This window comes from Coturnix japonica, chromosome 1, assembly GCF_054131305.1.
Source record: "Coturnix japonica strain WE chromosome 1, WE-NBRP24, whole genome shotgun sequence".
Lineage (NCBI taxonomy): Eukaryota > Metazoa > Chordata > Aves > Galliformes > Phasianidae > Coturnix > Coturnix japonica.
In genome coordinates this window covers 47,710,572-47,854,750 of record NC_140663.1, presented here as the reverse complement: position 1 = coordinate 47,854,750, position 144,179 = coordinate 47,710,572, and positions in this window count along the sequence as shown.

Sequence of the window (144,179 nt, the reverse complement as noted above, 5' to 3'; positions counted from 1 at the left end):
GTTTCTGTTAGTAATGTCCTCAATTGGTAGAAGAGAAAAGGTATTCTGGAAGCAATGTGTCCTATTTTGCTACAAAGCTTCATTTTGTAGAGAAAATGTCTTCTTCTGGGGATGAAAACCAGTATTTCTGGGAAACAGCGCTATTTTAAAGGGATAAAAAGCATAATTTTGGTGAGAAATCCATGTTTTTGCAAGGATAAAGAATGATTCTTAGGAGAGAGCTTTTTATTTCTGGGATAGGTACTGATATTTGTGTGCCATTCTTCTAAAATTTGTCAGAAATCGATATTTCTGTTGGAAATGTCCTTATTTTGAAGAGGGAAAGAGGTATTCCAATAACAGAGATTCATATGTTGCTACAGGGGACCATTTGTAGAGAAAACAATTTCTATTGGGGATGAAAACCAGTAATTTAGGGAGAAATTGCTATTTGTAGGGATGAAAAGCATTAGTTTGGTAAGAAAACCATAGTTTTGCAAGGATGAAGAGTGATACCTAAAGAGTGTACTTTTCATTTCTGGGATAAGTATTGATATTCATGTGACCTACTTCTAAAATCTGTCAGAAATGGATATTTCTGTTGGAAATGTCATTCTTTTTTAGATGAAAAGAGTTATTCTGGAAAGAATGTGTCATATTTGGCTACAAAAGCTAAATTTGAAGAGAAATCGATTTCTTTTGGTGATGAAAACCACCTTTATGTCTAGAAAATGCTGTTTGTAGAGATGAAAAACATTATTTGGGTAAGAAAAGCATATTTTTGCAAGGGTAAAGAGTAATACATAAGAGAGACCTTTTTATTTCTGGTATAAGTATTGATATTCCTGTGAAATTTTTCTAAAATCTGTCAGAAAAGGATATATCTGTTGGAAATGTCCTTATTTTGTAGAGGAGAAAAGGTGTTTCTGTTAGTAATGTCCTCAATTTGTAGAAGAGAAAAGGTATTCTGGAAGCAATGTGTCCTATTTTGCTACAAAGCTTCATTTTGTAGAGAAAATGTCTTCTTCTGGGGATGAAAACCAGTATTTCTGGGAAACAGCGCTATTTTAAAGGGATAAAAAGCATAATTTTGGTGAGAAATCCATGTTTTTGCAAGGATAAAGAATGATTCTTAGGAGAGAACTTTTTATTTCTGGGATAGGTACTGATATTTGTGTGCCATTCTTCTAAAATTTGTCAGAAATCGATATTTCTGTTGGAAATGGCCTTATTTTGAAGAGGGAAAGAGGTATTCCAATAACAGTGTTTCATATGTTGCTACAGGGGACCATTTGTAGAGAAAACGATTCCTATTGGGGATGAAAACCACTTTTTTGGGTAGAAAATGCTACTTGTAATGATGACAAGCTTTGTATTGGTAAGAAAATGAATTTTTTGCAAGATTCAAGAGTGATACCTAAGAGAGAACACATTTTTTTCTGGTGTAAGTCTTGATATTAGTGTGAAATACATCGGAAATTTGTCTGAAATGGATAATTCTTATGTTAATGTCATTATTTTGTAGGGGAAGAGAGATATTCTGGAATCAGTGAGTCGTCATTTGTTACAAAGCATCATTTTAAAGAGAATGTGTCTTCTTTTGGGGATGAAAACCAGTAATTTAGGGAGAAATTGCTATTTGTAGGGATGAAAAGCATTAGTTTGGGAAGAAAACCATAGTTTTGCAAGGATGCAGAGTGATACCTAAGAGTGTACTTTTCATTTCTGGGATAAGTATTGATATTCATGTGACCTACTCCTAAAATCTGTCAGAAATGGATATTTCTGTTGGAAATGTCATTCTTTTTTAGATGAAAAGAGTTATTCTGGAAACAATGTGTCATATTTGGCTACAAACGCTAATTTTGAAGAGAAATCGATTTCTTTTGGTGATGAAAACCACCTTTATGTCTAGAAAATGCTGTTTGTAGAGATGAAATACATTATTTGGGTAAGAAAAGCATATTTTTGCAAGGGTAAAGAGTGATACCTAAGAGAGACCTTTTTATTTCTGGTATAAGTATTGATATTCCTGTGAAATTTTCTAAAATCTGTCAGAAAAGGATATATCTGTTGGAAATGTCCTTATTTTGTAGAGGAGAAAATGTGTTTCTGTTAGTAATGTCCTCAATTTGTAGAAGAGTAAAGGTATTCTGGAAGCAATGTGTCCTATTTTGCTACAAAGCTTCATTTTGTAGAGAAAATGTCTTCTTCTGGGGATGAAAACCAGTATTTCTGGGAAACAGCGCTATTTTAAAGGGATAAAAAGCATAATTTTGGTGAGAAATCCATGTTTTGCAAGGATAAAGAATGATTCTTAGGAGAGAACTTTTTATTTCTGGGATAGGTACTGATATTTGTGTGCCATTCTTCTAAAATTTGTCAGAAATCGATATTTCTGTTGGAAATGTCCTTATTTTGAAGAGGGAAAGAGGTATTCCAATAACAGTGTTTCATATGTTGCTACAGGGGACCATTTGTAGAGAAAACGATTCCTATTAGGGATGAAAACCACTTTTTTGGGTAGAAAATGCTACTTGTAGTGATGACAAGCTTTGTATTGGTAAGAAAATGAATTTTTTGCCAGATTCAAGAGTGATACCTAAGAGAGAACACATTTTTTTCTGGTGTAAGTCTTGATATTAGTGTGAAATACATCGGAAATTTGTCTGAAATGGATAATTCTTATGTTAATGTCATTATTTTGTAGGGGAAGAGAGATATTCTGGAATCAGTGAGTCATCATTTGTTACAAAGCATCATTTTAAAGAGAATGTGTCTTCTTTTGGGGATGAAAACCAGTAATTTAGGGAGAAATTGCTATTTGTAGGGATGAAAAGCATTAGTTTGGGAAGAAAACCATAGTTTTGCAAGGATGCAGAGTGATACCTAAGAGTGTACTTTTCATTTCTGGGATAAGTATTGATATTCATGTGACCTACTTCTAAAATCTGTCAGAAATGGATATTTCTGTTGGAAATGTCATTCTTTTTTAGATGAAAAGAGTTATTCTGGAAACAATGTGTCATATTTGGCTACAAACGCTAATTTTGAAGAGAAATCGATTTCTTTTGGTGATGAAAACCACCTTTATGTCTAGAAAATGCTGTTTGTAGAGATGAAAAATATTATTTGGGTAAGAAAAGCATATTTTTGCAAGGGTAAAGAATGATACCTAAGAGAGACCTTTTTATTTCTGGTGTAAGTATTGATATTCCCTTGAAATTTTTCTAAAATCTGTCAGAAAAGGATATATCTATTAGAAATGTCCTTATTTTGTAGAGGAGAAAAGGTGTTTCTGTTAGTAATGTCCTCAATTTGTAGAAGAGAAAAGGTATTCTGGAAGCAATGTGTCCTATTTTGCTACAAAGCTTCATTTTGTAGAGAAAATGTCTTCTTCTGGGAATGAAAACCAGTATTTCTGGGAAACAACGCTATTTTAAAGGGATAAAAAGCATAATTTTGGTGAGAAAACCATGTTTTTGCATAGATAAAGAATGATTCTTAGGAGAGAACTTTTTATTTCTGGGATAGGTACTGATATTTGTGTGCCATTCTTCTAAAATTTGTCAGAAATCGATATTTCTGTTGGAAATGTCCTTATTTTGAAGAGGGAAAGAGGTATTCCAATAACAGTGTTTCATATGTTGCTACAGGGGACCGTTTGTAGAGAAAACGATTCCTATTGGGGATGAAAACCACTTTTTTGGGTAGAAAATGCTACTTGTAATGATGACAAGCTTTGTATTGGTAAGAAAATGAATTTTTTGCAAGATTCAAGAGTGATACCTAAGAGCGAGCACATTTTTTTCTGGTGTAAGTCTTGATATTAGTGTGAAATACATCGGAAATTTGTCTGAAATGGATAATTCTTATGTTAATGTCATTATTTTGTAGGGGAAGAGAGATATTCTGGAATCAGTGAGTCATCATTTGTTACAAAGCATCATTTTAAAGAGAATGTGTCTTCTTTTGGGGATGAAAACCAGTAATTTAGGGAGAAATTGCTATTTGTAGGGATGAAAAGCATTAGTTTGGGAAGAAAACCATAGTTTTGCAAGGATGAAGAGTGATACCTAAGAGTGTACTTTTCATTTCTGGGATAAGTATTGATATTCATGTGACCTACTTCTAAAATCTGTCAGAAATGGATATTTCTGTTGGAAATGTCATTCTTTTTTAGATGAAAAGAGTTATTCTGGAAACAATGTGTCATATTTGGCTACAAACGCTGATTTTGAAGAGAAATCGATTTCTTTTGGTGATGAAAACCACCTTTATGTCTAGAAAATGCTGTTTGTAGAGATGAAAAACATTATTTGGGTAAGAAAAGCATATTTTTGCAAGGGTAAAGAGTGATACCTAAGAGAGACCTTTTTATTTCTGGTATAAGTATTGATATTCCTGTGAAATTTTCTAAAATCTATCAGAAAAGGATATATCTGTTGGAAATGTCCTTATTTTGTAGAGGAGAAAAGGTGTTTCTGTTAGTAATGTCCTCAATTTGTAGAAGAGTAAAGGTATTCTGGAAGCAATGTGTCCTATTTTGCTACAAAGCTTCATTTTGTAGAGAAAATATCTTCTTCTGGGTTTGAAAACCAGTATTTCTGGGAAACAATGCTATTTTAAAGGGAAAAAAGCATAATTTTGGTGAGAAATCCATGTTTTGCAAGGATAAAGAATGATTCTTAGGAGAGAACTTTTTATTTCTGGGATAGGTACTGATATTTGTGTGCCATTCTTCTAAAATTTGTCAGAAATCGATATTTCTGTTGGAAATGTCCTTATTTTGAAGAGGGAAAGAGGTATTCCAATAACAGTGTTTCATATGTTGCTACAGGGGACCGTTTGTAGAGAAAACGATTCCTATTGGGGATGAAAACCACTTTTTTGGGTAGAAAATGCTACTTGTAATGATGACAAGCTTTGTATTGGTAAGAAAATGAATTTTTTGCAAGATTCAAGAGTGATACCTAAGAGCGAGCACATTTTTTTCTGGTGTAAGTCTTGATATTAGTGTGAAATACATCGGAAATTTGTCTGAAATGGATAATTCTTATGTTAATGTCATTATTTTGTAGGGGAAGACAGATATTCTGGAATCAGTGAGTCGTAATTTGTTACAAAGCATCATTTTAAAGAGAATGTGTCTTCTTTTGGGGATGAAAACCAGTAATTTAGGGAGAAATTGCTATTTGTAGGGATGAAAAGCATTAGTTTGGGAAGAAAACCATAGTTTTGCAAGGATGAAGAGTGATACCTAAGAGTGTACTTTTCATTTCTGGGATAAGTATTGATATTCATGTGACCTACTTCTAAAATCTGTCAGAAATGGATATTTCTGTTGGAAATGTCATTCTTTTTTAGATGAAAAGAGTTATTCTGGAAACAATGTGTCATATTTGGCTACAAACGCTGATTTTGAAGAGAAATCGATTTCTTTTGGTGATGAAAACCACCTTTATGTCTAGAAAATGCTGTTTGTAGAGATGAAAAACATTATTTGGGTAAGAAAAGCATATTTTTGCAAGGGTAAAGAGTGATACCTAAGAGAGACCTTTTTATTTCTGGTATAAGTATTGATATTCTTGTGAAATTTTCTAAAATCTGTCAGAAAAGGATATATCTGTTGGAAATGTCCTTATTTTGTAGAGGAGAAAAGGTGTTTCTGTTAGTAATGTCCTCAATTTGTAGAAGAGTAAAGGTATTCTGGAAGCAATGTGTCCTATTTTGCTACAAAGCTTCATTTTGTAGAGAAAATATCTTCTTCTGGGTTTGAAAACCAGTATTTCTGGGAAACAATGCTATTTTAAAGGGAAAAAAGCATAATTTTGGTGAGAAATCCATGTTTTGCAAGGATAAAGAATGATTCTTAGGAGAGAACTTTTTATTTCTGGGATAGGTACTGATATTTGTGTGCCATTCTTCTAAAATTTGTCAGAAATCGATATTTCTGTTGGAAATGTCCTTATTTTGAAGAGGGAAAGAGGTATTCCAATAACAGTGTTTCATATGTTGCTACAGGGGACCATTTGTAGAGAAAACGATTCCTATTAGGGATGAAAACCACTTTTTTGGGTAGAAAATGCTACTTGTAGTGATGACAAGCTTTGTATTGGTAAGAAAATGAATTTTTTGCAAGATTCAAGAGTGATACCTAAGAGAGAACACATTTTTTTCTGGTGTAAGTCTTGATATTAGTGTGAAATACATCGGAAATTTGTCTGAAATGGATAATTCTTATCTTAATGTCATTATTTTGTAGGGGAAGAGAGATATTCTGGAATCAGTGAGTCATCATTTGTTACAAAGCATCATTTTAAAGAGAATGTGTCTTCTTTTGGGGATGAAAACCAGTAATTTAGGGAGAAATTGCTATTTGTAGGGATGAAAAGCATTAGTTTGGGAAGAAAACCATAGTTTTGCAAGGATGAAGAGTGATACCTAAGAGTGTACTTTTCATTTCTGGGATAAGTATTGATATTCATGTGACCTACTTCTAAAATCTGTCAGAAATGGATATTTCTGTTGGAAATGTCATTCTTTTTTAGATGAAAAGAGTTATTCTGGAAACAATGTGTCATATTTGGCTACAAACGCTAATTTTGAAGAGAAATCGATTTCTTTTGGTGATGAAAACCACCTTTATGTCTAGAAAATGCTGTTTGTAGAGATGAAAAATATTATTTGGGTAAGAAAAGCATATTTTTGCAAGGGTAAAGAATGATACCTAAGAGAGACCTTTTTATTTCTGGTGTAAGTATTGATATTCCCTTGAAATTTTTCTAAAATCTGTCAGAAAAGGATATATCTGTTAGAAATGTCCTTATTTTGTAGAGGAGAAAAGGTGTTTCTGTTAGTAATGTCCTTAATTTGTAGAAGAGAAAAGGTATTCTGGAAGCAATGTGTCCTATTTTGCTACAAAGCTTCATTTTGTAGAGAAAATGTCTTCTTCTGGGAATGAAAACCAGTATTTCTGGGAAACAACGCTATTTTAAAGGGATAAAAAGCATAATTTTGGTGAGAAAACCATGTTTTTGCATAGATAAAGAATGATTCTTAGGAGAGAACTTTTTATTTCTGGGATAGGTACTGATATTTGTGTGCCATTCTTCTAAAATTTGTCAGAAATCGATATTTCTGTTGGAAATGTCCTTATTTTGAAGAGGGAAAGAGGTATTCCAATAACAGTGTTTCATATGTTGCTACAGGGGACCGTTTGTAGAGAAAACGATTCCTATTGGGGATGAAAACCACTTTTTTGGGTAGAAAATGCTACTTGTAATGATGACAAGCTTTGTATTGGTAAGAAAATGAATTTTTTGCAAGATTCAAGAGTGATACCTAAGAGCGAGCACATTTTTTTCTGGTGTAAGTCTTGATATTAGTGTGAAATACATCGGAAATTTGTCTGAAATGGATAATTCTTATGTTAATGTCATTATTTTGTAGGGGAAGACAGATATTCTGGAATCAGTGAGTCGTAATTTGTTACAAAGCATCATTTTAAAGAGAATGTGTCTTCTTTTGGGGATGAAAACCAGTAATTTAGGGAGAAATTGCTATTTGTAGGGATGAAAAGCATTAGTTTGGGAAGAAAACCATAGTTTTGCAAGGATGAAGAGTGATACCTAAGAGTGTACTTTTCATTTCTGGGATAAGTATTGATATTCATGTGACCTACTTCTAAAATCTGTCAGAAATGGATATTTCTGTTGGAAATGTCATTCTTTTTTAGATGAAAAGAGTTATTCTGGAAACAATGTGTCATATTTGGCTACAAACGCTGATTTTGAAGAGAAATCGATTTCTTTTGGTGATGAAAACCACCTTTATGTCTAGAAAATGCTGTTTGTAGAGATGAAAAACATTATTTGGGTAAGAAAAGCATATTTTTGCAAGGGTAAAGAGTGATACCTAAGAGAGACCTTTTTATTTCTGGTATAAGTATTGATATTCCTGTGAAATTTTTCTAAAATCTGTCAGAAAAGGATATATCTGTTGGAAATGTCCTTATTTTGTAGAGGAGAAAAGGTGTTTCTGTTAGTAATGTCCTCAATTTGTAGAAGAGTAAAGGTATTCTGGAAGCAATGTGTCCTATTTTGCTACAAAGCTTCATTTTGTAGAGAAAATATCTTCTTCTGGGTTTGAAAACCAGTATTTCTGGGAAACAATGCTATTTTAAAGGGAAAAAAGCATAATTTTGGTGAGAAATCCATGTTTTGCAAGGATAAAGAATGATTCTTAGGAGAGAACTTTTTATTTCTGGGATAGGTACTGATATTTGTGTGCCATTCTTCTAAAATTTGTCAGAAATCGATATTTCTGTTGGAAATGTCCTTATTTTGAAGAGGGAAAGAGGTATTCCAATAACAGTGTTTCATATGTTGCTACAGGGGACCATTTGTAGAGAAAACGATTCCTATTAGGGATGAAAACCACTTTTTTGGGTAGAAAATGCTACTTGTAGTGATGACAAGCTTTGTATTGGTAAGAAAATGAATTTTTTGCAAGATTCAAGAGTGATACCTAAGAGAGAACACATTTTTTTCTGGTGTAAGTCTTGATATTAGTGTGAAATACATCGGAAATTTGTCTGAAATGGATAATTCTTATGTTAATGTCATTATTTTGTAGGGGAAGAGAGATATTCTGGAATCAGTGAGTCATCATTTGTTACAAAGCATCATTTTAAAGAGAATGTGTCTTCTTTTGGGGATGAAAACCAGTAATTTAGGGAGAAATTGCTATTTGTAGGGATGAAAAGCATTAGTTTGGGAAGAAAACCATAGTTTTGCAAGGATGCAGAGTGATACCTAAGAGTGTACTTTTCATTTCTGGGATAAGTATTGATATTCATGTGACCTACTTCTAAAATCTGTCAGAAATGGATATTTCTGTTGGAAATGTCATTCTTTTTTAGATGAAAAGAGTTATTCTGGAAACAATGTGTCATATTTGGCTACAAACGCTAATTTTGAAGAGAAATCGATTTCTTTTGGTGATGAAAACCACCTTTATGTCTAGAAAATGCTGTTTGTAGAGATGAAAAATATTATTTGGGTAAGAAAAGCATATTTTTGCAAGGGTAAAGAATGATACCTAAGAGAGACCTTTTTATTTCTGGTGTAAGTATTGATATTCCCTTGAAATTTTTCTAAAATCTGTCAGAAAAGGATATATCTGTTAGAAATGTCCTTATTTTGTAGAGGAGAAAAGGTGTTTCTGTTAGTAATGTCCTTAATTTGTAGAAGAGAAAAGGTATTCTGGAAGCAATGTGTCCTATTTTGCTACAAAGCTTCATTTTGTAGAGAAAATGTCTTCTTCTGGGAATGAAAACCAGTATTTCTGGGAAACAACGCTATTTTAAAGGGATAAAAAGCATAATTTTGGTGAGAAAACCATGTTTTTGCATAGATAAAGAATGATTCTTAGGAGAGAACTTTTTATTTCTGGGATAGGTACTGATATTTGTGTGCCATTCTTCTAAAATTTGTCAGAAATCGATATTTCTGTTGGAAATGTCCTTATTTTGAAGAGGGAAAGAGGTATTCCAATAACAGTGTTTCATATGTTGCTACAGGGGACCGTTTGTAGAGAAAACGATTCCTATTGGGGATGAAAACCACTTTTTTGGGTAGAAAATGCTACTTGTAATGATGACAAGCTTTGTATTGGTAAGAAAATGAATTTTTTGCAAGATTCAAGAGTGATACCTAAGAGCGAGCACATTTTTTTCTGGTGTAAGTCTTGATATTAGTGTGAAATACATCGGAAATTTGTCTGAAATGGATAATTCTTATGTTAATGTCATTATTTTGTAGGGGAAGACAGATATTCTGGAATCAGTGAGTCGTAATTTGTTACAAAGCATCATTTTAAAGAGAATGTGTCTTCTTTTGGGGATGAAAACCAGTAATTTAGGGAGAAATTGCTATTTGTAGGGATGAAAAGCATTAGTTTGGGAAGAAAACCATAGTTTTGCAAGGATGAAGAGTGATACCTAAGAGTGTACTTTTCATTTCTGGGATAAGTATTGATATTCATGTGACCTACTTCTAAAATCTGTCAGAAATGGATATTTCTGTTGGAAATGTCATTCTTTTTTAGATGAAAAGAGTTATTCTGGAAACAATGTGTCATATTTGGCTACAAACGCTGATTTTGAAGAGAAATCGATTTCTTTTGGTGATGAAAACCACCTTTATGTCTAGAAAATGCTGTTTGTAGAGATGAAAAACATTATTTGGGTAAGAAAAGCATATTTTTGCAAGGGTAAAGAGTGATACCTAAGAGAGACCTTTTTATTTCTGGTATAAGTATTGATATTCCTGTGAAATTTTCTAAAATCTGTCAGAAAAGGATATATCTGTTGGAAATGTCCTTATTTTGTAGAGGAGAAAAGGTGTTTCTGTTAGTAATGTCCTCAATTTGTAGAAGAGTAAAGGTATTCTGGAAGCAATGTGTCCTATTTTGCTACAAAGCTTCATTTTGTAGAGAAAATATCTTCTTCTGGGTTTGAAAACCAGTATTTCTGGGAAACAATGCTATTTTAAAGGGAAAAAAGCATAATTTTGGTGAGAAATCCATGTTTTGCAAGGATAAAGAATGATTCTTAGGAGAGAACTTTTTATTTCTGGGATAGGTACTGATATTTGTGTGCCATTCTTCTAAAATTTGTCAGAAATCGATATTTCTGTTGGAAATGTCCTTATTTTGAAGAGGGAAAGAGGTATTCCAATAACAGTGTTTCATATGTTGCTACAGGGGACCATTTGTAGAGAAAACGATTCCTATTAGGGATGAAAACCACTTTTTTGGGTAGAAAATGCTACTTGTAGTGATGACAAGCTTTGTATTGGTAAGAAAATGAATTTTTTGCAAGATTCAAGCGTGATACCTAAGAGAGAACACATTTTTTTCTGGTGTAAGTCTTGATATTAGTGTGAAATACATCGGAAATTTGTCTGAAATGGATAATTCTTATGTTAATGTCATTATTTTGTAGGGGAAGAGAGATATTCTGGAATCAGTGAGTCATCATTTGTTACAAAGCATCATTTTAAAGAGAATGTGTCTTCTTTTGGGGATGAAAACCAGTAATTTAGGGAGAAATTGCTATTTGTAGGGATGAAAAGCATTAGTTTGGGAAGAAAACCATAGTTTTGCAAGGATGAAGAGTGATACCTAAGAGTGTACTTTTCATTTCTGGGATAAGTATTGATATTCATGTGACCTACTTCTAAAATCTGTCAGAAATGGATATTTCTGTTGGAAATGTCATTCTTTTTTAGATGAAAAGAGTTATTCTGGAAACAATGTGTCATATTTGGCTACAAACGCTAATTTTGAAGAGAAATCGATTTCTTTTGGTGATGAAAACCACCTTTATGTCTAGAAAATGCTGTTTGTAGAGATGAAAAATATTATTTGGGTAAGAAAAGCATATTTTTGCAAGGGTAAAGAATGATACCTAAGAGAGACCTTTATATTTCTGGTGTAAGTATTGATATTCCCTTGAAATTTTTCTAAAATCTGTCAGAAAAGGATATATCTGTTAGAAATGTCCTTATTTTGTAGAGGAGAAAAGGTGTTTCTGTTAGTAATGTCCTCAATTTGTAGAAGAGTAAAGGTATTCTGGAAGCAATGTGTCCTATTTTGCTACAAAGCTTCATTTTGTAGAGAAAATATCTTCTTCTGGGTTTGAAAAGCAGTATTTCTGGGAAACAATGCTATTTTAAAGGGAAAAAAGCATAATTTTGGTGAGAAATCCATGTTTTGCAAGGATAAAGAATGATTCTTAGGAGAGAACTTTTTATTTCTGGGATAGGTACTGATATTTGTGTGCCATTCTTCTAAAATTTGTCAGAAATCGATATTTCTGTTGGAAATGTCCTTATTTTGAAGAGGGAAAGAGGTATTCCAATAACAGTGTTTCATATGTTGCTACAGGGGACCATTTGTAGAGAAAACGATTCCTATTAGGGATGAAAACCACTTTTTTGGGTAGAAAATGCTACTTGTAGTGATGACAAGCTTTGTATTGGTAAGAAAATGAATTTTTTGCAAGATTCAAGAGTGATACCTAAGAGAGAACACATTTTTTTCTGGTGTAAGTCTTGATATTAGTGTGAAATACATCGGAAATTTGTCTGAAATGGATAATTCTTATGTTAATGTCATTATTTTGTAGGGGAAGAGAGATATTCTGGAATCAGTGAGTCATCATTTGTTACAAAGCATCATTTTAAAGAGAATGTGTCTTCTTTTGGGGATGAAAACCAGTAATTTAGGGAGAAATTGCTATTTGTAGGGATGAAAAGCATTAGTTTGGGAAGAAAACCATAGTTTTGCAAGGATGAAGAGTGATACCTAAGAGTGTACTTTTCATTTCTGGGATAAGTATTGATATTCATGTGACCTACTTCTAAAATCTGTCAGAAATGGATATTTCTGTTGGAAATGTCATTCTTTTTTAGATGAAAAGAGTTATTCTGGAAACAATGTGTCATATTTGGCTACAAACGCTAATTTTGAAGAGAAATCGATTTCTTTTGGTGATGAAAACCACCTTTATGTCTAGAAAATGCTGTTTGTAGAGATGAAAAATATTATTTGGGTAAGAAAAGCATATTTTTGCAAGGGTAAAGAATGATACCTAAGAGAGACCTTTATATTTCTGGTGTAAGTATTGATATTCCCTTGAAATTTTTCTAAAATCTGTCAGAAAAGGATATATCTGTTAGAAATGTCCTTATTTTGTAGAGGAGAAAAGGTGTTTCTGTTAGTAATGTCCTTAATTTGTAGAAGAGAAAAGGTATTCTGGAAGCAATGTGTCCTATTTTGCTACAAAGCTTCATTTTGTAGAGAAAATGTCTTCTTCTGGGAATGAAAACCAGTATTTCTGGGAAACAACGCTATTTTAAAGGGATAAAAAGCATAATTTTGGTGAGAAAACCATGTTTTTGCATAGATAAAGAATGATTCTTAGGAGAGAACTTTTTATTTCTGGGATAGGTACTGATATTTGTGTGCCATTCTTCTAAAATTTGTCAGAAATCGATATTTCTGTTGGAAATGTCCTTATTTTGAAGAGGGAAAGAGGTATTCCAATAACAGTGTTTCATATGTTGCTACAGGGGACCGTTTGTAGAGAAAACGATTCCTATTGGGGATGAAAACCACTTTTTTGGGTAGAAAATGCTACTTGTAATGATGACAAGCTTTGTATTGGTAAGAAAATGAATTTTTTGCAAGATTCAAGAGTGATACCTAAGAGCGAGCACATTTTTTTCTGGTGTAAGTCTTGATATTAGTGTGAAATACATCGGAAATTTGTCTGAAATGGATAATTCTTATGTTAATGTCATTATTTTGTAGGGGAAGACAGATATTCTGGAATCAGTGAGTCGTAATTTGTTACAAAGCATCATTTTAAAGAGAATGTGTCTTCTTTTGGGGATGAAAACCAGTAATTTAGGGAGAAATTGCTATTTGTAGGGATGAAAAGCATTAGTTTGGGAAGAAAACCATAGTTTTGCAAGGATGAAGAGTGATACCTAAGAGTGTACTTTTCATTTCTAAGATAAGTATTGATATTCATGTGACCTACTTCTAAAATCTGTCAGAAATGGATATTTCTGTTGGAAATGTCATTCTTTTTTAGATGAAAAGAGTTATTCTGGAAACAATGTGTCATATTTGGCTACAAACGCTGATTTTGAAGAGAAATCGATTTCTTTTGGTGATGAAAACCACCTTTATGTCTAGAAAATGCTGTTTGTAGAGATGAAAAACATTATTTGGGTAAGAAAAGCATATTTTTGCAAGGGTAAAGAGTGATACCTAAGAGAGACCTTTTTATTTCTGGTATATATATTTCTTGATATTCCTGTGAAATTTTTCTAAAATCTGTCAGAAAAGGATATATCTGTTGGAAATGTCCTTATTTTGTAGAGGAGAAAAGGTGTTTCTGTTAGTAATGTCCTCAATTGGTAGAAGAAGTGTTTCCTTTCACATGGGGAAAGATTTCGGTTCTTTCATTTTTTTCGTTACTACACTTTTAGTTTCTCAGACGACAAAGGAAAGAAACGAATATCTCCTTCTTACATATCTGACTAGCCAGCTGAATAGCTCTGGGATATGCGCTGTCGGAGAGAAATCGACTTGATGTCCCTATCGCTCCTTTCTGAGCTGCAGGCATAAGCCTTTTCCTCTGAAGAAAGAAGCCGGCTAAAGACGCACTCCCCGAGTGCAACGGAGATGTTGGAATCACGGTTCCCTGCGACTGCCGCTTGTGAGAGAAAAGAGCGGTTGCGGTTAAATCGGTAGCCGAAAAAGAGCGACTTTAGCCGGCTGCTTTCTTCCGCTGAGGGGGGTTTCTCTCTGCAGCCCGGAAAGGAGCACTTTTGTCCTTAACATCTTTTTTCACTGAAAGCACAACTCCTAGAACTGTTTCGAAGTGTTTCCTTTCACATGGGGAAAGATTTCGGTTCTTTCATTTTTTTCGTTACTACACTTTTAGTTTCTCAGACGACAAAGGAAAGAAACGAATATCTCCTTCTTACATATCTGACTAGCCAGCTGAATAGCTCTGGGATATGCGCTGTCGGAGAGAAATCGACTTGATGTCCCTATCGCTCCTTTCTGAGCTGCAGGCATAAGCCTTTTCCTCTGAAGAAAGAAGCCGGCTAAAGACGCACTCCCCGAGTGCAACGGAGATGTTGGAATCACGGTTCCCTGCGACTGCCGCTTGTGAGAGAAAAGAGCGGTTGCGGTTAAATCGGTAGCCGAAAAAGAGCGACTTTAGCCGGCTGCTTTCTTCCGCTGAGGGGGGTTTCTCTCTGCAGCCCGGAAAGGAGCACTTTTGTCCTTAACATCTTTTTTCACTGAAAGCACAACTCCTAGAACTGTTTCGAAGTGTTTCCTTTCACATGGGGAAAGATTTCGGTTCTTTCATTTTTTTCGTTACTACACTTTTAGTTTCTCAGACGACAAAGGAAAGAAACGAATATCTCCTTCTTACATATCTGACTAGCCAGCTGAATAGCTCTGGGATATGCGCTGTCGGAGAGAAATCGACTTGATGTCCCTATCGCTCCTTTCTGAGCTGCAGGCATAAGCCTTTTCCTCTGAAGAAAGAAGCCGGCTAAAGACGCACTCCCCGAGTGCAACGGAGATGTTGGAATCACGGTTCCCTGCGACTGCCGCTTGTGAGAGAAAAGAGCGGTTGCGGTTAAATCGGTAGCCGAAAAAGAGCGACTTTAGCCGGCTGCTTTCTTCCGCTGAGGGGGGTTTCTCTCTGCAGCCCGGAAAGGAGCACTTTTGTCCTTAACATCTTTTTTCACTGAAAGCACAACTCCTAGAACTGTTTCGAAGTGTTTCCTTTCACATGGGGAAAGATTTCGGTTCTTTCATTTTTTTCGTTACTACACTTTTAGTTTCTCAGACGACAAAGGAAAGAAACGAATATCTCCTTCTTACATATCTGACTAGCCAGCTGAATAGCTCTGAGATATGCGCTGTCGGAGAGAAATCGACTTGATGTCCCTATCGCTCCTTTCTGAGCTGCAGGCATAAGCCTTTTCCTCTGAAGAAAGAAGCCGGCTAAAGACGCACTCCCCGAGTGCAACGGAGATGTTGGAATCACGGTTCCCTGCGACTGCCGCTTGTGAGAGAAAAGAGCGGTTGCGGTTAAATCGGTAGCCGAAAAAGAGCGACTTTAGCCGGCTGCTTTCTTCCGCTGAGGGGGGTTTCTCTCTGCAGCCCGGAAAGGAGCACTTTTGTCCTTAACATCTTTTTTCACTGAAAGCACAACTCCTAGAACTGTTTCGAAGTGTTTCCTTTCACATGGGGAAAGATTTCGGTTCTTTCATTTTTTTCGTTACTACACTTTTAGTTTCTCAGACGACAAAGGAAAGAAACGAATATCTCCTTCTTACATATCTGACTAGCCAGCTGAATAGCTCTGGGATATGCGCTGTCGGAGAGAAATCGACTTGATGTCCCTATCGCTCCTTTCTGAGCTGCAGGCATAAGCCTTTTCCTCTGAAGAAAGAAGCCGGCTAAAGACGCACTCCCCGAGTGCAACGGAGATGTTGGAATCACGGTTCCCTGCGACTGCCGCTTGTGAGAGAAAAGAGCGGTTGCGGTTAAATCGGTAGCCGAAAAAGAGCGACTTTAGCCGGCTGCTTTCTTCCGCTGAGGGGGGTTTCTCTCTGCAGCCCGGAAAGGAGCACTTTTGTCCTTAACATCTTTTTTCACTGAAAGCACAACTCCTAGAACTGTTTCGAAGTGTTTCCTTTCACATGGGGAAAGATTTCGGTTCTTTCATTTTTTTCGTTACTACACTTTTAGTTTCTCAGACGACAAAGGAAAGAAACGAATATCTCCTTCTTACATATCTGACTAGCCAGCTGAATAGCTCTGAGATATGCGCTGTCGGAGAGAAATCGACTTGATGTCCCTATCGCTCCTTTCTGAGCTGCAGGCATAAGCCTTTTCCTCTGAAGAAAGAAGCCGGCTAAAGACGCACTCCCCGAGTGCAACGGAGATGTTGGAATCACGGTTCCCTGCGACTGCCGCTTGTGAGAGAAAAGAGCGGTTGCGGTTAAATCGGTAGCCGAAAAAGAGCGACTTTAGCCGGCTGCTTTCTTCCGCTGAGGGGGGTTTCTCTCTGCAGCCCGGAAAGGAGCACTTTTGTCCTTAACATCTTTTTTCACTGAAAGCACAACTCCTAGAACTGTTTCGAAGTGTTTCCTTTCACATGGGGAAAGATTTCGGTTCTTTCATTTTTTTCGTTACTACACTTTTAGTTTCTCAGACGACAAAGGAAAGAAACGAATATCTCCTTCTTACATATCTGACTAGCCAGCTGAATAGCTCTGAGATATGCGCTGTCGGAGAGAAATCGACTTGATGTCCCTATCGCTCCTTTCTGAGCTGCAGGCATAAGCCTTTTCCTCTGAAGAAAGAAGCCGGCTAAAGACGCACTCCCCGAGTGCAACGGAGATGTTGGAATCACGGTTCCCTGCGACTGCCGCTTGTGAGAGAAAAGAGCGGTTGCGGTTAAATCGGTAGCCGAAAAAGAGCGACTTTAGCCGGCTGCTTTCTTCCGCTGAGGGGGGTTTCTCTCTGCAGCCCGGAAAGGAGCACTTTTGTCCTTAACATCTTTTTTCACTGAAAGCACAACTCCTAGAACTGTTTCGAAGTGTTTCCTTTCACATGGGGAAAGATTTCGGTTCTTTCATTTTTTTCGTTACTACACTTTTAGTTTCTCAGACGACAAAGGAAAGAAACGAATATCTCCTTCTTACATATCTGACTAGCCAGCTGAATAGCTCTGAGATATGCGCTGTCGGAGAGAAATCGACTTGATGTCCCTATCGCTCCTTTCTGAGCTGCAGGCATAAGCCTTTTCCTCTGAAGAAAGAAGCCGGCTAAAGACGCACTCCCCGAGTGCAACGGAGATGTTGGAATCACGGTTCCCTGCGACTGCCGCTTGTGAGAGAAAAGAGCGGTTGCGGTTAAATCGGTAGCCGAAAAAGAGCGACTTTAGCCGGCTGCTTTCTTCCGCTGAGGGGGGTTTCTCTCTGCAGCCCGGAAAGGAGCACTTTTGTCCTTAACATCTTTTTTCACTGAAAGCACAACTCCTAGAACTGTTTCGAAGTGTTTCCTTTCACATGGGGAAAGATTTCGGTTCTTTCATTTTTTTCGTTACTACACTTTTAGTTTCTCAGACGACAAAGGAAAGAAACGAATATCTCCTTCTTACATATCTGACTAGCCAGCTGAATAGCTCTGAGATATGCGCTGTCGGAGAGAAATCGACTTGATGTCCCTATCGCTCCTTTCTGAGCTGCAGGCATAAGCCTTTTCCTCTGAAGAAAGAAGCCGGCTAAAGACGCACTCCCCGAGTGCAACGGAGATGTTGGAATCACGGTTCCCTGCGACTGCCGCTTGTGAGAGAAAAGAGCGGTTGCGGTTAAATCGGTAGCCGAAAAAGAGCGACTTTAGCCGGCTGCTTTCTTCCGCTGAGGGGGGTTTCTCTCTGCAGCCCGGAAAGGAGCACTTTTGTCCTTAACATCTTTTTTCACTGAAAGCACAACTCCTAGAACTGTTTCGAAGTGTTTCCTTTCACATGGGGAAAGATTTCGGTTCTTTCATTTTTTTCGTTACTACACTTTTAGTTTCTCAGACGACAAAGGAAAGAAACGAATATCTCCTTCTTACATATCTGACTAGCCAGCTGAATAGCTCTGAGATATGCGCTGTCGGAGAGAAATCGACTTGATGTCCCTATCGCTCCTTTCTGAGCTGCAGGCATAAGCCTTTTCCTCTGAAGAAAGAAGCCGGCTAAAGACGCACTCCCCGAGTGCAACGGAGATGTTGGAATCACGGTTCCCTGCGACTGCCGCTTGTGAGAGAAAAGAGCGGTTGCGGTTAAATCGGTAGCCGAAAAAGAGCGACTTTAGCCGGCTGCTTTCTTCCGCTGAGGGGGGTTTCTCTGCAGCCCGGAAAGGAGCACTTTTGTCCTTAACATCTTTTTTCACTGAAAGCACAACTCCTAGAACTGTTTCGAAGTGTTTCCTTTCACATGGGGAAAGATTTCGGTTCTTTCATTTTTTTCGTTACTACACTTTTAGTTTCTCAGACGACAAAGGAAAGAAACGAATATCTCCTTCTTACATATCTGACTAGCCAGCTGAATAGCTCTGGGATATGCGCTGTCGGAGAGAAATCGACTTGATGTCCCTATCGCTCCTTTCTGAGCTGCAGGCATAAGCCTTTTCCTCTGAAGAAAGAAGCCGGCTAAAGACGCACTCCCCGAGTGCAACGGAGATGTTGGAATCACGGTTCCCTGTGACTGCCGCTTTTGAGAGAAAAGAGCGGTTGCGGTTAAATCGGTAGCCGAAAAAGAGCGACTTTAGCCGGCTGCTTTCTTCCGCTGAGGGGGGTTTCTCTCTGCAGCCCGGAGAGGAGCACTTTTGTCCTCAACTTCTTTTCTCGCTGAAAGCACAACTCCTAGCACTGTATCGAGCAGTTATCTTTCCACTGGGGAAAAATAAGTAGGGGTACTTCAAATCAGACACAAAATCGAGACACCCCACATTTTAACACATCCCTCCCATTTAAGGATCAACCTCGCTTTTTAAGTTCCTTCACCATTTTAACCCCTTCACACATTATAGGGCCCCCCCATTTAAAAACACCCACCCCCATTTAAAGAACTCCTCCCATTATAAACCCCCCCCTTTTCAGTCCCCCAAATTTTACTGTCTCACCCACATTAATTAGGCCTTACCCATTTATATGGATCCCTCCCCAATTTAAAGTACTCCTCCCATTTTAAGGACACCCAAAATTTAAATTTCCCCCTCCATTTAAGAACACCCCCATTTAAATGCCTCCCCGTTTTAAAAGACCCCCCCCCAATTTTAAATCCTCCCACCCATTATTGGTTCAAGCTCAATTTAAGGACTCCCCCCCATTTTTTGGACCGCCCCCCATTTAAGCCCCCCCCCCCACCCCTATTTTCAGCGAGAAAAGATGTTAAGGACAAAAGTGCTCCTCTCCGGGCTGCAGAGAGAAACCCCCCTCAGCGGAAGAAAGCAGCCGGCTGAAGTCGCTCTTTTTCGGCTACCGATTTGGTCGCAACCGCTCTTTCTTCGCACAAGCGGCAGTCGCAGGGAACCGTGATTCCAACATCTCCGTTGCACTCGGGGAGTGCGTCTTTAGCCGGCTTCTTTCTTCAGAGGAAAAGGCTTATGCCTGCAGCTCAGAAAGGAGCGATAGGGACATTAAGTCGATTTCTCTCCGACAGCGCATATCCCAGAGCTATTCAGCTGGCTTGTCAGATATGTAAGAAGGAGATATTCGTTTCTTTCCTATGTCGTCTGAGAAACTAAAAGTGTAGTAACGAAAAAATGAAAGAAGCAAAATCTTTCCCCATTTGAATGGTAACACGTCGAAACAGTTCTAGAAGTGGTCCTTTCAGTGAAAAAAGATGTTAAGGACAAAAGTGCTCCTTTCCGGGCTGCAGAGAGAAACCCCCCTCAGCGGAAGAAAGCAGCCGGCTAAAGTCGCTCTTTTTCGGCTACCGATTTAACCGCAACCGCTCTTTCCTCGCCCAAGCGGCAGTCGCAGGGAACCGTGATTCCAACATCTCCGTTGCACTCGGGGAGTGCGTCTTTAGCCGGCTTCTTTCTTCAGAGGAAAAGGCTTATGCCTGCAGCTCAGAAAGGAGCGATAGGGACATCAAGTCGATTTATCTCCGACAGCGCATATCCCAGAGCTATTCAGCAGGCTAGTCAGATATGTAAGAAGGAGATATTCGTTTCTTTCCTTTGTCGTCTGAGAAACTAAAAGTGTAGTAACGAAAAAAATGATAGAAGCAAAATCTTTCCCCATTTGAAAGGTAACACTTCGAAACAGTTCTAGGAGTTGTGCTTTCAGTGAAAAAAGATGTTAAGGACAAAAGTGCTCCTTTCCGGGCTGCAGAGAGAAACCCCCCTCAGCGGAAGAAAGCAGCCGGCTAAAGTCGCTCTTTTTCGTCTACCGATTTGGCCTCAACCGTTCTTTTCTCGCCCAAGCGGCAGTAGCAGGGAACCGTGATTCCAACAACCCCGCTGCACTCGGGGAGTGCCTCTTCAGCCTTCTAAAGGAATTCTCCCATTTTAATGACGGGGGTCGGCTGAAGAGGCTCTTAAAATGAGGGAGGTCTTTAAATGCAGGGGGTCTTTAAATGGGGGGGTCCTTAAACGGGGGGCGGTCCAAAAAATGGGGGGGAGTCCATAAATTGAGCTGGAAACAATAATGGGATGGAATGGTTGAAATGGGGGAGGGTGGTCTTTTAAAAAGGGGAGACATTTCAATGGGGGTGTTCTTAAATGGAGGGGGCATTGAAATGGGGGTGTTATTAAAATGAGGGGGAGTCCTTTAAATTGGGGGGGATCCATATAAATGCGTAATTCTCTTCTCTCATTCTCTTTAAAATGATGCTTTGTAACAAATGATGACTCACTGATTCCAGAATATCTCTCTTCCCGTACAAAATAATGACATCAACATAAGAATTATCCATTTCAGACAAATTTCCGATGTATTTCACACTAATATCAATACTTACACCAGAAAAAAATGTGTTCTCTCCTAGTTATCACTCTTGAATCTTGCAAAAAATTCATTTTCTTACCAATACAAAGCTTGTCATCATTACAAGTAGCATTTTCTACCCAAAAAAAGTGGTTTTCATCCCCAGTAGAAATCGTTTTCTCTACAAATGTTCCCCTGTAGCAACCTATGAAACACTGTTATTGGAATACCTCTTTCCCTCTTCAAAATAAGGCCATTTCCAACAGAAATATCGATTTCTGACAAATTTTAGAAGAATGGCACACAAATATCAGTACCTATCCCAGAAATAAAAAGTTCTCTCCTAAGAATCATTCTTTATCCTTGCAAAAACATGGTTTTCTCACCAAAATTCTGCTTTTTTCCCTTTAAAATAGCATTGTTTCCCAGAAATACTGGTTTTCAAACCCAGAAGAAGATATTTTCTCTACAAAATGAAGCTTTGTAGCAAAATAGGACACATTGCTTCCAGAATACCTTTTCTCTTCTACCAATTGAGGACATTACTAACAGAAACACCTTTTCTCCTCTACAAAATAAGGACATTTCCAACAGATATATCCTTTTCTGACAGATTTTAGAAAAATTTCACAGGAATATCAATACTTATACCAGAAATAAAAAGGTCTCTCTTAGGTATCACTCTTTACCCTTGCAAAAATATGCTTTTCTTACCCAAATAATGTTTTTCATCTCTACAAACAGCATTTTCTAGACATAAAGGTGGTTTTCATCAGCAAAAGAAATCGATTTCTCTTCAAAATCAGCGTTTGTAGCCAAATATGACACATTGTTTCCAGAATAACTCTTTTCATCTAAAAAAGAATGACATTTCCAACAGAAATATCCATTTCTGACAGATTTTAGAAGTAGGTCACATGAATATCAATACTTATCCCAGAAATGAAAAGTACACTCTTAGGTATCACTCTTCATCCTTGCAAAACTATGGTTTTCTTCCCAAACTAATGCTTTTCATCCCTACAAATAGCAATTTCTCCCTAAATTATTGGTTTTCATCCCCAAAAGAAGACACATTCTCTTTAAAATGATGCTTTGTAACAAATGATGACTCACTGATTCCAGAATATCTCTCTTCCCCTACAAAATAGTGACATTAACATAAGAATTATCCATTTCTGGCAAATTTCCGATGTATTTCACACTAATATCAAGACTTACACCAGAAAAAAATGTGCTCGCTCTTAGGTATCACTCTTGAATCTTGCAAAAAATTCATTTTCTTACCAATACAAAGCTTGTCATCATTACAAGTAGCATTTTCTACCCAAAAAAGTGGTTTTCATCCCCAATAGAAATCGTGTTCTCTACAAATGGTCCCCTGTAGCAACATATGAAACACTCTTATTGGAATACCTCTTTCCCTCTTCAAAATAAGGCCATTTCCAACAGAAATATCGATTTCTGACAAATTTTAGAAGAATGGCACACAAATATCAGTACCTATCCCAGAAATAAAAAGTTCTCTCCTAAGAATCATTCTTTATCTATGCAAAAACATGGTTTTCTCACCAAAATTATGCTTTTTATCCCTTTAAAATAGCGTTGTCTCCAAGAAATACTGGTTTTCATCCCCAGAAGAAGACATTTTCTCTACAAAATGAAGCTTTGTAGCAAAATAGGACACATTGCTTCCAGAATACCTTTTCTCTTCTACCAATTGAGGACATTACTAACAGAAACACCTTTTCTCCTCTACAAAATAAGGACATTTCCAACAGATATATCCTTTTCTGACAGATTTTAGAAAAATTTCACAGGAATATCAATACTTATACCAGAAATAAAAAGGTCTCTCTTAGGTATCACTCTTTACCCTTGCAAAAATATGCTTTTCTTACCCAAATAATGTTTTTCATCTCTACAAACAGCATTTTCTAGACATAAAGGTGGTTTTCATCAGCAAAAGAAATCGATTTCTCTTCAAAATTAGCGTTTGTAGCCAAATATGACACATTGTTTCCAGAATAACTCTTTTCATCTAAAAAAGAATGACATTTCCAACAGAAATATCCATTTCTGACAGATTTTAGAAGTAGGTCACATGAATATCAATACTTATCCCAGAAATGAAAAGTACACTCTTAGGTATCACTCTTCATCCTTGCAAAACTATGGTTTTCTTCCCAAACTAATGCTTTTCATCCCTACAAATAGCAATTTCTCCCTAAATTACTGGTTTTCATCCCCAAAAGAAGACACATTCTCTTTAAAATGATGCTTTGTAACAAATGATGACTCACTGATTCCAGAATATCTCTCTTCCCCTACAAAATAATGACATTAACATAAGAATTATCCATTTCTGGCAAATTTCCGATGTATTTCACACTAATATCAAGACTTACACCAGAAAAAAATGTGCTCGCTCTTAGGTATCACTCTTGAATCTTGCAAAAAATTCATTTTCTTACCAATACAAAGCTTGTCATCATTACAAGTAGCATTTTCTACCCAAAAAAGTGGTTTTCATCCCCAATAGAAATCGTTTTCTCTACAAATGGTCCCCTGTAGCAACACATGAAACACTCTTATTGGAATACCTCTTTCCCTCTTCAAAATAAGGACATTTCAACAGAAATATCGATTTCTGACAAATTTTAGAAGAATGGCACACAAATATCAGTACCTATCCCAGAAATAAAAAGTTCTCTCCTAAGAATCATTCTTTATCCTTGCAAAAACATGGTTTTCTCACCAAAATTATGCTTTTTATCTTTTTAAAATAGCGTTGTCTCCAAGAAATACTGGTTTTCATCCCCAGAAGAAGACATTTTCTCTACAAAATGAAGCTTTGTAGCAAAATAGGACACATTGCTTCCAGAATACCTTTTCTCTTCTACCAATTGAGGACATTACTAACAGAAACACCTTTTCTCCTCTACAAAATAAGGACATTTCCAACAGATATATCCTTTTCTGACAGATTTTAGAAAATTTCACAGGAATATCAATACTTATACCAGAAATAAAAAGGTCTCTCTTAGGTATCACTCTTTACCCTTGCAAAAATATGCTTTTCTTACCCAAATAATGTTTTTCATCTCTACAAACAGCATTTTCTAGACATAAAGGTGGTTTTCTTCACCAAAAGAAATCGATTTCTCTTCAAAATCAGCGTTTGTAGCCAAATATGACACATTGTTTCCAGAATAACTCTTTTCATCTAAAAAAGAATGACATTTCCAACAGAAATATCCATTTCTGACAGATTTTAGAAGTAGGTCACATGAATATCAATACTTATCCCAGAAATGAAAAGTACACTCTTAGGTATCACTCTTCATCCTTGCAAAACTATTGTTTTCTTCCCAAACTAATGCTTTTCGTCCCTACAAATAGCAATTTCTCCCTAAATTACTGGTTTTCATCCCCAAAAGAAGACACATTCTCTTTAAAATGATGCTTTGTAACAAATGATGACTCACTGATTCCAGAATATCTCTCTTCCCCTACAAAATAATGACATTAACATAAGAATTATCCATTTCTGGCAAATTTCCGATGTATTTCACACTAATATCAAGACTTACACCAGAAAAAAATGTGCTCGCTCTTAGGTATCACTCTTGAATCTTGCAAAAAATTCATTTTCTTATCAATACAAAGCTTGTCATCATTACAAGTAGCATTTTCTACCCAAAAAAGTGGTTTTCATCCCCAATAGAAATCGTTTTCTCTACAAATGGTCCCCTGTAGCAACATATGAAACACTCTTATTGGAATACCTCTTTCCCTCTTCAAAATAAGGCCATTTCCAACAGAAATATCGATTTCTGTCAAATTTTAGAAGAATGGCACACAAATATCAGTACCTATCCCAGAAATAAAAAGTTCTCTCCTAAGAATCATTCTTTATCCTTGCAAAAACATGGTTTTCTCACCAAAATTATGCTTTTTATCTTTTTAAAATAGCGTTGTCTCCAAGAAATACTGGTTTTCATCCCCAGAAGAAGACATTTTCTCTACAAAATGAAGCTTTGTAGCAAAATAGGACACATTGCTTCCAGAATACCTTTTCTCTTCTACCAATTGAGGACATTACTAACAGAAACACCTTTTCTCCTCTACAAAATAAGGACATTTCCAACAGATATATCCTTTTCTGACAGATTTTAGAAAAATTTCACAGGAATATCAATACTTATACCAGAAATAAAAAGGTCTCTCTTAGGTATCACTCTTTACCCTTGCAAAAATATGCTTTTCTTACCCAAATAATGTTTTTCATCTCTACAAACAGCATTTTCTAGACATAAAGGTGGTTTTCATCAGCAAAAGAAATCGATTTCTCTTCAAAATCAGCGTTTGTAGCCAAATATGACACATTGTTTCCAGAATAACTCTTTTCATCTAAAAAAGAATGACATTTCCAACAGAAATATCCATTTCTGACAGATTTTAGAAGTAGGTCACATGAATATCAATACTTATCCCAGAAATGAAAAGTACACTCTTAGGTATCACTCTTCATCCTTGCAAAACTATGGTTTTCTTCCCAAACTAATGCTTTTCATCCCTACAAATAGCAATTTCTCCCTAAATTATTGGTTTTCATCCCCAAAAGAAGACACATTCTCTTTAAAATGATGCTTTGTAACAAATGATGACTCACTGATTCCAGAATATCTCTCTTCCCCTACAAAATAGTGACATTAACATAAGAATTATCCATTTCTGGCAAATTTCCGATGTATTTCACACTAATATCAAGACTTACACCAGAAAAAAATGTGCTCGCTCTTAGGTATCACTCTTGAATCTTGCAAAAAATTCATTTTCTTACCAATACAAAGCTTGTCATCATTACAAGTAGCATTTTCTACCCAAAAAAGTGGTTTTCATCCCCAATAGAAATCGTTTTCTCTACAAATGGTCCCCTGTAGCAACATATGAAACACTCTTATTGGAATACCTCTTTCCCTCTTCAAAATAAGGCCATTTCCAACAGAAATATCGATTTCTGACAAATTTTAGAAGAATGGCACACAAATATCAGTACCTATCCCAGAAATAAAAAGTTCTCTCCTAAGAATCATTCTTTATCTATGCAAAAACATGGTTTTCTCACCAAAATTATGCTTTTTATCCCTTTAAAATAGCGTTGTCTCCAAGAAATACTGGTTTTCATCCCCAGAAGAAGACATTTTCTCTACAAAATGAAGCTTGGTAGCAAAATAGGACACATTGCTTCCAGAATACCTTTTCTCTTCTACCAATTGAGGACATTACTAACAGAAACACCTTTTCTCCTCTACAAAATAAGGACATTTCCAACAGATATATCCTTTTCTGACAGATTTTAGAAAAATTTCACAGGAATATCAATACTTATACCAGAAATAAAAAGGTCTCTCTTAGGTATCACTCTTTACCCTTGCAAAAATATGCTTTTCTTACCCAAATAATGTTTTTCATCTCTACAAACAGCATTTTCTAGACATAAAGGTGGTTTTCATCACCAAAAGAAATCGATTTCTCTTCAAAATTAGCGTTTGTAGCCAAATATGACACATTGTTTCCAGAATAACTCTTTTCATCTAAAAAAGAATGACATTTCCAACAGAAATATCCATTTCTGACAGATTTTAGAAGTAGGTCACATGAATATCAATACTTATCCCAGAAATGAAAAGTACACTCTTAGGTATCACTCTTCATCCTTGCAAAACTATGGTTTTCTTCCCAAACTAATGCTTTTCATCCCTACAAATAGCAATTTCTCCCTAAATTACTGGTTTTCATCCCCAAAAGAAGACACATTCTCTTTAAAATGATGCTTTGTAACAAATGATGACTCACTGATTCCAGAATATCTCTCTTCCCCTACAAAATAATGACATTAACATAAGAATTATCCATTTCTGGCAAATTTCCGATGTATTTCACACTAATATCAAGACTTACACCAGAAAAAAATGTGCTCGCTCTTAGGTATCACTCTTGAATCTTGCAAAAAATTCATTTTCTTACCAATACAAAGCTTGTCATCATTACAAGTAGCATTTTCTACCCAAAAAAGTGGTTTTCATCCCCAATAGAAATCGTTTTCTCTACAAATGGTCCCCTGTAGCAACACATGAAACACTCTTATTGGAATACCTCTTTCCCTCTTCAAAATAAGGACATTTCAACAGAAATATCGATTTCTGACAAATTTTAGAAGAATGGCACACAAATATCAGTACCTATCCCAGAAATAAAAAGTTCTCTCCTAAGAATCATTCTTTATCCTTGCAAAAACATGGTTTTCTCACCAAAATTATGCTTTTTATCTTTTTAAAATAGCGTTGTCTCCAAGAAATACTGGTTTTCATCCCCAGAAGAAGACATTTTCTCTACAAAATGAAGCTTTGTAGCAAAATAGGACACATTGCTTCCAGAATACCTTTTCTCTTCTACCAATTGAGGACATTACTAACAGAAACACCTTTTCTCCTCTACAAAATAAGGACATTTCCAACAGATATATCCTTTTCTGACAGATTTTAGAAAATTTCACAGGAATATCAATACTTATACCAGAAATAAAAAGGTCTCTCTTAGGTATCACTCTTTACCCTTGCAAAAATATGCTTTTCTTACCCAAATAATGTTTTTCATCTCTACAAACAGCATTTTCTAGACATAAAGGTGGTTTTCTTCACCAAAAGAAATCGATTTCTCTTCAAAATCAGCGTTTGTAGCCAAATATGACACATTGTTTCCAGAATAACTCTTTTCATCTAAAAAAGAATGACATTTCCAACAGAAATATCCATTTCTGACAGATTTTAGAAGTAGGTCACATGAATATCAATACTTATCCCAGAAATGAAAAGTACACTCTTAGGTATCACTCTTCATCCTTGCAAAACTATTGTTTTCTTCCCAAACTAATGCTTTTCATCCCTACAAATAGCAATTTCTCCCTAAATTACTGGTTTTCATCCCCAAAAGAAGACACATTCTCTTTAAAATGATGCTTTGTAACAAATGATGACTCACTGATTCCAGAATATCTCTCTTCCCCTACAAAATAATGACATTAACATAAGAATTATCCATTTCTGGCAAATTTCCGATGTATTTCACACTAATATCAAGACTTACACCAGAAAAAAATGTGCTCGCTCTTAGGTATCACTCTTGAATCTTGCAAAAAATTCATTTTCTTATCAATACAAAGCTTGTCATCATTACAAGTAGCATTTTCTACCCAAAAAAGTGGTTTTCATCCCCAATAGAAATCGTTTTCTCTACAAATGGTCCCCTGTAGCAACATATGAAACACTCTTATTGGAATACCTCTTTCCCTCTTCAAAATAAGGCCATTTCCAACAGAAATATCGATTTATGTCAAATTTTAGAAGAATGGCACACAAATATCAGTACCTATCCCAGAAATAAAAAGTTCTCTCCTAAGAATCATTCTTTATCCTTGCAAAAACATGGTTTTCTCACCAAAATTATGCTTTTTATCTTTTTAAAATAGCGTTGTCTCCAAGAAATACTGGTTTTCATCCCCAGAAGAAGACATTTTCTCTACAAAATGAAGCTTTGTAGCAAAATAGGACACATTGCTTCCAGAATACCTTTTCTCTTCTACCAATTGAGGACATTACTAACAGAAACACCTTTTCTCCTCTACAAAATAAGGACATTTCCAACAGATATATCCTTTTCTGACAGATTTTAGAAAAATTTCACAGGAATATCAATACTTATACCAGAAATAAAAAGGTCTCTCTTAGGTATCACTCTTTACCCTTGCAAAAATATGCTTTTCTTACCCAAATAATGTTTTTCATCTCTACAAACAGCATTTTCTAGACATAAAGGTGGTTTTCATCACCAAAAGAAATCGATTTCTCTTCAAAATCAGCGTTTGTAGCCAAATATGACACATTGTTTCCAGAATAACTCTTTTCATCTAAAAAAGAATGACATTTCCAACAGAAATATCCATTTCTGACAGATTTTAGAAGTAGGTCACATGAATATCAATACTTATCCCAGAAATGAAAAGTACACTCTTAGGTATCACTCTTCATCCTTGCAAAACTATGGTTTTCTTCCCAAACTAATGCTTTTCATCCCTACAAATAGCAATTTCTCCCTAAATTACTGGTTTTCATCCCCAAAAGAAGACACATTCTTTTTAAAATGATGCTTTGTAACAAATGATGACTCACTGATTCCAGAATATCTCTCTTCCCCTACAAAATAATGACATTAACATAAGAATTATCCATTTCTGGCAAATTTCCGATGTATTTCACACTAATATCAAGACTTACACCAGAAAAAAATGTGCTCGCTCTTAGGTATCACTCTTGAATCTTGCAAAAAATTCATTTTCTTACCAATACAAAGCTTGTCATCATTACAAGTAGCATTTTCTACCCAAAAAAGTGGTTTTCATCCCCAATAGAAATCGTTTTCTCTACAAATGGTCCCCTGTAGCAACACATGAAACACTCTTATTGGAATACCTCTTTCCCTCTTCAAAATAAGGACATTTCCAACAGAAATATCGATTTCTGACAAATTTTAGAAGAATGGCACACAAATATCAGTACCTATCCCAGAAATAAAAAGTTCTCTCCTAAGAATCATTCTTTATCCTTGCAAAAACATGGTTTTCTCACCAAAATTATGCTTTTTTCCCTTTAAAATAGCATTGTTTCCCAGAAATACTGGTTTTCATCCCCAGAAGAAGACATTTTCTCTACAAAATGAAGCTTTGTAGCAAAATAGGACACATTGCTTCCAGAATACCTTTTCTCTTCTACCAATTGAGGACATTACTAACAGAAACACCTTTTCTCCTCTACAAAATAAGGACATTTCCAACAGATATATCCTTTTCTGACAGATTTTAGAAAAATTTCACAGGAATATCAATACTTATACCAGAAATAAAAAGGTCTCTCTTAGGTATCACTCTTTACCCTTGCAAAAATATGCTTTTCTTACCCAAATAATGTTTTTCATCTCTACAAACAGCATTTTCTAGACATAAAGGTGGTTTTCATCAGCAAAAGAAATCGATTTCTCTTCAAAATTAGCGTTTGTAGCCAAATATGACACATTGTTTCCAGAATAACTCTTTTCATCTAAAAAAGAATGACATTTCCAACAGAAATATCCATTTCTGACAGATTTTAGAAGTAGGTCACATGAATATCAATACTTATCCCAGAAATGAAAAGTACACTCTTAGGTATCACTCTTCATCCTTGCAAAACTATGGTTTTCTTCCCAAACTAATGCTTTTCATCCCTACAAATAGCAATTTCTCCCTAAATTACTGGTTTTCATCCCCAAAAGAAGACACATTCTCTTTAAAATGATGCTTTGTAACAAATGATGACTCACTGATTCCAGAATATCTCTCTTCCCCTACAAAATAATGCCATTAACATAAGAATTATCCATTTCTGGCAAATTTCCGATGTATTTCACACTAATATCAAGACTTACACCAGAAAAAAATGTGCTCACTCTTAGGTATCACTCTTGAATCTTGCAAAAAATTCATTTTCTTACCAATACAAAGCTTGTCATCATTACAAGTAGCATTTTCTACCCAAAAAAGTGGTTTTCATCCCCAATAGAAATCGTTTTCTCTACAAATGGTCCCCTGTAGCAACATATGAAACACTCTTATTGGAATACCTCTTTCCCTCTTCAAAATAAGGCCATTTCCAACAGAAATATCGATTTCTGACAAATTTTAGAAGAATGGCACACAAATATCAGTACCTATCACAGAAATAAAAAGTTCTCTCCTAAGAATCATTCTTTATCCTTGCAAAAACATGGTTTTCTCACCAAAATTATGCTTTTTATCTTTTTAAAATAGCGTTGTCTCCAAGAAATACTGGTTTTCATCCCCAGAAGAAGACATTTTCTCTACAAAATGAAGCTTTGTAGCAAAATAGGACACATTGCTTCCAGAATACCTTTTCTCTTCTACAAATTGAGGACATTACTAACAGAAACACCTTTTCTCCTCTACAAAATAAGGACATTTCCAACAGATATATCCTTTTCTGACAGATTTTAGAAAAATTTCACAGGAATATCAATACTTATACCAGAAATAAAAAGGTCTCTCTTAGGTATCACTCTTTACCCTTGCAAAAATATGCTTTTCTTACCCAAATAATGTTTTTCATCTCTACAAACAGCATTTTCTAGACATAAAGGTGGTTTTCATCACCAAAAGAAATCGATTTCTCTTCAAAATCAGCGTTTGTAGCCAAATATGACACATTGTTTCCAGAATAACTCTTTTCATCTAAAAAAGAATGACATTTCCGACAGAAATATCCATTTCTGACAGATTTTAGAAGTAGGTCACATGAATATCAATACTTATCCCAGAAATGAAAAGTACACTCTTAGGTATCACTCTTCATCCTTGCAAAACTATGGTTTTCTTCCCAAACTAATGCTTTTCATCCCTACAAATAGCAATTTCTCCCTAAATTACTGGTTTTCATCCCCAAAAGAAGACACATTCTTTTTAAAATGATGCTTTGTAACAAATGATGACTCACTGATTCCAGAATATCTCTCTTCCCCTACAAAATAATGACATTAACATAAGAATTATCCATTTCTGGCAAATTTCCGATGTATTTCACACTAATATCAAGACTTACACCAGAAAAAAATGTGCTCGCTCTTAGGTATCACTCTTGAATCTTGCAAAAAATTCATTTTCTTACCAATACAAAGCTTGTCATCATTACAAGTAGCATTTTCTACCCAAAAAAGTGGTTTTCATCCCCAATAGAAATCGTTTTCTCTACAAATGGTCCCCTGTAGCAACACATGAAACACTCTTATTGGAATACCTCTTTCCCTCTTCAAAATAAGGACATTTCCAACAGAAATATCGATTTCTGACAAATTTTAGAAGAATGGCACACAAATATCAGTACCTATCCCAGAAATAAAAAGTTCTCTCCTAAGAATCATTCTTTATCCTTGCAAAAACATGGTTTTCTCACCAAAATTATGCTTTTTTCCCTTTAAAATAGCATTGTTTCCCAGAAATACTGGTTTTCATCCCCAGAAGAAGACATTTTCTCTACAAAATGAAGCTTTGTAGAAAAATAGGACACATTGCTTCCAGAATACCTTTTCTCTTCTACCAATTGAGGACATTACTAACAGAAACACCTTTTCTCCTCTACAAAATAAGGACATTTCCAACAGATATATCCTTTTCTGACAGATTTTAGAAAAATTTCACAGGAATATCAATACTTATACCAGAAATAAAAAGGTCTCTCTTAGGTATCACTCTTTACCCTTGCAAAAATATGCTTTTCTTACCCAAATAATGTTTTTCATCTCTACAAACAGCATTTTCTAGACATAAAGGTGGTTTTCATCAGCAAAAGAAATCGATTTCTCTTCAAAATTAGCGTTTGTAGCCAAATATGACACATTGTTTCCAGAATAACTCTTTTCATCTAAAAAAGAATGACATTTCCAACAGAAATATCCATTTCTGACAGATTTTAGAAGTAGGTCACATGAATATCAATACTTATCCCAGAAATGAAAAGTACACTCTTAGGTATCACTCTTCATCCTTGCAAAACTATGGTTTTCTTCCCAAACTAATGCTTTTCATCCCTACAAATAGCAATTTCTCCCTAAATTACTGGTTTTCATCCCCAAAAGAAGACACATTCTCTTTAAAATGATGCTTTGTAACAAATGATGACTCACTGATTCCAGAATATCTCTCTTCCCCTACAAAATAATGCCATTAACATAAGAATTATCCATTTCTGGCAAATTTCCGATGTATTTCACACTAATATCAAGACTTACACCAGAAAAAAATGTGCTCGCTCTTAGGTATCACTCTTGAATCTTGCAAAAAATTCATTTTCTTACCAATACAAAGCTTGTCATCATTACAAGTAGCATTTTCTACCCAAAAAAGTGGTTTTCATCCCCAATAGAAATCGTTTTCTCTACAAATGGTCCCCTGTAGCAACATATGAAACACTCTTATTGGAATACCTCTTTCCCTCTTCAAAATAAGGCCATTTCCAACAGAAATATCGATTTCTGACAAATTTTAGAAGAATGGCACACAAATATCAGTACCTATCACAGAAATAAAAAGTTCTCTCCTAAGAATCATTCTTTATCCTTGCAAAAACATGGTTTTCTCACCAAAATTATGCTTTTTATCTTTTTAAAATAGCGTTGTCTCCAAGAAATACTGGTTTTCATCCCCAGAAGAAGACATTTTCTCTACAAAATGAAGCTTTGTAGCAAAATAGGACACATTGCTTCCAGAATACCTTTTCTCTTCTACAAATTGAGGACATTACTAACAGAAACACCTTTTCTCCTCTACAAAATAAGGACATTTCCAACAGATATATCCTTTTCTGACAGATTTTAGAAAAATTTCACAGGAATATCAATACTTATACCAGAAATAAAAAGGTCTCTCTTAGGTATCACTCTTTACCCTTGCAAAAATATGCTTTTCTTACCCAAATAATGTTTTTCATCTCTACAAACAGCATTTTCTAGACATAAAGGTGGTTTTCATCACCAAAAGAAATCGATTTCTCTTCAAAATTAGCGTTTGTAGCCAAATATGACACATTGTTTCCAGAATAACTCTTTTCATCTAAAAAAGAATGACATTTCCAACAGAAATATCCATTTCTGACAGATTTTAGAAGTAGGTCACATGAATATCAATACTTATCCCAGAAATGAAAAGTACACTCTTAGGTATCACTCTTCATCCTTGCAAAACTATGGTTTTCTTCCCAAACTAATGCTTTTCATCCCTACAAATAGCAATTTCTCCCTAAATTACTGGTTTTCATCCCCAAAAGAAGACACATTCTTTTTAAAATGATGCTTTGTAACAAATGATGACTCACTGATTCCAGAATATCTCTCTTCCCCTACAAAATAATGACATTAACATAAGAATTATCCATTTCTGGCAAATTTCCGATGTATTTCACACTAATATCAAGACTTACACCAGAAAAAAATGTGCTCGCTCTTAGGTATCACTCTTGAATCTTGCAAAAAATTCATTTTCTTACCAATACAAAGCTTGTCATCATTACAAGTAGCATTTTCTACCCAAAAAAGTGGTTTTCATCCCCAATAGAAATCGTTTTCTCTACAAATGGTCCCCTGTAGCAACATATGAAACACTCTTATTGGAATACCTCTTTCCCTCTTCAAAATAAGGCCATTTCCAACAGAAATATCGATTTCTGACAAATTTTAGAAGAATGGCACACAAATATCAGTACCTATCCCAGAAATAAAAAGTTCTCTCCTAAGAATCATTCTTTATCCTTGCAAAAACATGGTTTTCTCACCAAAATTATGCTTTTTATCTTTTTAAAATAGCGTTGTCTCCAAGAAATACTGGTTTTCATCCCCAGAAGAAGACATTTTCTCTACAAAATGAAGCTTTGTAGCAAAATAGGACACATTGCTTCCAGAATACCTTTTCTCTTCTACCAATTGAGGACATTACTAACAGAAACACCTTTTCTCCTCTACAAAATAAGGACATTTCCAACAGATATATCCTTTTCTGACAGATTTTAGAAAATTTCACAGGAATATAAATACTTATACCAGAAATAAAAAGGTCTCTCTTAGGTATCACTCTTTACCCTTGCAAAAATATGCTTTTCTTACCCAAATAATGTTTTTCATCTCTACAAACAGCATTTTCTAGACATAAAGGTGGTTTTCATCACCAAAAGAAATCGATTTCTCTTCAAAATCAGCGTTTGTAGCCAAATATGACACATTGTTTCCAGAATAACTCTTTTCATCTAAAAAAGAATGACATTTCCAACAGAAATATCCATTTCTGACAGATTTTAGAAGTAGGTCACATGAATATCAATACTTATCCCAGAAATGAAAAGTACACTCTTAGGTATCACTCTTCATCCTTGCAAAACTATGGTTTTCTTCCCAAACTAATGCTTTTCATCCCTACAAATAGCAATTTCTCCCTAAATTACTGGTTTTCATCCCCAAAAGAAGACACATTCTCTTTAAAATGATGCTTTGTAACAAATGATGACTCACTGATTCCAGAATATCTCTCTTCCCCTACAAAATAATGCCATTAACATAAGAATTATCCATTTCTGGCAAATTTCCGATGTATTTCACACTAATATCAAGACTTACACCAGAAAAAAATGTGCTCGCTCTTAGGTATCACTCTTGAATCTTGCAAAAAATTCATTTTCTTACCAATACAAAGCTTGTCATCATTACAAGTAGCATTTTCTACCCAAAAAAGTGGTTTTCATCCCCAATAGAAATCGTTTTCTCTACAAATGGTCCCCTGTAGCAACATATGAAACACTCTTATTGGAATACCTCTTTCCCTCTTCAAAATAAGGCCATTTCCAACAGAAATATCGATTTCTGACAAATTTTAGAAGAATGGCACACAAATATCAGTACCTATCCCAGAAATAAAAAGTTCTCTCCTAAGAATCATTCTTTATCCTTGCAAAAACATGGTTTTCTCACCAAAATTATGCTTTTTATCTTTTTAAAATAGCGTTGTCTCCAAGAAATACTGGTTTTCATCCCCAGAAGAAGACATTTTCTCTACAAAATGAAGCTTTGTAGCAAAATAGGACACATTGCTTCCAGAATACCTTTTCTCTTCTACAAATTGAGGACATTACTAACAGAAACACCTTTTCTCCTCTACAAAATAAGGACATTTCCAACAGATATATCCTTTTCTGACAGATTTTAGAAAATTTCACAGGAATATCAATACTTATACCAGAAATAAAAAGGTCTCTCTTAGGTATCACTCTTTACCCTTGCAAAAATATGCTTTTCTTACCCAAATAATGTTTTTCATCTCTACAAACAGCATTTTCTAGACATAAAGGTGGTTTTCATCACCAAAAGAAATCGATTTCTCTTCAAAATCAGCGTTTGTAGCCAAATATGACACATTGTTTCCAGAATAACTCTTTTCATCTAAAAAAGAATGACATTTCCAACAGAAATATCCATTTCTGACAGATTTTAGAAGTAGGTCACATGAATATCAATACTTATCCCAGAAATGAAAAGTACACTCTTAGGTATCACTCTTCATCCTTGCAAAACTATGGTTTTCTTCCCAAACTAATGCTTTTCATCCCTACAAATAGCAATTTCTCCCTAAATTACTGGTTTTCATCCCCAAAAGAAGACACATTCTTTTTAAAATGATGCTTTGTAACAAATGATGACTCACTGATTCCAGAATATCTCTCTTCCCCTACAAAATAATGACATTAACATAAGAATTATCCATTTCTGGCAAATTTCCGATGTATTTCACACTAATATCAAGACTTACACCAGAAAAAAATGTGCTCGCTCTTAGGTATCACTCTTGAATCTTGCAAAAAATTCATTTTCTTACCAATACTAAGCTTGTCATCATTACAAGTAGCATTTTCTACCCAAAAAAAGTGGTTTTCATCCCCAATAGAAATCGTTTTCTCTACAAATGGTCCCCTGTAGCAACACATGAAACACTCTTATTGGAATACCTCTTTCCCTCTTCAAAATGAGGACATTTCCAACAGAAATATCGATTTCTGACAAATTTTAGAAGAATGGCACACAAATATCAGTACCTATCCCAGAAATAAAAAGTTCTCTCCTAAGAATCATTCTTTATCCTTGCAAAAACATGGTTTTCTCACCAAAATTATGCTTTTTATCCCTTTAAAATAGCGTTGTCTCCCAGAAATACTGGTTTTCATCCCCAGAAGAAGACATTTTCTCTACAAAATGAAGCTTTGTAGCAAAATAGGACACATTGCTTCCAGAATACCTTTTCTCTTCTACAAATTGAGGACATTACTAACAGAAACACCTTTTCTCCTCTACAAAATAAGGACATTTCCAACAGATATATCCTTTTCTGACAGATTTTAGAAAATTTCACAGGAATATCAATACTTATACCAGAAATAAAAAGGTCTCTCTTAGGTATCACTCTTTACCCTTGCAAAAATATGCTTTTCTTACCCAAATAATGTTTTTCATCTCTACAAACAGCATTTTCTAGACATAAAGGTGGTTTTCATCACCAAAAGAAATCGATTTCTCTTCAAAATTAGCGTTTGTAGCCAAATATGACACATTGTTTCCAGAATAACTCTTTTCATCTAAAAAAGAATGACATTTCCAACAGAAATATCCATTTCTGACAGATTTTAGAAGTAGGTCACATGAATATCAATACTTATCCCAGAAATGAAAAGTACACTCTTAGGTATCACTCTTCATCCTTGCAAAACTATGGTTTTCTTCCCAAACTAATGCTTTTCATGCCTACAAATAGCAATTTCTCCCTAAATAACTGGTTTTCATCCCCAAAAGAAGACACATTCTCTTTAAAATGATGCTTTGTAACAAATGATGACTCACTGATTCCAGAATATCCCTCCTCCCCTACAAAATAATGACATTATCATAAGAATTATCCAATTCTGGCAAATTTCCGATGTATTTCACACTAATATCAAGACTTACACCAGAAAAAAATGTGCTCGCTCTTAGGTATCACTCTTGAATCTTGCAAAAAATTCATTTTCTTACCAATACAAAGCTTGCCATCATTACAAGTAGCATTTTCTACCCAAAAAAGTGGTTTTCATCCCCAATAGAAATCGTTTTCTCTACAAATGGTCCCCTGCAGCAACATATGAAACACTCTTATTGGAATACCTCTTTCCCTCTTCAAAATAAGGACATTTCCAACAGAAATATCGATTTCTGACAAATTTTAGAAGAATGGCACACAAATATCAGTACCTATTCCAGAAATAAAAAGTTCTCTCCTAAGAATCATTCTTTATCCTTGCAAAAACATGGTTTTCTCACCAAAATTATGCTTTTTATCCCTTTAAAATAGCGTTGTCTCCCAGAAATACAGGTTTTCATCCCCAGAAGAAGACATTTTCTCTACAAAATGAAGCTTTGTAGCAAAATAGGACACATTGCTTCCAGAATACCTTTTCTCTTCTACCAATTGAGGACATTACTAACAGAAACACCTTTTCTCCTCTACAAAATAAGGACATTTCCAACAGATATATCCTTTTCTGACAGATTTTAGAAAAATTTCACAGGAATATCAATACTTATACCAGAAATAAAAAGGTCTCTCTTAGGTATCACTCTTTACCCTTGCAAAAATATGCTTTTCTTACCCAAATAATGTTTTTCATCTCTACAAACAGCATTTTCTAGACATAAAGGTGGTTTTCATCACCAAAAGAAATCGATTTCTCTTCAAAATCAGCGTTTGTAGCCAAATATGACACATTGTTTCCAGAATAACTCTTTTCATCTAAAAAAGAATGACATTTCCAACAGAAATATCCATTTCTGACAGATTTTAGAAGTAGGTCACATGAATATCAATACTTATCCCAGAAATGAAAAGTACACTCTTAGGTATCACTCTTCATCCTTGCAAAACTATGGTTTTCTTCCCAAACTAATGCTTTTCATCCCTACAAATAGCAATTTCTCCCTAAATAACTGGTTTTCATCCCCAAAAGAAGACACATTCTCTTTAAAATGATGCTTTGTAACAAATGATGACTCACTGATTCCAGAATATCTCTCCTCCCCTACAAAATAATGACATTAACATAAGAATTATCCATTTCTGGCAAATTTCCGATGTATTTCACACTAATATCAAGACTTACACCAGAAAAAAATGTGCTCGCTCTTAGGTATCACTCTTGAATCTTGCAAAAAATTCATTTTCTTACCAATACAAAGCTTGCCATCATTACAAGTAGCATTTTCTACCCCAAAAAAGTGGTTTTCATCCCCAATAGAAATCGTTTTCTCTACAAATGGTCCCCTGCAGCAACATATGAAACACTCTTATTGGAATACCTCTTTCCCTCTTCAAAATAAGGACATTTCCAACAGAAATATCGATTTCTGACAAATTTTAGAAGAATGGCACACAAATATCAGTACCTATTCCAGAAATAAAAAGTTCTCTCCTAAGAATCATTCTTTATCTTTGCAAAAACATGGTTTTCTCACCAAAATTATGCTTTTTATCTTTTTAAAATAGCGTTGTCTCCCAGAAATACTGGTTTTCATCCCCAGAAGAAGACATTTTCTCTACAAAATGAAGCTTTGTAGCAAAATAGGACACATTGCTTCCAGAATACCTTTTCTCTTCTACCAATTGAGGACATTACTAACAGAAACACCTTTTCTCCTCTACAAAATAAGGACATTTCCAACAGATATATCCTTTTCTGACAGATTTTAGAAAAATTTCACAGGAATATCAATACTTATACCAGAAATAAAAAGGTCTCTCTTAGGTATCACTCTTTACCCTTGCAAAAATATGCTTTTCTTACCCAAATAGTGTTTTTCATCTCTACAAACAGCATTTTCTAGACATAAAGGTGGTTTTCATCAGCAAAAGAAATCGATTTCTCTTCAAAATTAGCGTTTGTAGCCAAATATGACACATTGTTTCCAGAATAACTCTTTTCATCTAAAAAAGAATGACATTTCCAACAGAAATATCCATTTCTGACAGATTTTAGAAGTAGGTCACATGAATATCAATACTTATCCCAGAAATGAAAAGTACACTCTTAGGTATCACTCTTCATCCTTGCAAAACTATGGTTTTCTTCCCAAACTAATGCTTTTCATGCCTACAAATAGCAATTTCTCCCTAAATAACTGGTTTTCATCCCCAAAAGAAGACACATTCTCTTTAAAATGATGCTTTGTAACAAATGATGACTCACTGATTCCAGAATATCTCTCTTCCCCTACAAAATAATGACATTAACATAAGAATTATCCATTTCTGGCAAATTTCCGATGTATTTCACACTAATATCAAGACTTACACCAGAAAAAAATGTGCTCGCTCTTAGGTATCACTCTTGAATCTTGCAAAAAATTCATTTTCTTACCAATACAAAGCTTGCCATCATTACAAGTAGCATTTTCTACCCCAAAAAAGTGGTTTTCATCCCCAATAGAAATCGTTTTCTCTACAAATGGTCCCCTGCAGCAACATATGAAACACTCTTATTGGAATACCTCTTTCCCTCTTCAAAATAAGGACATTTCCAACAGAAATATCGATTTCTGACAAATTTTAGAAGAATGGCACACAAATATCAGTACCTATTCCAGAAATAAAAAGTTCTCTCCTAAGAATCATTCTTTATCCTTGCAAAAACATGGTTTTCTCACCAAAATTATGCTTTTTATCCCTTTAAAATAGCGTTGTCTCCCAGAAATACTGGTTTTCATCCCCAGAAGAAGACATTTTCTCTACAAAATGAAGCTTTGTAGCAAAATAGGACACATTGCTTCCAGAATACCTTTTCTCTTCTACCAATTGAGGACATTACTAACAGAAACACCTTTTCTCCTCTACAAAATAAGGACATTTCCAACAGATATATCCTTTTCTGACAGATTTTAGAAAAATTTCACAGGAATATCAATACTTATACCAGAAATAAAAAGGTCTCTCTTAGGTATCACTCTTTACCCTTGCAAAAATATGCTTTTCTTACCCAAATAATGTTTTTCATCTCTACAAACAGCATTTTCTAGACATAAAGGTGGTTTTCATCACCAAAAGAAATCGATTTCTCTTCAAAATTAGCGTTTGTAGCCAAATATGACACATTGTTTCCAGAATAACTCTTTTCATCTAAAAAAGAATGACATTTCCAACAGAAATATCCATTTCTGACAGATTTTAGAAGTAGGTCACATGAATATCAATACTTATCCCAGAAATGAAAAGTACACTCTTAGGTATCACTCTTCATCCTTGCAAAACTATGGTTTTCTTCCCAAACTAATGCTTTTCATCCCTACAAATAGCAATTTCTCCCTAAATTACTGGTTTTCATCCCCAAAAGAAGACACATTCTCTTTAAAATGATGCTTTGTAACAAATGATGACTCACTGATTCCAGAATATCTCTCTTCCCCTACAAAATAATGACATTAACATAAGAATTATCCATTTCTGGCAAATTTCCGATGTATTTCACACTAATATCAAGACTTACACCAGAAAAAAATGTGCTCGCTCTTAGGTATCACTCTTGAATCTTGCAAAAAATTCATTTTCTTACCAATACAAAGCTTGTCATCATTACAAGTAGCATTTTCTACCCAAAAAAGTGGTTTTCATCCCCAATAGAAATCGTTTTCTCTACAAATGGTCCCCTGTAGCAACATATGAAACACTCTTATTGGAATACCTCTTTCCCTCTTCAAAATAAGGCCATTTCCAACAGAAATATCGATTTCTGTCAAATTTTAGAAGAATGGCACACAAATATCAGTACCTATCCCAGAAATAAAAAGTTCTCTCCTAAGAATCATTCTTTATCCTTGCAAAAACATGGTTTTCTCACCAAAATTATGCTTTTTATCTTTTTAAAATAGCGTTGTCTCCCAGAAATACTGGTTTTCATCCCCAGAAGAAGACATTTTCTCTACAAAATGAAGCTTTGTAGCAAAATAGGACACATTGCTTCCAGAATACCTTTTCTCTTCTACCAATTGAGGACATTACTAACAGAAATACCTTTTCTCCTCTACAAAATAAGGACATTTCCAACAGATATATCCTTTTCTGACAGATTTTAGAAAAATTTCACAGGAATATCAATACTTATACCAGAAATAAAAAGGTCTCTCTTAGGTATCACTCTTTACCCTTGCAAAAATATGCTTTTCTTACCCAAATAATGTTTTTCATCTCTACAAACAGCATTTTCTAGACATAAAGGTGGTTTTCATCACCAAAAGAAATCGATTTCTCTTCAAAATTAGCGTTTGTAGCCAAATATGACACATTGTTTCCAGAATAACTCTTTTCATCTAAAAAAGAATGACATTTCCAACAGAAATATCCATTTCTGACAGATTTTAGAAGTAGGTCACATGAATATCAATACTTATCCCAGAAATGAAAAGTACACTCTTAGGTATCACTCTTCATCCTTGCAAAACTATGGTTTTCTTCCCAAACTAATGCTTTTCATGCCTACAAATAGCAATTTCTCCCTAAATAACTGGTTTTCATCCCCAAAAGAAGACACATTCTCTTTAAAATGATGCTTTGTAACAAATGATGACTCACTGATTCCAGAATATCTCTCTTCCCCTACAAAATAATGACATTAACATAAGAATTATCCATTTCTGGCAAATTTCCGATGTATTTCACACTAATATCAAGACTTACACCAGAAAAAAATGTGCTCGCTCTTAGGTATCACTCTTGAATCTTGCAAAAAATTCATTTTCTTACCAATACAAAGCTTGCCATCATTACAAGTAGCATTTTCTACCCCAAAAAAGTGGTTTTCATCCCCAATAGAAATCGTTTTCTCTACAAATGGTCCCCTGCAGCAACATATGAAACACTCTTATTGGAATACCTCTTTCCCTCTTCAAAATAAGGCCATTTCCAACAGAAATATCGATTTCTGACAAATTTTAGAAGAATGGCACACAAATATCAGTACCTATCCCAGAAATAAAAAGTTCTCTCCTAAGAATTATTCTTTATCCTTGCAAAAACATGGTTTTCTCACCAAAATTATGCTTTTTATCCCTTTAAAATAGCGTTGTCTCCCAGAAATACTGGTTTTCATCCCCAGAAGAAGACATTTTCTCTACAAAATGAAGCTTTGTAGCAAAATAGGACACATTGCTTCCAGAATACCTTTTCTTTTCTACAAATTGTGGACATTACTAACAGAAACACCTTTTCTCCTCTACAAAATAAGGACATTTCCAACAGATATATCCTTTTCTGACAGATTTTAGAAAAATTTCACAGGAATATCAATACTTATACCAGAAATAAAAAGGTCTCTCTTAGGTATCACTCTTTACCCTTGCAAAAATATGCTTTTCTTACCCAAATAATGTTTTTCATCTCTACAAACAGCATTTTCTAGACATAAAGGTGGTTTTCATCACCAAAAGAAATCGATTTCTCTTCAAAATTAGCGTTTGTAGCCAAATATGACACATTGTTTCCAGAATAACTCTTTTCATCTAAAAAAGAATGACATTTCCAACAGAAATATCCATTTCTGGCAGATTTTAGAAGTAGGTCACATGAATATCAATACTTATCCCAGAAATGAAAAGTACACTCTTAGGTATCACTCTTCATCCTTGCAAAACTATGGTTTTCTTCCCAAACTAATGCTTTTCATGCCTACAAATAGCAATTTCTCCCTAAATAACTGGTTTTCATCCCCAAAAGAAGACACATTCTCTTTAAAATGATGCTTTGTAACAAATGATGACTCACTGATTCCAGAATATCTCTCCTCCCCTACAAAATAATGACATTAACATAAGAATTATCCATTTCTGGCAAATTTCCGATGTATTTCACACTAATATCAAGACTTACACCAGAAAAAAATGTGCTCGCTCTTAGGTATCACTCTTGAATCTTGCAAAAAATTCATTTTCTTACCAATACAAAGCTTGCCATCATTACAAGTAGCATTTTCTACCCCAAAAAAGTGGTTTTCATCCCCAATAGAAATCGTTTTCTCTACAAATGGTCCCCTGCAGCAACATATGAAACACTCTTATTGGAATACCTCTTTCCCTCTTCAAAATAAGGACATTTCCAACAGAAATATCGATTTCTGACAAATTTTAGAAGAATGGCACACAAATATCAGTACCTATTCCAGAAATAAAAAGTTCTCTCCTAAGAATCATTCTTTATCCTTGCAAAAACATGGTTTTCTCACCAAAATTATGCTTTTTATCCCTTTAAAATAGCGTTGTCTCCCAGAAATACTGGTTTTCATCCCCAGAAGAAGACATTTTCTCTACAAAATGAAGCTTTGTAGCAAAATAGGACACATTGCTTCCAGAATACCTTTTCTCTTCTACCAATTGAGGACATTACTAACAGAAACACCTTTTCTCCTCTACAAAATAAGGACATTTCCAACAGATATATCCTTTTCTGACAGATTTTAGAAAAATTTCACAGGAATATCAATACTTATACCAGAAATAAAAAGGTCTCTCTTAGGTATCACTCTTTACCCTTGCAAAAATATGCTTTTCTTACCCAAATAATGTTTTTCATCTCTACAAACAGCATTTTCTAGACATAAAGGTGGTTTTCATCACCAAAAGAAATCGATTTCTCTTCAAAATTAGCGTTTGTAGCCAAATATGACACATTGTTTCCAGAATAACTCTTTTCATCTAAAAAAGAATGACATTTCCAACAGAAATATCCATTTCTGACAGATTTTAGAAGTAGGTCACATGAATATCAATACTTATCCCAGAAATGAAAAGTACACTCTTAGGTATCACTCTTCATCCTTGCAAAACTATGGTTTTCTTCCCAAACTAATGCTTTTCATGCCTACAAATAGCAATTTCTCCCTAAATAACTGGTTTTCATCCCCAAAAGAAGACACATTCTCTTTAAAATGATGCTTTGTAACAAATGATGACACACTGATTCCAGAATATCTCTCCTCCCCTACAAAATAATGACATTAACATAAGAATTATCCATTTCTGGCAAATTTCCGATGTATTTCACACTAATATCAAGACTTACACCAGAAAAAAATGTGCTCGCTCTTAGGTATCACTCTTGAATCTTGCAAAAAATTCATTTTCTTACCAATACAAAGCTTGCCATCATTACAAGTAGCATTTTCTACCCCAAAAAAGTGGTTTTCATCCCCAATAGAAATCGTTTTCTCTACAAATGGTCCCCTGCAGCAACATATGAAACACTCTTATTGGAATACCTCTTTCCCTCTTCAAAATAAGGACATTTCCAACAGAAATATCGATTTCTGACAAATTTTAGAAGAATGGCACACAAATATCAGTACCTATTCCAGAAATAAAAAGTTCTCTCCTAAGAATCATTCTTTATCCTTGCAAAAACATGGTTTTCTTACCAAAATTATGCTTTTTATCCCTTTAAAATAGCGTTGTCTCCCAGAAATACTGGTTTTCATCCCCAGAAGAAGACATTTTCTCTACAAAATGAAGCTTTGTAGCAAAATAGGACACATTGCTTCCAGAATACCTTTTCTCTTCTACCAATTGAGGACATTACTAACAGAAACACCTTTTCTCCTCTACAAAATAAGGACATTTCCAACAGATATATCCTTTTCTGACAGATTTTAGAAAAATTTCACAGGAATATCAATACTTATACCAGAAATAAAAAGGTCTCTCTTAGGTATCACTCTTTACCCTTGCAAAAATATGCTTTTCTTACCCAAATAATGTTTTTCATCTCTACAAACAGCATTTTCTAGACATAAAGGTGGTTTTCATCACCAAAAGAAATCGATTTCTCTTCAAAATTAGCGTTTGTAGCCAAATATGACACATTGTTTCCAGAATAACTCTTTTCATCTAAAAAAGAATGACATTTCCAACAGAAATATCCATTTCTGACAGATTTTAGAAGTAGGTCACATGAATATCAATACTTATCCCAGAAATGAAAAGTACACTCTTAGGTATCACTCTTCATCCTTGCAAAACTATGGTTTTCTTCCCAAACTAATGCTTTTCATGCCTACAAATAGCAATTTCTCCCTAAATAACTGGTTTTCATCCCCAAAAGAAGACACATTCTCTTTAAAATGATGCTTTGTAACAAATGATGACACACTGATTCCAGAATATCTCTCCTCCCCTACAAAATAATGACATTAACATAAGAATTATCCATTTCTGGCAAATTTCCGATGTATTTCACACTAATATCAAGACTTACACCAGAAAAAAATGTGCTCGCTCTTAGGTATCACTCTTGAATCTTGCAAAAAATTCATTTTCTTACCAATACAAAGCTTGCCATCATTACAAGTAGCATTTTCTACCCCAAAAAAGTGGTTTTCATCCCCAATAGAAATCGTTTTCTCTACAAATGGTCCCCTTCAGCAACATATGAAACACTCTTATTGGAATACCTCTTTCCCTCTTCAAAATAAGGACATTTCCAACAGAAATATCGATTTCTGACAAATTTTAGAAGAATGGCACACAAATATCAGTACCTATCCCAGAAATAAAAAGTTCTCTCCTAAGAATTATTCTTTATCCTTGCAAAAACATGGTTTTCTCACCAAAATTATGCTTTTTATCCCTTTAAAATAGCGTTGTCTCCCAGAAATACTGGTTTTCATCCCCAGAAGAAGACATTTTCTCTACAAAATGAAGCTTTGTAGCAAAATAGGACACATTGCTTCCAGAATACCTTTTCTCTTCTACCAATTGAGGACATTACTAACAGAAACACCTTTTCTCCTCTACAAAATAAGGACATTTCCAACAGATATATCCTTTTCTGACAGATTTTAGAAAAATTTCACAGGAATATCAATACTTATACCAGAAATAAAAAGGTCTCTCTTAGGTATCACTCTTTACCCTTGCAAAAATATGCTTTTCTTACCCAAATAATGTTTTTCATCTCTACAAACAGCATTTTCTAGACATAAAGGTGGTTTTCATCACCAAAAGAAATCGATTTCTCTTCAAAATTAGCGTTTGTAGCCAAATATGACACATTGTTTCCAGAATAACTCTTTTCATCTAAAAAAGAATGACATTTCCAACAGAAATATCCATTTCTGACAGATTTTAGAAGTAGGTCACATGAATATCAATACTTATCCCAGAAATGAAAAGTACACTCTTAGGTATCACTCTTCATCCTTGCAAAACTATGGTTTTCTTCCCAAACTAATGCTTTTCATCCCTACAAATAGCAATTTCTCCCTAAATAACTGGTTTTCATCCCCAAAAGAAGACACATTCTCTTTAAAATGATGCTTTGTAACAAATGATGACTCACTGATTCCAGAATATCTCTCCTCCCCTACAAAATAATGACATTAACATAAGAATTATCCATTTCTGGCAAATTTCCGATGTATTTCACACTAATATCAAGACTTACACCAGAAAAAAATGTGCTCGCTCTTAGGTATCACTCTTGAATCTTGCAAAAAATTCATTTTCTTACCAATACAAAGCTTGCCATCATTACAAGTAGCATTTTCTACCCCAAATAGTGGTTTTCATCCCCAATAGAAATCGTTTTCTCTACAAATGGTCCCCTGCAGCAACATATGAAACACTCTTATTGGAATACCTCTTTCCCTCTTCAAAATAAGGACATTTCCAACAGAAATATCGATTTCTGACAAATTTTAGAAGAATGGCACACAAATATCAGTACCTATTCCAGAAATAAAAAGTTCTCTCCTAAGAATCATTCTTTATCCTTGCAAAAACATGGTTTTCTCACCAAAATTATGCTTTTTATCCCTTTAAAATAGCGTTGTCTCCCAGAAATACTGGTTTTCATCCCCAGAAGAAGACATTTTCTCTACAAAATGAAGCTTTGTAGCAAAATAGGACACATTGCTTCCAGAATACCTTTTCTCTTCTACCAATTGAGGACATTACTAACAGAAACACCTTTTCTCCTCTACAAAATAAGGACATTTCCAACAGATATATCCTTTTCTGACAGATTTTAGAAAAATTTCACAGGAATATCAATACTTATACCAGAAATAAAAAGGTCTCTCTTAGGTATCACTCTTTACCCTTGCAAAAATATGCTTTTCTTACCCAAATAATGTTTTTCATCTCTACAAACAGCATTTTCTAGACATAAAGGTGGTTTTCATCACCAAAAGAAATCGATTTCTCTTCAAAATTAGCGTTTGTAGCCAAATATGACACATTGTTTCCAGAATAACTCTTTTCATCTAAAAAAGAATGACATTTCCAACAGAAATATCCATTTCTGACAGATTTTAGAAGTAGGTCACATGAATATCAATACTTATCCCAGAAATGAAAAGTACACTCTTAGGTATCACTCTTCATCCTTGCAAAACTATGGTTTTCTTCCCAAACTAATGCTTTTCATGCCTACAAATAGCAATTTCTCCCTAAATTACTGGTTTTCATCCCCAAAAGAAGACACATTCTCTTTAAAATGATGCTTTGTAACAAATGATGACTCACTGATTCCAGAATATCTCTCTTCCCCTACAAAATAATGACATTAACATAAGAATTATCCATTTCTGGCAAATTTCCGATGTATTTCACACTAATATCAAGACTTACACCAGAAAAAAATGTGCTCGCTCTTAGGTATCACTCTTGAATCTTGCAAAAAATTCATTTTCTTACCAATACAAAGCTTGTCATCATTACAAGTAGCATTTTCTACCCAAAAAAGTGGTTTTCATCCCCAATAGAAATCGTTTTCTCTACAAATGGTCCCCTGTAGCAACATATGAAACACTCTTATTGGAATACCTCTTTCCCTCTTCAAAATAAGGCCATTTCCAACAGAAATATCGATTTCTGACAAATTTTAGAAGAATGGCACACAAATATCAGTACCTATCCCAGAAATAAAAAGTTCTCTCCTAAGAATCATTCTTTATCCTTGCAAAAACATGGTTTTCTCACCAAAATTATGCTTTTTATCTTTTTAAAATAGCGTTGTCTCCAAGAAATACTGGTTTTCATCCCCAGAAGAAGACATTTTCTCTACAAAATGAAGCTTTGTAGCAAAATAGGACACATTGCTTCCAGAATACCTTTTCTCTTCTACCAATTGAGGACATTACTAACAGAAATACCTTTTCTCCTCTACAAAATAAGGACATTTCCAACAGATATATCCTTTTCTGACAGATTTTAGAAAAATTTCACAGGAATATCAATACTTATACCAGAAATAAAAAGGTCTCTCTTAGGTATCACTCTTTACCCTTGCAAAAATATGCTTTTCTTACCCAAATAATGTTTTTCATCTCTACAAACAGCATTTTCTAGACATAAAGGTGGTTTTCATCACCAAAAGAAATCGATTTCTCTTCAAAATTAGCGTTTGTAGCCAAATATGACACATTGTTTCCAGAATAACTCTTTTCATCTAAAAAAGAATGACATTTCCAACAGAAATATCCATTTCTGACAGATTTTAGAAGTAGGTCACATGAATATCAATACTTATCCCAGAAATGAAAAGTACACTCTTAGGTATCACTCTTCATCCTTGCAAAACTATGGTTTTCTTCCCAAACTAATGCTTTTCATGCCTACAAATAGCAATTTCTCCCTAAATAACTGGTTTTCATCCCCAAAAGAAGACACATTCTCTTTAAAATGATGCTTTGTAACAAATGATGACTCACTGATTCCAGAATATCTCTCTTCCCCTACAAAATAATGACATTAACATAAGAATTATCCATTTCTGGCAAATTTCCGATGTATTTCACACTAATATCAAGACTTACACCAGAAAAAAATGTGCTCGCTCTTAGGTATCACTCTTGAATCTTGCAAAAAATTCATTTTCTTACCAATACAAAGCTTGCCATCATTACAAGTAGCATTTTCTACCCCAAAAAAGTGGTTTTCATCCCCAATAGAAATCGTTTTCTCTACAAATGGTCCCCTGCAGCAACATATGAAACACTCTTATTGGAATACCTCTTTCCCTCTTCAAAATAAGGACATTTCCAACAGAAATATCGATTTCTGACAAATTTTAGAAGAATGGCACACAAATATCAGTACCTATCCCAGAAATAAAAAGTTCTCTCCTAAGAATTATTCTTTATCCTTGCAAAAACATGGTTTTCTCACCAAAATTATGCTTTTTATCCCTTTAAAATAGCGTTGTCTCCCAGAAATACTGGTTTTCATCCCCAGAAGAAGACATTTTCTCTACAAAATGAAGCTTTGTAGCAAAATAGGACACATTGCTTCCAGAATACCTTTTCTTTTCTACAAATTGTGGACATTACTAACAGAAACACCTTTTCTCCTCTACAAAATAAGGACATTTCCAACAGATATATCCTTTTCTGCCAGATTTTAGAAAAATTTCACAGGAATATCAATACTTATACCAGAAATAAAAAGGTCTCTCTTAGGTATCACTCTTTACCCTTGCAAAAATATGCTTTTCTTACCCAAATAATGTTTTTCATCTCTACAAACAGCATTTTCTAGACATAAAGGTGGTTTTCATCACCAAAAGAAATCGATTTCTCTTCAAAATTAGCGTTTGTAGCCAAATATGACACATTGTTTCCAGAATAACTCTTTTCATCTAAAAAAGAATGACATTTCCAACAGAAATATCCATTTCTGGCAGATTTTAGAAGTAGGTCACATGAATATCAATACTTATCCCAGAAATGAAAAGTACACTCTTAGGTATCACTCTTCATCCTTGCAAAACTATGGTTTTCTTCCCAAACTAATGCTTTTCATGCCTACAAATAGCAATTTCTCCCTAAATAACTGGTTTCCATCCCCAAAAGAAGACACATTCTCTTTAAAATGATGCTTTGTAACAAATGATGACTCACTGATTCCAGAATATCTCTCCTCCCCTACAAAATAATGACATTAACATAAGAATTATCCATTTCTGGCAAATTTCCGATGTATTTCACACTAATATCAAGACTTACACCAGAAAAAAATGTGCTCGCTCTTAGGTATCACTCTTGAATCTTGCAAAAAATTCATTTTCTTACCAATACAAAGCTTGCCATCATTACAAGTAGCATTTTCTACCCCAAAAAAGTGGTTTTCATCCCCAATAGAAATCGTTTTCTCTACAAATGGTCCCCTGCAGCAACATATGAAACACTCTTATTGGAATACCTCTTTCCCTCTTCAAAATAAGGACATTTCCAACAGAAATATCGATTTCTGACAAATTTTAGAAGAATGGCACACAAATATCAGTACCTATTCCAGAAATAAAAAGTTCTCTCCTAAGAATCATTCTTTATCCTTGCAAAAACATGGTTTTCTCACCAAAATTATGCTTTTTATCCCTTTAAAATAGCGTTGTCTCCCAGAAATACTGGTTTTCATCCCCAGAAGAAGACATTTTCTCTACAAAATGAAGCTTTGTAGCAAAATAGGACACATTGCTTCCAGAATACCTTTTCTCTTCTACCAATTGAGGACATTACTAACAGAAACACCTTTTCTCCTCTACAAAATAAGGACATTTCCAACAGATATATCCTTTTCTGACAGATTTTAGAAAAATTTCACAGGAATATCAATACTTATACCAGAAATAAAAAGGTCTCTCTTAGGTATCACTCTTTACCCTTGCAAAAATATGCTTTTCTTACCCAAATAATGTTTTTCATCTCTACAAACAGCATTTTCTAGACATAAAGGTGGTTTTCATCACCAAAAGAAATCGATTTCTCTTCAAAATTAGCGTTTGTAGCCAAATATGACACATTGTTTCCAGAATAACTCTTTTCATCTAAAAAAGAATGACATTTCCAACAGAAATATCCATTTCTGACAGATTTTAGAAGTAGGTCACATGAATATCAATACTTATCCCAGAAATGAAAAGTACACTCTTAGGTATCACTCTTCATCCTTGCAAAACTATGGTTTTCTTCCCAAACTAATGCTTTTCATGCCTACAAATAGCAATTTCTCCCTAAATAACTGGTTTTCATCCCCAAAAGAAGACACATTCTCTTTAAAATGATGCTTTGTAACAAATGATGACACACTGATTCCAGAATATCTCTCCTCCCCTACAAAATAATGACATTAACATAAGAATTATCCATTTCTGGCAAATTTCCGATGTATTTCACACTAATATCAAGACTTACACCAGAAAAAAATGTGCTCGCTCTTAGGTATCACTCTTGAATCTTGCAAAAAATTCATTTTCTTACCAATACAAAGCTTGCCATCATTACAAGTAGCATTTTCTACCCCAAAAAAGTGGTTTTCATCCCCAATAGAAATCGTTTTCTCTACAAATGGTCCCCTGCAGCAACATATGAAACACTCTTATTGGAATACCTCTTTCCCTCTTCAAAATAAGGACATTTCCAACAGAAATATCGATTTCTGACAAATTTTAGAAGAATGGCACACAAATATCAGTACCTATTCCAGAAATAAAAAGTTCTCTCCTAAGAATCATTCTTTATCCTTGCAAAAACATGGTTTTCTTACCAAAATTATGCTTTTTATCCCTTTAAAATAGCGTTGTCTCCCAGAAATACTGGTTTTCATCCCCAGAAGAAGACATTTTCTCTACAAAATGAAGCTTTGTAGCAAAATAGGACACATTGCTTCCAGAATACCTTTTCTCTTCTACCAATTGAGGACATTACTAACAGAAACACCTTTTCTCCTCTACAAAATAAGGACATTTCCAACAGATATATCCTTTTCTGACAGATTTTAGAAAAATTTCACAGGAATATCAATACTTATACCAGAAATAAAAAGGTCTCTCTTAGGTATCACTCTTTACCCTTGCAAAAATATGCTTTTCTTACCCAAATAATGTTTTTCATCTCTACAAACAGCATTTTCTAGACATAAAGGTGGTTTTCATCACCAAAAGAAATCGATTTCTCTTCAAAATTAGCGTTTGTAGCCAAATATGACACATTGTTTCCAGAATAACTCTTTTCATCTAAAAAAGAATGACATTTCCAACAGAAATATCCATTTCTGACAGATTTTAGAAGTAGGTCACATGAATATCAATACTTATCCCAGAAATGAAAAGTACACTCTTAGGTATCACTCTTCATCCTTGCAAAACTATGGTTTTCTTCCCAAACTAATGCTTTTCATCCCTACAAATAGCAATTTCTCCCTAAATAACTGGTTTTCATCCCCAAAAGAAGACACATTCTCTTTAAAATGATGCTTTGTAACAAATGATGACTCACTGATTCCAGAATATCTCTCCTCCCCTACAAAATAATGACATTAACATAAGAATTATCCATTTCTGGCAAATTTCCGATGTATTTCACACTAATATCAAGACTTACACCAGAAAAAAATGTGCTCGCTCTTAGGTATCACTCTTGAATCTTGCAAAAAATTCATTTTCTTACCAATACAAAGCTTGCCATCATTACAAGTAGCATTTTCTACCCCAAATAGTGGTTTTCATCCCCAATAGAAATCGTTTTCTCTACAAATGGTCCCCTGCAGCAACATATGAAACACTCTTATTGGAATACCTCTTTCCCTCTTCAAAATAAGGACATTTCCAACAGAAATATCGATTTCTGACAAATTTTAGAAGAATGGCACAGAAATATCAGTACCTATTCCAGAAATAAAAAGTTCTCTCCTAAGAATCATTCTTTATCCTTGCAAAAACATGGTTTTCTCACCAAAATTATGCTTTTTATCCCTTTAAAATAGCGTTGTCTCCCAGAAATACTGGTTTTCATCCCCAGAAGAAGACATTTTCTCTACAAAATGAAGCTTTGTAGCAAAATAGGACACATTGCTTCCAGAATACCTTTTCTCTTCTACCAATTGAGGACATTACTAACAGAAACACCTTTTCTCCTCTACAAAATAAGGACATTTCCAACAGATATATCCTTTTCTGACAGATTTTAGAAAAATTTCACAGGAATATCAATACTTATACCAGAAATAAAAAGGTCTCTCTTAGGTATCACTCTTTACCCTTGCAAAAATATGCTTTTCTTACCCAAATAATGTTTTTCATCTCTACAAACAGCATTTTCTAGACATAAAGGTGGTTTTCATCAGCAAAAGAAATCGATTTCTCTTCAAAATTAGCGTTTGTAGCCAAATATGACACATTGTTTCCAGAATAACTCTTTTCATCTAAAAAAGAATGACATTTCCAACAGAAATATCCATTTCTGACAGATTTTAGAAGTAGGTCACATGAATATCAATACTTATCCCAGAAATGAAAAGTACACTCTTAGGTATCACTCTTCATCCTTGCAAAACTATGGTTTTCTTCCCAAACTAATGCTTTTCATGCCTACAAATAGCAATTTCTCCCTAAATAACTGGTTTTCATCCCCAAAAGAAGACACATTCTCTTTAAAATGATGCTTTGTAGCAAATGATGACACACTGATTCCAGAATATCTCTCCTCCCCTACAAAATAATGACATTAACATAAGAATTATCCATTTCTGGCAAATTTCCGATGTATTTCACACTAATATCAAGACTTACACCAGAAAAAAATGTGCTCGCTCTTAGGTATCACTCTTGAATCTTGCAAAAAATTCATTTTCTTACCAATACAAAGCTTGCCATCATTACAAGTAGCATTTTCTACCCCAAAAAAGTGGTTTTCATCCCCAATAGAAATCGTTTTCTCTACAAATGGTCCCCTGCAGCAACATATGAAACACTCTTATTGGAATACCTCTTTCCCTCTTCAAAATAAGGACATTTCCAACAGAAATATCGATTTCTGACAAATTTTAGAAGAATGGCACACAAATATCAGTACCTATTCCAGAAATAAAAAGTTCTCTCCTAAGAATCATTCTTTATCCTTGCAAAAACATGGTTTTCTTACCAAAATTATGCTTTTTATCCCTTTAAAATAGCGTTGTCTCCCAGAAATACTGGTTTTCATCCCCAGAAGAAGACATTTTCTCTACAAAATGAAGCTTTGTAGCAAAATAGGACACATTGCTTCCAGAATACCTTTTCTCTTCTACCAATTGAGGACATTACTAACAGAAACACCTTTTCTCCTCTACAAAATAAGGACATTTCCAACAGATATATCCTTTTCTGACAGATTTTAGAAAAATTTCACAGGAATATCAATACTTATACCAGAAATAAAAAGGTCTCTCTTAGGTATCACTCTTTACCCTTGCAAAAATATGCTTTTCTTACCCAAATAATGTTTTTCATCTCTACAAACAGCATTTTCTAGACATAAAGGTGGTTTTCATCACCAAAAGAAATCGATTTCTCTTCAAAATTAGCGTTTGTAGCCAAATATGACACATTGTTTCCAGAATAACTCTTTTCATCTAAAAAAGAATGACATTTCCAACAGAAATATCCATTTCTGACAGATTTTAGAAGTAGGTCACATGAATATCAATACTTATCCCAGAAATGAAAAGTACACTCTTAGGTATCACTCTTCATCCTTGCAAAACTATGGTTTTCTTCCCAAACTAATGCTTTTCATGCCTACAAATAGCAATTTCTCCCTAAATAACTGGTTTTCATCCCCAAAAGAAGACACATTCTCTTTAAAATGATGCTTTGTAACAAATGATGACACACTGATTCCAGAATATCTCTCCTCCCCTACAAAATAATGACATTAACATAAGAATTATCCATTTCTGGCAAATTTCCGATGTATTTCACACTAATATCAAGACTTACACCAGAAAAAAATGTGCTCGCTCTTAGGTATCACTCTTGAATCTTGCAAAAAATTCATTTTCTTACCAATACAAAGCTTGCCATCATTACAAGAAGCATTTTCTACCCCAAAAAAGTGGTTTTCATCCCCAATAGAAATCGTTTTCTCTACAAATGGTCCCCTGCAGCAACATATGAAACACTCTTATTGGAATACCTCTTTCCCTCTTCAAAATAAGGACATTTCCAACAGAAATATTGATTTCTGACAAATTTTAGAAAAATGGCACACAAATATCAGTACCTATTCCAGAAATAAAAAGTTCTCTCCTAAGAATCATTCTTTATCCTTGCAAAAACATGGTTTTCTCACCAAAATAATGCTTTTTATCCCTTTAAAATAGCGTTGTCTCCCAGAAATACTGGTTTTCATCCCCAGAAGAAGACATTTTATCTACAAAATGAAGCTTTGTAGCAAAATAGGACACATTGCTTCCAGAATACCTTTTCTCTTCTACCAATTGAGGACATTACTAACAGAAACACCTTTTCTCCTCTACAAAATAAGGACATTTCCAACAGATATATCCTTTTCTGACAGATTTTAGAAAAATTTCACAGGAATATCAATATTATACCAGAAATAAAAAGGTCTCTCTTAGGTATCACTCTTTACCCTTGCAAAAATATGCTTTTCTTACCCAAATAATGTTTTTCATCTCTACAAACAGCATTTTCTAGACATAAAGGTGGTTTTCATCACCAAAAGAAATCGATTTCTCTTCAAAATTAGCGTTTGTAGCCAAATATGACACATTGTTTCCAGAATAACTCTTTTCATCTAAAAAAGAATGAGATTTCCAACAGAAATATCCATTTCTGACAGATTTTAGAAGTAGGTCACATGAATATCAATACTTATCCCAGAAATGAAAAGTACACTCTTAGGTATCACTCTTCATCCTTGCAAAACTATGGTTTTCTTCCCAAACTAATGCTTTTCATGCCTACACATAGCAATTTCTCCCTAAATTACTGGTTTTCATCCCCAAAAGAAGACACATTCTCTTTAAAATGATGCTTTGTAACAAATGATGACTCACTGATTCCAGAATATCTCTCTTCCCCTACAAAATAATGACATTAACATAAGAATTATCCATTTCAGACAAATTTCCGATGTATTTCACACTAATATCAAGACTTACACCAGAAAAAAATGTGCTCGCTCTTAGGTATCACTCTTGAATCTTGCAAAAAATTCATTTTCTTACCAATACAAAGCTTGCCATCATTACAAGTAGCATTTTCTACCCAAAAAAAGTGGTTTTCATCCCCAATAGAAATCGTTTTCTCTACAAATGGTCCCCTGCAGCAACATATGAAACACTCTTATTGGAATACCTCTTTCCCTCTTCAAAATAAGGACATTTCCAACAGAAATATCGATTTCTGACAAATTTTAGAAGAATGGCACACAAATATCAGTACCTATTCCAGAAATAAAAAGTTCTCTCCTAAGAATTATTCTTTATCCTTGCAAAAACATGGTTTTCTCACCAAAATTATGCTTTTTATCCCTTTAAAATAGCGTTGTCTCCCAGAAATACTGGTTTTCATCCCCAGAAGAAGACATTTTCTCTACAAAATGAAGCTTTGTAGCAAAATAGGACACATTGCTTCCAGAATACCTTTTCTCTTCTACCAATTGAGGACATTACTAACAGAAACACCTTTTCTCCTCTACAAAATAAGGACATTTCCAACAGATATATCCTTTTCTGACAGATTTTAGAAAAATTTCACAGGAATATCAATACTTATACCAGAACTAAAAAGGTCTCTCTTAGGTATCACTCTTTACCCTTGCAAAAATATGCTTTTCTTACCCAAATAATGTTTTTCGTCTCTACAAACAGCATTTTCTAGACATAAAGGTGGTTTTCATCAGCAAAAGAAATCGATTTCTCTTCAAAATTAGCGTTTGTAGCCAAATATGACACATTGTTTCCAGAATAACTCTTTTCATCTAAAAAAGAATGACATTTCCAACAGAAATATCCATTTCTGACAGATTTTAGAAGTAGGTCACATGAATATCAATACTTATCCCAGAAATGAAAAGTACACTCTTAGGTATCACTCTTCATCCTTGCAAAACTATGGTTTTCTTCCCAAACTAATGCTTTTCATGCCTACACATAGCAATTTCTCCCTAAATTACTGGTTTTCATCCCCAAAAGAAGACACATTCTCTTTAAAATGATGCTTTGTAACAAATGATGACTCACTGATTCCAGAATATCTCTCTTCCCCTACAAAATAATGACATTAACATAAGAATTATCCATTTCAGACAAATTTCCGATGTATTTCACACTAATATCAAGACTTACACCAGAAAAAAATGTGCTCGCTCTTAGGTATCACTCTTGAATCTTGCAAAAAATTCATTTTCTTACCAATACAAAGCTTGCCATCATTACAAGTAGCATTTTCTACCCAAAAAAAGTGGTTTTCATCCCCAATAGAAATCGTTTTCTCTACAAATGGTCCCCTGCAGCAACATATGAAACACTCTTATTGGAATACCTCTTTCCCTCTTCAAAATAAGGACATTTCCAACAGAAATATCGATTTCTGACAAATTTTAGAAGAATGGCACACAAATATCAGTACCTATTCCAGAAATAAAAAGTTCTCTCCTAAGAATCATTCTTTATCCTTGCAAAAACATGGTTTTCTCACCAAAATTATGCTTTTTATCCCTTTAAAATAGCGTTGTCTCCCAGAAATACTGGTTTTCATCCCCAGAAGAAGACATTTTCTCTACAAAATGAAGCTTTGTAGCAAAATAGGACACATTGCTTCCAGAATACCTTTTCTCTTCTACCAATTGAGGACATTACTAACAGAAACACCTTTTCTCCTCTACAAAATAAGGACATTTCCAACAGATATATCCTTTTCTGACAGATTTTAGAAAAATTTCACAGGAATATCAATACTTATACCAGAACTAAAAAGGTCTCTCTTAGGTATCACTCTTTACCCTTGCAAAAATATGCTTTTCTTACCCAAATAATGTTTTTCGTCTCTACAAACAGCATTTTCTAGACATAAAGGTGGTTTTCATCAGCAAAAGAAATCGATTTCTCTTCAAAATTAGCGTTTGTAGCCAAATATGACACATTGTTTCCAGAATAACTCTTTTCATCTAAAAAAGAATGACATTTCCAACAGAAATATCCATTTCTGACAGATTTTAGAAGTAGGTCACATGAATATCAATACTTATCCCAGAAATGAAAAGTACACTCTTAGGTATCACTCTTCATCCTTGCAAAACTATGGTTTTCTTCCCAAACTAATGCTTTTCATGCCTACAAATAGCAATTTCTCCCTAAATTACTGGTTTTCATCCCCAAAAGAAGACACATTCTCTTTAAAATGATGCTTTGTAACAAATGATGACTCACTGATTCCAGAATATCTCTCTTCCCCTACAAAATAATGACATTAACATAAGAATTATCCATTTCAGACAAATTTCCGATGTATTTCACACTAATATCAAGACTTACACCAGAAAAAAATCTGCTCGCTCTTAGGTATCACTCTTGAATCTTGCAAAAAATTCATTTTCTTACCAATACAAAGCTTGCCATCATTACAAGTAGCATTTTCTACCCAAAAAAGTGGTTTTCATCCCCAATAGAAATCGTTTTCTCTACAAATGGTCCCCTGCAGCAACATATGAAACACTCTTATTGGAATACCTCTTTCCCTCTTCAAAATAAGGACATTTCCAACAGAAATATCGATTTCTGACAAATTTTAGAAGAATGGCACACAAATATCAGTACCTATTCCAGAAATAAAAAGTTCTCTCCTAAGAATCATTCTTTATCCTTGCAAAAACATGGTTTTCTCACCAAAATTATGCTTTTTATCCCTTTAAAATAGCGTTGTCTCCCAGAAATACTGGTTTTCATCCCCAGAAGAAGACATTTTCTCTACAAAATGAAGCTTTGTAGCAAAATAGGACACATTGCTTCCAGAATACCTTTTCTCTTCTACCAATTGAGGACATTACTAACAGAAACACCTTTTCTCCTCTACAAAATAAGGACATTTCCAACAGATATATCCTTTTCTGACAGATTTTAGAAAAATTTCACAGGAATATCAATACTTATACCAGAAATAAAAAGGTCTCTCTTAGGTATCACTCTTTACCCTTGCAAAAATATGCTTTTCTTACCCAAATAATGTTTTTCGTCTCTACAAACAGCATTTTCTAGACATAAAGGTGGTTTTCATCACCAAAAGAAATCGATTTCTCTTCAAAATTAGCGTTTGTAGCCAAATATGACACATTGTTTCCAGAATAACTCTTTTCATCTAAAAAAGAATGACATTTCCAACAGAAATATCCATTTCTGACAGATTTTAGAAGTAGGTCACATGAATATCAATACTTATCCCAGAAATGAAAAGTACACTCTTAGGTATCACTCTTCATCCTTACAAAACTATGGTTTTCTTCCCAAACTAATGCTTTTCATGCCTACAAATAGCAATTTCTCCCTAAATAACTGGTTTTCATCCCCAAAAGAAGACACATTCTCTTTAAAATGATGCTTTGTAACAAATGATGACTCACTGATTCCAGAATATCTCTCCTCCCCTACAAAATAATGACATTAACATAAGAATTATCCATTTCTGGCAAATTTCCGATGTATTTCACACTAATATCAAGACTTACACCAGAAAAAAATGTGCTCGCTCTTAGGTATCACTCTTGAATCTTGCAAAAAATTCATTTTCTTACCAATACAAAGCTTGCCATCATTACAAGTAGCATTTTCTACCCAAAAAAGTGGTTTTCATCCCCAATAGAAATCGTTTTCTCTACAAATGTTCCCCTGCAGCAACATATGAAACACTCTTATTGGAATACCTCTTTCCCTCTTCAAAATAAGGACATTTCCAACAGAAATATCGATTTCTGACAAATTTTAGAAGAATGGCACACAAATATCAGTACCTATTCCAGAAATAAAAAGTTCTCTCCTAAGAATCATTCTTTATCCTTGCAAAAACATGGTTTTCTCACCAAAATTATGCTTTTTATCCCTTTAAAATAGCGTTGTCTCCCAGAAATACTGGTTTTCATCCCCAGAAGAAGACATTTTCTCTACAAAATGAAGCTTTGTAGCAAAATAGGACACATTGCTTCCAGAATACCTTTTCTCTTCTACCAATTGAGGACATTACTAACAGAAACACCTTTTCTCCTCTACAAAATAAGGACATTTCCAACAGATATATCCTTTTCTGACAGATTTTAGAAAAATTTCACAGGAATATCAATACTTATACCAGAAATAAAAAGGTCTCTCTTAGGTATCACTCTTTACCCTTGCAAAAATATGCTTTTCTTACCCAAATAATGTTTTTCATCTCTACAAACAGCATTTTCTAGACATAAAGATGGTTTTCATCAGCAAAAGAAATCGATTTCTCTTCAAAATTAGCGTTTGTAGCCAAATATGACACATTGTTTCCAGAATAACTCTTTTCATCTAAAAAAGAATGAGATTTCCAACAGAAATATCCATTTCTGACAGATTTTAGAAGTAGGTCACATGAATATCAATACTTACCCCAGAAATGAAAAGTACACTCTTAGGTATCACTCTTCATCCTTGCAAAACTATGGTTTTCTTCCCAAACTAATGCTTTTCATGCCTACAAATAGCAATTTCTCCCTAAATTACTGGTTTTCATCCCCAAAAGAAGACACATTCTCTTTAAAATGATGCTTTGTAACAAATGATGACTCACTGATTCCAGAATATCTCTCTTCCCCTACAAAATAATGACATTAACATAAGAATTATCCATTTCAGACAAATTTCCGATGTATTTCACACTAATATCAAGACTTACACCAGAAAAAAATGTGCTCGCTCTTAGGTATCACTCTTGAATCTTGCAAAAAATTCATTTTCTTACCAATACAAAGCTTGCCATCATTACAAGTAGCATTTTCTACCCCAAAAAAGTGGTTTTCATCCCCAATAGAAATCGTTTTCTCTACAAATGGTCCCCTGCAGCAACATATGAAACACTGCTATTGGAATACCTCTTTCCCTCTTCAAAATAAGGACATTTCCAACAGAAATATCGATTTCTGACAAATTTTAGAAGAATGGCACACAAATATCAGTACCTATTCCAAAAATAAAAAGTTCTCTCCTAAGAATCATTCTTTATCCTTGCAAAAACATGGTTTTCTCACCAAAATTATGCTTTTTATCCCTTTAAAATAGCGTTGTCTCCCAGAAATACTGGTTTTCATCCCCAGAAGAAGACATTTTCTCTACAAAATGAAGCTTTGTAGCAAAATAGGACACATTGCTTCCAGAATACCTTTTCTCTTCTACCAATTGAGGACATTACTAACAGAAACACCTTTTCTCCTCTACAAAATAAGGACATTTCCAACAGATATATCCTTTTCTGACAGATTTTAGAAAAATTTCACAGGAATATCAATACTTATACCAGAAATAAAAAGGTCTCTCTTAGGTATCACTCTTTACCCTTGCAAAAATATGCTTTTCTTACCCAAATAATGTTTTTCATCTCTACAAACAGCATTTTCTAGACATAAAGGTGGTTTTCATCACCAAAAGAAATCGATTTCTCTTCAAAATTAGCGTTTGTAGCCAAATATGACACATTGTTTCCAGAATAACTCTTTTCATCTAAAAAAGAATGACATTTCCAACAGAAATATCCATTTCTGACAGATTTTAGAAGTAGGTCACATGAATATCAATACTTATCCCAGAAATGAAAAGTACACTCTTAGGTATCACTCTTCATCCTTGCAAAACTATGGTTTTCTTCCCAAACTAATGCTTTTCATCCCTACAAATAGCAATTTCTCCCTAAATTACTGGTTTTCATCCCCAAAAGAAGACACATTCTCTTTAAAATGATGCTTTGTAACAAATGATGACTCACTGATTCCAGAATATCTCTCTTCCCCTACAAAATAATGACATTAACATAAGAATTATCCATTTCAGACAAATTTCCGATGTATTTCACACTAATATCAAGACTTACACCAGAAAAAAATGTGCTCGCTCTTAGGTATCACTCTTGAATCTTGCAAAAAATTCATTTTCTTACCAATACAAAGCTTGCCATCATTACAAGTAGCATTTTCTACCCCAAAAAAGTGGTTTTCATCCCCAATAGAAATCGTTTTCTCTACAAATGGTCCCCTGCAGCAACATATGAAACACTGCTATTGGAATACCTCTTTCCCTCTTCAAAATAAGGACATTTCCAACAGAAATATCGATTTCTGACAAATTTTAGAAGAATGGCACACAAATATCAGTACCTATTCCAGAAATAAAAAGTTCTCTCCTAAGAATCATTCTTTATCCTTGCAAAAACATGGTTTTCTCACCAAAATTATGCTTTTTATCCCTTTAAAATAGCGTTGTCTCCCAGAAATACTGGTTTTCATCCCCAGAAGAAGACATTTTCTCTACAAAATGAAGCTTTGTAGCAAAATAGGACACATTGCTTCCAGAATACCTTTTCTCTTCTACCAATTGAGGACATTACTAACAGAAACACCTTTTCTCCTCTACAAAATAAGGACATTTCCAACAGATATATCCTTTTCTGACAGATTTTAGAAAAATTTCACAGGAATATCAATACTTATACCAGAAATAAAAAGGTCTCTCTTAGGTATCACTCTTTACCCTTGCAAAAATATGCTTTTCTTACCCAAATAATGTTTTTCATCTCTACAAACAGCATTTTCTAGACATAAAGGTGGTTTTCATCACCAAAAGAAATCGATTTCTCTTCAAAATTAGCGTTTGTAGCCAAATATGACACATTGTTTCCAGAATAACTGTTTTCATCTAAAAAAGAATGACATTTCCAACAGAAATATCCATTTCTGACAGATTTTAGAAGTAGGTCACATGAATATCAATACTTACCCCAGAAATGAAAAGTACACTCTTAGGTATCACTCTTCATCCTTGCAAAACTATGGTTTTCTTCCCAAACTAATGCTTTTCATCCCTACAAATAGCAATTTCTCCCTAAATTACTGGTTTTCATCCCCAAAAGAAGACACATTCTCTTTAAAATGATGCTTTGTAACAAATGATGACTCACTGATTCCAGAATATCTCTCTTCCCCTACAAAATAATGACATTAACATAAGAATTATCCATTTCAGACAAATTTCCGATGTATTTCACACTAATATCAAGACTTACACCAGAAAAAAATGTGCTCGCTCTTAGGTATCACTCTTGAATCTTGCAAAAAATTCATTTTCTTACCAATACAAAGCTTGCCATCATTACAAGTAGCATTTTCTACCCCAAAAAAGTGGTTTTCATCCCCAATAGAAATCGTTTTCTCTACAAATGGTCCCCTGCAGCAACATATGAAACACTGCTATTGGAATACCTCTTTCCCTCTTCAAAATAAGGACATTTCCAACAGAAATATCGATTTCTGACAAATTTTAGAAGAATGGCACACAAATATCAGTACCTATTCCAGAAATAAAAAGTTCTCTCCTAAGAATCATTCTTTATCCTTGCAAAAACATGGTTTTCTCACCAAAATTATGCTTTTTATCCCTTTAAAATAGCGTTGTCTCCCAGAAATACTGGTTTTCATCCCCAGAAGAAGACATTTTCTCTACAAAATGAAGCTTTGTAGCAAAATAGGACACATTGCTTCCAGAATACCTTTTCTCTTCTACCAATTGAGGACATTACTAACAGAAACACCTTTTCTCCTCTACAAAATAAGGACATTTCCAACAGATATATCCTTTTCTGACAGATTTTAGAAAAATTTCACAGGAATATCAATACTTATACCAGAAATAAAAAGGTCTCTCTTAGGTATCACTCTTTACCCTTGCAAAAATATGCTTTTCTTACCCAAATAATGTTTTTCATCTCTACAAACAGCATTTTCTAGACATAAACGTGGTTTTCATCACCAAAAGAAATCGATTTCTCTTCAAAATTAGCGTTTGTAGCCAAATATGACACATTGTTTCCAGAATAACTCTTTTCATCTAAAAAAGAATGACATTTCCAACAGAAATATCCATTTCTGACAGATTTTAGAAGTAGGTCACATGAATATCAATACTTATCCCAGAAATGAAAAGTACACTCTTAGGTATCACTCTTCATCCTTGCAAAACTATGGTTTTCTTCCCAAACTAATGCTTTTCATCCCTACAAATAGCAATTTCTCCCTAAATAACTGGTTTTCATCCCCAAAAGAAGACACATTCTCTTTAAAATGATGCTTTGTAACAAATGATGACTCACTGATTCCAGAATATCTCTCTTCCCCTACAAAATAATGACATTAACATAAGAATTATCCATTTCTGGCAAATTTCCGTTGTATTTCACACTAATATCAAGACTTACACCAGAAAAAAATGTGCTCGCTCTTATGTATCACTCTAGAATCTTGCAAAAAATTCATTTTCTTACCAATACAAAGCTTGCCATCATTACAAGTAGCATTTTCTACCCAAAAAAAGTGGTTTTCATCCCCAATAGAAATCGTTTTCTCTACAAATGGTCCCCTGCAGCAACATATGAAACACTCTTATTGGAATACCTCTTTCCCTCTTCAAAATAAGGACATTTCCAACAGAAATATCGATTTCTGACAAATTTTAGAAGAATGGCACACAAATATCAGTACCTATTCCAGAAATAAAAAGTTCTCTCCTAAGAATCATTCTTTATCCTTGCAAAAACATGGTTTTCTCACCAAAATTATGCTTTTTATCCCTTTAAAATAGCGTTGATTCCCAGAAATACTGGTTTTCATCCCCAGAAGAAGACATTTTCTCTACAAAATGAAGCTTTGTAGCAAAATAGGACACATTGCTTCCAGAATACCTTTTCTCTTCTACCAATTGAGGACATTACTAACAGAAACACCTTTTCTCCTCTACAAAATAAGGACATTTCCAACAGATATATCCTTTTCTGACAGATTTTAGAAAAATTTCACAGGAATATCAATACTTATACCAGAAATAAAAAGGTCTCTCTTAGGTATCACTCTTTACCCTTGCAAAAATATGCTTTTCTTACCCAAATAATGTTTTTCATCTCTACAAACAGCATTTTCTAGACATAAAGGTGGTTTTCATCACCAAAAGAAATCGATTTCTCTTCAAAATTAGCGTTTGTAGCCAAATATGACACATTGTTTCCAGAATAACTCTTTTCATCTAAAAAAGAATGACATTTCCAACAGAAATATCCATTTCTGACAGATTTTAGAAGTAGGTCACATGAATATCAATACTTATCCCAGAAATGAAAAGTACACTCTTAGGTATCACTCTTCATCCTTGCAAAACTATGGTTTTCTTCCCAAACTAATGCTTTTCATCCCTACAAATAGCAATTTCTCCCTAAATTACTGGTTTTCATCCCCAAAAGAAGACACATTCTCTTTAAAATGATGCTTTGTAACAAATGATGACTCACTGATTCCAGAATATCTCTCTTCCCCTACAAAATAATGACATTAACATAAGAATTATCCATTTCTGGCAAATTTCCGATGTATTTCACACTAATATCAAGACTTACACCAGAAAAAAATGTGCTCGCTCTTAGGTATCACTCTTGAATCTTGCAAAAAATTCATTTTCTTACCAATACAAAGCTTGCCATCATTACAAGTAGCATTTTCTACCCCAAAAAAGTGGTTTTCATCCCCAATAGAAATCGTTTTCTCTACAAATGGTCCCCTGCAGCAACATATGAAACACTGCTATTGGAATACCTCTTTCCCTCTTCAAAATAAGGACATTTCCAACAGAAATATCGATTTCTGACAAATTTTAGAAGAATGGCACACAAATATCAGTACCTATTCCAGAAATAAAAAGTTCTCTCCTAAGAATCATTCTTTATCCTTGCAAAAACATGGTTTTCTCACCAAAATTATGCTTTTTATCCCTTTAAAATAGCGTTGTCTCCCAGAAATACTGGTTTTCATCCCCAGAAGAAGACATTTTCTCTACAAAATGAAGCTTTGTAGCAAAATAGGACACATTGCTTCCAGAATACCTTTTCTCTTCTACCAATTGAGGACATTACTAACAGAAACACCTTTTCTCCTCTACAAAATAAGGACATTTCCAACAGATATATCCTTTTCTGACAGATTTTAGAAAAATTTCACAGGAATATCAATACTTATACCAGAAATAAAAAGGTCTCTCTTAGGTATCACTCTTTACCCTTGCAAAAATATGCTCTTCTTACCCAAATAATGTTTTTCATCTCTACAAACAGCATTTTCTAGACATAAAGGTGGTTTTCATCACCAAAAGAAATCGATTTCTCTTCAAAATTAGCGTTTGTAGCCAAATATGACACATTGTTTCCAGAATAACTCTTTTCATCTAAAAAAGAATGACATTTCCAACAGAAATATCCATTTCTGACAGATTTTAGAAGTAGGTCACATGAATATCAATACTTATCCCAGAAATGAAAAGTACACTCTTAGGTATCACTCTTCATCCTTGCAAAACTATGGTTTTCTTCCCAAACTAATGCTTTTCATCCCTACAAATAGCAATTTCTCCCTAAATAACTGGTTTTCATCCCCAAAAGAAGACACATTCTCTTTAAAATGATGCTTTGTAACAAATGATGACTCACTGATTCCAGAATATCTCTCTTCCCCTACAAAATAATGACATTAACATAAGAATTATCCATTTCTGGCAAATTTCCGTTGTATTTCACACTAATATCAAGACTTACACCAGAAAAAAATGTGCTCGCTCTTATGTATCACTCTAGAATCTTGCAAAAAATTCATTTTCTTACCAATACAAAGCTTGCCATCATTACAAGTAGCATTTTCTACCCAAAAAAAGTGGTTTTCATCCCCAATAGAAATCGTTTTCTCTACAAATGGTCCCCTGCAGCAACATATGAAACACTCTTATTGGAATACCTCTTTCCCTCTTCAAAATAAGGACATTTCCAACAGAAATATCGATTTCTGACAAATTTTAGAAGAATGGCACACAAATATCAGTACCTATTCCAGAAATAAAAAGTTCTCTCCTAAGAATCATTCTTTATCCTTGCAAAAACATGGTTTTCTCACCAAAATTATGCTTTTTATCCCTTTAAAATAGCGTTGATTCCCAGAAATACTGGTTTTCATCCCCAGAAGAAGACATTTTCTCTACAAAATGAAGCTTTGTAGCAAAATAGGACACATTGCTTCCAGAATACCTTTTCTCTTCTACAAATTGAGGACATTACTAACAGAAACACCTTTTCTCCTCTACAAAATAAGGACATTTCCAACAGATATATCCTTTTCTGACAGATTTTAGAAAAATTTCACAGGAATATCAATACTTATACCAGAAATAAAAAGGTCTCTCTTAGGTATCACTCTTTACCCTTGCAAAAATATGCTTTTCTTACCCAAATAATGTTTTTCATCTCTACAAACAGCATTTTCTAGACATAAAGGTGGTTTTCATCAGCAAAAGAAATCGATTTCTCTTCAAAATTAGCGTTTGTAGCCAAATATGACACATTGTTTCCAGAATAACTCTTTTCATCTAAAAAAGAATGACATTTCCAACAGAAATATCCATTTCTGACAGATTTTAGAAGTAGGTCACATGAATATCAATACTTATCCCAGAAATGAAAAGTACACTCTTAGGTATCACTCTTCATCCTTGCAAAACTATGGTTTTCTTCCCAAACTAATGCTTTTCATCCCTACAAATAGCAATTTCTCCCTAAATTACTGGTTTTCATCCCCAAAAGAAGACACATTCTCTTTAAAATGATGCTTTGTAACAAATGATGACTCACTGATTCCAGAATATCTCTCTTCCCCTACAAAATAATGACATTAACATAAGAATTATCCATTTCTGGCAAATTTCCGATGTATTTCACACTAATATCAAGACTTACACCAGAAAAAAATGTGCTCGCTCTTAGGTATCACTCTTGAATCTTGCAAAAAATTCATTTTCTTACCAATACAAAGCTTGCCATCATTACAAGTAGCATTTTCTACCCCAAAAAAGTGGTTTTCATCCCCAATAGAAATCGTTTTCTCTACAAATGGTCCCCTGCAGCAACATATGAAACACTGCTATTGGAATACCTCTTTCCCTCTTCAAAATAAGGACATTTCCAACAGAAATATCGATTTCTGACAAATTTTAGAAGAATGGCACACAAATATCAGTACCTATTCCAGAAATAAAAAGTTCTCTCCTAAGAATCATTCTTTATCCTTGCAAAAACATGGTTTTCTCACCAAAATTATGCTTTTTATCCCTTTAAAATAGCGTTGTCTCCCAGAAATACTGGTTTTCATCCCCAGAAGAAGACATTTTCTCTACAAAATGAAGCTTTGTAGCAAAATAGGACACATTGCTTCCAGAATACCTTTTCTCTTCTACCAATTGAGGACATTACTAACAGAAACACCTTTTCTCCTCTACAAAATAAGGACATTTCCAACAGATATATCCTTTTCTGACAGATTTTAGAAAAATTTCACAGGAATATCAATACTTATACCAGAAATAAAAAGGTCTCTCTTAGGTATCACTCTTTACCCTTGCAAAAATATGCTCTTCTTACCCAAATAATGTTTTTCATCTCTACAAACAGCATTTTCTAGACATAAAGGTGGTTTTCATCACCAAAAGAAATCGATTTCTCTTCAAAATTAGCGTTTGTAGCCAAATATGACACATTGTTTCCAGAATAACTCTTTTCATCTAAAAAAGAATGACATTTCCAACAGAAATATCCATTTCTGACAGATTTTAGAAGTAGGTCACATGAATATCAATACTTATCCCAGAAATGAAAAGTACACTCTTAGGTATCACTCTTCATCCTTGCAAAACTATGGTTTTCTTCCCAAACTAATGCTTTTCATCCCTACAAATAGCAATTTCTCCCTAAATAACTGGTTTTCATCCCCAAAAGAAGACACATTCTCTTTAAAATGATGCTTTGTAACAAATGATGACTCACTGATTCCAGAATATCTCTCTTCCCCTACAAAATAATGACATTAACATAAGAATTATCCATTTCTGGCAAATTTCCGTTGTATTTCACACTAATATCAAGACTTACACCAGAAAAAAATGTGCTCGCTCTTATGTATCACTCTAGAATCTTGCAAAAAATTCATTTTCTTACCAATACAAAGCTTGCCATCATTACAAGTAGCATTTTCTACCCAAAAAAAGTGGTTTTCATCCCCAATAGAAATCGTTTTCTCTACAAATGGTCCCCTGCAGCAACATATGAAACACTCTTATTGGAATACCTCTTTCCCTCTTCAAAATAAGGACATTTCCAACAGAAATATCGATTTCTGACAAATTTTAGAAGAATGGCACACAAATATCAGTACCTATTCCAGAAATAAAAAGTTCTCTCCTAAGAATCATTCTTTATCCTTGCAAAAACATGGTTTTCTCACCAAAATTATGCTTTTTATCCCTTTAAAATAGCGTTGATTCCCAGAAATACTGGTTTTCATCCCCAGAAGAAGACATTTTCTCTACAAAATGAAGCTTTGTAGCAAAATAGGACACATTGCTTCCAGAATACCTTTTCTCTTCTACAAATTGAGGACATTACTAACAGAAACACCTTTTCTCCTCTACAAAATAAGGACATTTCCAACAGATATATCCTTTTCTGACAGATTTTAGAAAAATTTCACAGGAATATCAATACTTATACCAGAAATAAAAAGGTCTCTCTTAGGTATCACTCTTTACCCTTGCAAAAATATGCTTTTCTTACCCAAATAATGTTTTTCATCTCTACAAACAGCATTTTCTAGACATAAAGGTGGTTTTCATCAGCAAAAGAAATCGATTTCTCTTCAAAATTAGCGTTTGTAGCCAAATATGACACATTGTTTCCAGAATAACTCTTTTCATCTAAAAAAGAATGACATTTCCAACAGAAATATCCATTTCTGACAGATTTTAGAAGTAGGTCACATGAATATCAATACTTATCCCAGAAATGAAAAGTACACTCTTAGGTATCACTCTTCATCCTTGCAAAACTATGGTTTTCTTCCCAAACTAATGCTTTTCATCCCTACAAATAGCAATTTCTCCCTAAATTACTGGTTTTCATCCCCAAAAGAAGACACATTCTCTTTAAAATGATGCTTTGTAACAAATGATGACTCACTGATTCCAGAATATCTCTCTTCCCCTACAAAATAATGACATTAACATAAGAATTATCCATTTCTGGCAAATTTCCGATGTATTTCACACTAATATCAAGACTTACACCAGAAAAAAATGTGCTCGCTCTTAGGTATCACTCTTGAATCTTGCAAAAAATTCATTTTCTTACCAATACAAAGCTTGCCATCATTTCAAGTAGCATTTTCTACCCAAAAAAAGTGGTTTTCATCCCCAATAGAAATCGTTTTCTCTACAAATGGTCCCCTGCAGCAACATATGAAACACTCTTATTGGAATACCTCTTTCCCTCTTCAAAATAAGGACATTTCCAACAGAAATATCGATTTCTGACAAATTTTAGAAGAATGGCACACAAATATCAGTACCTATTCCAGAAATAAAAATTTCTCTCCTAAAAATCATTCTTTATCCTTGCAAAAACATGGTTTTCTCACCAAAATTATGCTTTTTATCCCTTTAAAATAGCGTTGTTTCCCAGAAATACTGGTTTTCATCCCCAGAAGAAGACATTTTCTCTACAAAATGAAGCTTTGTAGCAAAATAGGACACATTGCTTCCAGAATACCTTTTCTCTTCTACCAATTGAGGACATTACTAACAGAAACACCTTTTCTCCTCTACAAAATAAGGACATTTCCAACAGATATATCCTTTTCTGACAGATTTTAGAAAAATTTCACAGGAATATCAATACTTATACCAGAAATAAAAAGGTCTCTCTTAGGTATCACTCTTTACCCTTGCAAAAATATGCTTTTCTTACCCAAATAATGTTTTTCATCTCTACAAACAGCATTTTCTAGACATAAAGGCGGTTTTCATCACCAAAAGAAATCGATTTCTCTTCAAAATTAGCGTTTGTAGCCAAATATGACACATTGTTTCCAGAATAACTGTTTTCATCTAAAAAAGAATGACATGTCCAGCAGGAATATCCATTTCTGACAGATTTTAGAAGTAGGTCACATGAATATCAATACTTATCCCAGAAATGAAAAGTACACTCTTAGGTATCACTCTTCATCCTTGCAAAACTATGGTTTTCTTCCCAAACTAATGCTTTTCATCCCTACAAATAGCAATTTCTCCCTAAATTACTGGTTTTCATCCCCAAAAGAAGACACATTCTCTTTAAAATGATGCTTTGTAACAAATGATGACTCACTGATTCCAGAATATCTCTCTTCCCCTACAAAATAATGACATTAACATAAGAATTATCCATTTCTGGCAAATTTCCGATGTATTTCACACTAATATCAAGACTTACACCAGAAAAAAATGTGCTCGCTCTTAGGTATCACTCTTGAATCTTGCAAAAAATTCATTTTCTTACCAATACAAAGCTTGCCATCATTACAAGTAGCATTTTCTACCCCAAAAAAGTGGTTTTCATCCCCAATAGAAATCGTTTTCTCTACAAATGGTCCCCTGCAGCAACATATGAAACACTCTTATTGGAATACCTCTTTCCCTCTTCAAAATAAGGACATTTCCAACAGAAATATCGATTTCTGACAAATTTTAGAAGAATGGCACACAAATATCAGTACCTATTCCAGAAATAAAAAGTTCTCTCCTAAGAATCATTCTTTATCCTTGCAAAAACATGGTTTTCTCACCAAAATTATGCTTTTTATCCCTTTAAAATAGCGTTGTCTCCCAGAAATACTGGTTTTCATCCCCAGAAGAAGACATTTTCTCTACAAAATGAAGCTTTGTAGCAAAATAGGACACATTGCTTCCAGAATACCTTTTCTCTTCTACCAATTGAGGACATTACTAACATAAACACCTTTTCTCCTCTACAAAATAAGGACATTTCCAACAGATATATCCTTTTCTGACAGATTTTAGAAAAATTTCACAGGAATATCAATACTTATACCAGAAATAAAAAGGTCTCTCTTAGGTATCACTCTTTACCCTTGCAAAAATATGCTTTTCTTACCCAAATAATGTTTTTCATCTCTACAAACAGCATTTTCTAGACATAAAGGTGGTTTTCATCACCAAAAGAAATCGATTTCTCTTCAAAATTAGCGTTTGTAGCCAAATATGACATATTGTTTCCAGAATAACTCTTTTCATCTAAAAAAGAATGACATTTCCAACAGAAATATCCATTTCTGACAGATTTTAGAAGTAGGTCACACGAATACCAATACTTATCCCGGAAATGAAAAGTACACTCTTAGGTATCACTCTTCATCCTTGCAAAACTATGGTTTTCTTCCCAAACTAATGCTTTTCATCCCTACAAATAGCAATTTCTCCCTAAATAACTGGTTTTCATCCCCAAAAGAAGACACATTCTCTTTAAAATGATGCTTTGTAACAAATGATGACTCACTGATTCCAGGATATCTCTCTTCCCCTACAAAATAATGACATTAACATAAGAATTATCCATTTCAGACAAATTTCCGATGTATTTCACACTAATATCAAGACTTACACCAGAAAAAAATGTGCTCGCTCTTAGGTATCACTCTTGAATCTTGCAAAAAATTCATTTTCTTACCAATACAAAGCTTGTCATCATTACAAGTAGCATTTTCTACCCCAAAAAAGTGGTTTTCATCCCCAATAGAAATCGTTTTCTCTACAAATGGTCCCCTGCAGCAACATATGAAACACTCTTATTGGAATACCTCTTTCCCTCTTCAAAATAAGGACATTTCCAACAGAAATATCGATTTCTGACAAATTTTAGAAGAATGGCACAGAAATATCAGTACCTATTCCAGAAATAAAAAGTTCTCTCCTAAGAATCATTCTTTATCCTTGCAAAAACATGGTTTTCTCAACAAAATTATGCTTTTTATCCCTTTAAAATAGCGTTGTCTCCCAGAAATACTGGTTTTCATCCCCAGAAGAAGACATTTTCTCTACAAAATGAAGCTTTGTAGCAAAATAGGACACATTGCTTCCAGAATACCTTTTCTCTTCTACCAATTGAGGACATTACTAACAGAAACACCTTTTCTCCTCTACAAAATAAGGACATTTCCAACAGATATATCCTTTTCTGACAGATTTTAGAAAAATTTCACAGGAATATCAGTACTTATACCAGAAATAAAAAGGTCTCTCTTAGGTATCACTCTTTACCCTTGCAAAAATATGCTTTTCTTACCCAAATAATGTTTTTCATCTCTACAAACAGCATTTTCTAGACATAAAGGCGGTTTTCATCACCAAAAGAAATCGATTTCTCTTCAAAATTAGCGTTTGTAGCCAAATATGACACATTGTTTCCAGAATAACTGTTTTCATCTAAAAAAGAATGACATGTCCAGCAGGAATATCCATTTCTGACAGATTTTAGAAGTAGGTCACATGAATATCAATACTTATCCCAGAAATGAAAAGTACACTCTTAGGTATCACTCTTCATCCTTGCAAAACTATGGTTTTCTTCCCAAACTAATGCTTTTCATCCCTACAAATAGCAATTTCTCCCTAAATTACTGGTTTTCATCCCCAAAAGAAGACACATTCTCTTTAAAATGATGCTTTGTAACAAATGATGACTCACTGATTCCAGAATATCTCTCTTCCCCTACAAAATAATGACATTAACATAAGAATTATCCATTTCAGACAAATTTCCGATGTATTTCACACTAATATCAAGACTTACACCAGAAAAAAATGTGCTCGCTCTTAGGTATCACTCTTGAATCTTGCAAAAAATTCATTTTCTTACCAATACAAAACTTGCCATCATTACAAGTAGCATTTTCTACCCCAAAAAAGTGGTTTTCATCCCCAATAGAAATCGTTTTCTCTACAAATGGTCCCCTGCAGCAACATATGAAACACTCTTATTGGAATACCTCTTTCCCTCTTCAAAATAAGGACATTTCCAACAGAAATATCGATTTCTGACAAATTTTAGAAGAATGGCACACAAATATCAGTACCTATTCCAGAAATAAAAAGTTCTCTCCTAAGAATCATTCTTTATCCTTGCAAAAACATGGTTTTCTCACCAAAATTATGCTTTTTATCCCTTTAAAATAGCGTTGTTTCCCAGAAATACTGGTTTTCATCCCCAGAAGAAGACATTTTCTCTACAAAATGAAGCTTTGTAGCAAAATAGGACACATTGCTTCCAGAATACCTTTTCTCTTCTACCAATTGAGGACATTACTAACATAAACACCTTTTCTCCTCTACAAAATAAGGACATTTCCAACAGATATATCCTTTTCTGACAGATTTTAGAAAAATTTCACAGGAATATCAATACTTATACCAGAAATAAAAAGGTCTCTCTTAGGTATCACTCTTTACCCTTGCAAAAATATGCTTTTCTTACCCAAATAATGTTTTTCATCTCTACAAACAGCATTTTCTAGACATAAAGGTGGTTTTCATCAGCAAAAGAAATCGATTTCTCTTCAAAATTAGCGTTTGTAGCCAAATATGACACATTGTTTCCAGAATAACTCTTTTCATCTAAAAAAGAATGACATGTCCAGCAGGAATATCCATTTCTGACAGATTTTAGAAGTAGGTCACATGAATATCAATACTTATCCCAGAAATGAAAAGTACATTCTTAGGTATCACTCTTCATCCTTGCAAAACTATGGTTTTCTTCCCAAACTAATGCTTTTCATCCCTACAAATAGCAATTTCTCCCTAAATTACTGGTTTTCATCCCCAAAAGAAGACACATTCTCTTTAAAATGATGCTTTGTAACAAATGATGACTCACTGATTCCAGAATATCTCTCTTCCCCTACAAAATAATGACATTAACATAAGAATTATCCATTTCAGACAAATTTCCGATGTATTTCACACTAATATCAAGACTTACACCAGAAAAAAATGTGCTCGCTCTTAGGTATCACTCTTGAATCTTGCAAAAAATTCATTTTCTTACCAATACAAAGCTTGCCATCATTACAAGTAGCATTTTCTACCCCAAAAAAGTGGTTTTCATCCCCAATAGAAATCGTTTTCTCTACAAATGGTCCCCTGCAGCAACATATGAAACACTCTTATTGGAATACCTCTTTCCCTCTTCAAAATAAGGACATTTCCAACAGAAATATCGATTTCTGACAAATTTTAGAAGAATGGCACACAAATATCAGTACCTATTCCAGAAATAAAAAGTTCTCTCCTAAGAATCATTCTTTATCCTTGCAAAAACATGGTTTTCTCACCAAAATTATGCTTTTTATCCCTTTAAAATAGCGTTGTCTCCCAGAAATACTGGTTTTCATCCCCAGAAGAAGACATTTTCTCTACAAAATGAAGCTTTGTAGCAAAATAGGACACATTGCTTCCAGAATACCTTTTCTCTTCTACCAATTGAGGACATTACTAACATAAACACCTTTTCTCCTCTACAAAATAAGGACATTTCCAACAGATATATCCTTTTCTGACAGATTTTAGAAAAATTTCACAGGAATATCAATACTTATACCAGAAATAAAAAGGTCTCTCTTAGGTATCACTCTTTACCCTTGCAAAAATATGCTTTTCTTACCCAAATAATGTTTTTCATCTCTACAAACAGCATTTTCTAGACATAAAGGTGGTTTTCATCACCAAAAGAAATCGATTTCTCTTCAAAATTAGCGTTTGTAGCCAAATATGACATATTGTTTCCAGAATAACTCTTTTCATCTAAAAAAGAATGACATTTCCAACAGAAATATCCATTTCTGACAGATTTTAGAAGTAGGTCACACGAATACCAATACTTATCCCGGAAATGAAAAGTACACTCTTAGGTATCACTCTTCATCCTTGCAAAACTATGGTTTTCTTCCCAAACTAATGCTTTTCATCCCTACAAATAGCAATTTCTCCCTAAATAACTGGTTTTCATCCCCAAAAGAAGACACATTCTCTTTAAAATGATGCTTTGTAACAAATGATGACTCACTGATTCCAGGATATCTCTCTTCCCCTACAAAATAATGACATTAACATAAGAATTATCCATTTCAGACAAATTTCCGATGTATTTCACACTAATATCAAGACTTACACCAGAAAAAAATGTGCTCGCTCTTAGGTATCACTCTTGAATCTTGCAAAAAATTCATTTTCTTACCAATACAAAGCTTGTCATCATTACAAGTAGCATTTTCTACCTAAAAAAAGTGGTTTTCATCCCCAATAGAAATCGTTTTCTCTACAAATGGTCCCCTGCAGCAACATATGAAACACTCTTATTGGAATACCTCTTTCCCTCTTCAAAATAAGGACATTTCCAACAGAAATATCGATTTCTGACAAATTTTAGAAGAATGGCACAGAAATATCAGTACCTATTCCAGAAATAAAAAGTTCTCTCCTAAGAATCATTCTTTATCCTTGCAAAAACATGGTTTTCTCAACAAAATTATGCTTTTTATCCCTTTAAAATAGCGTTGTCTCCCAGAAATACTGGTTTTCATCCCCAGAAGAAGACATTTTCTCTACAAAATGAAGCTTTGTAGCAAAATAGGACACATTGCTTCCAGAATACCTTTTCTCTTCTACCAATTGAGGACATTACTAACAGAAACACCTTTTCTCCTCTACAAAATAAGGACATTTCCAACAGATATATCCTTTTCTGACAGATTTTAGAAAAATTTCACAGGAATATCAGTACTTATACCAGAAATAAAAAGGTCTCTCTTAGGTATCACTCTTTACCCTTGCAAAAATATGCTTTTCTTACCCAAATAATGTTTTTCATCTCTACAAACAGCATTTTCTAGACATAAAGGCGGTTTTCATCACCAAAAGAAATCGATTTCTCTTCAAAATTAGCGTTTGTAGCCAAATATGACACATTGTTTCCAGAATAACTCTTTTCATCTAAAAAAGAATGACATTTCCAACAGAAATATCCATTTCTGACAGATTTTAGAAGTAGGTCACATGAATATCAATACTTATCCCGGAAATGAAAAGTACACTCTTAGGTATCACTCTTCATCCTTGCAAAACTATGGTTTTCTTCCCAAACTAATGCTTTTCATGCCTACAAATAGCAATTTCTCCCTAAATTACTGGTTTTCATCCCCAAAAGAAGACACATTCTCTTTAAAATGATGCTTTGTAACAAATGATGACTCACTGATTCCAGAATATCTCTCTTCCCCTACAAAATAATGACATTAACATAAGAATTATCCATTTCAGACAAATTTCCGATGTATTTCACACTAATATCAAGACTTACACCAGAAAAAAATGTGCTCGCTCTTAGGTATCACTCTTGAATCTTGCAAAAAATTCATTTTCTTACCAATACAAAGCTTGCCATCATTACAAGTAGCATTTTCTACCCCAAAAAAGTGGTTTTCATCCCCAATAGAAATCGTTTTCTCTACAAATGGTCCCCTGCAGCAACATATGAAACACTCTTATTGGAATACCTCTTTCCCTCTTCAAAATAAGGACATTTCCAACAGAAATATCGATTTCTGACAAATTTTAGAAGAATGGCACACAAATATCAGTACCTATTCCAGAAATAAAAAGTTCTCTCCTAAGAATCATTCTTTATCCTTGCAAAAACATGGTTTTCTCACCAAAATTATGCTTTTTATCCCTTTAAAATAGCGTTGTCTCCCAGAAATACTGGTTTTCATCCCCAGAAGAAGACATTTTCTCTACAAAATGAAGCTTTGTAGCAAAATAGGATACATTGCTTCCAGAATACCTTTTCTTTTCTACAAGTTGAGGACATTACTAACATAAACACCTTTTCTCCTCTACAAAATAAGGACATTTCCAACAGATATATCCTTTTCTGAAAGATTTTAGAAAAATTTCACAGGAATATCAATACTTATACCAGAAATAAAAAGGTCTCTCTTAGGTATCACTCTTTACCCTTGCAAAAATATGCTTTTCTTACCCAAGTAATGTTTTTCATCTCTACAAACAGCATTTTCTAGACATAAAGGTGGTTTTCATCAGCAAAAGAAATCGATTTCTCTTCAAAATTAGCGTTTGTAGCCAAATATGACACATTGTTTCCAGAATAACTCTTTTCATCTAAAAAAGAATGACATTTCCAACAGAAATATCCATTTCTGACAGATTTTAGAAGTAGGTCACATGAATATCAATACTTATCCCAGAAATGAAAAGTACACTCTTAGGTATCACTCTTCATCCTTGCAAAACTATGGTTTTCTTCCCAAACTAATGCTTTTCATGCCTACAAATAGCAATTTCTCCCTAAATAACTGGTTTTCATCCCCAAAAGAAGACACATTCTCTTTAAAATGATGCTTTGTAACAAATGATGACTCACTGATTCCAGAATATCTCTCTTCCCCTACAAAATAATGACATTAACATAAGAATTATCCATTTCTGGCAAATTTCCGATGTATTTCACACTAATATCAAGACTTACACCAGAAAAAAATGTGCTCGCTCTTAGGTATCACTCTTGAATCTTGCAAAAAATTCATTTTCTTACCAATACAAAGCTTGCCATCATTACAAGTAGCATTTTCTACCCCAAAAAAGTGGTTTTCATCCCCAATAGAAATCGTTTTCTCTACAAATGGTCCCCTGCAGCAACATATGAAACACTCTTATTGGAATACCTCTTTCCCTCTTCAAAATAAGGACATTTCCAACAGAAATATCGATTTCTGACAAATTTTAGAAGAATGGCACACAAATATCAGTACCTATTCCAGAAATAAAAAGTTCTCTCCTAAGAATCATTCTTTATCCTTGCAAAAACATGGTTTTCTCAACAAAATTATGCTTTTTATCCCTTTAAAATAGCGTTGTCTCCCAGAAATACTGGTTTTCATCCCCAGAAGAAGACATTTTCTCTACAAAATGAAGCTTTGTAGCAAAATAGGACACATTGCTTCCAGAATACCTTTTCTTTTCTACAAGTTGAGGACATTACTAACATAAACACCTTTTCTCCTCTACAAAATAAGGACATTTCCAACAGATATATCCTTTTCTGAAAGATTTTAGAAAAATTTCACAGGAATATCAATACTTATACCAGAAATAAAAAGGTCTCTCTTAGGTATCACTCTTTACCCTTGCAAAAATATGCTTTTCTTACCCAAGTAATGTTTTTCATCTGTACAAACAGCATTTTCTAGACATAAAGGTGGTTTTCATCAGCAAAAGAAATCGATTTCTCTTCAAAATTAGCGTTTGTAGCCAAATATGACACATTGTTTCCAGAATAACTCTTTTCATCTAAAAAAGAATGACATTTCCAACAGAAATATCCATTTCTGACAGATTTTAGAAGTAGGTCACATGAATATCAATACTTATCCCAGAAATGAAAAGTACACTCTTAGGTATCACTCTTCATCCTTGCAAAACTATGGTTTTCTTCCCAAACTAATGCTTTTCATGCCTACAAATAGCAATTTCTCCCTAAATAACTGGTTTTCATCCCCAAAAGAAGACACATTCTCTTTAAAATGATGCTTTGTAACAAATGATGACTCACTGATTCCAGAATATCTCTCTTCCCCTACAAAATAATGACATTAACATAAGAATTATCCATTTCTGGCAAATTTCCGATGTATTTCACACTAATATCAAGACTTACACCAGAAAAAAATGTGCTCGCTCTTAGGTATCACTCTTGAATCTTGCAAAAAATTCATTTTCTTACCAATACAAAGCTTGCCATCATTACAAGAAGCATTTTCTACCCCAAAAAAGTGGTTTTCATCCCCAATAGAAATCGTTTTCTCTACAAATGGTCCCCTGCAGCAACATATGAAACACTCTTATTGGAATACCTCTTTCCCTCTTCAAAATAAGGACATTTCCAACAGAAATATCGATTTCTGACAAATTTTAGAAGAATGGCACACAAATATCAGTACCTATCACAGAAATAAAAAGTTCTCTCCTAAGAATCATTCTTTATCCTTGCAAAAACATGGTTTTCTCACCAAAATTATGCTTTTTATCCCTTTAAAATAGCGTTGTCTCCCAGAAATACTGGTTTTCATCCCCAGAAGAAGACATTTTCTCTACAAAATGAAGCTTTGTAGCAAAATAGGACACATTGCTTCCAGAATACCTTTTCTTTTCTACCAATTGAGGACATTACTAACAGAAACACCTTTTCTCCTCTACAAAATAAGGACATTTCCAACAGATATATCCTTTTCTGACAGATTTTAGAAAAATTTCACAGGAATATCAATACTTATACCAGAAATAAAAAGGTCTCTCTTAGGTATCACTCTTTACCCTTGCAAAAATATGCTTTTCTTACCCAAATAATGTTTTTCATCTCTACAAACAGCATTTTCTAGACATAAAGGTGGTTTTCATCACCAAAAGAAATCGATTTCTCTTCAAAATTAGCGTTTGTAGCCAAATATGACACATTGTTTCCAGAATAACTCTTTTCATCTAAAAAAGAATGACATTTCCAACAGAAATATCCATTTCTGACAGATTTTAGAAGTAGGTCACATGAATATCAATACTTATCCCAGAAATGAAAAGTACACTCTTAGGTATTACTCTTCATCCTTGCAAAACTATGGTTTTCTTCCCAAACTAATGCTTTTCATGCCTACAAATAGCAATTTCTCCCTAAATAACTGGTTTTCATCCCCAAAAGAAGACACATTCTCTTTAAAATGATGCTTTGTAACAAATGATGACTCACTGATTCCAGAATATCTCTCTTCCCCTACAAAATAATGACATTAACATAAGAATTATCCATTTCTGGCAAATTTCCGATGTATTTCACACTAATATCAAGACTTACACCAGAAAAAAATGTGCTCGCTCTTAGGTATCACTCTTGAATCTTGCAAAAAATTCATTTTCTTACCAATACAAAGCTTGCCATCATTACAAGAAGCATTTTCTACCCAAAAAAGTGGTTTTCATCCCCAATAGAAATCGTTTTCTCTACAAATGGTCCCCTGCAGCAACATATGAAACACTCTTATTGGAATACCTCTTTCCCTCTTCAAAATAAGGACATTTCCAACAGAAATATCGATTTCTGACAAATTTTAGAAGAATGGCACACAAATATCAGTACCTATTCCAGAAATAAAAAGTTCTCTCCTAAGAATCATTCTTTATCCTTGCAAAAACATGGTTTTCTCACCAAAATTATGCTTTTTATCCCTTTAAAATAGCGTTGTCTCCCAGAAATACTGGTTTTCATCCCCAGAAGAAGACATTTTCTCTACAAAATGAAGCTTTGTAGCAAAATAGGACACATTGCCTCCAGAATACCTTTTCTTTTCTACAAATTGAGGACATTACTAACAGAAACACCTTTTCTCCTCTACAAAATAAGGACATTTCCAACAGATATATCCTTTTCTGACAGATTTTAGAAAAATTTCACAGGAATATCAGTACTTATACCAGAAATAAAAAGGTCTCTCTTAGGTATCACTCTTTACCCTTGCAAAAATATGCTTTTCTTACCCAAATAGTGTTTTTCATCTCTACAAACAGCATTTTCTAGACATAAAGGTGGTTTTCATCACCAAAAGAAATCGATTTCTCTTCAAAATTAGCGTTTGTAGCCAAATATGACACATTGTTTCCAGAATAACTCTTTTCATCTAAAAAAGAATGACATTTCCAACAGAAATATCCATTTCTGACAGATTTTAGAAGTAGATCACATGAATATCAATACTTATCCCAGAAATGAAAAGTACACTCTTAGGTATCACTCTTCATCCTTGCAAAACTATGGTTTTCTTCCCAAACTAATGCTTTTCATGCCTACAAATAGCAATTTCTCCCTAAATAACTGGTTTTCATCCCCAAAAGAAGACACATTCTCTTTAAAATGATGCTTTGTAACAAATGATGACTCACTGATTCCAGAATATCTCTCTTCCCCTACAAAATAATGACATTAACATAAGAATTATCCATTTCTGGCAAATTTCCGATGTATTTCACACTAATATCAAGACTTACACCAGAAAAAAATGTGCTCGCTCTTAGGTATCACTCTTGAATCTTGCAAAAAATTCATTTTCTTACCAATACAAAGCTTGCCATCATTACAAGAAGCATTTTCTACCCCAAAAAAGTGGTTTTCATCCCCAATAGAAATCGTTTTCTCTACAAATGGTCCCCTGCAGCAACATATGAAACACTCTTATTGGAATACCTCTTTCCCTCTTCAAAATAAGGACATTTCCCACAGAAATATCGATTTCTGACAAATTTTAGAAGAATGGCACACAAATATCAGTACCTATTCCAGAAATAAAAAGTTCTCTCCTAAGAATCATTCTTTATCCTTGCAAAAACATGGTTTTCTCACCAAAATTATGCTTTTTATCCCTTTAAAATAGCGTTGTCTCCCAGAAATACTGGTTTTCATCCACAGAAGAAGACATTTTCTCTACAAAATGAAGCTTTGTAGCAGAATAGGACACATTGCTTCCAGAATACCTTTTCTTTTCTACAAATTGAGGACATTACTAACAGAAACACCTTTTCTCCTCTACAAAATAAGTACATTTCCAACAGATATATCCTTTTCTGACAGATTTTAGAAAAATTTCACAGGAATATCAATACTTATACCAGAAATAAAAAGGTCTCTCTTAGGTATCACTCTTTACCCTTGCAAAAATATGCTTTTCTTACCCAAATAGTGTTTTTCATCTCTACAAACAGCATTTTCTAGACATAAAGGTGGTTTTCATCAGCAAAAGAAATCGATTTCTCTTCAAAATTAGCGTTTGTAGCCAAATATGACACATTGTTTCCAGAATAACTCTTTTCATCTAAAAAAGAATGACATTTCCAACAGAAATATCCATTTCTGACAGATTTTAGAAGTAGGTCACATGAATATCAATACTTATCCCAGAAATGAAAAGTACACTCTTAGGTATCACTCTTCATCCTTGCAAAACTATGGTTTTCTTCCCAAACTAATGCTTTTCATGCCTACAAATAGCAATTTCTCCCTAAATAACTGGTTTTCATCCCCAAAAGAAGACACATTCTCTTTAAAATGATGCTTTGTAACAAATGATGACTCACTGATTCCAGAATATCTCTCCTCCCCTACAAAATAATGACATTAACATAAGAATTATCCATTTCTGGCAAATTTCCGATGTATTTCACACTAATATCAAGACTTACACCAGAAAAAAATGTGCTCGCTCTTAGGTATCACTCTTGAATCTTGCAAAAAATTCATTTTCTTACCAATACAAAGCTTGTCATCATTACAAGTAGCATTTTCTACCCCAAAAAAGTGGTTTTCATCCCCAATAGAAATCGTTTTCTCTACAAATGGTCCCCTGCAGCAACATATGAAACACTCTTATTGGAATACCTCTTTCCCTCTTCAAAATAAGGACATTTCCAACAGAAATATCGATTTCTGACAAATTTTAGAAGAATGGCACACAAATATCAGTACCTATTCCAGAAATAAAAAGTTATCTCCTAAGAATCATTCTTTATCCTTGCAAAAACATGGTTTTCTCACCAAAATTATGCTTTTTATCCCTTTAAAATAGCGTTGTCTCCCAGAAATACTGGTTTTCATCCCCAGAAGAAGACATTTTCTCTACAAAATGAAGCTTTGTAGCAAAATAGGACACATTGCTTCCAGAATACCTTTTCTTCTCTACAAATTGAGGACATTACTAACAGAAACACCTTTTCTCCTCTACAAAATAAGGACATTTCCAACACATATATCCTTTTCTGACAGATTTTAGAAAAATTTCACAGGAATATCAATACTTATACCAGAAATAAAAAGGTCTCTCTTAGGTATCACTCTTTACCCTTGCAAAAATATGCTTTTCTTACCCAAATAATGTTTTTCATCTCTACAAACAGCATTTTCTAGACATAAAGGTGGTTTTCATCACCAAAAGAAATCGATTTCTCTTCAAAATTAGCGTTTGTAGGCAAATATGACACATTGTTTCCAGAATAACTCTTTTCATCTAAAAAAGAATGACATTTCCAACAGAAATATCCATTTCTGACAGATTTTAGAAGTAGGTCACATGAATATCAATACTTATCTTAGAAATGAAAAGTACACTCTTAGGTATCACTCTTCATCCTTGCAAAACTATGGTTTTCTTCCCAAACTAATGCTTTTCATCCCTACAAATAGCAATTTCTCCCTAAATAACTGGTTTTCATCCCCAAAAGAAGACACATTCTCTTTAAAATGATGCTTTGTAACAAATGATGACTCACTGATTCCAGAATATCTCTCTTCCCCTACAAAATAATGACATTAACATAAGAATTATCCATTTCTGGCAAATTTCCGATGTATTTCACACTAATATCAAGACTTACACCAGAAAAAAATGTGCTCGCTCTTAGGTATCACTCTTGAATCTTGCAAAAAATTCATTTTCTTACCAATACAAAGCTTGCCATCATTACAAGTAGCATTTTCTACCCCAAAAAAGTGGTTTTCATCCCCAATAGAAATCGTTTTCTCTACAAATGGTCCCCTGCAGCAACATATGAAACACTCTTATTGGAATACCTCTTTCCCTCTTCAAAATAAGGACATTTCCAACAGAAATATCGATTTCTGACAAATTTTAGAAGAATGGCACACAAATATCAGTACCTATTCCAGAAATAAAAAGTTCTCTCCTAAGAATCATTCTTTATCCTTGCAAAAACATGGTTTTCTCACCAAAATTATGCTTTTTATCCCTTTAAAATAGCGTTGTCTCCCAGAAATACTGGTTTTCATCCCCAGAAGAAGACATTTTCTCTACAAAATGAAGCTTTGTAGCAAAATAGGACACATTGCTTCCAGAATACCTTTTCTTCTCTACAAATTGAGGACATTACTAACAGAAACACCTTTTCTCCTCTACAAAATAAGGACATTTCCAACACATATATCCTTTTCTGACAGATTTTAGAAAAATTTCACAGGAATATCAATACTTATACCAGAAATAAAAAGGTCTCTCTTAGGTATCACTCTTTACCCTTGCAAAAATATGCTTTTCTTACCCAAATAATGTTTTTCATCTCTACAAACAGCATTTTCTAGACATAAAGGTGGTTTTCATCAGCAAAAGAAATCGATTTCTCTTCAAAATTAGCGTTTGTAGCCAAATATGACACATTGTTTCCAGAATAACTCTTTTCATCTAAAAAAGAATGACATTTCCAACAGAAATATCCATTTCTGACAGATTTTAGAAGTAGGTCACATGAATATCAATACTTATCCCAGAAATGAAAAGTACACTCTTAGGTATCACTCTTCATCCTTGCAAAACTATGGTTTTCTTCCCAAGCTAATGCTTTTCATCCCTACAAATAGCAATTTCTCCCTAAATAACTGGTTTTCATCCCCAAAAGAAGACACATTCTCTTTAAAATGATGCTTTGTAACAAATGATGACTCACTGATTCCAGAATATCTCTCCTCCCCTACAAAATAATGACATTAACATAAGAATTATCCATTTCTGGCAAATTTCCGATGTATTTCACACTAATATCAAGACTTACACCAGAAAAAAATGTGCTCGCTCTTAGGTATCACTCTTGAATCTTGCAAAAAATTCATTTTCTTACCAATACAAAGCTTGCCATCATTACAAGTAGCATTTTCTACCCCAAAAAAGTGGTTTTCATCCCCAATAGAAATCGTTTTCTCTACAAATGGTCCCCTGCAGCAACATATGAAACACTCTTATTGGAATACCTCTTTCCCTCTTCAAAATAAGGACATTTCCAACAGAAATATCGATTTCTGACAAATTTTAGAAGAATGGCACACAAATATCAGTACCTATTCCAGAAATAAAAAGTTCTCTCCTAAGAATCATTCTTTATCCTTGCAAAAACATGGTTTTCTCACCAAAATTATGCTTTTTATCCCTTTAAAATAGCGTTGTCTCCCAGAAATACTGGTTTTCATTCCCAGAAGAAGACATTTTCTCTACAAAATGAAGCTTTGTAGCAAAATAGGACACATTGCTTCCAGAATACCTTTTCTTCTCTACAAATTGAGGACATTACTAACAGAAACACCTTTTCTCCTCTACAAAATAAGGACATTTCCAACAGATATATCCTTTTCTGACAGATTTTAGAAAAATTTCACAGGAATATCAATACTTATACCAGAAATAAAAAGGTCTCTCTTAGGTATCACTCTTTACCCTTGCAAAAATATGCTTTTCTTACCCAAATAATGTTTTTCATCTCTACAAACAGCATTTTCTAGACATAAAGGTGGTTTTCATCAGCAAAAGAAATCGATTTCTCTTCAAAATTAGCGTTTGTAGCCAAATATGACACATTGTTTACAGAATAACTCTTTTCATCTAAAAAAGAATGACATTTCCAACAGAAATATCCATTTCTGACAGATTTTAGAAGTAGGTCACATGAATATCAATACTTATCCCAGAAATGAAAAGTACACTCTTAGGTATCACTCTTCATCCTTGCAAAACTATGGTTTTCTTCCCAAGCTAATGCTTTTCATCCCTACATATAGCAATTTCTCCCTAAATTACTGGTTTTCATCCCCAAAAGAAGACACATTCTCTTTAAAATGATGCTTTGTAACAAATGATGACTCACTGATTCCAGAATATCTCTCTTCCCCTACAAAATAATGACATTAACATAAGAATTATCCATTTCTGGCAAATTTCCGATGTATTTCACACTAATATCAAGACTTACACCAGAAAAAAATGTGCTCGCTCTTAGGTATCACTCTTGAATCTTGCAAAAAATTCATTTTCTTACCAATACAAAGCTTGCCATCATTACAAGTAGCATTTTCTACCCCAAAAAAGTGGTTTTCATCCCCAATAGAAATCGTTTTCTCTACAAATGGTCCCCTGCAGCAACATATGAAACACTCTTATTGGAATACCTCTTTCCCTCTTCAAAATAAGGACATTTCCAACAGAAATATCGATTTCTGACAAATTTTAGAAGAATGGCACACAAATATCAGTACCTATTCCAGAAATAAAAAGTTCTCTCCTAAGAATCATTCTTTATCCTTGCAAAAACATGGTTTTCTCACCAAAATTATGCTTTTTATCCCTTTAAAATAGCGTTGTCTCCCAGAAATACTGGTTTTCATCCCCAGAAGAAGACATTTTCTCTACAAAATGAAGCTTTGTAGCAAAATAGGACACATTGCTTCCAGAATACCTTTTCTTCTCTACAAATTGAGGACATTACTAACAGAAACACCTTTTCTCCTCTACAAAATAAGGACATTTCCAACAGATATATCCTTTTCTGACAGATTTTAGAAAAATTTCACAGGAATATCAATACTTATACCAGAAATAAAAAGGTCTCTCTTAGGTATCACTCTTTACCCTTGCAAAAATATGCTTTTCTTACCCAAATGATGTTTTTCATCTCTACAAACAGCATTTTCTAGACATAAAGGTGGTTTTCATCAGCAAAAGAAATCGATTTCTCTTCAAAATTAGCGTTTGTAGCCAAATATGACACATTGTTTCCAGAATAACTCTTTTCATCTAAAAAAGAATGACATTTCCAACAGAAATATCCATTTCTGACAGATTTTAGAAGTAGGTCACATGAATATCAATACTTATCCCAGAAATGAAAAGTACACTCTTAGGTATCACTCTTCATCCTTGCAAAACTATGGTTTTCTTCCCAAGCTAATGCTTTTCATCCCTACAAATAGCAATTTCTCCCTAAATAACTGGTTTTCATCCCCAAAAGAAGACACATTCTCTTTAAAATGATGCTTTGTAACAAATGATGACTCACTGATTCCAGAATATCTCTCTTCCCCTACAAAATAATGACATTAACATAAGAATTATCCATTTCTGGCAAATTTCCGATGTATTTCACACTAATATCAAGACTTTCACCAGAAAAAAATGTGCTCGCTCTTAGGTATCACTCTTGAATCTTGCAAAAAATTCATTTTCTTACCAATACAAAGCTTGCCATCATTACAAGTAGCATTTTCTACCCCAAAAAAGTGGTTTTCATCCCCAATAGAAATCGTTTTCTCTACAAATGGTCCCCTGCAGCAACATATGAAACACTCTTATTGGAATACCTCTTTCCCTCTTCAAAATAAGGACATTTCCAACAGAAATATTGATTTCTGACAAATTTTAGAAGAATGGCACACAAATATCAGTACCTATTCCAGAAATAAAAAGTTCTCTCCTAAGAATCATTCTTTATCCTTGCAAAAACATGGTTTTCTCACCAAAATTATGCTTTTTATCCCTTTAAAATAGCGTTGTCTCCCAGAAATACTGGTTTTCATCCCCAGAAGAAGACATTTTCTCTACAAAATGAAGCTTTGTAGCAAAATAGGACACATTGCTTCCAGAATACCTTTTCTTCTCTACAAATTGAGGACATTACTAACAGAAACACCTTTTCTCCTCTACAAAATAAGGACATTTCCAACACATATATCCTTTTCTGACAGATTTTAGAAAAATTTCACAGGAATATCAATACTTATACCAGAAATAAAAAGGTCTCTCTTAGGTATCACTCTTTACCCTTGCAAAAATATGCTTTTCTTACCCAAATAATGTTTTTCATCTCTACAAACAGCATTTTCTAGACATAAAGGTGGTTTTCATCAGCAAAAGAAATCGATTTCTCTTCAAAATTAGCGTTTGTAGCCAAATATGACACATTGTTTCCAGAATAACTCTTTTCATCTAAAAAAGAATGACATTTCCAACAGAAATATCCATTTCTGACAGATTTTAGAAGTAGGTCACATGAATATCAATACTTATCCCAGAAATGAAAAGTACACTCTTAGGTATCACTCTTCATCCTTGCAAAACTATGGTTTTCTTCCCAAACTAATGCTTTTCATGCCTACAAATAGCAATTTCTCCCTAAATAACTGGTTTTCATCCCCAAAAGAAGACACATTCTCTTTAAAATGATGCTTTGTAACAAATGATGACTCACTGATTCCAGAATATCTCTCTTCCCCTACAAAATAATGACATTAACATAAGAATTATCCATTTCTGGCAAATTTCCGATGTATTTCACACTAATATCAAGACTTACACCAGAAAAAAATGTGCTCGCTCTTAGGTATCACTCTTGAATCTTGCAAAAAATTCATTTTCTTACCAATACAAAGCTTGCCATCATTACAAGTAGCATTTTCTACCCAAAAAAGTGGTTTTCATCCCCAATAGAAATCGTTTTCTCTACAAATGGTCCCCTGCAGCAACATATGAAACACTCTTATTGGAATACCTCTTTCCCTCTTCAAAATAAGGACATTTCCAACAGAAATATTGATTTCTGACAAATTTTAGAAGAATGGCACACAAATATCAGTACCTATTCCAGAAATAAAAAGTTCTCTCCTAAGAATCATTCTTTATCCTTGCAAAAACATGGTTTTCTCACCAAAATTATGCTTTTTATCCCTTTAAAATAGCGTTGTCTCCCAGAAATACTGGTTTTCATCCCCAGAAGAAGACATTTTCTCTACAAAATGAAGCTTTGTAGCAAAATAGGACACATTGCTTCCAGAATACCTTTTCTTCTCTACAAATTGAGGACATTACTAACAGAAACACCTTTTCTCCTCTACAAAATAAGGACATTTCCAACACATATATCCTTTTCTGACAGATTTTAGAAAAATTTCACAGGAATATCAATACTTATACCAGAAATAAAAAGGTCTCTCTTAGGTATCACTCTTTACCCTTGCAAAAATATGCTTTTCTTACCCAAATGATGTTTTTCATCTCTACAAACAGCATTTTCTAGACATAAAGGTGGTTTTCATCAGCAAAAGAAATCGATTTCTCTTCAAAATTAGCGTTTGTAGCCAAATATGACACATTGTTTCCAGAATAACTCTTTTCATCTAAAAAAGAATGACATTTCCAACAGAAATATCCATTTCTGACAGATTTTAGAAGTAGGTCACATGAATATCAATACTTATCCCAGAAATGAAAAGTACACTCTTAGGTATCACTCTTCATCCTTGCAAAACTATGGTTTTCTTCCCAAGCTAATGCTTTTCATCCCTACAAATAGCAATTTCTCCCTAAATAACTGGTTTTCATCCCCAAAAGAAGACACATTCTCTTTAAAATGATGCTTTGTAACAAATGATGACTCACTGATTCCAGAATATCTCTCTTCCCCTACAAAATAATGACATTAACATAAGAATTATCCATTTCTGGCAAATTTCCGATGTATTTCACACTAATATCAAGACTTTCACCAGAAAAAAATGTGCTCGCTCTTAGGTATCACTCTTGAATCTTGCAAAAAATTCATTTTCTTACCAATACAAAGCTTGCCATCATTACAAGTAGCATTTTCTACCCCAAAAAAGTGGTTTTCATCCCCAATAGAAATCGTTTTCTCTACAAATGGTCCCCTGCAGCAACATATGAAACACTCTTATTGGAATACCTCTTTCCCTCTTCAAAATAAGGACATTTCCAACAGAAATATTGATTTCTGACAAATTTTAGAAGAATGGCACACAAATATCAGTACCTATTCCAGAAATAAAAAGTTCTCTCCTAAGAATCATTCTTTATCCTTGCAAAAACATGGTTTTCTCACCAAAATTATGCTTTTTATCCCTTTAAAATAGCGTTGTCTCCCAGAAATACTGGTTTTCATCCCCAGAAGAAGACATTTTCTCTACAAAATGAAGCTTTGTAGCAAAATAGGACACATTGCTTCCAGAATACCTTTTCTTCTCTACAAATTGAGGACATTACTAACAGAAACACCTTTTCTCCTCTACAAAATAAGGACATTTCCAACAGATATATCCTTTTCTGACAGATTTTAGAAAAATTTCACAGGAATATCAATACTTATACCAGAAATAAAAAGGTCTCTCTTAGGTATCACTCTTTACCCTTGCAAAAATATGCTTTTCTTACCCAAATAATGTTTTTCATCTCTACAAACAGCATTTTCTAGACATAAAGGTGGTTTTCATCAGCAAAAGAAATCGATTTCTCTTCAAAATTAGCGTTTGTAGCCAAATATGACACATTGTTTCCAGAATAACTCTTTTCATCTAAAAAAGAATGACATTTCCAACAGAAATATCCATTTCTGACAGATTTTAGAAGTAGGTCACATGAATATCAATACTTATCCCAGAAATGAAAAGTACACTCTTAGGTATCACTCTTCATCCTTGCAAAACTATGGTTTTCTTCCCAAACTAATGCTTTTCATGCCTACAAATAGCAATTTCTCCCTAAATAACTGGTTTTCATCCCCAAAAGAAGACACATTCTCTTTAAAATGATGCTTTGTAACAAATGATGACTCACTGATTCCAGAATATCTCTCTTCCCCTACAAAATAATGACATTAACATAAGAATTATCCATTTCTGGCAAATTTCCGATGTATTTCACACTAATATCAAGACTTACACCAGAAAAAAATGTGCTCGCTCTTAGGTATCACTCTTGAATCTTGCAAAAAATTCATTTTCTTACCAATACAAAGCTTGCCATCATTACAAGTAGCATTTTCTACCCAAAAAAGTGGTTTTCATCCCCAATAGAAATCGTTTTCTCTACAAATGGTCCCCTGCAGCAACATATGAAACACTCTTATTGGAATACCTCTTTCCCTCTTCAAAATAAGGACATTTCCAACAGAAATATCGATTTCTGACAAATTTTAGAAGAATGGCACACAAATATCAGTACCTATTCCAGAAATAAAAAGTTCTCTCCTAAGAATCATTCTTTATCCTTGCAAAAACATGGTTTTCTCACCAAAATTATGCTTTTTATCCCTTTAAAATAGCGTTGTCTCCCAGAAATACTGGTTTTCATCCCCAGAAGAAGACATTTTCTCTACAAAATGAAGCTTTGTAGCAAAATAGGACACATTGCTTCCAGAATACCTTTTCTCTTCTACCAATTGAGGACATTACTAACAGAAACACCTTTTCTCCTCTACAAAATAAGGACATTTCCAACAGATATATCCTTTTCTGACAGATTTTAGAAAAATTTCACAGGAATATCAATACTTATACCAGAAATAAAAAGGTATCTCTTAGGTATCACTCTTTACCCTTGCAAAAATATGCTTTTCTTACCCAAATAATGTTTTTCATCTCTACAAACAGCATTTTCTAGACATAAAGGTGGTTTTCATCACCAAAAGAAATCGATTTCTCTTCAAAATTAGCGTTTGTAGCCAAATATGACACATTGTTTCCAGAATAACTCTTTTCATCTAAAAAAGAATGACATTTCCAACAGAAATATCCATTTCTGACAGATTTTAGAAGTAGGTCACATGAATATCAATACTTATCCCAGAAATGAAAAGTACACTCTTAGGTATCACTCTTCATCCTTGCAAAACTATGGTTTTCTTCCCAAACTAATGCTTTTCATGCCTACAAATAGCAATTTCTCCCTAAATAACTGGTTTTCATCCCCAAAAGAAGACACATTCTCTTTAAAATGATACTTTGTAACAAATGATGACTAGCTGATTCCAGAATATCTCTCCTCCCCTACAAAATAATGACATTAACATAAGAATTATCCATTTCTGGCAAATTTCCGATGTATTTCACACTAATATCAAGACTTACACCAGAAAAAAATGTGCTCGCTCTTAGGTATCACTCTTGAATCTTGCAAAAAATTCATTTTCTTACCAATACAAAGCTTGCCATCATTACAAGTAGCATTTTCTACCCCAAAAAAGTGGTTTTCATCCCCAATAGAAATCGTTTTCTCTACAAATGGTCCCCTGCAGCAACATATGAAACACTCTTATTGGAATACCTCTTTCCCTCTTCAAAATAAGGACATTTCCAACAGAAATATCGATTTCTGACAAATTTTAGAAGAATGGCACACAAATATCAGTACCTATTCCAGAAATAAAAAGTTCTCTCCTAAGAATCATTCTTTATCCTTGCAAAAACATGGTTTTCTCACCAAAATTATGCTTTTTATCCCTTTAAAATAGCGTTGTCTCCCAGAAATACTGGTTTTCATCCCCAGAAGAAGACATTTTCTCTACAAAATGAAGCTTTGTAGCAAAATAGGACACATTGCTTCCAGAATACCTTTTCTTTTCTACAAATTGAGGACATTACTAACAGAAACACCTTTTCTCCTCTACAAAATAAGGACATTTCCAACAGATATATCCTTTTCTGACAGATTTTAGAAAAATTTCACAGGAATATCAGTACTTATACCAGAAATAAAAAGGTCTCTCTTAGGTATCACTCTTTACCCTTGCAAAAATATGCTTTTCTTACCCAAATAGTGTTTTTCATCTTTACAAACAGCATTTTCTAGACATAAAGGTGGTTTTCATCACCAAAAGAAATCGATTTCTCTTCAAAATTAGCGTTTGTAGCCAAATATGACACATTGTTTCCAGAATAACTCTTTTCATCTAAAAAAGAATGACATTTCCAACAGAAATATCCATTTCTGACAGATTTTAGAAGTAGGTCACATGAATATCAATACTTATCCCAGAAATGAAAAGTACACTCTTAGGTATCACTCTTCATCCTTGCAAAACTATGGTTTTCTTCCCAAACTAATGCTTTTCATCCCTACAAATAGCAATTTCTCCCTAAATAACTGGTTTTCATCCCCAAAAGAAGACACATTCTCTTTAAAATGATACTTTGTAACAAATGATGACTAGCTGATTCCAGAATATCTCTCTTCCCCTACAAAATAATGACATTAACATAAGAATTATCCATTTCTGGCAAATTTCCGATGTATTTCACACTAATATCAAGACTTACACCAGAAAAAAATGTGCTCGCTCTTAGGTATCACTCTTGAATCTTGCAAAAAATTCATTTTCTTACCAATACAAAGCTTGCCATCATTACAAGAAGCATTTTCTACCCCAAAAAAGTGGTTTTCATCCCCAATAGAAATCGTTTTCTCTACAAATGGTCCCCTGCAGCAACATATGAAACACTCTTATTGGAATACCTCTTTCCCTCTTCAAAATAAGGACATTTCCAACAGAAATATCGATTTCTGACAAATTTTAGAAGAATGGCACACAAATATCAGTACCTATTCCAGAAATAAAAAGTTCTCTCCTAAGAATCATTCTTTATCCTTGCAAAAACATGGTTTTCTCACCAAAATTATGCTTTTTATCCCTTTAAAATAGCGCTGTTTCCCAGAAATACTGGTTTTCATCCCCAGAAGAAGACATTTTCTCTACAAAATGAAGCTTTGTAGCAGAATAGGACACATTGCTTCCAGAATACCTTTTCTTTTCTACAAATTGAGGACATTACTAACAGAAACACCTTTTCTCCTCTACAAAATAAGGACATTTCCAACAGATATATCCTTTTCTGACAGATTTTAGAAAAATTTCACAGGAATATCAATACTTATACCAGAAATAAAAAGGTCTCTCTTAGGTATCACTCTTTACCCTTGCAAAAATATGCTTTTCTTACCCAAATAGTGTTTTTCATCTCTACAAACAGCATTTTCTAGACATAAAGGTGGTTTTCATCACCAAAAGAAATCGATTTCTCTTCAAAATTAGCGTTTGTAGCCAAATATGACACATTGTTTCCAGAATAACTCTTTTCATCTAAAAAAGAATGACATTTCCAACAGAAATATCCATTTCTGACAGATTTTAGAAGTAGGTCACATGAATATCAATACTTATCCCAGAAATGAAAAGTACACTCTTAGGTATCACTCTTCATCCTTGCAAAACTATGGTTTTCTTCCCAAGCTAATGCTTTTCATCCCTACAAATAGCAATTTCTCCCTAAATAACTGGTTTTCATCCCCAAAAGAAGACACATTCTCTTTAAAATGATGCTTTGTAACAAATGATGACTCACTGATTCCAGAATATCTCTCTTCCCCTACAAAATAATGACATTAACATAAGAATTATCCATTTCTGGCAAATTTCCGATGTATTTCACACTAATATCAAGACTTACACCAGAAAAAAATGTGCTCGCTCTTAGGTATCACTCTTGAATCTTGCAAAAAATTCATTTTCTTACCAATACAAAGCTTGCCATCATTACAAGTAGCATTTTCTACCCCAAAAAAGTGGTTTTCATCCCCAATAGAAATCGTTTTCTCTACAAATGGTCCCCTGCAGCAACATATGAAACACTCTTATTGGAATACCTCTTTCCCTCTTCAAAATAAGGACATTTCCAACAGAAATATTGATTTCTGACAAATTTTAGAAGAATGGCACACAAATATCAGTACCTATTCCAGAAATAAAAAGTTCTCTCCTAAGAATCATTCTTTATCCTTGCAAAAACATGGTTTTCTCACCAAAATTATGCTTTTTATCCCTTTAAAATAGCGTTGTCTCCCAGAAATACTGGTTTTCATCCCCAGAAGAAGACATTTTCTCTACAAAATGAAGCTTTGTAGCAAAATAGGACACATTGCTTCCAGAATACCTTTTCTTCTCTACAAATTGAGGACATTACTAACAGAAACACCTTTTCTCCTCTACAAAATAAGGACATTTCCAACAGATATATCCTTTTCTGACAGATTTTAGAAAAATTTCACAGGAATATCAATACTTATACCAGAAATAAAAAGGTCTCTCTTAGGTATCACTCTTTACCCTTGCAAAAATATGCTTTTCTTACCCAAATAATGTTTTTCATCTCTACAAACAGCATTTTCTAGACATAAAGGTGGTTTTCATCACCAAAAGAAATCGATTTCTCTTCAAAATTAGCGTTTGTAGCCAAATATGACACATTGTTTCCAGAATAACTCTTTTCATCTAAAAAAGAATGACATTTCCAACAGAAATATCCATTTCTGACAGATTTTAGAAGTAGGTCACATGAATATCAATACTTATCCCAGAAATGAAAAGTACACTCTTAGGTATCACTCTTCATCCTTGCAAAACTATGGTTTTCTTCCCAAACTAATGCTTTTCATCCCTACAAATAGCAATTTCTCCCTAAATAACTGGTTTTCATCCCCAAAAGAAGACACATTCTCTTTAAAATGATACTTTGTAACAAATGATGACTAGCTGATTCCAGAATATCTCTCTTCCCCTACAAAATAATGACATTAACATAAGAATTATCCATTTCTGGCAAATTTCCGATGTATTTCACACTAATATCAAGACTTACACCAGAAAAAAATGTGCTCGCTCTTAGGTATCACTCTTGAATCTTGCAAAAAATTCATTTTCTTACCAATACAAAGCTTGCCATCATTACAAGTAGCATTTTCTACCCCAAAAAAGTGGTTTTCATCCCCAATAGAAATCGTTTTCTCTACAAATGGTCCCCTGCAGCAACATATGAAACACTCTTATTGGAATACCTCTTTCCCTCTTCAAAATAAGGACATTTCCAACAGAAATATCGATTTCTGACAAATTTTAGAAGAATGGCACACAAATATCAGTACCTATTCCAGAAATAAAAAGTTCTCTCCTAAGAATCATTCTTTATCCTTGCATAAACATGGTTTTCTCACCAAAATTATGCTTTTTATCCCTTTAAAATAGCGTTGTCTCCCAGAAATACTGGTTTTCATCCCCAGAAGAAGACATTTTCTCTACAAAATGAAGCTTTGTAGCAGAATAGGACACATTGCTTCCAGAATACCTTTTCTTTTCTACAAATTGAGGACATTACTAACAGAAACACCTTTTCTCCTCTACAAAATAAGGACATTTCCAACAGATATATCCTTTTCTGACAGATTTTAGAAAAATTTCACAGGAATATCAATACTTATACCAGAAATAAAAAGGTCTCTCTTAGGTATCACTCTTTACCCTTGCAAAAATATGCTTTTCTTACCCAAATAGTGTTTTTCATCTCTACAAACAGCATTTTCTAGACATAAAGGTGGTTTTCATCAGCAAAAGAAATCGATTTCTCTTCAAAATTAGCGTTTGTAGCCAAATATGACACATTGTTTCCAGAATAACTCTTTTCATCTAAAAAAGAATGACATTTCCAACAGAAATATCCATTTCTGACAGATTTTAGAAGTAGGTCACATGAATATCAATACTTATCCCAGAAATGAAAAGTACACTCTTAGGTATCACTCTTCATCCTTGCAAAACTATGGTTTTCTTCCCAAACTAATGCTTTTCATGCCTACAAATAGCAATTTCTCCCTAAATAACTGGTTTTCATCCCCAAAAGAAGACACATTCTCTTTAAAATGATGCTTTGTAACAAATGATGACACACTGATTCCAGAATATCTCTCCTCCCCTACAAAATAATGACATTAACATAAGAATTATCCATTTCTGGCAAATTTCCGATGTATTTCACACTAATATCAAGACTTACACCAGAAAAAAATGTGCTCGCTCTTAGGTATCACTCTTGAATCTTGCAAAAAATTCATTTTCTTACCAATACAAAGCTTGCCATCATTACAAGTAGCATTTTCTACCCCAAAAAAGTGGTTTTCATCCCCAATAGAAATCGTTTTCTCTACAAATGGTCCCCTGCAGCAACATATGAAACACTCTTATTGGAATACCTCTTTCCCTCTTCAAAATAAGGACATTTCCAACAGAAATATCGATTTCTGACAAATTTTAGAAGAATGGCACACAAATATCAGTACCTATTCCAGAAATAAAAAGTTCTCTCCTAAGAATCATTCTTTATCCTTGCATAAACATGGTTTTCTCACCAAAATTATGCTTTTTATCCCTTTAAAATAGCGTTGTCTCCCAGAAATACTGGTTTTCATCCCCAGAAGAAGACATTTTCTCTACAAAATGAAGCTTTGTAGCAGAATAGGACACATTGCTTCCAGAATACCTTTTCTTTTCTACAAATTGAGGACATTACTAACAGAAACACCTTTTCTCCTCTACAAAATAAGGACATTTCCAACAGATATATCCTTTTCTGACAGATTTTAGAAAAATTTCACAGGAATATCAATACTTATACCAGAAATAAAAAGGTCTCTCTTAGGTATCACTCTTTACCCTTGCAAAAATATGCTTTTCTTACCCAAATAGTGTTTTTCATCTCTACAAACAGCATTTTCTAGACATAAAGGTGGTTTTCATCAGCAAAAGAAATCGATTTCTCTTCAAAATTAGCGTTTGTAGCCAAATATGACACATTGTTTCCAGAATAACTCTTTTCATCTAAAAAAGAATGACATTTCCAACAGAAATATCCATTTCTGACAGATTTTAGAAGTAGGTCACATGAATATCAATACTTATCCCAGAAATGAAAAGTACACTCTTAGGTATCACTCTTCATCCTTGCAAAACTATGGTTTTCTTCCCAAACTAATGCTTTTCATGCCTACAAATAGCAATTTCTCCCTAAATAACTGGTTTTCATCCCCAAAAGAAGACACATTCTCTTTAAAATGATGCTTTGTAACAAATGATGACACACTGATTCCAGAATATCTCTCCTCCCCTACAAAATAATGACATTAACATAAGAATTATCCATTTCTGGCAAATTTCCGATGTATTTCACACTAATATCAAGACTTACACCAGAAAAAAATGTGCTCGCTCTTAGGTATCACTCTTGAATCTTGCAAAAAATTCATTTTCTTACCAATACAAAGCTTGCCATCATTACAAGTAGCATTTTCTACCCCAAAAAAGTGGTTTTCATCCCCAATAGAAATCGTTTTCTCTACAAATTGTCCCCTGCAGCAACATATGAAACACTCTTATTGGAATACCTCTTTCCCTCTTCAAAATAAGGACATTTCCAACAGAAATATCGATTTCTGACAAATTTTAGAAGAATGGCACACAAATATCAGTACCTATTCCAGAAATAAAAAGTTCTCTCCTAAGAATCATTCTTTATCCTTGCAAAAACATGGTTTTCTCACCAAAATTATGCTTTTTATCCCTTTAAAATAGCGTTGTCTCCCAGAAATACTGGTTTTCATCCCCAGAAGAAGACATTTTCTCTACAAAATGAAGCTTCGTAGCAAAATAGGACACATTGCTTCCAGAATACCTTTTCTTCTCTACAAATTGAGGACATTACTAACAGAAACACCTTTTCTCCTCTACAAAATAAGGACATTTCCAACAGATATATCCTTTTCTGACAGATTTTAGAAAAATTTCACAGGAATATCAATACTTATACCAGAAATAAAAAGGTCTCTCTTAGGTATCACTCTTTACCCTTGCAAAAATATGCTTTTCTTACCCAAATAATGTTTTTCATCTCTACAAACAGCATTTTCTAGACATAAAGGTGGTTTTCATCACCAAAAGAAATCGATTTCTCTTCAAAATTAGCGTTTGTAGCCAAATATGACACATTGTTTCCAGAATAACTCTTTTCATCTAAAAAAGAATGACATTTCCAACAGAAATATCCATTTCTGACAGATTTTAGAAGTAGGTCACATGAATATCAATACTTATCCCAGAAATGAAAAGTACACTCTTAGGTATCACTCTTCATCCTTGCAAAACTATGGTTTTCTTCCCAAGCTAATGCTTTTCATCCCTACAAATAGCAATTTCTCCCTAAATAACTGGTTTTCATCCCCAAAAGAAGACACATTCTCTTTAAAATGATGCTTTGTAACAAATGATGACTCACTGATTCCAGAATATCTCTCTTCCCCTACAAAATAATGACATTAACATAAGAATTATCCATTTCTGGCAAATTTCCGATGTATTTCACACTAATATCAAGACTTACACCAGAAAAAAATGTGCTCGCTCTTAGGTATCACTCTTGAATCTTGCAAAAAATTCATTTTCTTACCAATACAAAGCTTGCCATCATTACAAGTAGCATTTTCTACCCCAAAAAAGTGGTTTTCATCCCCAATAGAAATCGTTTTCTCTACAAATGGTCCCCTGCAGCAACATATGAAACACTCTTATTGGAATACCTCTTTCCCTCTTCAAAATAAGGACATTTCCAACAGAAATATTGATTTCTGACAAATTTTAGAAGAATGGCACACAAATATCAGTACCTATTCCAGAAATATAAAGTTCTCTCCTAAGAATCATTCTTTATCCTTTCAAAAACATGGTTTTCTCACCAAAATTATGCTTTTTATCCCTTTAAAATAGCGTTGTCTCCCAGAAATACTGGGTTTCATCCCCAGAAGAAGACATTTTCTCTACAAAATGAAGCTTTGTAGCAAAATAGGACACATTGCTTCCAGAATACCTTTTCTTCTCTACAAATTGAGGACATTACTAACAGAAACACCTTTTCTCCTCTACAAAATAAGGACATTTCCAACAGATATATCCTTTTCTGACAGATTTTAGAAAAATTTCACAGGAATATCAATACTTATACCAGAAATAAAAAGGTCTCTCTTAGGTATCACTCTTTACCCTTGCAAAAATATGCTTTTCTTACCCAAATAATGTTTTTCATCTCTACAAACAGCATTTTCTAGACATAAAGGTGGTTTTCATCAGCAAAAGAAATCGATTTCTCTTCAAAATTAGCGTTTGTAGCCAAATATGACACATTGTTTCCAGAATAACTCTTTTCATCTAAAAAAGAATGACATTTCCAACAGAAATATCCATTTCTGACAGATTTTAGAAGTAGGTCACATGAATATCAATACTTATCCCAGAAATGAAAAGTACACTCTTAGGTATCACTCTTCATCCTTGCAAAACTATGGTTTTCTTCCCAAGCTAATGCTTTTCATCCCTACAAATAGCAATTTCTCCCTAAATAACTGGTTTTCATCCCCAAAAGAAGACACATTCTCTTTAAAATGATGCTTTGTAACAAATGATGACTCACTGATTCCAGAATATCTCTCTTCCCCTACAAAATAATGACATTAACATAAGAATTATCCATTTCTGGCAAATTTCCGATGTATTTCACACTAATATCAAGACTTACACCAGAAAAAAATGTGCTCGCTCTTAGGTATCACTCTTGAATCTTGCAAAAAATTCATTTTCTTACCAATACAAAGCTTGCCATCATTACAAGTAGCATTTTCTACCCCAAAAAAGTGGTTTTCATCCCCAATAGAAATCGTTTTCTCTACAAATGGTCCCCTGCAGCAACATATGAAACACTCTTATTGGAATACCTCTTTCCCTCTTCAAAATAAGGACATTTCCAACAGAAATATCGATTTCTGACAAATTTTAGAAGAATGGCACACAAATATCAGTACCTATTCCAGAAATAAAAAGTTCTCTCCTAAGAATCATTCTTTATCCTTGCAAAAACATGGTTTTCTCACCAAAATTATGCTTTTTATCCCTTTAAAATAGCGTTGTCTCCCAGAAATACTGGTTTTCATCCCCAGAAGAAGACATTTTCTCTACAAAATGAAGCTTTGTAGCAAAATAGGACACATTGCTTCCAGAATACCTTTTCTTCTCTACAAATTGAGGACATTACTAACAGAAACACCTTTTCTCCTCTACAAAATAAGGACATTTCCAACAGATATATCCTTTTCTGACAGATTTTAGAAAAATTTCACAGGAATATCAATACTTATACCAGAAATAAAAAGGTCTCTCTTAGGTATCACTCTTTACCCTTGCAAAAATATGCTTTTCTTACCCAAATAATGTTTTTCATCTCTACAAACAGCATTTTCTAGACATAAAGGTGGTTTTCATCACCAAAAGAAATCGATTTCTCTTCAAAATTAGCGTTTGTAGCCAAATATGACACATTGTTTCCAGAATAACTCTTTTCATCTAAAAAAGAATGACATTTCCAACAGAAATATCCATTTCTGACAGATTTTAGAAGTAGGTCACATGAATATCAATACTTATCCCAGAAATGAAAAGTACACTCTTAGGTATCACTCTTCATCCTTGCAAAACTATGGTTTTCTTCCCAAACTAATGCTTTTCATGCCTACAAATAGCAATTTCTCCCTAAATAACTGGTTTTCATCCCCAAAAGAAGACACATTCTCTTTAAAATGATGCTTTGTAACAAATGATGACTCACTGATTCCAGAATATCTCTCCTCCCCTACAAAATAATGACATTAACATAAGAATTATCCATTTCTGGCAAATTTCCGATGTATTTCACACTAATATCAAGACTTACACCAGAAAAAAATGTGCTCGCTCTTAGGTATCACTCTTGAATCTTGCAAAAAATTCATTTTCTTACCAATACAAAGCTTGCCATCATTACAAGTAGCATTTTCTACCCCAAAAAGTGGTTTTCATCCCCAATAGAAATCGTTTTCTCTACAAATGGTCCCCTGCAGCAACATATGAAACACTCTTATTGGAATACCTCTTTCCCTCTTCAAAATAAGGACATTTCCAACAGAAATATCGATTTCTGACAAATTTTAGAAGAATGGCACACAAATATCAGTACCTATTCCAGAAATAAAAAGTTCTCTCCTAAGAATCATTCTTTATCCTTGCAAAAACATGGTTTTCTCACCAAAATTATGCTTTTTATCCCTTTAAAATAGCGTTGTCTCCCAGAAATACTGGTTTTCATCCCCAGAAGAAGACATTTTCTCTACAAAATGAAGCTTTGTAGCAAAATAGGACACATTGCTTCCAGAATACCTTTTCTTCTCTACAAATTGAGGACATTACTAACAGAAACACCTTTTCTCCTCTACAAAATAAGGACATTTCCAACAGATATATCCTTTTCTGACAGATTTTAGAAAAATTTCACAGGAATATCAATACTTATACCAGAAATAAAAAGGTCTCTCTTAGGTATCACTCTTTACCCTTGCAAAAATATGCTTTTCTTACCCAAATAATGTTTTTCATCTCTACAAACAGCATTTTCTAGACATAAAGGTGGTTTTCATCACCAAAAGAAATCGATTTCTCTTCAAAATTAGCGTTTGTAGCCAAATATGACACATTGTTTCCAGAATAACTCTTTTCATCTAAAAAAGAATGACATTTCCAACAGAAATATCCATTTCTGACAGATTTTAGAAGTAGGTCACATGAATATCAATACTTATCCCAGAAATGAAAAGTACACTCTTAGGTATCACTCTTCATCCTTGCAAAACTATGGTTTTCTTCCCAAACTAATGCTTTTCATGCCTACAAATAGCAATTTCTCCCTAAATAACTGGTTTTCATCCCCAAAAGAAGACACATTCTCTTTAAAATGATGCTTTGTAACAAATGATGACTCACTGATTCCAGAATATCTCTCTTCCCCTACAAAATAATGACATTAACATAAGAATTATCCATTTCTGGCAAATTTCCGATGTATTTCACACTAATATCAAGACTTACAGCAGAAAAAAATGTGCTCGCTCTTAGGTATCACTCTTGAATCTTGCAAAAAATTCATTTTCTTACCAATACAAAGCTTGCCATCATTACAAGTAGCATTTTCTACCCAAAAAAGTGGTTTTCATCCCCAATAGAAATCGTTTTCTCTACAAATGTTCCCCTGCAGCAACATATGAAACACTCTTATTGGAATACCTCTTTCCCTCTTCAAAATAAGGACATTTCCAACAGAAATATCGATTTCTGACAAATTTTAGAAGAATGGCACACAAATATCAGTACCTATTCCAGAAATAAAAAGTTCTCTCCTAAGAATCATTCTTTATCCTTGCAAAAACATGGTTTTCTCACCAAAATTATGCTTTTTATCCCTTTAAAATAGCGTTGTCTCCCAGAAATACTGGTTTTCATCCCCAGAAGAAGACATTTTCTCTACAAAATGAAGCTTTGTAGCAAAATAGGACACATTGCTTCCAGAATACCTTTTCTTCTCTACAAATTGAGGACATTACTAACAGAAACACCTTTTCTCCTCTACAAAATAAGGACATTTCCAACAGATATATCCTTTTCTGACAGATTTTAGAAAAATTTCACAGGAATATCAATACTTATACCAGAAATAAAAAGGTCTCTCTTAGGTATCACTCTTTACCCTTGCAAAAATATGCTTTTCTTACCCAAATAATGTTTTTCATCTCTACAAACAGCATTTTCTAGACATAAAGGTGGTTTTCATCACCAAAAGAAATCGATTTCTCTTCAAAATTAGCGTTTGTAGCCAAATATGACACATTGTTTCCAGAATAACTCTTTTCATCTAAAAAAGAATGACATTTCCAACAGAAATATCCATTTCTGACAGATTTTAGAAGTAGGTCACATGAATATCAATACTTATCCCAGAAATGAAAAGTACACTCTTAGGTATCACTCTTCATCCTTGCAAAACTATGGTTTTCTTCCCAAGCTAATGCTTTTCATCCCTACAAATAGCAATTTCTCCCTAAATAACTGGTTTTCATCCCCAAAAGAAGACACATTCTCTTTAAAATGATGCTTTGTAACAAATGATGACTCACTGATTCCAGAATATCTCTCTTCCCCTACAAAATAATGACATTAACATAAGAATTATCCATTTCTGGCAAATTTCCGATGTATTTCACACTAATATCAAGACTTACACCAGAAAAAAATGTGCTCGCTCTTAGGTATCACTCTTGAATCTTGCAAAAAATTCATTTTCTTACCAATACAAAGCTTGCCATCATTACAAGTAGCATTTTCTACCCCAAAAAAGTGGTTTTCATCCCCAATAGAAATCGTTTTCTCTACAAATGGTCCCCTGCAGCAACATATGAAACACTCTTATTGGAATACCTCTTTCCCTCTTCAAAATAAGGACATTTCCAACAGAAATATCGATTTCTGACAAATTTTAGAAGAATGGCACACAAATATCAGTACCTTTTCCAGAAATAAAAAGTTCTCTCCTAAGAATCATTCTTTATCCTTGCAAAAACATGGTTTTCTCACCAAAATTATGCTTTTTATCCCTTTAAAATAGCGTTGTCTCCCAGAAATACTGGTTTTCATCCCCAGAAGAAGACATTTTCTCTACAAAATGAAGCTTTGTAGCAAAATAGGACACATTGCTTCCAGAATACCTTTTCTTCTCTACAAATTGAGGACATTACTAACAGAAACACCTTTTCTCCTCTACAAAATAAGGACATTTCCAACAGATATATCCTTTTCTGACAGATTTTAGAAAAATTTCACAGGAATATCAATACTTATACCAGAAATAAAAAGGTCTCTCTTAGGTATCACTCTTTACCCTTGCAAAAATATGCTTTTCTTACCCAAATAATGTTTTTCATCTCTACAAACAGCATTTTCTAGACATAAAGGTGGTTTTCATCACCAAAAGAAATCGATTTCTCTTCAAAATTAGCGTTTGTAGCCAAATATGACACATTGTTTCCAGAATAACTCTTTTCATCTAAAAAAGAATGACATTTCCAACAGAAATATCCATTTCTGACAGATTTTAGAAGTAGGTCACATGAATATCAATACTTATCCCAGAAATGAAAAGTACACTCTTAGGTATCACTCTTCATCCTTGCAAAACTATGGTTTTCTTCCCAAACTAATGCTTTTCATGCCTACAAATAGCAATTTCTCCCTAAATAACTGGTTTTCATCCCCAAAAGAAGACACATTCTCTTTAAAATGATGCTTTGTAACAAATGATGACTCACTGATTCCAGAATATCTCTCTTCCCCTACAAAATAATGACATTAACATAAGAATTATCCATTTCTGGCAAATTTCCGATGTATTTCACACTAATATCAAGACTTACACCAGAAAAAAATGTGCTCGCTCTTAGGTATCACTCTTGAATCTTGCAAAAAATTCATTTTCTTACCAATACAAAGCTTGCCATCATTACAAGTAGCATTTTCTACCCCAAAAAAGTGGTTTTCATCCCCAATAGAAATCGTTTTCTCTACAAATGGTCCCCTGCAGCAACATATGAAACACTCTTATTGGAATACCTCTTTCCCTCTTCAAAATAAGGACATTTCCAACAGAAATATCGATTTCTGACAAATTTTAGAAGAATGGCACACAAATATCAGTACCTATTCCAGAAATAAAAAGTTATCTCCTAAGAATCATTCTTTATCCTTGCAAAAACATGGTTTTCTCACCAAAATTATGCTTTTTATCCCTTTAAAATAGCGTTGTCTCCCAGAAATACTGGTTTTCATCCCCAGAAGAAGACATTTTCTCTACAAAATGAAGCTTTGTAGCAAAATAGGACACATTGCTTCCAGAATACCTTTTCTTCTCTACAAATTGAGGACATTACTAACAGAAACACCTTTTCTCCTCTACAAAATAAGGACATTTCCAACAGATATATCCTTTTCTGACAGATTTTAGAAAAATTTCACAGGAATATCAATACTTATACCAGAAATAAAAAGGTCTCTCTTAGGTATCACTCTTTACCCTTGCAAAAATATGCTTTTCTTACCCAAATAATGTTTTTCATCTCTACAAACAGCATTTTCTAGACATAAAGGTGGTTTTCATCAGCAAAAGAAATCGATTTCTCTTCAAAATTAGCGTTTGTAGCCAAATATGACACATTGTTTCCAGAATAACTCTTTTCATCTAAAAAAGAATGACATTTCCAACAGAAATATCCATTTCTGACAGATTTTAGAAGTAGGTCACATGAATATCAATACTTATCCCAGAAATGAAAAGTACACTCTTAGGTATCACTCTTCATCCTTGCAAAACTATGGTTTTCTTCCCAAACTAATGCTTTTCATGCCTACAAATAGCAATTTCTCCCTAAATAACTGGTTTTCATCCCCAAAAGAAGACACATTCTCTTTAAAATGATGCTTTGTAACAAATGATGACTCACTGATTCCAGAATATCTCTCCTCCCCTACAAAATAATGACATTAACATAAGAATTATCCATTTCTGGCAAATTTCCGATGTATTTCACACTAATATCAAGACTTACACCAGAAAAAAATGTGCTCGCTCTTAGGTATCACTCTTGAATCTTGCAAAAAATTCATTTTCTTACCAATACAAAGCTTGCCATCATTACAAGTAGCATTTTCTACCCAAAAAAGTGGTTTTCATCCCCAATAGAAATCGTTTTCTCTACAAATGGTCCCCTGCAGCAACATATGAAACACTCTTATTGGAATACCTCTTTCCCTCTTCAAAATAAGGACATTTCCAACAGAAATATCGATTTCTGACAAATTTTAGAAGAATGGCACACAAATATCAGTACCTATTCCAGAAATAAAAAGTTCTCTCCTAAGAATCATTCTTTATCCTTGCAAAAACATGGTTTTCTCACCAAAATTATGCTTTTTATCCCTTTAAAATAGCGTTGTCTCCCAGAAATACTGGTTTTCATCCCCAGAAGAAGACATTTTCTCTACAAAATGAAGCTTTGTAGCAAAATAGGACACATTGCTTCCAGAATACCTTTTCTTCTCTACAAATTGAGGACATTACTAACAGAAACACCTTTTCTCCTCTACAAAATAAGGACATTTCCAACAGATATATCCTTTTCTGACAGATTTTAGAAAAATTTCACAGGAATATCAATACTTATACCAGAAATAAAAAGGTCTCTCTTAGGTATCACTCTTTACCCTTGCAAAAATATGCTTTTCTTACCCAAATAATGTTTTTCATCTCTACAAACAGCATTTTCTAGACATAAAGGTGGTTTTCATCAGCAAAAGAAATCGATTTCTCTTCAAAATTAGCGTTTGTAGCCAAATATGACACATTGTTTCCAGAATAACTCTTTTCATCTAAAAAAGAATGACATTTCCAACAGAAATATCCATTTCTGACAGATTTTAGAAGTAGGTCACATGAATATCAATACTTATCCCAGAAATGAAAAGTACACTCTTAGGTATCACTCTTCATCCTTGCAAAACTATGGTTTTCTTCCCAAACTAATGCTTTTCATGCCTACAAATAGCAATTTCTCCCTAAATAACTGGTTTTCATCCCCAAAAGAAGACACATTCTCTTTAAAATGATGCTTTGTAACAAATGATGACTCACTGATTCCAGAATATCTCTCCTCCCCTACAAAATAATGACATTAACATAAGAATTATCCATTTCTGGCAAATTTCCGATGTATTTCACACTAATATCAAGACTTACACCAGAAAAAAATGTGCTCGCTCTTAGGTATCACTCTTGAATCTTGCAAAAAATTCATTTTCTTACCAATACAAAGCTTGCCATCATTACAAGTAGCATTTTCTACCCCAAAAAAGTGGTTTTCATCCCCAATAGAAATCGTTTTCTCTACAAATGGTTCCCTGCAGCAACATATGAAACACTCTTATTGGAATACCTCTTTCCCTCTTCAAAATAAGGACATTTCCAACAGAAATATCGATTTCTGACAAATTTTAGAAGAATGGCACACAAATATCAGTACCTATTCCAGAAATAAAAAGTTCTCTCCTAAGAATCATTCTTTATCCTTGCAAAAACATGGTTTTCTCACCAAAATTATGCTTTTTATCCCTTTAAAATAGCGTTGTCTCCCAGAAATACTGGTTTTCATCCCCAGAAGAAGACATTTTCTCTACAAAATGAAGCTTTGTAGCAAAATAGGACACATTGCTTCCAGAATACCTTTTCTTCTCTACAAATTGAGGACATTACTAACAGAAACACCTTTTCTCCTCTACAAAATAAGGACATTTCCAACAGATATATCCTTTTCTGACAGATTTTAGAAAAATTTCACAGGAATATCAATACTTATACCAGAAATAAAAAGGTCTCTCTTAGGTATCACTCTTTACCCTTGCAAAAATATGCTTTTCTTACCCAAATAATGTTTTTCATCTCTACAAACAGCATTTTCTAGACATAAAGGTGGTTTTCATCACCAAAAGAAATCGATTTCTCTTCAAAATTAGCGTTTGTAGCCAAATATGACACATTGTTTCCAGAATAACTCTTTTCATCTAAAAAAGAATGACATTTCCAACAGAAATATCCATTTCTGACAGATTTTAGAAGTAGGTCACATGAATATCAATACTTATCCCAGAAATGAAAAGTACACTCTTAGGTATCACTCTTCATCCTTGCAAAACTATGGTTTTCTTCCCAAACTAATGCTTTTCATCCCTACAAATAGCAATTTCTCCCTAAATAACTGGTTTTCATCCCCAAAAGAAGACACATTCTCTTTAAAATGATGCTTTGTAACAAATGATGACTCACTGATTCCAGAATATCTCTCTTCCCCTACAAAATAATGACATTAACATAAGAATTATCCATTTCTGGCAAATTTCCGATGTATTTCACACTAATATCAAGACTTACACCAGAAAAAAATGTGCTCGCTCTTAGGTATCACTCTTGAATCTTGCAAAAAATTCATTTTCTTACCAATACAAAGCTTGCCATCATTACAAGTAGCATTTTCTACCCCAAAAAAGTGGTTTTCATCCCCAATAGAAATCGTTTTCTCTACAAATGGTCCCCTGCAGCAACATATGAAACACTCTTATTGGAATACCTCTTTCCCTCTTCAAAATAAGGACATTTCCAACAGAAATATCGATTTCTGACAAATTTTAGAAGAATGGCACACAAATATCAGTACCTATCCCAGAAATAAAAAGTTCTCTCCTAAGAATCATTCTTTATCCTTGCAAAAACATGGTTTTCTCACCAAAATTATGCTTTTTATCCCTTTAAAATAGCGTTGTCTCCCAGAAATACTGGTTTTCATCCCCAGAAGAAGACATTTTCTCTACAAAATGAAGCTTTGTAGCAAAATAGGACACATTGCTTCCAGAATACCTTTTCTTCTCTACAAATTGAGGACATTACTAACAGAAACACCTTTTCTCCTCTACAAAATAAGGACATTTCCAACAGATATATCCTTTTCTGACAGATTTTAGAAAAATTTCACAGGAATATCAATACTTATACCAGAAATAAAAAGGTCTCTCTTAGGTATCACTCTTTACCCTTGCAAAAATATGCTTTTCTTACCCAAATAATGTTTTTCATCTCTACAAACAGCATTTTCTAGACATAAAGGTGGTTTTCATCACCAAAAGAAATCGATTTCTCTTCAAAATTAGCGTTTGTAGCCAAATATGACACATTGTTTCCAGAATAACTCTTTTCATCTAAAAAAGAATGACATTTCCAACAGAAATATCCATTTCTGACAGATTTTAGAAGTAGGTCACATGAATATCAATACTTATCCCAGAAATGAAAAGTACACTCTTAGGTATCACTCTTCATCCTTGCAAAACTATGGTTTTCTTCCCAAACTAATGCTTTTCATGCCTACAAATAGCAATTTCTCCCTAAATAACTGGTTTTCATCCCCAAAAGAAGACACATTCTCTTTAAAATGATGCTTTGTAACAAATGATGACTCACTGATTCCAGAATATCTCTCTTCCCCTACAAAATAATGACATTAACATAAGAATTATCCATTTCTGGCAAATTTCCGATGTATTTCACACTAATATCAAGACTTACACCAGAAAAAAATGTGCTCGCTCTTAGGTATCACTCTTGAATCTTGCAAAAAATTCATTTTCTTACCAATACAAAGCTTGCCATCATTACAAGTAGCATTTTCTACCCCAAAAAAGTGGTTTTCATCCCCAATAGAAATCGTTTTCTCTACAAATGGTCCCCTGCAGCAACATATGAAACACTCTTATTGGAATACCTCTTTCCCTCTTCAAAATAAGGACATTTCCAACAGAAATATCGATTTCTGACAAATTTTAGAAGAATGGCACACAAATATCAGTACCTATTCCAGAAATAAAAAGTTATCTCCTAAGAATCATTCTTTATCCTTGCAAAAACATGGTTTTCTCACTAAAATTATGCTTTTTATCCCTTTAAAATAGCGTTGTCTCCCAGAAATACTGGTTTTCATCCCCAGAAGAAGACATTTTCTCTACAAAATGAAGCTTTGTAGCAAAATAGGACACATTGCTTCCAGAATACCTTTTCTTTTCTACAAATTGAGGACATTACTAACAGAAACACCTTTTCTCCTCTACAAAATAAGGACATTTCCAACAGATATATCCTTTTCTGACAGATTTTAGAAAAATTTCACAGGAATATCAATACTTATACCAGAAATAAAAAGGTCTCTCTTAGGTATCACTCTTTACCCTTGCAAAAATATGCTTTTCTTACCCAAATAATGTTTTTCATCTCTACAAACAGCATTTTCTAGACATAAAGGTGGTTTTCATCACCAAAAGAAATCGATTTCTCTTCAAAATTAGCGTTTGTAGCCAAATATGACACATTGTTTCCAGAATAACTCTTTTCATCTAAAAAAGAATGACATTTCCAACAGAAATATCCATTTCTGACAGATTTTAGAAGTAGGTCACATGAATATCAATACTTATCCCAGAAATGAAAAGTACACTCTTAGGTATCACTCTTCATCCTTGCAAAACTATGGTTTTCTTCCCAAACTAATGCTTTTCATGCCTACAAATAGCAATTTCTCCCTAAATAACTGGTTTTCATCCCCAAAAGAAGACACATTCTCTTTAAAATGATGCTTTGTAACAAATGATGACTCACTGATTCCAGAATATCTCTCCTCCCCTACAAAATAATGACATTAACATAAGAATTATCCATTTCTGGCAAATTTCCGATGTATTTCACACTAATATCAAGACTTACACCAGAAAAAAATGTGCTCGCTCTTAGGTATCACTCTTGAATCTTGCAAAAAATTCATTTTCTTACCAATACAAAGCTTGCCATCATTACAAGTAGCATTTTCTACCCCAAAAAAGTGGTTTTCATCCCCAATAGAAATCGTTTTCTCTACAAATGGTCCCCTGCAGCAACATATGAAACACTCTTATTGGAATACCTCTTTCCCTCTTCAAAATAAGGACATTTCCAACAGAAATATCGATTTCTGACAAATTTTAGAAGAATGGCACACAAATATCAGTACCTATCCCAGAAATAAAAAGTTCTCTCCTAAGAATCATTCTTTATCCTTGCAAAAACATGGTTTTCTCACCAAAATTATGCTTTTTATCCCTTTAAAATAGCGTTGTCTCCCAGAAATACTGGTTTTCATCCCCAGAAGAAGACATTTTCTTTACAAAATGAAGCTTTGCAGCAAAATAGGACACATTGCTTCCAGAATACCTTTTCTTTTCTACAAATTGAGGACATTACTAACAGAAACACCTTTTCTCCTCTACAAAATAAGGACATTTCCAACAGATATATCCTTTTCTGACAGATTTTAGAAAAATTTCACAGGAATATCAATACTTATACCAGAAATAAAAAGGTCTCTCTTAGGTATCACTCTTTACCCTTGCAAAAATATGCTTTTCTTACCCAAATAATGTTTTTCATCTCTACAAACAGCATTTTCTAGACATAAAGGTGGTTTTCATCACCAAAAGAAATCGATTTCTCTTCAAAATTAGGGTTTGTAGCCAAATATGACACATTGTTTCCAGAATAACTCTTTTCATCTAAAAAAGAATGACATTTCCAACAGAAATATCCATTTCTGACAGATTTTAGAAGTAGGTCACATGAATATCAATACTTATCCCAGAAATGAAAAGTACACTCTTAGATATCACTCTTCATCCTTGCAAAACTATGGTTTTCTTCCCAAACTAATGCTTTTCATGCCTACAAATAGCAATTTCTCCCTAAATAACTGGTTTTCATCCCCAAAAGAAGACACATTCTCTTTAAAATGATGCTTTGTAACAAATGATGACTCACTGATTCCAGAATATCTCTCTTCCCCTACAAAATAATGACATTAACATAAGAATTATCCATTTCTGGCAAATTTCCGATGTATTTCACACTAATATCAAGACTTACACCAGAAAAAAATGTGCTCGCTCTTAGGTATCACTCTTGAATCTTGCAAAAAATTCATTTTCTTACCAATACAAAGCTTGCCATCATTACAAGTAGCATTTTCTACCCCAAAAAAGTGGTTTTCATCCCCAATAGAAATCGTTTTCTCTACAAATGGTCCCCTGCAGCAAAATATGAAACACTCTTATTGGAATACCTCTTTCCCTCTTCAAAATAAGGACATTTCCAACAGAAATATCGATTTCTGACAAATTTTAGAAGAATGGCACACAAATATCAGTACCTATTCCAGAAATAAAAAGTTCTCTCCTAAGACTCATTCTTTATCCTTGCAAAAACATGGTTTTCTCACCAAAATTATGCTTTTTATCCCTTTAAAATAGCGTTGTCTCCCAGAAATACTGGTTTTCATCCCCAGAAGAAGACATTTTCTCTACAAAATGAAGCTTTGTAGCAAAATAGGACACATTGCTTCCAGAATACCTTTTCTCTTCTACCAATTGAGGACATTACTAACAGAAACACCTTTTCTCCTCTACAAAATAAGGACATTTCCAACAGATATATCCTTTTCTGACAGATTTTAGAAAAATTTCACAGGAATATCAATACTTATACCAGAAATAAAAAGGTCTCTCTTAGGTATCACTCTTTACCCTTGCAAAAATATGCTTTTCTTACCCAAATAGTGTTTTTCATCTCTACAAACAGCATTTTCTAGACATAAAGGTGGTTTTCATCACCAAAAGAAATCGATTTCTCTTCAAAATTAGCGTTTGTAGCCAAATATGACACATTGTTTCCAGAATAACTCTTTTCATCTAAAAAAGAATGACATTTCCAACAGAAATATCCATTTCTGACAGATTTTAGAAGTAGGTCACATGAATATCAATACTTATCCCAGAAATGAAAAGTACACTCTTAGGTATCACTCTTCATCCTTGCAAAACTATGGTTTTCTTCCCAAACTAATGCTTTTCATGCCTACAAATAGCAATTTCTCCCTAAATAACTGGTTTTCATCCCCAAAAGAAGACACATTCTCTTTAAAATGATGCTTTGTAACAAATGATGACTCACTGATTCCAGAATATCTCTCCTCCCCTACAAAATAATGACATTAACATAAGAATTATCCATTTCTGGCAAATTTCCGATGTATTTCACACTAATATCAAGACTTACACCAGAAAAAAATGTGCTCGCTCTTAGGTATCACTCTTGAATCTTGCAAAAAATTCATTTTCTTACCAATACAAAGCTTGCCATCATTACAAGTAGCATTTTCTACCCCAAAAAAGTGGTTTTCATCCCCAATAGAAATCGTTTTCTCTACAAATGGTTCCCTGCAGCAACATATGAAACACTCTTATTGGAATACCTCTTTCCCTCTTCAAAATAAGGACATTTCCAACAGAAATATCGATTTCTGACAAATTTTAGAAGAATGGCACACAAATATCAGTACCTATTCCAGAAATAAAAAGTTCTCTCCTAAGAATCATTCTTTATCCTTGCAAAAACATGGTTTTCTCACCAAAATTATGCTTTTTATCCCTTTAAAATAGCGTTGTCTCCCAGAAATACTGGTTTTCATCCCCAGAAGAAGACATTTTCTCTACAAAATGAAGCTTTGTAGCAAAATAGGACACATTGCTTCCAGAATACCTTTTCTTCTCTACAAATTGAGGACATTACTAACAGAAACACCTTTTCTCCTCTACAAAATAAGGACATTTCCAACAGATATATCCTTTTCTGACAGATTTTAGAAAAATTTCACAGGAATATCAATACTTATACCAGAAATAAAAAGGTCTCTCTTAGGTATCACTCTTTACCCTTGCAAAAATATGCTTTTCTTACCCAAATAATGTTTTTCATCTCTACAAACAGCATTTTCTAGACATAAAGGTGGTTTTCATCACCAAAAGAAATCGATTTCTCTTCAAAATTAGCGTTTGTAGCCAAATATGACACATTGTTTCCAGAATAACTCTTTTCATCTAAAAAAGAATGACATTTCCAACAGAAATATCCATTTCTGACAGATTTTAGAAGTAGGTCACATGAATATCAATACTTATCCCAGAAATGAAAAGTACACTCTTAGGTATCACTCTTCATCCTTGCAAAACTATGGTTTTCTTCCCAAGCTAATGCTTTTCATCCCTACAAATAGCAATTTCTCCCTAAATAACTGGTTTTCATCCCCAAAAGAAGACACATTCTCTTTAAAATGATGCTTTGTAACAAATGATGACTCACTGATTCCAGAATATCTCTCTTCCCCTACAAAATAATGACATTAACATAAGAATTATCCATTTCTGGCAAATTTCCGATGTATTTCACACTAATATCAAGACTTACACCAGAAAAAAATGTGCTCGCTCTTAGGTATCACTCTTGAATCTTGCAAAAAATTCATTTTCTTACCAATACAAAGCTTGTCATCATTACAAGTAGCATTTTCTACCCCAAAAAAGTGGTTTTCATCCCCAATAGAAATCGTTTTCTCTACAAATGGTCCCCTGCAGCAACATATGAAACACTCTTATTGGAATACCTCTTTCCCTCTTCAAAATAAGGACATTTCCAACAGAAATATCGATTTCTGACAAATTTTAGAAGAATGGCACACAAATATCAGTACCTATTCCAGAAATATAAAGTTCTCTCCTAAGAATCATTCTTTATCCTTGCAAAAACATGGTTTTCTCACCAAAATTATGCTTTTTATCCCTTTAAAATAGCGTTGTCTCCCAGAAATACTGGTTTTCATCCCCAGAAGAAGACATTTTCTCTACAAAATGAAGCTTTGTAGCAAAATAGGACACATTGCTTCCAGAATACCTTTTCTTCTCTACAAATTGAGGACATTACTAACAGAAACACCTTTTCTCCTCTACAAAATAAGGACATTTCCAACAGATATATCCTTTTCTGACAGATTTTAGAAAAATTTCACAGGAATATCAATACTTATACCAGAAATAAAAAGGTCTCTCTTAGGTATCACTCTTTACCCTTGCAAAAATATGCTTTTCTTACCCAAATAATGTTTTTCATCTCTACAAACAGCATTTTCTAGACATAAAGGTGGTTTTCATCAGCAAAAGAAATCGATTTCTCTTCAAAATTAGCGTTTGTAGCCAAATATGACACATTGTTTCCAGAATAACTCTTTTCATCTAAAAAAGAATGACATTTCCAACAGAAATATCCATTTCTGACAGATTGTAGAAGTAGGTCATATGAATATCAATACTTATCCCAGAAATGAAAAGTACACTCTTAGGTATCACTCTTCATCCTTGCAAAACTATGGTTTTCTTCCCAAACTAATGCTTTTCATGCCTACAAATAGCAATTTCTCCCTAAATAACTGGTTTTCATCCCCAAAAGAAGACACATTCTCTTTAAAATGATGCTTTGTAACAAATGATGACTCACTGATTCCAGAATATCTCTCCTCCCCTACAAAATAATGACATTAACATAAGAATTATCCATTTCTGGCAAATTTCCGATGTATTTCACACTAATATCAAGACTTACACCAGAAAAAAATGTGCTCGCTCTTAGGTATCACTCTTGAATCTTGCAAAAAATTCATTTTCTTACCAATACAAAGCTTGCCATCATTACAAGTAGCATTTTCTACCCCAAAAAGTGGTTTTCATCCCCAATAGAAATCGTTTTCTCTACAAATGGTCCCCTGCAGCAACATATGAAACACTCTTATTGGAATACCTCTTTCCCTCTTCAAAATAAGGACATTTCCAACAGAAATATCGATTTCTGACAAATTTTAGAAGAATGGCACACAAATATCAGTACCTATTCCAGAAATAAAAAGTTCTCTCCTAAGAATCATTCTTTATCCTTGCAAAAACATGGTTTTCTCACCAAAATTATGCTTTTTATCCCTTTAAAATAGCGTTGTCTCCCAGAAATACTGGTTTTCATCCCCAGAAGAAGACATTTTCTCTACAAAATGAAGCTTTGTAGCAAAATAGGACACATTGCTTCCAGAATACCTTTTCTTCTCTACAAATTGAGGACATTACTAACAGAAACACCTTTTCTCCTCTACAAAATAAGGACATTTCCAACAGATATATCCTTTTCTGACAAATTTTAGAAAAATTTCACAGGAATATCAATACTTATACCAGAAATAAAAAGGTCTCTCTTAGGTATCACTCTTTACCCTTGCAAAAATATGCTTTTCTTACCCAAATAATGTTTTTCATCTCTACAAACAGCATTTTCTAGACATAAAGGTGGTTTTCATCACCAAAAGAAATCGATTTCTCTTCAAAATTAGCGTTTGTAGCCAAATATGACACATTGTTTCCAGAATAACTCTTTTCATCTAAAAAAGAATGACATTTCCAACAGAAATATCCATTTCTGACAGATTTTAGAAGTAGGTCACATGAATATCAATACTTATCCCAGAAATGAAAAGTACACTCTTAGGTATCACTCTTCATCCTTGCAAAACTATGGTTTTCTTCCCAAACTAATGCTTTTCATGCCTACAAATAGCAATTTCTCCCTAAATAACTGGTTTTCATCCCCAAAAGAAGACACATTCTCTTTAAAATGATGCTTTGTAACAAATGATGACTCACTGATTCCAGAATATCTCTCTTCCCCTACAAAATAATGACATTAACATAAGAATTATCCATTTCTGGCAAATTTCCGATGTATTTCACACTAATATCAAGACTTACACCAGAAAAAAATGTGCTCGCTCTTAGGTATCACTCTTGAATCTTGCAAAAAATTCATTTTCTTACCAATACAAAGCTTGCCATCATTACAAGTAGCATTTTCTACCCCAAAAAAGTGGTTTTCATCCCCAATAGAAATCGTTTTCTCTACAAATGGTCCCCTGCAGCAACATATGAAACACTCTTATTGGAATACCTCTTTCCCTCTTCAAAATAAGGACATTTCCAACAGAAATATCGATTTCTGACAAATTTTAGAAGAATGGCACACAAATATCAGTACCTATTCCAGAAATAAAAAGTTCTCTCCTAAGAATCATTCTTTATCCTTGCAAAAACATGGTTTTCTCACCAAAATTATGCTTTTTATCCCTTTAAAATAGCGTTGTCTCCCAGAAATACTGGTTTTCATCCCCAGAAGAAGACATTTTCTTTACAAAATGAAGCTTTGTAGCAAAATAGGACACATTGCTTCCAGAATACCTTTTCTTTTCTACAAATTGAGGACATTACTAACAGAAACACCTTTTCTCCTCTACAAAATAAGGACATTTCCAACAGATATATCCTTTTCTGACAGATTTTAGAAAAATTTCACAGGAATATCAATACTTATACCAGAAATAAAAAGGTCTCTCTTAGGTATCACTCTTTACCCTTGCAAAAATATGCTTTTCTTACCCAAATAATGTTTTTCATCTCTACAAACAGCATTTTCTAGACATAAAGGTGGTTTTCATCAGCAAAAGAAATCGATTTCTCTTCAAAATTAGCGTTTGTAGCCAAATATGACACATTGTTTCCAGAATAACTCTTTTCATCTAAAAAAGAATGACATTTCCAACAGAAATATCCATTTCTGACAGATTTTAGAAGTAGGTCACATGAATATCAATACTTATCCCAGAAATGAAAAGTACACTCTTAGGTATCACTCTTCATCCTTGCAAAACTATGGTTTTCTTCCCAAACTAATGCTTTTCATGCCTACAAATAGCAATTTCTCCCTAAATTACTGGTTTTCATCCCCAAAAGAAGACACATTCTCTTTAAAATGATGCTTTGTAACAAATGATGACTCACTGATTCCAGAATATCTCTCCTCCCCTACAAAATAATGACATTAACATAAGAATTATCCATTTCTGGCAAATTTCCGATGTATTTCACACTAATATCAAGACTTACACCAGAAAAAAATGTGCTCGCTCTTAGGTATCACTCTTGAATCTTGCAAAAAATTCATTTTCTTACCAATACAAAGCTTGCCATCATTACAAGTAGCATTTTCTACCCCAAAAAAGTGGTTTTCATCCCCAATAGAAATCGTTTTCTCTACAAATGGTTCCCTGCAGCAACATATGAAACACTCTTATTGGAATACCTCTTTCCCTCTTCAAAATAAGGACATTTCCAACAGAAATAGCGATTTCTGACAAATTTTAGAAGAATGGCACACAAATATCAGTACCTATTCCAGAAATAAAAAGTTCTCTCCTAAGAATCATTCTTTATCCTTGCAAAAACATGGTTTTCTCACCAAAATTATGCTTTTTATCCCTTTAAAATAGCGTTGTCTCCCAGAAATACTGGTTTTCATCCCCAGAAGAAGACATTTTCTCTACAAAATGAAGCTTTGTAGCAAAATAGGACACATTGCTTCCAGAATACCTTTTCTTCTCTACAAATTGAGGACATTACTAACAGAAACACCTTTTCTCCTCTACAAAATAAGGACATTTCCAACAGATATATCCTTTTCTGACAGATTTTAGAAAAATTTCACAGGAATATCAATACTTATACCAGAAATAAAAAGGTCTCTCTTAGGTATCACTCTTTACCCTTGCAAAAATATGCTTTTCTTACCCAAATAATGTTTTTCATCTCTACAAACAGCATTTTCTAGACATAAAGGTGGTTTTCATCACCAAAAGAAATCGATTTCTCTTCAAAATTAGCGTTTGTAGCCAAATATGACACATTGTTTCCAGAATAACTCTTTTCATCTAAAAAAGAATGACATTTCCAACAGAAATATCCATTTCTGACAGATTTTAGAAGTAGGTCACATGAATATCAATACTTATCCCAGAAATGAAAAGTACACTCTTAGGTATCACTCTTCATCCTTGCAAAACTATGGTTTTCTTCCCAAACTAATGCTTTTCATGCCTACAAATAGCAATTTCTCCCTAAATAACTGGTTTTCATCCCCAAAAGAAGACACATTCTCTTTAAAATGATGCTTTGTAACAAATGATGACTCACTGATTCCAGAATATCTCTCCTCCCCTACAAAATAATGACATTAACATAAGAATTATCCATTTCTGGCAAATTTCCGATGTATTTCACACTAATATCAAGACTTACACCAGAAAAAAATGTGCTCGCTCTTAGGTATCACTCTTGAATCTTGCAAAAAATTCATTTTCTTACCAATACAAAGCTTGCCATCATTACAAGTAGCATTTTCTACCCCAAAAAAGTGGTTTTCATCCCCAATAGAAATCGTTTTCTCTACAAATGGTCCCCTGCAGCAACATATGAAACACTCTTATTGGAATACCTCTTTCCCTCTTCAAAATAAGGACATTTCCAACAGAAATATCGATTTCTGACAAATTTTAGAAGAATGGCACACAAATATCAGTACCTATTCCAGAAATAAAAAGTTCTCTCCTAAGAATCATTCTTTATCCTTGCAAAAACATGGTTTTCTCACCAAAATTATGCTTTTTATCCCTTTAAAATAGCGTTGTCTCCCAGAAATACTGGTTTTCATCCCCAGAAGAAGACATTTTCTTTACAAAATGAAGCTTTGTAGCAAAATAGGACACATTGCTTCCAGAATACCTTTTCTTTTCTACAAATTGAGGACATTACTAACAGAAACACCTTTTCTCCTCTACAAAATAAGGACATTTCCAACAGATATATCCTTTTCTGACAGATTTTAGAAAAATTTCACAGGAATATCAATACTTATACCAGAAATAAAAAGGTCTCTCTTAGGTATCACTCTTTACCCTTGCAAAAATATGCTTTTCTTACCCAAATAATGTTTTTCATCTCTACAAACAGCATTTTCTAGACATAAAGGTGGTTTTCATCAGCAAAAGAAATCGATTTCTCTTCAAAATTAGCGTTTGTAGCCAAATATGACACATTGTTTCCAGAATAACTCTTTTCATCTAAAAAAGAATGACATTTCCAACAGAAATATCCATTTCTGACAGATTTTAGAAGTAGGTCACATGAATATCAATACTTATCCCAGAAATGAAAAGTACACTCTTAGGTATCACTCTTCATCCTTGCAAAACTATGGTTTTCTTCCCAAACTAATGCTTTTCATGCCTACAAATAGCAATTTCTCCCTAAATTACTGGTTTTCATCCCCAAAAGAAGACACATTCTCTTTAAAATGATGCTTTGTAACAAATGATGACTCACTGATTCCAGAATATCTCTCCTCCCCTACAAAATAATGACATTAACATAAGAATTATCCATTTCTGGCAAATTTCCGATGTATTTCACACTAATATCAAGACTTACACCAGAAAAAAATGTGCTCGCTCTTAGGTATCACTCTTGAATCTTGCAAAAAATTCATTTTCTTACCAATACAAAGCTTGCCATCATTACAAGTAGCATTTTCTACCCCAAAAAAGTGGTTTTCATCCCCAATAGAAATCGTTTTCTCTACAAATGGTTCCCTGCAGCAACATATGAAACACTCTTATTGGAATACCTCTTTCCCTCTTCAAAATAAGGACATTTCCAACAGAAATATCGATTTCTGACAAATTTTAGAAGAATGGCACACAAATATCAGTACCTATTCCAGAAATAAAAAGTTCTCTCCTAAGAATCATTCTTTATCCTTGCAAAAACATGGTTTTCTCACCAAAATTATGCTTTTTATCCCTTTAAAATAGCGTTGTCTCCCAGAAATACTGGTTTTCATCCCCAGAAGAAGACATTTTCTCTACAAAATGAAGCTTTGTAGCAAAATAGGACACATTGCTTCCAGAATACCTTTTCTTCTCTACAAATTGAGGACATTACTAACAGAAACACCTTTTCTCCTCTACAAAATAAGGACATTTCCAACAGATATATCCTTTTCTGACAGATTTTAGAAAAATTTCACAGGAATATCAATACTTATACCAGAAATAAAAAGGTCTCTCTTAGGTATCACTCTTTACCCTTGCAAAAATATGCTTTTCTTACCCAAATAATGTTTTTCATCTCTACAAACAGCATTTTCTAGACATAAAGGTGGTTTTCATCACCAAAAGAAATCGATTTCTCTTCAAAATTAGCGTTTGTAGCCAAATATGACACATTGTTTCCAGAATAACTCTTTTCATCTAAAAAAGAATGACATTTCCAACAGAAATATCCATTTCTGACAGATTTTAGAAGTAGGTCACATGAATATCAATACTTATCCCAGAAATGAAAAGTACACTCTTAGGTATCACTCTTCATCCTTGCAAAACTATGGTTTTCTTCCCAAACTAATGCTTTTCATGCCTACAAATAGCAATTTCTCCCTAAATAACTGGTTTTCATCCCCAAAAGAAGACACATTCTCTTTAAAATGATGCTTTGTAACAAATGATGACTCACTGATTCCAGAATATCTCTCCTCCCCTACAAAATAATGACATTAACATAAGAATTATCCATTTCTGGCAAATTTCCGATGTATTTCACACTAATATCAAGACTTACACCAGAAAAAAATGTGCTCGCTCTTAGGTATCACTCTTGAATCTTGCAAAAAATTCATTTTCTTACCAATACAAAGCTTGCCATCATTACAAGTAGCATTTTCTACCCCAAAAAAGTGGTTTTCATCCCCAATAGAAATCGTTTTCTCTACAAATGGTCCCCTGCAGCAACATATGAAACACTCTTATTGGAATACCTCTTTCCCTCTTCAAAATAAGGACATTTCCAACAGAAATATCGATTTCTGACAAATTTTAGAAGAATGGCACACAAATATCAGTACCTATCCCAGAAATAAAAAGTTCTCTCCTAAGAATCATTCTTTATCCTTGCAAAAACATGGTTTTCTCACCAAAATTATGCTTTTTATCCCTTTAAAATAGCGTTGTCTCCCAGAAATACTGGTTTTCATCCCCAGAAGAAGACATTTTCTTTACAAAATGAAGCTTTGTAGCAAAATAGGACACATTGCTTCCAGAATACCTTTTCTTTTCTACAAATTGAGGACATTACTAACAGAAACACCTTTTCTCCTCTACAAAATAAGGACATTTCCAACAGATATATCCTTTTCTGACAGATTTTAGAAAAATTTCACAGGAATATCAATACTTATACCAGAAATAAAAAGGTCTCTCTTAGGTATCACTCTTTACCCTTGCAAAAATATGCTTTTCTTACCCAAATAGTGTTTTTCATCTCTACAAACAGCATTTTCTAGACATAAAGGTGGTTTTCATCACCAAAAGAAATCGATTTCTCTTCAAAATTAGCGTTTGTAGCCAAATATGACACATTGTTTCCAGAATAACTCTTTTCATCTAAAAAAGAATGACATTTCCAACAGAAATATCCATTTCTGACAGATTTTAGAAGTAGGTCACATGAATATCAATACTTATCCCAGAAATGAAAAGTACACTCTTAGGTATCACTCTTCATCCTTGCAAAACTATGGTTTTCTTCCCAAACTAATGCTTTTCATGCCTACAAATAGCAATTTCTCCCTAAATAACTGGTTTTCATCCCCAAAAGAAGACACATTCTCTTTAAAATGATGCTTTGTAACAAATGATGACTCACTGATTCCAGAATATCTCTCTTCCCCTACAAAATAATGACATTAACATAAGAATTATCCATTTCTGGCAAATTTCCGATGTATTTCACACTAATATCAAGACTTACACCAGAAAAAAATGTGCTCGCTCTTAGGTATCACTCTTGAATCTTGCAAAAAATTCATTTTCTTACCAATACAAAGCTTGCCATCATTACAAGTAGCATTTTCTACCCCAAAAAAGTGGTTTTCATCCCCAATAGAAATCGTTTTCTCTACAAATGGTCCCCTGCAGCAAAATATGAAACACTCTTATTGGAATACCTCTTTCCCTCTTCAAAATAAGGACATTTCCAACAGAAATATCGATTTCTGACAAATTTTAGAAGAATGGCACACAAATATCAGTACCTATTCCAGAAATAAAAAGTTCTCTCCTAAGACTCATTCTTTATCCTTGCAAAAACATGGTTTTCTCACCAAAATTATGCTTTTTATCCCTTTAAAATAGCGTTGTCTCCCAGAAATACTGGTTTTCATCCCCAGAAGAAGACATTTTCTCTACAAAATGAAGCTTTGTAGCAAAATAGGACACATTGCTTCCAGAATACCTTTTCTCTTCTACCAATTGAGGACATTACTAACAGAAACACCTTTTCTCCTCTACAAAATAAGGACATTTCCAACACATATATCCTTTTCTGACAGATTTTAGAAAAATTTCACAGGAATATCAATACTTATACCAGAAATAAAAAGGTCTCTCTTAGGTATCACTCTTTACCCTTGCAAAAATATGCTTTTCTTACCCAAATAGTGTTTTTCATCTCTACAAACAGCATTTTCTAGACATAAAGGTGGTTTTCATCACCAAAAGAAATCGATTTCTCTTCAAAATTAGCGTTTGTAGCCAAATATGACACATTGTTTCCAGAATAACTCTTTTCATCTAAAAAAGAATGACATTTCCAACAGAAATATCCATTTCTGACAGATTTTAGAAGTAGGTCACATGAATATCAATACTTATCCCAGAAATGAAAAGTACACTCTTAGGTATCACTCTTCATCCTTGCAAAACTATGGTTTTCTTCCCAAACTAATGCTTTTCATGCCTACAAATAGCAATTTCTCCCTAAATAACTGGTTTTCATCCCCAAAAGAAGACACATTCTCTTTAAAATGATGCTTTGTAACAAATGATGACTCACTGATTCCAGAATATCTCTCCTCCCCTACAAAATAATGACATTAACATAAGAATTATCCATTTCTGGCAAATTTCCGATGTATTTCACACTAATATCAAGACTTACACCAGAAAAAAATGTGCTCGCTCTTAGGTATCACTCTTGAATCTTGCAAAAAATTCATTTTCTTACCAATACAAAGCTTGCCATCATTACAAGTAGCATTTTCTACCCCAAAAAAGTGGTTTTCATCCCCAATAGAAATCGTTTTCTCTACAAATGGTCCCCTGCAGCAACATATGAAACACTCTTATTGGAATACCTCTTTCCCTCTTCAAAATAAGGACATTTCCAACAGAAATATCGATTTCTGACAAATTTTAGAAGAATGGCACACAAATATCAGTACCTATCCCAGAAATAAAAAGTTCTCTCCTAAGAATCATTCTTTATCCTTGCAAAAACATGGTTTTCTCACCAAAATTATGCTTTTTATCCCTTTAAAATAGCGTTGTCTCCCAGAAATACTGGTTTTCATCCCCAGAAGAAGACATTTTCTTTACAAAATGAAGCTTTGTAGCAAAATAGGACACATTGCTTCCAGAATACCTTTTCTTTTCTACAAATTGAGGACATTACTAACAGAAACACCTTTTCTCCTCTACAAAATAAGGACATTTCCAACAGATATATCCTTTTCTGACAGATTTTAGAAAAATTTCACAGGAATATCAATACTTATACCAGAAATAAAAAGGTCTCTCTTAGGTATCACTCTTTACCCTTGCAAAAATATGCTTTTCTTACCCAAATAGTGTTTTTCATCTCTACAAACAGCATTTTCTAGACATAAAGGTGGTTTTCATCACCAAAAGAAATCGATTTCTCTTCAAAATTAGCGTTTGTAGCCAAATATGACACATTGTTTCCAGAATAACTCTTTTCATCTAAAAAAGAATGACATTTCCAACAGAAATATCCATTTCTGACAGATTTTAGAAGTAGGTCACATGAATATCAATACTTATCCCAGAAATGAAAAGTACACTCTTAGGTATCACTCTTCATCCTTGCAAAACTATGGTTTTCTTCCCAAACTAATGCTTTTCATGCCTACAAATAGCAATTTCTCCCTAAATAACTGGTTTTCATCCCCAAAAGAAGACACATTCTCTTTAAAATGATGCTTTGTAACAAATGATGACTCACTGATTCCAGAATATCTCTCTTCCCCTACAAAATAATGACATTAACATAAGAATTATCCATTTCTGGCAAATTTCCGATGTATTTCACACTAATATCAAGACTTACACCAGAAAAAAATGTGCTCGCTCTTAGGTATCACTCTTGAATCTTGCAAAAAATTCATTTTCTTACCAATACAAAGCTTGCCATCATTACAAGTAGCATTTTCTACCCCAAAAAAGTGGTTTTCATCCCCAATAGAAATCGTTTTCTCTACAAATGGTCCCCTGCAGCAAAATATGAAACACTCTTATTGGAATACCTCTTTCCCTCTTCAAAATAAGGACATTTCCAACAGAAATATCGATTTCTGACAAATTTTAGAAGAATGGCACACAAATATCAGTACCTATTCCAGAAATAAAAAGTTCTCTCCTAAGACTCATTCTTTATCCTTGCAAAAACATGGTTTTCTCACCAAAATTATGCTTTTTATCCCTTTAAAATAGCGTTGTCTCCCAGAAATACTGGTTTTCATCCCCAGAAGAAGACATTTTCTCTACAAAATGAAGCTTTGTAGCAAAATAGGACACATTGCTTCCAGAATACCTTTTCTCTTCTACCAATTGAGGACATTACTAACAGAAACACCTTTTCTCCTCTACAAAATAAGGACATTTCCAACACATATATCCTTTTCTGACAGATTTTAGAAAAATTTCACAGGAATATCAATACTTATACCAGAAATAAAAAGGTCTCTCTTAGGTATCACTCTTTACCCTTGCAAAAATATGCTTTTCTTACCCAAATAGTGTTTTTCATCTCTACAAACAGCATTTTCTAGACATAAAGGTGGTTTTCATCACCAAAAGAAATCGATTTCTCTTCAAAATTAGCGTTTGTAGCCAAATATGACACATTGTTTCCAGAATAACTCTTTTCATCTAAAAAAGAATGACATTTCCAACAGAAATATCCATTTCTGACAGATTTTAGAAGTAGGTCACATGAATATCAATACTTATCCCAGAAATGAAAAGTACACTCTTAGGTATCACTCTTCATCCTTGCAAAACTATGGTTTTCTTCCCAAACTAATGCTTTTCATGCCTACAAATAGCAATTTCTCCCTAAATAACTGGTTTTCATCCCCAAAAGAAGACACATTCTCTTTAAAATGATGCTTTGTAACAAATGATGACTCACTGATTCCAGAATATCTCTCTTCCCCTACAAAATAATGACATTAACATAAGAATTATCCATTTCTGGCAAATTTCCGATGTATTTCACACTAATATCAAGACTTACACCAGAAAAAAATGTGCTCGCTCTTAGGTATCACTCTTGAATCTTGCAAAAAATTCATTTTCTTACCAATACAAAGCTTGCCATCATTACAAGTAGCATTTTCTACCCCAAAAAAGTGGTTTTCATCCCCAATAGAAATCGTTTTCTCTACAAATGGTCCCCTGCAGCAAAATATGAAACACTCTTATTGGAATACCTCTTTCCCTCTTCAAAATAAGGACATTTCCAACAGAAATATCGATTTCTGACAAATTTTAGAAGAATGGCACACAAATATCAGTACCTATTCCAGAAATAAAAAGTTCTCTCCTAAGACTCATTCTTTATCCTTGCAAAAACATGGTTTTCTCACCAAAATTATGCTTTTTATCCCTTTAAAATAGCGTTGTCTCCCAGAAATACTGGTTTTCATCCCCAGAAGAAGACATTTTCTCTACAAAATGAAGCTTTGTAGCAAAATAGGACACATTGCTTCCAGAATACCTTTTCTCTTCTACCAATTGAGGACATTACTAACAGAAACACCTTTTCTCCTCTACAAAATAAGGACATTTCCAACAGATATATCCTTTTCTGACAGATTTTAGAAAAATTTCACAGGAATATCAATACTTATACCAGAAATAAAAAGGTCTCTCTTAGGTATCACTCTTTACCCTTGCAAAAATATGCTTTTCTTACCCAAATAGTGTTTTTCATCTCTACAAACAGCATTTTCTAGACATAAAGGTGGTTTTCATCACCAAAAGAAATCGATTTCTCTTCAAAATTAGCGTTTGTAGCCAAATATGACACATTGTTTCCAGAATAACTCTTTTCATCTAAAAAAGAATGACATTTCCAACAGAAATATCCATTTCTGACAGATTTTAGAAGTAGGTCACATGAATATCAATACTTATCCCAGAAATGAAAAGTACACTCTTAGGTATCACTCTTCATCCTTGCAAAACTATGGTTTTCTTCCCAAACTAATGCTTTTCATGCCTACAAATAGCAATTTCTCCCTAAATAACTGGTTTTCATCCCCAAAAGAAGACACATTCTCTTTAAAATGATGCTTTGTAACAAATGATGACTCACTGATTCCAGAATATCTCTCCTCCCCTACAAAATAATGACATTAACATAAGAATTATCCATTTCTGGCAAATTTCCGATGTATTTCACACTAATATCAAGACTTACACCAGAAAAAAATGTGCTCGCTCTTAGGTATCACTCTTGAATCTTGCAAAAAATTCATTTTCTTACCAATACAAAGCTTGCCATCATTACAAGAAGCATTTTCTACCCCAAAAAAGTGGTTTTCATCCCCAATAGAAATCGTTTTCTCTACAAATGGTCCCCTGCAGCAACATATGAAACACTCTTATTGGAATACCTCTTTCCCTCTTCAAAATAAGGACATTTCCAACAGAAATATCGATTTCTGACAAATTTTAGAAGAATGGCACACAAATATCAGTACCTATTCCAGAAATAAAAAGTTCTCTCCTAAGAATCATTCTTTATCCTTGCAAAAACATGGTTTTCTCACCAAAATTATGCTTTTTATCCCTTTAAAATAGCGTTGTCTCCCAGAAATACTGGTTTTCATCCCCAGAAGAAGACATTTTCTCTACAAAATGAAGCTTTGTAGCAAAATAGGACACATTGCTTCCAGAATACCTTTTCTCTTCTACCAATTGAGGACATTACTAACAGAAACACCTTTTCTCCTCTACAAAATAAGGACATTTCCAACAGATATATCCTTTTCTGACAGATTTTAGAAAAATTTCACAGGAATATCAATACTTATACCAGAAATAAAAAGGTCTCTCTTAGGTATCACTCTTTACCCTTGCAAAAATATGCTTTTCTTACCCAAATAATGTTTTTCATCTCTACAAACAGCATTTTCTAGACATAAAGGTGGTTTTCATCAGCAAAAGAAATCGATTTCTCTTCAAAATTAGCGTTTGTAGCCAAATATGACACATTGTTTCCAGAATAACTCTTTTCATCTAAAAAAGAATGACATTTCCAACAGAAATATCCATTTCTGACAGATTTTAGAAGTAGGTCACATGAATATCAATACTTATCCCAGAAATGAAAAGTACACTCTTAGGTATCACTCTTCATCCTTGCAAAACTATGGTTTTCTTCCCAAACTAATGCTTTTCATGCCTACAAATAGCAATTTCTCCCTAAATAACTGGTTTTCATCCCCAAAAGAAGACACATTCTCTTTAAAATGATGCTTTGTAACAAATGATGACTCACTGATTCCAGAATATCTCTCCTCCCCTACAAAATAATGACATTAACATAAGAATTATCCATTTCTGGCAAATTTCCGATGTATTTCACACTAATATCAAGACTTACACCAGAAAAAAATGTGCTCGCTCTTAGGTATCACTCTTGAATCTTGCAAAAAATTCATTTTCTTACCAATACAAAGCTTGCCATCATTACAAGAAGCATTTTCTACCCCAAAAAAGTGGTTTTCATCCCCAATAGAAATCGTTTTCTCTACAAATGGTCCCCTGCAGCAACATATGAAACACTCTTATTGGAATACCTCTTTCCCTCTTCAAAATAAGGACATTTCCAACAGAAATAGCGATTTCTGACAAATTTTAGAAGAATGGCACACAAATATCAGTACCTATTCCAGAAATAAAAAGTTCTCTCCTAAGAATCATTCTTTATCCTTGCAAAAACATGGTTTTCTCACCAAAATTATGCTTTTTATCCCTTTAAAATAGCGTTGTCTCCCAGAAATACTGGTTTTCATCCCCAGAAGAAGACATTTTCTCTACAAAATGAAGCTTTGTAGCAAAATAGGACACATTGCTTCCAGAATACCTATTCTTTTCTACAAATTGAGGACATTACTAACAGAAACACCTTTTCTCCTCTACAAAATAAGGACATTTCCAACAGATATATCCTTTTCTGACAGATTTTAGAAAAATTTCACAGGAATATCAATACTTATACCAGAAATAAAAAGGTCTCTCTTAGGTATCACTCTTTACCCTTGCAAAAATATGCTTTTCTTACCCAAATAATGTTTTTCATCTCTACAAACAGCATTTTCTAGACATAAAGGTGGTTTTCATCAGCAAAAGAAATCGATTTCTCTTCAAAATTAGCGTTTGTAGCCAAATATGACACATTGTTTCCAGAATAACTCTTTTCATCTAAAAAAGAATGACATTTCCAACAGAAATATCCATTTCTGACAGATTTTAGAAGTAGGTCACATGAATATCAATACTTATCCCAGAAATGAAAAGTACACTCTTAGGTATCACTCTTCATCCTTGCAAAACTATGGTTTTCTTCCCAAACTAATGCTTTTCATGCCTACAAATAGCAATTTCTCCCTAAATAACTGGTTTTCATCCCCAAAAGAAGACACATTCTCTTTAAAATGATGCTTTGTAACAAATGATGACTCACTGATTCCAGAATATCTCTCCTCCCCTACAAAATAATGACATTAACATAAGAATTATCCATTTCTGGCAAATTTCCGATGTATTTCACACTAATATCAAGACTTACACCAGAAAAAAATGTGCTCGCTCTTAGGTATCACTCTTGAATCTTGCAAAAAATTCATTTTCTTACCAATACAAAGCTTGCCATCATTACAAGAAGCATTTTCTACCCCAAAAAAGTGGTTTTCATCCCCAATAGAAATCGTTTTCTCTACAAATGGTCCCCTGCAGCAACATATGAAACACTCTTATTGGAATACCTCTTTCCCTCTTCAAAATAAGGACATTTCCAACAGAAATAGCGATTTCTGACAAATTTTAGAAGAATGGCACACAAATATCAGTACCTATTCCAGAAATAAAAAGTTCTCTCCTAAGAATCATTCTTTATCCTTGCAAAAACATGGTTTTCTCACCAAAATTATGCTTTTTATCCCTTTAAAATAGCGTTGTCTCCCAGAAATACTGGTTTTCATCCCCAGAAGAAGACATTTTCTCTACAAAATGAAGCTTTGTAGCAAAATAGGACACATTGCTTCCAGAATACCTTTTCTTTTCTACAAATTGAGGACATTACTAACAGAAACACCTTTTCTCCTCTACAAAATAAGGACATTTCCAACAGATATATCCTTTTCTGACAGATTTTAGAAAAATTTCACAGGAATATCAATACTTATACCAGAAATAAAAAGGTCTCTCTTAGGTATCACTCTTTACCCTTGCAAAAATATGCTTTTCTTACCCAAATAATGTTTTTCATCTCTACAAACAGCATTTTCTAGACATAAAGGTGGTTTTCATCAGCAAAAGAAATCGATTTCTCTTCAAAATTAGCGTTTGTAGCCAAATATGACACATTGTTTCCAGAATAACTCTTTTCATCTAAAAAAGAATGACATTTCCAACAGAAATATCCATTTCTGACAGATTTTAGAAGTAGGTCACATGAATATCAATACTTATCCCAGAAATGAAAAGTACACTCTTAGGTATCACTCTTCATCCTTGCAAAACTATGGTTTTCTTCCCAAACTAATGCTTTTCATCCCTACAAATAGCAATTTCTCCCTAAATAACTGGTTTTCATCCCCAAAAGAAGACACATTCTCTTTAAAATGATGCTTTGTAACAAATGATGACTCACTGATTCCAGAATATCTCTCCTCCCCTACAAAATAATGACATTAACATAAGAATTATCCATTTCTGGCAAATTTCCGATGTATTTCACACTAATATCAAGACTTACACCAGAAAAAAATGTGCTCGCTCTTAGGTATCACTCTTGAATCTTGCAAAAAATTCATTTTCTTACCAATACAAAGCTTGCCATCATTACAAGAAGCATTTTCTACCCCAAAAAAGTGGTTTTCATCCCCAATAGAAATCGTTTTCTCTACAAATGGTCCCCTGCAGCAACATATGAAACACTCTTATTGGAATACCTCTTTCCCTCTTCAAAATAAGGACATTTCCAACAGAAATATCGATTTCTGACAAATTTTAGAAGAATGGCACACAAATATCAGTACCTATTCCAGAAATATAAAGTTCTCTCCTAAGAATCATTCTTTATCCTTGCAAAAACATGGTTTTCTCACCAAAATTATGCTTTTTATCCCTTTAAAATAGCGTTGTCTCCCAGAAATACTGGTTTTCATCCCCAGAAGAAGACATTTTCTCTACAAAATGAAGCTTTGTAGCAAAATAGGACACATTGCTTCCAGAATACCTTTTCTCTTCTACCAATTGAGGACATTACTAACAGAAACACCTTTTCTCCTCTACAAAATAAGGACATTTCCAACAGATATATCCTTTTCTGACAGATTTTAGAAAAATTTCACAGGAATATCAATACTTATACCAGAAATAAAAAGGTCTCTCTTAGGTATCACTCTTTACCCTTGCAAAAATATGCTTTTCTTACCCAAATAATGTTTTTCATCTCTACAAACAGCATTTTCTAGACATAAAGGTGGTTTTCATCAGCAAAAGAAATCGATTTCTCTTCAAAATTAGCGTTTGTAGCCAAATATGACACATTGTTTCCAGAATAACTCTTTTCATCTAAAAAAGAATGACATTTCCAACAGAAATATCCATTTCTGACAGATTTTAGAAGTAGGTCACATGAATATCAATACTTATCCCAGAAATGAAAAGTACACTCTTAGGTATCACTCTTCATCCTTGCAAAACTATGGTTTTCTTCCCAAACTAATGCTTTTCATGCCTACAAATAGCAATTTCTCCCTAAATAACTGGTTTTCATCCCCAAAAGAAGACACATTCTCTTTAAAATGATGCTTTGTAACAAATGATGACTCACTGATTCCAGAATATCTCTCCTCCCCTACAAAATAATGACATTAACATAAGAATTATCCATTTCTGGCAAATTTCCGATGTATTTCACACTAATATCAAGACTTACACCAGAAAAAAATGTGCTCGCTCTTAGGTATCACTCTTGAATCTTGCAAAAAATTCATTTTCTTACCAATACAAAGCTTGCCATCATTACAAGAAGCATTTTCTACCCCAAAAAAGTGGTTTTCATCCCCAATAGAAATCGTTTTCTCTACAAATGGTCCCCTGCAGCAACATATGAAACACTCTTATTGGAATACCTCTTTCCCTCTTCAAAATAAGGACATTTCCAACAGAAATATCGATTTCTGACAAATTTTAGAAGAATGGCACACAAATATCAGTACCTATTCCAGAAATATAAAGTTCTCTCCTAAGAATCATTCTTTATCCTTGCAAAAACATGGTTTTCTCACCAAAATTATGCTTTTTATCCCTTTAAAATAGCGTTGTCTCCCAGAAATACTGGTTTTCATCCCCAGAAGAAGACATTTTCTCTACAAAATGAAGCTTTGTAGCAAAATAGGACACATTGCTTCCAGAATACCTTTTCTTTTCTACAAATTGAGGACATTACTAACAGAAACACCTTTTCTCCTCTACAAAATAAGGACATTTCCAACAGATATATCCTTTTCTGACAGATTTTAGAAAAATTTCACAGGAATATCAATACTTATACCAGAAATAAAAAGGTCTCTCTTAGGTATCACTCTTTACCCTTGCAAAAATATGCTTTTCTTACCCAAATAATGTTTTTCATCTCTACAAACAGCATTTTCTAGACATAAAGGTGGTTTTCATCAGCAAAAGAAATCGATTTCTCTTCAAAATTAGCGTTTGTAGCCAAATATGACACACTGTTTCCAGAATAACTCTTTTCATCAAAAAATAATGACATTTCCAACAGAAATATCCATTTCTGACAGATTTTAGAAGTAGGTCACATGAATATCAATACTTATCCCAGAAATGAAAAGTACACTCTTAGGTATCACTCTTCATCCTTGCAAAACTATGGTTTTCTTCCCAAACTAATGCTTTTCATGCCTACAAATAGCAATTTCTCCCTAAATAACTGGTTTTCATCCCCAAAAGAAGACACATTCTCTTTAAAATGATGCTTTGTAACAAATGATGACACACTGATTCCAGAATATCTCTCCTCCCCTACAAAATAATGACATTAACATAAGAATTATCCATTTCTGGCAAATTTCCGATGTATTTCACACTAATATCAAGACTTACACCAGAAAAAAATGTGCTCGCTCTTAGGTATCACTCTTGAATCTTGCAAAAAATTCATTTTCTTACCAATACAAAGCTTGCCATCATTACAAGAAGCATTTTCTACCCCAAAAAAGTGGTTTTCATCCCCAATAGAAATCGTTTTCTCTACAAATGGTCCCCTGCAGCAACATATGAAACACTCTTATTGGAATACCTCTTTCCCTCTTCAAAATAAGGACATTTCCAACAGAAATAGCGATTTCTGACAAATTTTAGAAGAATGGCACACAAATATCAGTACCTATTCCAGAAATATAAAGTTCTCTCCTAAGAATCATTCTTTATCCTTGCAAAAACATGGTTTTCTCACCAAAATTATGCTTTTTATCCCTTTAAAATAGCGTTGTCTCCCAGAAATACTGGTTTTCATCCCCAGAAGAAGACATTTTCTCTACAAAATGAAGCTTTGTAGCAAAATAGGACACATTGCTTCCAGAATACCTTTTCTCTTCTACCAATTGAGGACATTACTAACAGAAACACCTTTTCTCCTCTACAAAATAAGGACATTTCCAACAGATATATCCTTTTCTGACAGATTTTAGAAAAATTTCACAGGAATATCAATACTTATACCAGAAATAAAAAGGTCTCTCTTAGGTATCACTCTTTACCCTTGCAAAAATATGCTTTTCTTACCCAAATAATGTTTTTCATCTCTACAAACAGCATTTTCTAGACATAAAGGTGGTTTTCATCAGCAAAAGAAATCGATTTCTCTTCAAAATTAGCGTTTGTAGCCAAATATGACACACTGTTTCCAGAATAACTCTTTTCATCAAAAAATAATGACATTTCCAACAGAAATATCCATTTCTGACAGATTTTAGAAGTAGGTCACATGAATATCAATACTTATCCCAGAAATGAAAAGTACACTCTTAGGTATCACTCTTCATCCTTGCAAAACTATGGTTTTCTTCCCAAACTAATGCTTTTCATGCCTACAAATAGCAATTTCTCCCTAAATAACTGGTTTTCATCCCCAAAAGAAGACACATTCTCTTTAAAATGATGCTTTGTAACAAATGATGACTCACTGATTCCAGAATATCTCTCCTCCCCTACAAAATAATGACATTAACATAAGAATTATCCATTTCTGGCAAATTTCCGATGTATTTCACACTAATATCAAGACTTACACCAGAAAAAAATGTGCTCGCTCTTAGGTATCACTCTTGAATCTTGCAAAAAATTCATTTTCTTACCAATACAAAGCTTGCCATCATTACAAGAAGCATTTTCTACCCCAAAAAAGTGGTTTTCATCCCCAATAGAAATCGTTTTCTCTACAAATGGTCCCCTGCAGCAACATATGAAACACTCTTATTGGAATACCTCTTTCCCTCTTCAAAATAAGGACATTTCCAACAGAAATATCGATTTCTGACAAATTTTAGAAGAATGGCACACAAATATCAGTACCTATTCCAGAAATATAAAGTTCTCTCCTAAGAATCATTCTTTATCCTTGCAAAAACATGGTTTTCTCACCAAAATTATGCTTTTTATCCCTTTAAAATAGCGTTGTCTCCCAGAAATACTGGTTTTCATCCCCAGAAGAAGACATTTTCTCTACAAAATGAAGCTTTGTAGCAAAATAGGACACATTGCTTCCAGAATACCTTTTCTCTTCTACCAATTGAGGACATTACTAACAGAAACACCTTTTCTCCTCTACAAAATAAGGACATTTCCAACAGATATATCCTTTTCTGACAGATTTTAGAAAAATTTCACAGGAATATCAATACTTATACCAGAAATAAAAAGGTCTCTCTTAGGTATCACTCTTTACCCTTGCAAAAATATGCTTTTCTTACCCAAATAATGTTTTTCATCTCTACAAACAGCATTTTCTAGACATAAAGGTGGTTTTCATCAGCAAAAGAAATCGATTTCTCTTCAAAATTAGCGTTTGTAGCCAAATATGACACACTGTTTCCAGAATAACTCTTTTCATCAAAAAATAATGACATTTCCAACAGAAATATCCATTTCTGACAGATTTTAGAAGTAGGTCACATGAATATCAATACTTATCCCAGAAATGAAAAGTACACTCTTAGGTATCACTCTTCATCCTTGCAAAACTATGGTTTTCTTCCCAAACTAATGCTTTTCATGCCTACAAATAGCAATTTCTCCCTAAATAACTGGTTTTCATCCCCAAAAGAAGACACATTCTCTTTAAAATGATGCTTTGTAACAAATGATGACTCACTGATTCCAGAATATCTCTCCTCCCCTACAAAATAATGACATTAACATAAGAATTATCCATTTCTGGCAAATTTCCGATGTATTTCACACTAATATCAAGACTTACACCAGAAAAAAATGTGCTCGCTCTTAGGTATCACTCTTGAATCTTGCAAAAAATTCATTTTCTTACCAATACAAAGCTTGCCATCATTACAAGAAGCATTTTCTACCCCAAAAAAGTGGTTTTCATCCCTAATAGAAATCGTTTTCTCTACAAATGGTCCCCTGCAGCAACATATGAAACACTCTTATTGGAATACCTCTTTCCCTCTTCAAAATAAGGACATTTCCATCAGAAATATCGATTTCTGACAAATTTTAGAAGAATGGCACACAAATATCAGTACCTATTCCAGAAATAAAAAGTTCTCTCCTAAGAATCATTCTTTATCCTTGCAAAAACATGGTTTTCTCACCAAAATTATGCTTTTTATCCCTTTAAAATAGCGTTGTCTCCCAGAAATACTGGTTTTCATCCCCAGAAGAAGACATTTTCTCTACAAAATGAAGCTTTGTAGCAAAATAGGACACATTGCTTCCAGAATACCTTTTCTCTTCTACCAATTGAGGACATTACTAACAGAAACACCTTTTCTCCTCTACAAAATAAGGACATTTCCAACAGATATATCCTTTTCTGACAGATTTTAGAAAAATTTCACAGGAATATCAATACTTATACCAGAAATAAAAAGGTCTCTCTTAGGTATCACTCTTTACCCTTGCAAAAATATGCTTTTCTTACCCAAATAATGTTTTTCATCTCTACAAACAGCATTTTCTAGACATAAAGGTGGTTTTCATCAGCAAAAGAAATCGATTTCTCTTCAAAATTAGCGTTTGTAGCCAAATATGACACACTGTTTCCAGAATAACTCTTTTCATCAAAAAATAATGACATTTCCAACAGAAATATCCATTTCTGACAGATTTTAGAAGTAGGTCACATGAATATCAATACTTATCCCAGAAATGAAAAGTACACTCTTAGGTATCACTCTTCATCCTTGCAAAACTATGGTTTTCTTCCCAAACTAATGCTTTTCATGCCTACAAATAGCAATTTCTCCCTAAATAACTGGTTTTCATCCCCAAAAGAAGACACATTCTCTTTAAAATGATGCTTTGTAACAAATGATGACTCACTGATTCCAGAATATCTCTCCTCCCCTACAAAATAATGACATTAACATAAGAATTATCCATTTCTGGCAAATTTCCGATGTATTTCACACTAATATCAAGACTTACACCAGAAAAAAATGTGCTCGCTCTTAGGTATCACTCTTGAATCTTGCAAAAAATTCATTTTCTTACCAATACAAAGCTTGCCATCATTACAAGAAGCATTTTCTACCCCAAAAAAGTGGTTTTCATCCCTAATAGAAATCGTTTTCTCTACAAATGGTCCCCTGCAGCAACATATGAAACACTCTTATTGGAATACCTCTTTCCCTCTTCAAAATAAGGACATTTCCATCAGAAATATCGATTTCTGACAAATTTTAGAAGAATGGCACACAAATATCAGTACCTATTCCAGAAATAAAAAGTTCTCTCCTAAGAATCATTCTTTATCCTTGCAAAAACATGGTTTTCTCACCAAAATTATGCTTTTTATCCCTTTAAAATAGCGTTGTCTCCCAGAAATACTGGTTTTCATCCCCAGAAGAAGACATTTTCTCTACAAAATGAAGCTTTGTAGCAAAATAGGACACATTGCTTCCAGAATACCTTTTCTCTTCTACCAATTGAGGACATTACTAACAGAAACACCTTTTCTCCTCTACAAAATAAGGACATTTCCAACAGATATATCCTTTTCTGACAGATTTTAGAAAAATTTCACAGGAATATCAATACTTATACCAGAAATAAAAAGGTCTCTCTTAGGTATCACTCTTTACCCTTGCAAAAATATGCTTTTCTTACCCAAATAATGTTTTTCATCTCTACAAACAGCATTTTCTAGACATAAAGGTGGTTTTCATCAGCAAAAGAAATCGATTTCTCTTCAAAATTAGCGTTTGTAGCCAAATATGACACACTGTTTCCAGAATAACTCTTTTCATCAAAAAAGAATGACATTTCCAACAGAAATATCCATTTCTGACAGATTTTAGAAGTAGGTCACATGAATATCAATACTTATCCCAGAAATGAAAAGTACACTCTTAGGTACCACTCTTCATCCTTGCAAAACTATGGTTTTCTTCCCAAACTAATGCTTTTCATGCCTACAAATAGCAATTTCTTTCTAAATAACTGGTTTTCATCCCCAAAAGAAGACACATTCTCTTTAAAATGATGCTTTGTAACAAATGATGACTCACTGATTCCAGAATATCTCTCCTCCCCTACAAAATAATGACATTAACATAAGAATTATCCATTTCTGGCAAATTTCCGATGTATTTCACACTAATATCAAGACTTACACCAGAAAAAAATGTGCTCGCTCTTAGGTATCACTCTTGAATCTTGCAAAAAATTCATTTTCTTACCAATACAAAGCTTGCCATCATTACAAGTAGCATTTTCTACCCCAAAAAAGTGGTTTTCATCCCCAATAGAAATCGTTTTCTCTACAAATGGTCCCCTGTAGCAACATATGAAACACTCTTATTGGAATACCTCTTTCCCTCTTCAAAATAAGGACATTTCCATCAGAAATATCGATTTCTGACAAATTTTAGAAGAATGGCACACAAATATCAGTACCTATTCCAGAAATAAAAAGTTCTCTCCTAAGAATCATTCTTTATCCTTGCAAAAACATGGTTTTCTCACCAAAATTATGCTTTTTATCCCTTTAAAATAGCGTTGTCTCCCAGAAATACTGGTTTTCATCCCCAGAAGAAGACATTTTCTCTACAAAATGAAGCTTTGTAGCAAAATAGGACACATTGCTTCCAGAATACCTTTTCTCTTCTACAAATTGAGGACATTACTAACAGAAACACCTTTTCTCCTCTACAAAATAAGGACATTTCCAACAGATATATCCTTTTCTGACAGATTTTAGAAAAATTTCACAGGAATATCAATACTTATACCAGAAATAAAAAGGTCTCTCTTAGGTATCACTCTTTACCCTTGCAAAAATATGCTTTTCTTACCCAAATAATGTTTTTCATCTCTACAAACAGCATTTTCTAGACATAAAGGTGGTTTTCATCAGCAAAAGAAATCGATTTCTCTTCAAAATTAGCGTTTGTAGCCAAATATGACACATTGTTTCCAGAATAACTCTTTTCATCTAAAAAAGAATGACATTTCCAACAGAAATATCCATTTCTGACAGATTTTAGAAGTAGGTCACATGAATATCAATACTTATCCCAGAAATGAAAAGTACACTCTTAGGTATCACTCTTCATCCTTGCAAAACTATGGTTTTCTTCCCAAACTAATGCTTTTCATGCCTACAAATAGCAATTTCTCCCTAAATAACTGGTTTTCATCCCCAAAAGAAGACACATTCTCTTTAAAATGATGCTTTGTAACAAATGATGACTCACTGATTCCAGAATATCTCTCCTCCCCTACAAAATAATGACATTAACATAAGAATTATCCATTTCTGGCAAATTTCCGATGTATTTCACACTAATATCAAGACTTACACCAGAAAAAAATGTGCTCGCTCTTAGGTATCACTCTTGAATCTTGCAAAAAATTCATTTTCTTACCAATACAAAGCTTGCCATCATTACAAGAAGCATTTTCTACCCCAAAAAAGTGGTTTTCATCCCCAATAGAAATCGTTTTCTCTACAAATGGTCCCCTGCAGCAACATATGAAACACTCTTATTGGAATACCTCTTTCCCTCTTCAAAATAAGGACATTTCCATCAGAAATATCGATTTCTGACAAATTTTAGAAGAATGGCACACAAATATCAGTACCTATTCCAGAAATAAAAAGTTCTCTCCTAAGAATCATTCTTTATCCTTGCAAAAACATGGTTTTCTCACCAAAATTATGCTTTTTATCCCTTTAAAATAGCGTTGTCTCCCAGAAATACTGGTTTTCATCCCCAGAAGAAGACATTTTCTCTACAAAATGAAGCTTTGTAGCAAAATAGGACACATTGCTTCCAGAATACCTTTTCTCTTCTACAAATTGAGGACATTACTAACAGAAACACCTTTTCTCCTCTACAAAATAAGGACATTTCCAACAGATATATCCTTTTCTGACAGATTTTAGAAAAATTTCACAGGAATATCAATACTTATACCAGAAATAAAAAGGTCTCTCTTAGGTATCACTCTTTACCCTTGCAAAAATATGCTTTTCTTACCCAAATAATGTTTTTCATCTCTACAAACAGCATTTTCTAGACATAAAGGTGGTTTTCATCAGCAAAAGAAATCGATTTCTCTTCAAAATTAGCGTTTGTAGCCAAATATGACACACTGTTTCCAGAATAACTCTTTTCATCAAAAAAGAATGACATTTCCAACAGAAATATCCATTTCTGACAGATTTTAGAAGTAGGTCACATGAATATCAATACTTATCCCAGAAATGAAAAGTACACTCTTAGGTATCACTCTTCATCCTTGCAAAACTATGGTTTTCTTCCCAAACTAATGCTTTTCATGCCTACAAATAGCAATTTCTTTCTAAATAACTGGTTTTCATCCCCAAAAGAAGACACATTCTCTTTAAAATGATGCTTTGTAACAAATGATGACTCACTGATTCCAGAATATCTCTCCTCCCCTACAAAATAATGACATTAACATAAGAATTATCCATTTCTGGCAAATTTCCGATGTATTTCACACTAATATCAAGACTTACACCAGAAAAAAATGTGCTCGCTCTTAGGTATCACTCTTGAATCTTGCAAAAAATTCATTTTCTTACCAATACAAAGCTTGCCATCATTACAAGTAGCATTTTCTACCCCAAAAAAGTGGTTTTCATCCCCAATAGAAATCGTTTTCTCTACAAATGGTCCCCTGCAGCAACATATGAAACACTCTTATTGGAATACCTCTTTCCCTCTTCAAAATAAGGACATTTCCATCAGAAATATCGATTTCTGACAAATTTTAGAAGAATGGCACACAAATATCAGTACCTATTCCAGAAATAAAAAGTTCTCTCCTAAGAATCATTCTTTATCCTTGCAAAAACATGGTTTTCTCACCAAAATTATGCTTTTTATCCCTTTAAAATAGCGTTGTCTCCCAGAAATACTGGTTTTCATCCCCAGAAGAAGACATTTTCTCTACAAAATGAAGCTTTGTAGCAAAATAGGACACATTGCTTCCAGAATACCTTTTCTCTTCTACAAATTGAGGACATTACTAACAGAAACACCTTTTCTCCTCTACAAAATAAGGACATTTCCAACAGATATATCCTTTTCTGACAGATTTTAGAAAAATTTCACAGGAATATCAATACTTATACCAGAAATAAAAAGGTCTCTCTTAGGTATCACTCTTTACCCTTGCAAAAATATGCTTTTCTTACCCAAATAATGTTTTTCATCTCTACAAACAGCATTTTCTAGACATAAAGGTGGTTTTCATCAGCAAAAGAAATCGATTTCTCTTCAAAATTAGCGTTTGTAGCCAAATATGACACATTGTTTCCAGAATAACTCTTTTCATCTAAAAAAGAATGACATTTCCAACAGAAATATCCATTTCTGACAGATTTTAGAAGTAGGTCACATGAATATCAATACTTATCCCAGAAATGAAAAGTACACTCTTAGGTATCACTCTTCATCCTTGCAAAACTATGGTTTTCTTCCCAAACTAATGCTTTTCATGCCTACAAATAGCAATTTCTCCCTAAATAACTGGTTTTCATCCCCAAAAGAAGACACATTCTCTTTAAAATGATGCTTTGTAACAAATGATGACTCACTGATTCCAGAATATCTCTCCTCCCCTACAAAATAATGACATTAACATAAGAATTATCCATTTCTGGCAAATTTCCGATGTATTTCACACTAATATCAAGACTTACACCAGAAAAAAATGTGCTCGCTCTTAGGTATCACTCTTGAATCTTGCAAAAAATTCATTTTCTTACCAATACAAAGCTTGCCATCATTACAAGAAGCATTTTCTACCCCAAAAAAGTGGTTTTCATCCCCAATAGAAATCGTTTTCTCTACAAATGGTCCCCTGCAGCAACATATGAAACACTCTTATTGGAATACCTCTTTCCCTCTTCAAAATAAGGACATTTCCATCAGAAATATCGATTTCTGACAAATTTTAGAAGAATGGCACACAAATATCAGTACCTATTCCAGAAATAAAAAGTTCTCTCCTAAGAATCATTCTTTATCCTTGCAAAAACATGGTTTTCTCACCAAAATTATGCTTTTTATCCCTTTAAAATAGCGTTGTCTCCCAGAAATACTGGTTTTCATCCCCAGAAGAAGACATTTTCTCTACAAAATGAAGCTTTGTAGCAAAATAGGACACATTGCTTCCAGAATACCTTTTCTCTTCTACAAATTGAGGACATTACTAACAGAAACACCTTTTCTCCTCTACAAAATAAGGACATTTCCAACAGATATATCCTTTTCTGACAGATTTTAGAAAAATTTCACAGGAATATCAATACTTATACCAGAAATAAAAAGGTCTCTCTTAGGTATCACTCTTTACCCTTGCAAAAATATGCTTTTCTTACCCAAATAATGTTTTTCATCTCTACAAACAGCATTTTCTAGACATAAAGGTGGTTTTCATCAGCAAAAGAAA